The sequence below is a fragment of the Panthera onca genome, chromosome A1, assembly GCF_046562875.1.
Source record: "Panthera onca isolate mPanOnc1 chromosome A1, mPanOnc1 haplotype 2, whole genome shotgun sequence".
NCBI classification, from domain to species: domain Eukaryota; kingdom Metazoa; phylum Chordata; class Mammalia; order Carnivora; family Felidae; genus Panthera; species Panthera onca.
Genome location: NC_138339.1, coordinates 95,306,638 through 95,450,816, shown reverse-complemented (window position 1 = coordinate 95,450,816; position 144,179 = coordinate 95,306,638). Strand labels below are relative to the sequence as shown.

Genomic DNA, 144,179 nt, shown 5'->3' with positions numbered 1-144,179 from the left:
CAAGCAGAAAATCAATAAGGAAATTTTTTTTTCTCCCTCCCTCCCTTGGAAATGTTTTTGAATGATACATTAGACCAGATGGATTTAAGAGATATATACAGAACATTCCATCTAAAAACAACAGAATACACAGGGTTTTGTTGTTGTTGTTGTTGTTGTTTTTCAAGTGCACATGGAACAGTCCCTAAGATGGATCACATATTAGGCCCCAAAACAATCTCAACAAATTTAAGAAGGAAATCACATCAAACATCTTTTCCGACCACAACAGTATTAAGGTAGAAATCAATTACAAGAAAAAAAAAACTGGGAAAAAAAATGAACACATAAAGACTAAACACCATGCTACTAAACAACAAATGGGTCAATGAGGAAATCAAAAAGGAAATTAAAAAATACATGGAAACAAGTGAAAATAACAGACAACAATTCAAAAATTTTGGGTCTCAGCAGAAGCAGTTCTAAGAGGGAGATTTATAGTGATACAAACCTACCTCAACAAACAAGGAAAATCTCAATCTAACTTTATACCTAAAGATACTAGAAAAAGAAGAACAAAGCCCAAAATTAGTAGAATGAAGGAAATAATAAAGATCAGAACAGAAACAAATAAAATAGAGACAAAAAAAAAAAAAGAGAGAGAGAGAGAAAAGATTAATGAAATCAAGAGTTGGTTCTTTGAAAAGATAAATAAAATTAATATCCTTTAGCCAGGCGCATTAAGAAAAAAAGAGAAAGGACCCAATAAACGAAATCAGAAATTCAAGAGGAGGGGTGCCTAGCTGGCTCAGTCAGAAGAGCATGTGACTCTTGATCATGGGGTTGTAAGTTAGAGCCCCATGTTGGGTGTAGAAATTACTTAAAAATAAAACCTTAAAAAAAGAAAAGAAATGAAAGAGAAGTAACAAATGACACCACAAAAATACAAAGGATTAGGGGCACATGGGTGGATCAGTCAGTTAAGCATCCATCTTTGGCTCAGGTCATAATCTCACAGCTAGTGGGTTAGAGTCCCATGTTGGGTTCTGTGCTGACAGCTCAGAGCCTGGAGTCTGCTTCAGGTTCTTGTCTCTCTCTCTCTGCCTCTCCCCAACTCACACTCTGTCTCTCTCAAAAATAAATATTTTTTTAAAAGTACAAAGGATTATAAGAGACTACTATCAAAAATGATAACCAAAAATTGGACAACCTAGAAAAAATGGATAAATTCCTAGAAACATATAATCTGCCAAAACTGAATCAGGAAAAAATAAAAAAATAAAAAAAATCTGAATAGAATGAATACTAGTAATAAAACTGAATCAGTTATCAAAAAACTCCTGGTCCAGGACCAGAGGGATTGACTGGTGAATTCTACCAAACATTTAAAGAAGAGTTAATACCTATTCTCCTCAAATTATTCCAAAAAATAGGATAAGAAAGCTTCCAAATACATTCTATGAGGCCAGCATTGCCCTGATGCCAAAACTAGACAAAGACACTACAGAAAAAGAAAACCACAGGCCAATATTCCTGATGAACATGGATGCAAAAATCCTCAGCAAAGTGTTAACAAACCACATTCAATAACACATTAAAAGGATCATTCACCATACTCAAAGGGGATTTATTCCAGAGATGCAAGAATGGTTCACTACCTGCAAATCAATTAACATGATACCCAACATTAACAAAATTAAGGATAAAGAACATACATTCATCTCCATAGATGCAGAAAAAGCATTTGAGGAAATTTAATATCCATTCGTGATAAAAACTGGTAACAAAGTGGCTTTAGAGGAAACATACCCATCACTTCTCAGCCTTACAGTTAAGATCAAGTGTAGAGGAAACATACCTTAACATAACAAAGGCCCTATATGACAAACCCACAGCTAACATCATTTCAATGGTAAAAAATTGAGACTTTTTCATCTAAGATCAGGAACAAGATAAGGATTTCCAATTTTATTCAACATAGTACTAGAAGTCCTAGCCGCAGCAATCAGACAAGGGAAAAAAAGGACATCCATATTAGTAAGAAAGAAATAAAACTGTCACTAATTGCAGATGATATGATACTATACATAGAAAACCCTTAGGATTTTGCAAAAAAAAAAAAACCTATCAGAAGTAATAATTCAGTAAAGATACAGGATACAAAATTGATATACAGAAATCTGTTGTGTTTCTCTACACTAATAACAAAGCAGCAGAAAGAGAAATTAAGAAAATTCCATTTACAACTGCACCAAAAAGAATAAAATACCTAGGAATAAACTGAACGAAGGAATTAAAATACATAGTCTGAAGACTATACAATGTTGATGAAAAGAATTAAAGATGACACAAATGAAAAAATATTCCACACTCATGGATTAGAAGAATTAATATTATTAAAATATTCATACTATCCAAGGCAATCTACAGATTCAGTGCAATTCTTATTAAAATATGAATAGCATGTGTCACAGAACTAGAGAAAATAATACTAAAATTGGTATGGAACCACAAAAGACCCCAAATAGCCAAAGTAATCTTGAGAAAGAAGAACAAAACTGGATGTATCACCATCCAGATTTCAAGATATACTAAAATGCTGTAGTAATCAAAACAGTATTGTACTGGCACAAAAAGAGACACATAGATCAATAGAATAGAGAGCCCAGAAATATACCTACACTTCTGTGGCCAATTAGTCTATGACAAAGGAGACAACAATATACAATGGGGAAAAGACAGTCTCTTCAATAAATGGTGCTGGGAAAACTGGACAGCTACATGCAAAAGAATGAAACTGGACCACTGTCTTACACCATACACAAAAAGAAACTCAGAATGGATTAAGGACCTAAATATGAGACCTGAAACCATAAAACTCCTATAAGAAAACATAGGCAGTAACTTCTTAGACATCAGTCTTAGCGATATTTTTCTAGATATGTCTCCCTCTGGCAAGGGAAACAAAAAGCAAAATTAAACTGTTGAGTCTACACCAAAATAAAAAGCTTTGAACAGCAAAGGAAACCATCAACAAAACAAGAAGGGAACCTACTAAATGGGGGGAAATATTTTCAAATCTATCCAATAAGCAGTTAATATCCAAAATCTATAAATTATTACAACACTAAAAAAATTCCAATTAAAAAGTGGACAGAGAAACTGAATGGACACCTTTCCAAAAAAGACATTCAGATGGCCAACAGATACATGAAAAGATGTTCAACATCACTAATCATCAGGGAAATGCAAATCAAAACCACCATGAGATATCACCTTATACCTGTCAGGTATTAAAAAGGCAAGAAATGGGGCACCTGGGTGCCTCAGTCAGTTGAGCGTCCAACTTCTGTTCAAGTCATGATTTCGCTGCTCATGGGTTCAAGCCCCGCATCAGGCTCTGTGCTGACAGCCCGGAGCCTGGAGACAGCTTCGGATTCTGTATCTGTCTTCCTCTCTCTCTGCGCCACCCCCCCCCCCCACACACACACACTCTGTTTCTCTCTCTCTCAAAAATAAATAAACATTAAAAAAATTTGGCAGGGGTGGGGGGACACCTGGGTGGCTCAGTTGGTTAATCGTCTGACTTCAGCTCAGGTCATGATCTCACAGTCCCTGAGTTCGAGCCCCACATCAGGCTCTGTGCTGACAGCTCGGAGCCTGGAGCCTGCTTCAGATTCTGTGTCTCCCTCTCTCTCTGTCCCCTTCCGGGCTCATGCTCTGTCTCTCTCTGTCTCAAAAATAAATAAAAACATTAAAAAAAATTTTTTTAAATAAGAAATTTTTTTTAAACAAAAAAATTTTTTTTTACAATACAAGAAATAACAAGTATTGGCAAGGATATGGAGAAAAACAAATGCTCCTTAAGTGTTGGTGACAATGTCAATTGGTATAGCCACTGTGGAAAACAGTACGGCGGTGTCTCAAAAATTAGAAATATGGGGCACCTGGTTGGCTCTGTCAATGGAATGTGACACTCGATCTCAAGGGTGGTAAGTTCAGGCCCTAGATTGGGTGTAGAGATTACTTAAAAACAAAACAAAAAATGTTTAAAAAATTAGAAATATCATACAATTCAGTAATCCCACTACTGTGTATTTACCCAATAGGAAAAAAACCCACTAATTTGAAAAGATATATGCACCCCTATGTTTACTGTAGCATTATTTACAATAGCCAAGGTATGAAAGCAACCCAAGTGTCCAGTGATAGGTGAATGGATGAAGAAGAGTGGCGCACACACACACACACACACACACACACACACACACTGGAATATTATTAAGCCATAAAAAAAAAAAGAGGGGCATCTGGGTGGCTCAGTCAGTTAAGCATCTGACTCTTGATCTTGGCTCAGATCATGATCTCGAAGTTCAAGGGTTCAAGCCACGCATTGGGCTCTGTGTTGATAGTAAAGAGCCTGCTTGGGATTCTCTCTCTCTCTCTCTCTGCCCTTCCCCTGCTTGTACTCTCTCTCAAAATGAACAAAAATTTTTTAAGTTCAAAATAAAGAAGCAAAAAAATTATAAGAACTCACATTAAAATCTGGATGTTCAGCTTCTCTTAAGAAATCAAAAGTTCTGACTGCTGTCCATAGTGTAGTGGTTATCACATTCACCTCACAAGTGTAAAGGTCCCCAGTTCAATCCTGGGCAGAAACACACTTGTGTTTGCCCTTACTGTAGAATTTTAAAATGTATTGCAGAGTAACAGTAATAAAAATGAAAAGCTCTGGCCACACTATCTGCATTCCTGCACAAGAATCTTAGAGAGAGCTGCGTTCTCCACATTCCCTCTTCATTCAACCCTCTTCACTCATGGAGCTCTTGTCTAGCCCCTAGAAGTGACAGTCTGAAACCCTCAACTTGTGATGTTGAAGGCACAGACAGAGGAGGGTTAGACTCCACCCCTCTGGTCGACACCTGTTAGGTGACCTGTTCCTACTTCCACAGCTACCGAATGGCAAGGCCTGGGCTCCAAGCCAGGAGTCCTAACTCCTCCTACCAGCAGGGCTCTACTAGAAACAGATGGCACACTCAATTAGGTAATTTGGATTTTTAATAAAAGGGCCATTTATGAGGTTGGGGCAGGTTTCAGGAAACCAAAGTGGAGAGTACAGTATCCCTCCCCACGTTCCCCTCCACTGGCCAAACAAGAGGGGGGAGCTGCTCCCACCCCTTCCCACCAGCCTTGACAGAGCAAGTGGAAAGAATAATCATCATTCCTGGAGAGGACAGGAGTGCAGTGAGTGTCGGTGGACAACAGCTGTGGCCTTGGATAGATGGGCACAGCAATCCCGCAAAACCGTAGGGAGAAGGAACCAAGGAAATAAGTAGCCCAACCCCATGTCCTCCCCCCTCTCCAGTTATTCAAACTCAGCACTCAGGTGTACAAGGGGGTCCATTAATGCGAAATGTTCATCCAGCCCCGTGAGATGGAAAGCAGGGTGGAAGCAGGCAGGAAGTGGGCCTCACTTTTGCCCCAGACAGAGAAGACCTCAACAAACTCCTCCTCCACCTGAATTGATCTCGAAGTTCTGTGAAGTTCCACCACACTGCCCTGTGCCCCAGGCATCGGACCAAAACATCATACTGCCAACAGACAGGGAGGAGAAAAGATGGACACCAACAGGAATAGCTCAGCTTACCTTCCAAACACTTTGCACACATTCCCTCTAATCTTGCAGGGGAAGGAATTTCTTTCTGTAGGTGAAGAAATTGAAGCACAGGATGGTAAAGACTTGGCAAAGGACACCTACTTTATAAATGTTGGAGGCAAGGTTCAAACTCAGTGTCACTAGCTCCAAACCTGAAGTTATTATATAGTTACAGAAAATATTCATCAGTTTGTGCCAGAAACAGGTAACATAGCAGGCCTGAGATTGTTATCCTTTTAAAAGCCTGTTTGCAAAGTTGGCCCTCGACTGGCGTCTGAGAACTTGAACTTTGGTCATGTCTGGTTTGCCAAAGTCACATGGCTGTTAGCAACAGGGCAGGGACTAGATCCCAGGTTTGGGGACTTGTAGGCTCATGCTCCTCCACTAACTATGAAAGGCTTCAGGGTACTCAAACAGAAAGTATTGACAGAGCATATGTGACAAAGTTCCAGGGATCTCGTGGGAGGCCATCCCCACTGCTGGTCTTGGTGAAGACCTAGCAGAAGGTAGGCACATCCTGGGACTTCCGAAGCCCCCACTTTCCTTCTCTACACCTTCCTCTCACCCTTCTGAGACTTCATGCTTTCATCTTCCCTCAGAGTTCAAACCTGGGTTTACTGGTAGTATCTCTTACTCAGGTGCCATATACTGAGCAGAAGCTGGCTCTCTCAGCCCCACCTGTGCCTCCATGGCCAGCTGCCTTTATGAAGAACAAAGACCCAACAACTTTATACAGGGCCCCTGGTCAACCTCAGGCTTGAGAAGGAACTCACTGGGACTTGCTTCTCAATGCACACTGGGCCTTGCTTACATCAGTGTTGTACTCAAAAACACTGTAACAGATGCTTTTGGTGGCCTGTCCATCTCTCTTACCACTTGTCACCCACTGATGTCCAACTGCCAATACCTGCAGTTCTTTATTTCAGAGCATTCTCTGGCACTCAGGCCTTCTCCGCACCCCCCCCTCCCTTGGCAGGCTACAAGTGCAGGGGAATTAAGTGATACTCACCTCCCCATCCCTGCCTTATTCTCTCCTCCCCTTCCTAGGGTTCCTTCACCTCCCAAATAAACAGGGTGTACTGCAATCCTTCTCTCAGAGTCTGTTTCTGGATAAACCAACCAGAAGAAAATTTCGCTCAGCACAAGCCCACTCAAATTTTACTTAATCCAGAGTCCGGGAATCTGAGATTTGCATGGATACTCTATGCTCATGAGCAAAAATACATCCACACAGAGAACTTCTCTCTGAACCAACCATTCCAAAGACATCCATATTACTCAGTCACTTGGCTGGACTTTATTAACCCTCCATGAATAGCCCATAAGTCCAATAAGTGGAATGAAAACTAGCACAGTGAAGGAACAGTGGTATTGGATTTCATTCATCTTTTAACCCCACCCACCACCCACCATGACACCCAGCCCTCAGGCCTGGTAAGTCCTCATTAAATATGTTAATCAGAGGAGCAGTTGGAGCAGGCAGCCTCTGCTCCACAAGGCTCCACTCCTAATCCCCTACTATGTGATCTCCCAGGGCACCCAGGACGATTCCCCCACTCGTACTCTCTCTGCTCATAATGGTGCAGAATCTCACTTGGTCTTGAAGAGTGTGCCAAAAATATGCTCTTGAAACAGCCTGCTTGTTCACAAATACATTTCCATTTTAGCAAGAGCAGCTGTCACTCCTGCTGGAGGCCTGCTGGTCTCACCCTTGCCACCTGCCCGAAAGGAAAATTTAATTCATAGAAACTTAAGAGGGCCTAATTCAACCCCTCTTCTAATTCAGAGATCCTCTCAAAAGCCTCCCTGATGTTTGTCATCTATTTCATGAACACTTCAAACAACAGGGAACTCATTGCTACATGCCATAGCCAATCCTATGGTTAGAAGTTTCTAATTATTAAGTTTTTAGACAAATTCTATTTTCAAAAATTTTTTAATATTTATTTTATTTTTGAGAGATTGAGAGAGAGAGAGAGAGAGAGAGAGAGAGCATGAGCAGGGGAGGGGCAGAGAGAGTGAGAAAGACACAGAATCTGAGCTGTCAGCACAGAGCCTGACACGGGGCTTGAACCCACAGACCATGAGATCATGACCTGAGCCGAAGTCGGATGCTTAATTGACTGATTCACCCAGGTGCCCCTAAATATTTATTATTTTTTAATTTATAATACATATTATATATGTATTATATGTATTACATATATTATGTATTATAATATATATGTATTATATATTAAACATTTACTATGTGCCAGGTACTATTTTTTTAAAGTTTACTTACTTATTTCAAGACAGAGAGAGAGAGAAAGCAGAGGAGGGGCAGAGAGAGAAGAAGGAAAGGATCCCAAGCAGGTTCCAGGCTGTCAGTGCAGAGACCAACGTGGGCTTGAACCCACGAACGGTGAGATCATGACCTGAGACAAAACCAAGAATCAGACACTTAATGGACTGAGCCACCTAGGAGCCCCTTTCTTTTTCTTTTTTTCTTTTTTCTGTGCCTGGTACTATTAAAAGTACTTTATGTGCAAATTCTTTATCACCATCATCCCATCTCACAGCACAGAGACAGTAGTAGCTTTCCCAAGATTGTAGAGCTGACAAGTGGCAGAATGAGATTCCAAACCAAGGAAGTCTCACTCCAGAGTCTTCCTGTATTACCTTTTTGTTACTTGGGGCAGAAACATTTCATCATATAACTTAGCCTTTTAGGTCCAGATCCCTGTGAGGTTGTGATGAAAGTCAAGGACCCTCCCCTCTTGCTAATGTGCATATATACACAAAATTTTGCATATCATTTCAGGAAGTCAACCCACTGCAGCCCATGACACCCAGGTTAAAAACTTCTGCAAAATCCCTATCAAAATTCCAATGACACTTTTTACATAAATAAAAAAAGAAAAAAAAAACCACTCCTAAAATTAATGTAACACCACTAAAGACCCCGAATGGCCAAAGAAATCCTGAAAAAGAACAATATAGGAGGCATCACATTTCCTAATTTCAAGCTATAGTCATCAAAAGTGTGGTATTGGCAATAATGATAGAAAAATAGACCAATGGAACAAAACCTAGAGCTGAAAAATAAACCCAAGTATATACAGTCAACTAATATTTGACAAGGGAGCCAAGAATACTCAGTGGAGTAAAGGTGGTCTCTACAATGAATGGTGCCGGGATAATTGGATAGTCACATGTAAGAGAACGAAACTGGATCCATACCTTAACATCATTCACAAAAATTAACTCAAAATGGGTTAAAGCCTTGGGGCACCTGGGTGGCTCAGTCTGTTAAGCAACCAACTCTTGATTTTGGTTCAGGTCATGATCTCACAGTGGGATCAAGCCCAGAGCCTGGTTCTAACCCTGACAGCATGGAGCCCGTTTGGGATATTCTCTCTCCTCTCTCTCTGCCCCTCCCCTGTTCTCTCTCTCTCTCTCTCAAAATAAATACATAGACATAAAAAGCCTTAAATGTAAGACCTGTAGCCATGAAACTCCTAGAATAAAATATAGCAATAAATGTCTTTGACATGGGTCTTCATAATGATTTTTCGGATGGGACGACTAAAACACAAACAACAAAATAAAAAATAAAGAAGTGGGAATAGGGGCGCCTGGGTGGCGCAGTCGGTTAAGCGTCCGACTTCAGCCAGGTCACGATCTCGCGGTCCGTGAGTTCGAGCCCCGCGTCAGGCTCTGGGCTGATGGCTCGGAGCCTGGAGCCTGTTTCCGATTCTGTGTCTCCCTCTCTCTCTGCCCCTCCCCCGTTCATGCTCTGTCTCTCTCTGTCCCAAAAATAAATAAAAAAGGTTGAAAAAAAAAAAAAAAAAAAAAAGAAGTGGGAATAGATTAAACTAGAACTCCTGCAGAGCAAAAGAAACCATCAACCAAGTGAAAAGAACACCTTACAGGATGGTACAAAACACTTGCAAATAATAAAACTGATAAGGGGAAAATATTTTTAAAAAATATAAAGAACCCATACAATGCAACAGCAAAAGAAAAAAAAATTACAAATGGGCAGAGCACCTGAATAGCTATTTCTCCAATGAAATGTCCAGATATGAAAGGACAACACGTACATGAAAAGATGCTTTTAGCATCATTAGTCATGAAAGAAATGCAAATTAAAAACAGTAAGATCTTGCCTGATGCCTCTTATAATGGCCATCACCAAAAAAGACAAGAGATAACAAGGGTTGGTGTGGAAGTGGAGAAAAAGGAACCTTTATGGGATTGTCAGTTGCTACAGCCACTGTGGAAAACAATATGGAAGCTCCTCAAAAATTATATTATTATATCCAGCAATTCCACTTCTAGGAATATATCCAAAAGAAATGAAAACACTAATTCAGAAAGCTGCACCCCCAAATTCATTGCAGCATTATTTACAATAGCCAAGACATGGAACCTAGTGTCCATCAGTGGATAAATGGATAAAGCAGTTGTGGGGGCATCTGGGTGGCTTCTCTGGTTAAACATCCAACTCTTGATTTCAGCTCAGGTTGTGATCTCATGGTTCTGAGATCATGTTCCATGTCGGGCTTTGTGGTGATATTGCAGAGCCTGCTTAAGATTTTCTCTCTCCTTCTGTCTCTGTCCCTCCCCCACTTGCACACTCGCTCTCTCTCTCTCTCTCTCTCTCTCAAAGTAAATATTAAAACAGAACAAGTTGTGGTATATGTGTGTGGTATACACACACACACACGCACACACATACACAGAATATTATTCAGCATTAAAAAAAAATAAGGAAATCCTAATATTTGCAACATGGATAGACCTTGAAAGCATTATGCAGAGTGAAATAAGTCAGAGAAAGACAATACTCTATGATTTCATTAACACGTGAAATCTAAAAAAAAAAATCAAACTTATAGGAAAATCAAGCTCAGACTTGTGGTTACAAGAGGCAAAGGGTCAGAGGAAGGGGGATTAGAGAAAGGTGGACAAAAAGTACACAATTCTGGGGCACCTGGCTGGCTCAGTCAGTGGAGCGTGTACCTCTTGGTCTCAGGATTATGAGTTCAAGCCCCACATTGCGTGTAGACATAACTTAAAAATAGAATCTTAAACAAAAAGGTACAAACTTCCAGTTAAAAGACAAATAAGATAACTAAGATAATAAGTACTAGGGATATAACATAAACATGATGACTATAGCTAACAGCGGTGTATGAAATGTAGGAAAGTTGTTAACAGAGCAAATCCCAAGCATTCTCATCACAAAAAGAAAATTTTCTTTTTATTGTATCTATATGAGATGATGGATGTGAGCTAAACCAACTGTGTAATCATTTCACAATACATATGAAACGTGCTATACTGCTTAAATGTATATGGTGATGTATGTCAATTACACACACACACACACACACACACACACACACACACTGCCAACACACCAACACAAAATATTTTGCTTTCGCAACTGTTTGAAAGTTCTTTGAGGAGCTTTTCTATGTCCAGTGGGGTTCCTTGTGTTTTTCCAGGCTGTTTTTGCAGATCCATGTGAAAGACTATTCAACCTCATTAGTAACCAAAGAAAAGAGAAATCTAAATAATGAGATTTAAACAGTGCTAATTTGTACTTTTGAAATTAACAAGAAAGACTCAGAAATCATATGCTTGAAAGGTTGTACTCATTTGTTGCTGTTGACATTGGACCTGTATCTACTACCTTTAGGAAGAAATTTGGCAACACACAGGAAAAAGTAATGGAAATGCCCACAAGATTCTGACCTGGTAACCCCACTCCCAGAATTTATTCCAAGACAGTGATTTAGATGAAAAAAAAAAAAAAAAAAGCCATATGTGGAAAACTATGTCTGGCAAGGTACCTGTAAAAGGAAAAAAAAAAAAACAAAAACCTTAATACCCTACAAAACAATTGGGAATTATAGTATATAAAGTCATTAATGTAGTGCAATACATCAAACAACGGAAAGTGTTAACATTCAGAGAAAAGAAGTGGAACAGAGAAGCAATATCATGACTGCTGTTAATTATGGGGAGATAGGGTGGGAATGCCCAGAGAACTTTTGATTTGCTTTTTAGTGTCTTCCTCTAAAAGGCAAGACACCAAGCAATCAGAATAAAAGCAGCTCAGGGGCACCTGGGTGGTTCAGTCCTCAGTCAGGTAAGTGTCTGACTCTTGTTTTCAGCTCAGGTCATGATCTTGCCATTTCTTGGGTTCAAGCCCCATGTTGGGCTCTGCACTGACAGTGCGGAGCCTCTTGGGATTCTTTCTCCCTCTCCTTGTCTCTACCCCTCCCCTACTCACATAGTCTCTGTGTCTCTCAAACATAAATAAATAAAACTTTTTAAAAAATTATATATATATATATATATATATATAGAGAGAGAGAGAGAGAGAGAGAGAGAGAGAGAATAAAAGCAACTCAGAGGGGAGAGAAAAGGACCATAAAAAGAGGAAAACTTAAAAGAAAAAATACTATAGGGGTTCCTGGGTGGCTCAGTCTGTTAAGCTTCCGACTCTTGGTTTCAGCTCAGGTCACAATCTCACAGTTTGTGAGTTCAAGCCCCCCAGTGGGCTCTAAGCTGACAGTGCAGAGCCTGCTTGGGATTTTCTCTCTGTTGCTCTCTCTGCCCCTCCCCACTCATTTTCTCTCTCTCAAAAAATAAATAAACTTAAAAAAAAAGAAAAAAACCTAAATAATACTCTCCATGAACTGAATGTTTGTGTCTCCCCCAAATTTACAAATGTTAAAATCTTTATCTCCAAAGGTGATGGTATCATGTGGTATGCCTTTGGAAGGTGTTTAGGTCAAGAGAGTAGAGCCCTCATGAATGTGATTAGTGCCTTATTAAAAAAAAAAAAAAAGGCTCTAGAGAGAGCCCACCCTCTTGCACTGAACCGATAGAGGACACAGTGACAAGGTGCTGGCTATGAATCAGGAAGGAGGCCTCACCTGAAGGCAACCATGCCAATCTATTTCTGTTCTTTATAAGTTTCCCAGTCAGTGGTATTTTGCTAGAACAGCCTGAAAGAACTAAGGCAATATGCATCCATGAAACAAGAACAGAATACTATATGTAGGAAAGAAAAGGAATAATCACGAAACAGAAAAGAGCTCTTGTGAGTTATAATTATGATAGCTAAGATAGTAAATTCAACAGAAACTCTGAAAGATAAAAGGAGGGGACTATCCAGTCAAGAGAACAAAGTAAATAGGTAGAAACTGAAAGAGAAAAGATGACCAACGGAGAAGGTTCAGTATCTACATAATAGAGTCCAGAAAAAAAAATCAGAGACAATTTCCAGGAAATTTTAAAAGTTTAATTTTAAAAGTTTAATTGGCTAAGCCAAAGACATTTGCACAACCCACAGCTAGGGGGGGGGGGGCGGGGAGGATCTGGCCCCATTGAATTCTACAAGACAAGGCATTTTCTCAAAGTTGACCACAAACAAGAACACGGTCCGCAAACGTAAAGTAATAGGTGCTGTTGGCAAGAGAGGGTGAGCTGCTGGATGATGTGGGAAACAAAGGCAGAAGGAAATGGCAGATAAAATAAAATTTCCTTACAACCTGCAGCCCAGTGAGGGTGGTTTCTCCAGAAACTCCCTACTGCCTTAATGCTGATGTTTTGCTAGAGGGAAAAACAACTTTAGCTTGACAATAGCTGGGCTCCCAGTATCCTGTGAGTCTTCTTTAGCACATGAAAATCTCATTGGAAACTTCCCCTGGACTTTGCCTCCCCCAGCTCCATAGTATATCACTTGTGTCTCTTCATGGTCCCGGGGCAGCTCTTCCTGCCCACGGGTCCCATCCCTGTGCTTTAATAAAATCACCTTCTTGCACCAAAGATGTCTTCAAGAATTATTTCTGGGCTGTTGGCTCTGGACCCCGCAAACCCCACTCTCCCCCAAAAAAACCTCATCAATGGACACCCAGAAACTACAAATGCCACTAATCAGGAATGCATGCTGCCTCCTAGTAGGCAAACATTCTTCTCTAACTTCTGATGGAATACCTTTAATAGAATCTGAGAATCCTATCAAATGTGTAATCTCCCCCTCCAGACGTTTTGTGCATCATCACAGATAGGTAAGGTCGCTCCTCCATGTCCTACGTGCCAGTTGCTTCACATGGGTTCTCTCGAGAAAGCCTTAAAACAGAGCAACAGACGCATTTTGCAAATGAGGGAACTACTGCCCAGAAAGGTCAAGAAGCAAGCTCACCCTTGGGGCGTAGGACTGGCTCAGTCGGTGGAACATGCAACTCTTGATCTCAGGGTCCTGGCCCCACATCTGGCAAGCAGCCTACTTTAAAAAAAAAAAAAAAATTAATTAAAAAGGAAAAAAAAGAGAAGCAAGTTCACCAGCTAATGATGAAAGCCAGGATTTGGACCAAGTTCATCTGACCATGAAGCTTGCCCTCTTATCCATCCCCAAGACTTTATATTCCTCTTACCAGTGCTCTCTCTCCGAGACCCAGTTGTCCCATTGCCCTTAAGATCCCCAAAGAGGATGGCAGGTGGGTCATTAAACGGTTATGATAACCTGAGCAGAGCAATGCACCAGGAGCATGGAGCTCAACACCTCAGCTTAGGGAGCCTCTGGCACCCAGGCCACCCAGAGGCGGTCCAACAGACTTCACCTTTCAGTTTTTTTTAAAGTGACATGTAACATTAATTTCAGGTGTACAACACAATGATTTGATTTTTGTGTATGTTGCAAAATGATCACCATAGTAACTCTAGTTACCATCTGTCACCAATTACAAATTTTTTCTTATGATGAAAATTTTTAACACTCTCTTAGTAACTTTGAAATAAACAATACAGTATTGTTAATTACAGTCACCATGTTGTACATTATGTCCCCCCCCCCCCCCCAGGACTTACTTTATAACTGGAAGCGTGTACCTTTAGACCCTCTTACACATTTTGTCTGCCTTCCCACACCCAGGAACCACCAGCCTCACCTCTCCTCCCTCATCTCACTCAGGGGCTGCCAAAGCAGAAGCTCGGGTGGTTTTGAGACCGCCCCACACAGGTGACACCTTCTCCCAGGCAACAACAGACAAGGCCTCCAGTCCTTCACCAGCACAAGAGCAACTATGCCAAGAGCATCTGGCACTGGAAGGTTCAGTGGGCACAGGCTATGGCTTCGGTGGAGACGCACCTTGGAGCCCCTACCTCTATCTTTTTCTGCCTCTCTCTCCCTTGCTCGTTTCTTTAAAAAATGCTGACCTGGACAGAGAAGCTCTCAGCCTTTAGGAAACATTAATTCTTTTTTCTTATTCTATTTTTTATTTTTTTTTTACTTCAGGAATACAACTTAGTGATTCATCACTGACATATAACACCCAGTGCTCATCCCAACAAGTGTCCTCCTTAATGCCCATCACCCATTTAGCCCATCCCCCACCCAACACCCCTCCAGCAACCCTCAGTTTGTTCTCTGTATTTAAGAGTCTCTTAAGGTTTGTCTCCTTCTCTGTTTTTTATCTTATTTTTCCTTCCCTTCCTCTGTGTTAATCTGTTGTGTTTCTTAAATGCCACATTTGAGTGAAATCATAGGGCATTTGTCTTTCTCTGACAATTTCACTTAGCATAATACACTCTAGTTCCATAGGAAACATTCCAAGTCCATCGAATGTGAGATCTCTAAAAACTTCTTGAAGGGGGTCCCAATCTCAGGCCACAAATTCAGGTGTGTGAAAAACAAACTTTTCCTATCCTTCAGTTTGTTTTGATCCCTGTCTCACCGACATGGCAGGGATGTAATCTCAAATTGGAATTTACCCCCTGAACCCCAGATCTTGTCACAGTTCTGGGGTTTGAGGGATGGGGTCTTCGGTGTCTGGAGGGTGTCACATACGGTCACTTACCTTGTGCCCTGCCAACTGCAGACGCACCATCCAAAACTCTTCTATTGCTGCTGTAACAAATCACCACAAATGTAGCAGCTTAAAACGACATAAATATATGATCTTAAGGCTTCCGTAGGTCCGAAGTCCAACACAGGTTTTACTCAGGTGTTGGCTGAGCAGGGCTTCTATTGGAGGCCATAGGGAAAAGTCATCTTCCAAGCCTGTTCAGGTTTTTGGCCCACTTCAGTTCTGTGATGTTTGTTTGTTTGTTTTTAAGTGTGTTTGCTTAAGTAAGTAATCTCTAGGCCCGATGTGGGGCTTGAACACATGACCCCGAGATCAAGAGTCACATGCTCTTCTGGGTGAGCCAGCCAAGCACCCCACAATTCAGTTCTTTGTATTTGAGGGACTGAAGTCTTCATTTTCCAGCTGGCTGTAGGCCAGGGTCACCCCCAGCTCCTAGAGGTCTTCTCCCTGGCCTTACTCATGGGTAGCTCATGGTACTCGTGGGCACCAACAAAGAAGAAGCAAATCCCTCTCATGCTTAAGCCTCTGACTTAGACTCCTGCTGCAGCTCTCTGAGGGATTCTTCCACTTTCCTCCTCTGCTTGATTCCATCAGGCCCACCTGGTTAATCCCTAGCATCCCTATTGTAGGTCAGCTGATTAGTAACCTTAATTCCACCTGTAAAGTCCCTTCCCAGCTGTACTAAATTGGTGTTTGATCTGAATAACAAGGGTGGGAGAACGGTTCAGGGATCAGGGAGGGATCTCTGAAATTCCAACTACCATGGAGACCCCTGTGTGAAGGCTTTCCAGAGGTGTGCCTGCAGCTGCCATGGGAGCTGCTGAGACATCGCTTGCTGCTTCAGCCCACGGTCACTGGAACATGAGCCAATCTTTCAAGGTCATGGTCCTTTTTTTAATGTTTTTATTTATTTTTGAGAGAGAGAGAGAGAATGCAAGCAGGGGAGGGGCAGAGAGAGAGAGAGACACAGAATCAGAAGTGGGCTTCAGGCCCTGAGCTGTCACACAAAGCCCAACATGGGGTTCTGTGCTTGTGAATTGCAAGATCATGATCAGAGCCCAAGTCAGACACTTAACTGACTGAGCCACCCAGGTGCCCCAAGGTCATGGTCCTCTTAATGCTGAAGCCTCACTGTTATTACTCTGGCTGTCATGGGAAGGCACTTGCTCTGCTCTGAACCACACCAGGATGGGACCTCTAGAGGCCAAGGTATCACCTCTGCCTGAACACACCACATAAGCTATTTCCTATCTGGGATCTCCCAAGGTTCTTTCTAGTTTGCAGGGTGGAGGACACCCCCTATTCTCCATCTAGGAACCACCATTTCTGTCCTGTCATTGTTTTATCCTCCCTCCCTTCCACCACCCCAGAGGGATCTTTTGTCATATACAGAGGAAATCACCCTCTCTTCAAATACAACAAATACTACATCCCAAATACTTTGCTTAGATCCAGAGTCCTTTCTGTCCTGGAGTGGCTTTAGGCTTTCAGAATCTGAGGCCTGGTCCTGTTCTCCTCTCTGGCACATTCCTTACCTGAAGCAAAGGGCCTGGAAAATCAGCGGCTTTCAGGTCCAAGTTTGTGTGTGTTGGGGTGGGGGTTGGGAGAAGCAAAGCAAAGCAAACATGTTTTCCTGCCACTCTCCTGATGTGGTCTCTTCTTTAAAATGCCCTTGGCACTTGGTGCCTCCCAGGCTCCCGTCCTTGGTTACTAAGTTGGAGCCGACATCTCCCTCTTTAAGCACTGGGCAAGGAGGGGCTGTGTGCAGCTTTGAGGCCTGCACCCTACTTGTGAGTCTATTTTGTTCCCTTTACAGGACCCACTTCGGAGCTCCCCTCTCTATGTGGCCTCTCCTTCCCTTCTTGGGGATTCTCACGCTTGCTCTCCAATGTCCTTGCAAGGAGATAATGACACTCTCCACTACTAAGAGGGCTTGTTCTCAGGATCAAACTGAAAGGTCAAAGTGAGAGCAAGTCACAAGAACCTGTCCCATGGATGAATTTACTCTTGTGCCCCGGGCCCACCTGGAAGGATCACATTACGCTCAGCCCCCCACCCTAACCATGCAAGCAGGTCTAAGAGCATAAGAGGAACAGAGCCAGGGAGGAAAATTCTTCAGATCAACATAGTTTCACTGATCTTCTAGCCAGTACTGGGCAAAGGGCCAGCGGAACTTCTAAAAGGAACATAGCCTTGATCCTTGTCCTCAGGCAGCTTATTATGATCATTGAAGAGAACCAAGATTCTCACATAAGTGAATGAGACCAGACACCATCGGGAAGGAGCAAGTTCTCTCCAAGACAAGTCTGTGTAATGAAGAGTGAGCTATGCAAACTGTAAAGGAGTGGGGGGGCGGGGAGGCGGGGAGGCAGAAGTTACCACAGGCATTCTGTTAATTTGCTGGGGCTGCTGTAAAAAAGTTGTGTAAACTGAGTGGCTTAAACCACAGATATTTATTATCTCACGGTTCCAGAGATTCGTCTTGGAAATCAAAGTTTGTTCTGAGGGCCCAGAGGGAAGGATCTGTCCAGGCCTCTCTCCTCAACTTCTTGATGGCCATCTTCTCCCTGTTTCTCTTCACATCGCTGTCCCTCTCTGCATATCTGTTTCCAAATGTCCTATTTTTACCAGGACACCAGTTATATTGGATCAGAGCCCAGTCTCATGACCTTGTTTTAACTTGATGACCTCTGTAAAAACCCTTTTTTCCAATAGGGTCACATTCTGATGTACTGGGGGTTAGGACTCCAATATATCTTTTCTAGGGGACACAATTTTTTTTTTTTTTTAATATATGAAATTTACTGTCAAATTGGTTTCCATACAACACCCAGTGCTCATCCCAAAAGGTGCCCTCCTCAATACCCATCACCCACCCTGCCCTCCCTCCCACCCCCCATCAACCCTCAGTTTGTTCTCAGTTTTTAACAGTCTCTAATGCTTTGGCTCTCTCCCACTCTAACCTCTTTTTTTTTTTTTTTTTTTTCCTTCCCCTCCCCCATGGGTTTCTGTTATGTTTCTCAGGATCCACATAAGAGTGAAACCATATGGTATCTGTCTTTCTCTGTATGGCTTATTTCACTTAGCATCACACTCTCCAGTTCCATCCATGTTGCTACAAAAGGCCATATTTCATTTTTTCTCATTGCCACGTAGTATTCCATTGTGTATATAAACCACAATTTCTTTATCCATTCATCAGTTGATGGACATTTAGGCTCTTTCCATAATTTGGCTATTGTTGAGAGTGCCGCTATAAACATTGGGGTACAGGTGCCCCTATGCATCAGTACTCCTGTATCCCTTGGATAAATTCCTAGCAGTGCTATTGCTGGGTCATAGGGTAGGTCTATTTTTAATTTTCTGAGGAACCTCCACACTGCTTTCCAGAGCGGCTGCACCAATTTGCATTCCCACCAACAGTGCAAGAGGGTTCCTGTTTCTCCACATCCTCTCCAGCATCTATAGTCTCCTGATTTCTTCATTTTGGCCACTCTGACTGGCGTGAGGTGGTATCTGAGTGTGGTTTTGATTTGTATTTCCCTGATAAGGAGCGACGTTGAACATCTTTTCATGTGCCTGTTGGCCATCCGGATGTCTTCTTTAGAGAAGTGTCTATTCATGTTTTCTGCCCATTTCTTCACTGGGTTATTTGTTTTTCGGGTGTGGAGTTTGGTGAGCTCTTTATAGATTTTGGATACTAGCCCTTTGTCCGATGTGTCATTTGCAAATATCTTTTCCCATTCCGTTGGTTGCCTTTTAGTTTTGTTGGTTGTTTCCTTTGCTGTGCAGAAGCTTTTTATCTTCATAAGGTCCCAGTAATTCACTTTTGCTTTTAATTCCCTTGCCTTTGGGGATGTGCCGAGTAAGAGATTGCTACGGCTGAGGTCAGAGAGGTCTTTTCCTGCTTTCTCCTCTAAGGTTTTGATGGTTTCCTGTCTCACATTCAGGTTCTAGGGGACACAATTTAACTCGTAATGGGTGGCTTCCGGGAGGGGGACTTGAAAGACTTGAAATTTGGCCATTTGAAGGGGGAGGTCCCCAAGCACAGATAGGTATTGGGTAGTCTTGCACTTTGTGATTACTGAATTAATTGTAGGATTTGGAACTGTAGGAACATCTTCAAGGCCAAAAGATACCATGTTGCAGAGGCCTTCGTTATGCCTGTGCATATGCCCCACATATGGGTAAAACAGAATCCTGGCCTCTGAGGAGACTGTGCCCAGCCATAGGCATTGGCTAAAACCAAGTCCCCCAGTTTTTCCACCAAAGGGAAATCTGCTGGGATCCCCATGAGGACCATCGTGGAGACTGATTCAGAGGACAGCAAGCAGCCAGAGTTGCCTAAGGGGGAGGGAGGACCACCACCACACACACAAAAACCGGAAAAATCAAGCCCCTCCCCCTGCCCTCTTGAATGGCTTATGGGTCCAGGACCGGACAGGGTAGAGGAAGGAGAGCCACGGGGCCTCTGCCTTACATTTGTGATCTACATTTTACTTCTGATGTTATTTCCAAATGTGTTTGTTATGAGCTGAGTTGTGTGCTCCAGAAAGGGCGGGCCTACGCCGGCCAACTCCATCTTGTTCTGTGTCCTCCACCTTGAGTGAAACCTCAGACCAGGCCTCCACCCCTTGAGTAACCTCCCGCTCACTCATTCAAACTTCCCGATCAAAACACGCCCGGCGACCTGCTTAACAGGACTCCGACCCTTCCCCAGCCAATCGGCCGAGGCCATGACCCTTCCCCAGCCAATCGGCTGAGGCCACAGCCATTACCTCACCAACTGCCCCTAGACCCCAATAAAACCTTTGTGCTTTTGAAACTCGCTCTCTCTCCCCAGCATCTCACTGCTGCGTGGGTGCAGGTAGGGGATTGAGCTCGAGCTACCTCAAATAAAGGCTCTTTGCTTTTGCATCGGACTCAGCTCCCTGGTGGTCTTTGGGGATCACAAATTCTGGGCATAACACTCCCAAAATTCTAATGTTGAAGTTCCTAACCCGCATGACTTCAGAATGTAACTTGATTTAGAGATAGGGTTTATAAAGAAGTAATTAAGTTAAAGTGAGGTCATTAGCGTGAGCCCTGATCAACATGACTGGTGTCCTTATAAGAAGACAACTGGACACAGAACACAGAAAAAAACATGGGAACAGATGGAAATCTACAAGCCAAGACGAGAGACCTCATAAGAAGCCAACCCTGCAGACAGCTTGATTATAGACTTCCAGCTTCCAGAACTGTGAGACAATTTCTGCTGTTGAAGCCACCAAATCTGTGGTACTTACAGTCCTAGCAAATCAATATTCCTATCAATATTCCTATCGTGTGTGTTATTACACATTTTTTTAAGTGTATTTATGTACTTTGAGAGAGATAGAGACAGCACAAGCAGGGGATGGGCAGAGAGAAAGGGAGAGAGAGAATCCCAAACAGGCTCCGTGCTGCCAACCACGGAGCCCAACATAGGGCTCGAACTCACAAACCCATGAGATCACGGCCCGAGCCAAAACCAAGAGTCAGTTGTTCAACCAACTGAGCCATCCAGGTGCCCCTTTCCACATTAATTTTTAAATGAAAATATTAAAAGACTATAACATTTTAATCTGGGCATTTCTGCCTTTTCAATATATTGGAAACCACTACCACCCCTCAAAAATGAAAGCGGCTCGGGTCTCTCTGTACCTCTGAGCAGCCCGGATGCCGTGTCTCTGCTGTGAGAAGAGAATCCAGCAGCCTGCTGTCAACTCTCTGGAGATCCGAAATGATAGTGTGCCTAAACGCAGCCTTCATATCTGGCCCGACAGCCAGCTGGCACCCTTGAACTGAAGAGAGGGCTCTGAGCTTTCTCAGCAGGCTGGCAACATCCCAGCCCCCCTCCTCCCAACCCCCACACAACCATCTGGAAAATGAAAATAATACCTTCTGCTTCCTACCAAGCCCCAAGGACCCTGTGAGGGACAGGGAAAGATTATCCACTAAGCCCCCACATTCCTAGAGAAGGTTGCCCTGGAATAGGCTATTGTCCAGCCTCCTTTACCCTAAATAGCAGAAGATGTGCATCATTGCTCTCTCCAGCTGCCCTGGCCTCAGGAGCCCCTGCTGCCTCTAGCCCACAGGATTGAAGGCGAGGCTTCCCAGAGGCTCCAGCTCCTCAGCCAGCCCCTCTCCTCCTGCTCCCTGCAGTGTTATGCAAACTTAGTGCACCTGGGGATTTGTTAGCCTGCAGACTCTAGCTTCTGCATTTCCCCCTGGTGATACAGATGTTACTGGTCAGGGTGGGAAAGTGCTAGACAATGCAGCAGGAGGGAATTGGAGTCTCACACGCACTGTGGCAGAAACCTGGACTCTCAGTCAAGCGGCTTGATGGTTGTTTGGAGGAAAGTGTGCCGCTCTCCCCGGTGGCTCAGAGGGGGATGCAGATCCGCCTGAGCTTTTGCCCAGACACATTTGCACACACTTCAAGGTGGGCACACGGCCCCAGAGTTAGGGCGGCGTTTAGCTGGCTTTCGGTCCGGTGCCAGCAATTAATCTGTAAATTAGGGCCCTGGAATCCATAGGTGGGCACAGTTCAGTTTTGAACTGTTTCTCAGGGACAACGCAGCCCCTCTCCAGATGGACTTCTCTGCACCTTCCCTCCTTCCAGTGAGGGCTGGCCCAGGCCCCAGGGAGGATTCGTTCTGGTTAATTGCACTTTTCCTGGCAGGGTTTCCAGGCTTATGAATTTTGTCTCTTGCCAAAGGCAGAGTATCAGCTGGCAACCGAGAGGGCGGACTGCAGCTAATCAGGTGCAATCCTTTTTTAATGGCATCTTTCTTCCCCCTGATTATCAAAATCATGCAACTCACTTTAGCAAATTTAGAAGACATTGAAAAGTATAAAGAAGGAAATAATCCTGCAATTCTAGAAGTCAAAAAATAATCCATTTTAACATTTTGAAAAATGTCCTTCCCATCTTGTATGTACTTAAGTGCCATCAGTATACAGTTCCACACTGGGCTCCCCAGATTCCCTGAAAGCATGATTTTCAATAGCTACATAATACTTTCCCCAAATGAACTCTGAGCAACTTGAGGGCAGGACTTGTTCCCTTTAATATTCCTAGAATTTGACAAATAATAGGTATTCACCAAACTTCTGTTGAATAAATGAAAATTTCCTGACTGTATTGCTTACTGCATGAAAGATTATGCGGTTTTGCTCATTTCGATACCAGGTGAATCTCGGAAGGCTAGGTAAGAGTATTACAAAAAATACAAATAGAGGTCAAGTGCAGTTACCCTCTGCAAGCAAAGCCATCTAGAACTCTCCTATGGATCTATGATAAATGTTCAGTGGGGATTCCCACCTCTGCTAACAAATGGAGAAAATTGTAGAAAGGAAGGATATCCTTGATTGGGGTGCTTAATAGATTGGTCACAAAGTCAATTCAACATTGAAATGGATAGAAGACATCAATTCCAACAAATGTGAAAGAAATCAACAATCTGGCCTCATCTGGGAAAGCCATGCTGAGGAAGGCTGGGGGTGGTAGATGAGTATGGGGCAGGGCTGAAAGCCTCGTCTTGGCTGCTGCAATGCAAAATCAGGCCCCTTACCTCTGGCGCGGCTGACATTCTGTCTTGTCTTTCCTCTCCTTGGAGAGGCAGGCTATATTCAATCTCCTTTACAAACTCTAAAACCAGGCTTTCCTGTCAAGAGTCAGGGCCAGACACTTTCCATTGCCTCTTGAACTGAGGATATTTTACCTGGGCCTCAAGTTCTGTAACATCGATAGTTTCTGGGAAAAAAACAGAAATGAAAATCCAGCCTTGCTCTGCCTCCTCTAACTGAAAAAAGGGTGGGACAGGCCGAATCGGTCCAGGTCACCACGAACCTTATAGGAAACTTCAGTCCATAGTCCCCATTTCCTTCTATGGGACTTGCGTGCTCTCTCTCCATGCCCTGTGGCTGAGGTGAGGAGTGACAGGGAGCGCTCACAGACCCTCTCCCCCACTGTGGGCAGAAGCTCAGTGGCAGAACTCAGAAACTGGTGGCTTACCTCCAAGAGGATGTCATACACCCCTCCAGTGGCCCGGAAGCAGCCAGAGCTCAGCTGGCATCTAGCCCCATGCATCTGACTCATTAGCACACCTCTGCGGAGCCAGACCTGCCTGGAGGGCTCAGCCTCTTGGAGACCATTGTTCATTCCACATCCCTGCTCTGGCCATCTAAAGTTGTGGAGCCCTGAACTGCAATGACTAACCTAAGCACGCGCTAGAGAAATAACTCAGAAGGAAAGTGGTGCAGGGAATGGCTTAATCCAACACTTGGAGGTAAGACAGACCTGAGTTCCATTTCTCGCTCTGCCACTTAACGCCATCCAACCACAGAGGGAATATGACCTCTCTGAGCCTCCTTTTCCTCATTTGTAAAACAGCCTAATACCGGTACCTACCTGGGAACTGGTGGGAGGTTTAACTGAGGTGTGCTGGTCTGCACTGTGCCTGGTGCCTAGCACGCATTAGGTGCTCAGTATTAGAAATGACAAAGGTGATGTTGATGATGACGTTAGTTTGCCACAACCAAGAGGAAGGCGGCAGATGCTGACCGATAATTACATGGGTACACTGACTCCCCAGTTCCAGCAATCTCTTTCTCTGATTTTTTTTTTTCCAATCTGTCAGCACATGCCATTCCATCAGCCCTGAATGCTCCCTGATGTTTTTGCTTAAAATAAATGGTTAGGGACACCTGGGTGGCTCAGTGGTTGAGCGTCTAACTTCTGCTCTGGTCATGACTTCATGGTCTGTGAGTTCGAGCACTGCATTGGGCTCTGTGCTGACAGCTCAGAGTCTAGAGCCTGATTCGTATTCTGTGCCTCCCTCTCTCTGCCCCTCGTCCACTCACACTTTCTCTCTCCGTCTCTCAAAAATAAATTACCCCCTCCCCCCCCCAAAAAAAACCCCAAACAAACAGATTGTATTAGTTTCCTGTGGTTGCTGGAAAAAATTACCACAAATTGGTGTCTTAAAACACAGAAATTATTCTCTAACAGTTCTGGAAACCAGAAGTCTGAAATCAAGATGTCGCACTCCCTCTGTGTCCCTCTGTGTCCATCCATTGCCTCTGCTAGCTTCTGATGACTATTGGCATTCCTTGGCTTGTAGCTGCTTCACTCCAATCTCTGCCTAGTGGGCACAACACCTTCTTTTCTGTGTCTGTTTTCTGCTACGGTGTCTCCTATAAAGAAACTTGTCACCCACCTTATTAATCCAGGATGCTCTTATCTCCAGTTCCCTAACTTCATCACATCTGCAAAGGTGACACTCATGGGTTCTGGGGATTAGGATGTGGACACATCTGAGGGAAGCCACCTTTTAATCCACCACTCAGGGTAACTAAGAACACAGACTCTAGAATCATATTGACCTGGACTCCTACCAATTCCACCACCACTAACTAGTTACGTCACTTTGATTAAATTACTTCACATCTTTGAGCCTCCATTTTTGGGAAAGGGCCAACAATGCCAATTCTTCAGGATTGTTTGTGAGAATTCAAGAAGCCAACAGGTAAAAAAGTCCTGAGCAAACGCTAGCTCACGTTAATGGTAGGTTTACCCTACTAGGCTGCCAGCCCTCTGCTTCCTTCACGGGTCTGCACAGTGCATGTGGCCCACGCTCAGCGAAGATGGGCGGAAAACTTGCCTTAACAGTGACCTAGACACCAAGCATCACTAAGTTCATGAGATCCCACAGGTGAACAGCAAACTTGGGTTCAAGTTCTCCAGAGATCTGAAAGAGGCTGCTAGAGGGCCCAGCTGCACGGGCTGTGAGCAGAGAATAGGGCAACCAGGGCAGGCACAGAACTGTGTTCATTTGGCCCCATTGTTACCATTCTCTGGACTCCCTTCCAGGTGACCTCATTCCTTGGAGTGGGGCAGGGGAAGCTACTCTGGAGAAGCCCCAGAATTTCATGAACCCCAATTCCCAGAGTGGGGCACTTTTCCAGACCTCCACTGGGAATTCACCTAATCATTTCTCCTATTCTGAAAGAGCCAGCTGCACTGGCATTTTACAAACATTACAACATATCTGAATAACCCAGGGAGCTTGCTGATGCATATTCCTGCCCACGCCCCCCAGACTGGCAGAATGAAGCTTTAGTGAAGTGGGGCTAGGAACTGACCATTTTATTATTTTTTTTTAATGTTTATTTATTTGTTTTGAGGGAGAGATAGAGCACCCAGGTGAGAGAGGGAGGGAGGGACAAAGAGAAAGAATCCCAAGCAGGCTCTGTGCTCACAGAGCCTGACATGGGGCTTGAACTAAAAAACCCTGAGATGATGACCTGAGTAGAAACCAAGAGTCAGATGATTAATCAACGGAGCCACCCAAGTGCCCCAGGAACTAACCGTTTTAAACAAGTGCCCTGGGTAATTCTGATTCACTTGGAGAAAACCAGCCATGATAAGGAAATTATAACCCAACCAACCCATCCAGAGCCATGGGTTCAGTCTCCAAACCCTCTACCTGAGAGCCAATATGTCAAACTGGAAAGAGTAAGAATTTGGGAGTCAAACAGGATTGAGATCCAAACTGAGGTCTTCAGGGCACCTGGGTGGCTCAGTCGGGTAAGCATCCGACTTCAGCTCAGGTCATGATCTTATGGTTTGTGAGTTCAAGCCCCATGTCAGGCTCTGTGCTGACAGCTCAGAGCCTGGAGCCTACCTCAGACTCTATCTCCCTCTCTCTCTGCCCCTCCCCTGCTCATGCTCTGTCTCTGTCTCGCTCTCTCTCTCAAAAATAAATAAAGATTACAAACTGAGGTCCTCCACATGAAAGTTGTGGGACCCTGGGCAAATTACTTGACTTCTCTGGATCTCAGCTTCCAGTTCTGTAAAGTGGGAGTAATATATCACTCAGGGTTGCAGGGATGATTTAATGACAATTATGTAGAATGCCAGCAGTAGGTTGAAGCAGAGACTGCCACCGTTCACCAATTCATTTCCTCCTCTTCACTGCTACACACCTGGGCGATATTTCCAAACTCCTGATGGTTAGGTATGACTCTGTGACTAGTGCTCACCAAGGAAATGAGTGTAAAGTGTTGTGTGCTTGTGCTAGACCAAGGTTTCAGGAACAGATGTGCCTCCTCCATGTTCTCTTCCATTTTGAACCAGTTGGATATAGGTGATTAGTCCTAGTGAAAAGGCAAGCTACAATTATGAAAGAATGAAAGAACCCTGGGTCTCTGAATCACTCGATAGAGGAGAGCCACCACCACCAAGAATACTTGCCTTGGAATTTTTTTTTGCAAATGAGAACTAAGCCTGTATATTTTTGGAATCTATTTTTTCCCACTAATATATAAGTGGTCAGGAAATGTTTATCTTCTTTCTGCACCTCCAAATAATCATTACACATTACCCAGAACTGGTGCAAATTTTATTCTACTCAAAATGTCTTTTTCTTTTAGATATTTAATTATTTATTTTGAGAGAGAGAGAGAGACAGAGACAGAGAGAATCCTAAACAGGTTCCAGACAGCAAAGAGCCCAACACAGGCCTCGATCTCATGAACCATGAGATCATGACCTGAGCTGAAATCAAGAGTCGGATGCTTAAACAACTGAGCCACTGAGGCACCCCTCTACTCAAAATATCTTTATAGGATAAAACATGATCCCTCTGTGATAGACCGAACTCTAAAAACGGCCTCTCTGAGATTCCTGTCCACTGGTTATTCAATCAACTGAACACAAATCTAGGTACTTTTGTAAAAGAATTCTTCACATGTAATTAAAGGTCCAAGACAACTGACCTCAAAGTAAGGAGATTATCCCAATGGGACTGATTCAATCACATAAGCCCTTTAATTTTTTTTAATGGCTATTATTTGAGAAAGAGATGGAGAGCAAGCAGGGGAGGAGCAGAGAGAGAGGGAGACACAGAATCGGAAGCAAGCTCCAGGCTCTGAGGTGCCAGCACAGAGCCTGACGTGGGGATCGAACCCACAGACCGTGAGGTCATGACGTGAACTGAAGTCGGCCACCTAGCCGGCTGAGCCACCCAGGCACCCCTGAACCCTTTAAAAGACAGAAGGGGAAGTCAGAGATATTCAAGTGTGCTAAGAATCCACATGTCCTTGGTGCTTTGAAGATGGAGGGCTTTGTGAGAAGGAATGGGGGGTCGGCCCCTGGCTAGCAGCCAGCAAGGAAACAAGGACCTCAGACATACAGCCACAAGTAATTGGATTCTGCCAATAATTTGAAAGAAGATTCTTCCTAGAGCCTGCAGATAAGAGCTCTGTCTAGCCAACATCCTAATTTACAGCTTTGTGATACCCTGAGCATAGAACTTAGCCAAGCCCACCCAGACTTCTGACCTTCAGAACTGTGAACTAATTAATTTGTGTTTTAACCCACCAAGTTTGTGGTAATTTGTTATAACAACAATAGAAGAGTAATACGTTCCCTAAACCTTTTTTTCACTTATTTTGTAAAAAATATGGTGTGGGATGGGTGCCTGGGTGGCTCAGTCAGTTAAGCCTCCGACTTTGGCTCAGGTCATGATCTTGCAGTTAGTAGACACCCATGTTGGGTTTCCACTGTCAGTGCAAAGCCTGCTTTGGATCCCCTGTCTCCCTCTCTGCCCCTTCCCCATTCATGTGGCTCTCACTCTCTCTCTCTCAAAAATAAACATTTAAAAAAAACTTAAAAAAAAAAATATTGGTATGGGAGTGCCTGGGTGGCTCAGTCAGTTCAGTGTCTGACTCTTGGTTTCGGCTCAGGTCACAAGCTCATGGTGCATGAGTTTGAGCCCCGTGTCAGGCTCTGTGCTAACAGTGTAGAGCCTGCTTGGGATTCTCTCTCTCTCTCTCTCTCTCTCTCTCTCTCTCTCTCTCTCTCTCCCTCTCTCCCTCTCTCTCTGCCATTCTCTCTTCTCACTCACTCTCTCTCAAGATCGCCAGGGTTGATTCGGCTGATCTGGCTGGCTAGGTGGGCGTCCCCTTCTTCCCTCACCTCTCCATGTGTGTCCCTCCAGAAGCTGTGTGCTTGGTCAAAGAGGATGACTTTCCCAGATAGAGGAGGACCGCTCTTCAGTCAAGGGTATATGAGTAGCTGCACTCCCCTGCTAGAACCTCCAAACAAGCTCTCAAAATAAATAAATAAACTTAAATAATTTTTTTTAATAAATAAATAAATGTGTGGAGAATACCATTTGCTCAGTTCCTAGTGCCCAGTTGTATATTCAGGAGCTCCTTGCTCCTTGCGGTGGGAGCACAGCAGGGGCTGGATGTTAGCTTCAGCTTTATAGCAGTGACAATCTACCCCCCACTTCACCAGCCCCCACATCCAAAACTTAGAAGTGGCACTGCTGTCAAGAAAAAATGTTGAGCAAAGTGATTTCAAAGGCCAATGTACTTCCCTTCAAGTAATGGGGCTGAGTCTCCTGCTCTGTAGCAAGCTCTGGATAGGCGTTGCTTGTTCCCACGTAGGAGGTCTTTATCTATTTACACCAGACTTCTTTTTCAAGTAGGTTGAGGGCTCTGAGATAAAGTAACATATTAGTTGTTTTTAGTAATGTGAATTATTCACACTAATGCCAATAATAAAAAGGGAATTTTTATATAAGGAGGCTACAAGAGTGTTTTGTGGAACCTCAAGGTCAGGAAAGCATCTGAGCCACAGGAAGACACTAGAACCAGAGTCTGGAAAATCCACCACAGATCTCTCACTGTCTTGCATCTTCTCTTAAAAATCTTTCTTTTCCTTGTCTAATTGAAAACAGGCTTCATTCTCTGTACTCTGGTCCACATGACAAAAAATGTGACTATGGGAATGTCCTGTGTTTAATGGAGATTGGCCACCTGTAGAGAGACGACTCTCCCTCCCCACTCCACACCCCATCTTGATTACAAATTCTAGGGGAAGGGACACAAACCAGACCACCTTGGGTCAAGAACCATTCTAGAATAATTCACTAACTAAGTCCCCAACCCCCTAACGCAGGCGGTGAGTGGCTGTGGGCAGTCTTGTTTATGAATGTGGCAATCATCCCACCCCTATAACGTTTCGGAGGAAAGGCTGGGGCGAGGACAGTTCCCAGAGAAAATGTAGAGGAGCAGACAAGCCAAAGGGGTTTACCCCATTCCTGATAGCACAGTGAGATAGTATTTATGTGGTGCTAGACTCTGTGCTTCCCAGTATCTCAGTATCACTAACCAACGTGGTATAGTCAGATTTCCTTATGCAGCCAATCACCCATTCATTCATTTAACAAATAGAAATTGCAAACCCAACATTACGCTAGGTACTTGGTAACACTACAATCTATGCCCTCTTGGAGAGGGCCATACCACCACATAAGTGGAAAATCACAATACTGTACAAAATATTATAGTCTAAAACCCAAGTCAGATCAGGGGTGGGGCTGAGAAGGCTGTCAAGAAATGCTTCCTAAAGAACAGGATACCTTAAGGGAATCTTGAAAATTAGCATGGTTGTTAGAAATAGGGGAAGGAAAAGTGTACCAGGCAGCAATAAGGTTCATTGCCAAGGAAGAGCATTTGGGGAAACCAAAAGTAGTACAGAAAGGTTGACATGAGGTATGTCGGGGTGAGAGTACTGGGAGGTAGACTAGAAAAGGGGACAGAGACTAGATCTGAAGGGACATGAAAAACATAAGCATATGATGAAGGCAATGGGCTTCCTATATAGGCATGATGTAGGTAACTTGAGTTACCTTCTTGAAAGGTCAGCGTGGCTTGTAATGGATTGGGAGTACCCGAAGATGGAAACATGCAGGTGGGCAGTTGTTGCAGTGACCTTGGGATGACCAAGGCGAACTAAGATAGTCGCTTTGAAGATGGAGAAGAGCAAAGTGATTCAAGAGATGTCATTACATGGGGCAAGAAAAGGCCATGCAGTGGGTGGGGTGGTGAGAGAAAGATACATAAATAAAGTTATTACTTGAAATAGTGGAAAAAAAGATTAAGAGATGGATTCTATCAGCATTTATTGAGCAGACACACAAGGCTGAATCATGAATCTTCTGTAAATTTAGTCTAAAATTTGTGCAGTTCAGAGACTATCTGAGTGAGGAGTTTAAGGGTCATCTATCAATGTGGTCTCGGTTCTGTCTCCTTGGGACAAAGAGGAAGAGAACACTTCAGCGTCATTGTTATGAAAATTCAGTTAAATACAATGCAAAGTCAAAATAGTGGGGGTGGGAGGAGAACTGAAAATTTGATTGAGTCTCAATCAAGTAGAACTGGGACAAAAATGACCAACTAAGCAGAGATCCAATTTGGATTATAAAAAGCTAGTTCATCAGTAAGATCAGTACTGACTATAAAATCAGAAGCAAATGAAGAGTCAATTAAGCACAAAAGTTTTGCTGTGATGTTATGCAGTAAGATCCAAACTGTACTAAATATGAAACTTCCTGCCAAGGAGAAATATAATCTTCCCTGGTGGCAAAAGTCAGAATTTCATAACATTAGCCAGATAACCACAAAAGAATGTATCTTGTAATACAAGATGTCCGTAAGCCATCATGAGACTATGCTCTCCCCACTAATTAACTAACATTCATCATTTACTGACTGATATATTTAAAAAACACATTCCATTTCGTAGCCATGTTCTTATTATGCTGACAGGTTGAATAGAGATATACCTAAAATGTAAGCTTGCCAACAATCATTTTTCTTTCAATGTTGTGACATTTATCTTTTTAGAAGTTGCACACATACCACCTGCTGTTATTAGAAACAATGTTATCCACTGCCTTTTTGCCCAAATAAAATTTATAAATTTTAATCTGGCTACCAAATAAATTTTTAATTAAAAACTTTAATTTAAGGGGCACCTGGGTGGCTCAGTTGGTTAAGTGTCCGACTTCAGCTCAAGTCATGATCTTGCAGTTCATGAGTTTGAGCCCCACGTCAGGCTCTGTGCTGACAGCTCAGAGTCTGGAGCCTGCTTCGGATTCTGTGTCTCCCTCTCTGTCTGCTACTCCCCTGTTCATTCTCTCTCTCTCTCTCTCAAAAATAACAAATAAACGTTAAGAATTTTTTAAAAAAACTTTAAAGTGTTTAATCTGGCCACAGTATCTGGCCATATTCATTGTAGAAATTCCAAATAAGAAAATTAAAATCATATAATTCTAACAGTTGGCAGCAATCAATTCTGTAAATTAGGACATATTGAACCATGTGTGACAGAAAAACAGGAAAATGTAAGAAATTTTTTGAAATTTCCTGATTCTTGGGGCACCTGGGTGGCTCAGTTGGTTGAGCATCCAACTCTTGATTTTGGCTCAGGTCATGGTCTCATGGTCATGGAATCAAGCTCTCCATTGGGCTCTGTGCTGAGTGTGGAGCCTGCTTGGGATTCTCTGTCTCTGTCTCTGTCTCTCTCCCCTTCCTCCCCACCCCAAACTCCCCATGCTCTCTTTCTCTCTCTCTCAAAATAAATATTAAAAATTTTTTTTTTCAACGTTTTTTATTTATTTTTGGGACAGAGAGAGACAGAGCATGAACGGGGGAGGGGCAGAGAGAGAGGGAGACACAGAATTGGAAACAGGCTCCAGGCTCCAAGCCATCAGTCCAGAGCCTGACGCGGGGCTCGAACTCACGGACCGCGAGATCGTGACCTGGCTGAAGTCGGACGCTCAACCGACTGCGCCACCCAGGCGCCCCTTTTTTTTTAAATTTTTTTTCAACGTTTTTTATTTTCAAAATAAATATTTAAAGAAATGTAAAATCTCCTTATTCCCCTATTAGAGATTATATGATTATTCTAAATATTTGCTCCCCCACCCTTGGGGGGATATACTACTTCCCTGTCTCATTACATCAGCCCTGGGTATGTGACTTCTGTGGCCCTCCACGTGGGAGGATTATATATCCCCTCCCTGCTGACCTCAAGAGTGGCCATAGTACTTGTTTTGAGCAATGTAATGGTAACAGAAAATGTGTACCACCTCTGAACAGAAGATTTAGGAATCACCATGTGTTTCTGCCATCTTCTCTCTTTCTTCCAAAAGACCAGTGTAGGGGCAAAAAAATAATTTCCCTCTACCCTTCTAACTTCTAGACTGGGGACCCTATAACAAGAGTTTAAAAACAGAACAAACAGAAGTTTATTGACATCTCATAGGAAAGAGAAAATAATTTTCACTTTACCCTTGAGTTCTTGGCTGAGATTCTTATATTAATGCTAGATTAGCAAGACAAAAACAAACATAAGTTTATTAATGTGTATATTTCATGTACACATGGGAGATATCCAGGAGAAAATGAGTAACTCCCTGACATGGCTTAGAATTCAGGCTTAACTACAATCTCAATAGGAAAAGGGATGAGGCAGTGAGATGGGATGTAGGCCTCATAGGGAGAGTAAAGGATTTTTAGGAAAGATGAATGGGCCCTTAGGAGAATGGATGGGAGGTATGACAGTTTGGGATGGTTCATCTGGGTGTGGTGTCAACTTCTAGTCTCTCCTGTGATGAAAGTCAATCTTCCCTGGTTGATGAAAATCCCAGGGAGGGATTTATAATAACTGAGTTCCTTTTGGAGGATCTATCTTTACACAGACAGGGAGATTTGAGAAAAAATTTCTCCCTTCATTTGCTGTTTTTAAAGTTCATACAGCTCAAAATAATCAATATGCCCAAGTGGCATGTTTGCTACCCATCATTCTATACCCCATGTAAACATGAGAGATACCCAGGATAAAATAAGTAACTCTCAGAAATGGCTTACAACTCAGGCTTAAATAACATCTTCAGCTAAGACAAAAGAGAGAAAAGTGGAGGGGAGGTCATTTACGGACAGGTAACCAGAAAGAGCACGGCAAACCAGAGTAAGGTTTAAAATTTAAGTCAGTGTCTCCTCCATTGTTGACTTCTGGGATTAACATTTCTCCTTCCTGGTACAGAGAGGTTGGGCGATAACTTTGTATTTTATGCCCTGCTTTTAGGTAAATAGGGAGAGAGCAGAGCTTTTCTTCTGTTTCTTCTCGCTTACCTTCAGCTCGCAATAATCCTTATGCCAAAGTGGCCTACTTTGGTGTGACACATTCTGTCACCCTTCATTAGAGAATGAAGCTATTCCCAAATAGAAGCTGTTATATCAACCTGGCTCCCAGAGTGAAGAGAACTAAGCAGATGGCCCGCAGTTGACAAGAAACATGAGTAAGAACAGAATTTTGGTCACTGTGAATCACTGAGACTTCTGGAGTTGCTCCTTACCACAGCATAACTAAGCCTATGCTGACTGATACACCCACTGTCAACAGGAGTTTTTATGTCTGAAGAGAGCTTTCATGCACTGCAATAAATAAGTTGAGTTTCAACTTACATTTTATATATTTAAGTAATGTATTTTAAAACTTAATTTCTAAGCCTTTAAACTCAGGTAATTTTATTTTCAAATTGATGAATTTTGTGTTAATACTTAATTGTCCAATTTCATTTGTTTTTGACTAATAAATTTATAAGCCTAATTAGATAATTAGGCTTATAAATTTGATAAAGTACACCCCAATATTTATCAGCTTTTTAAAATTTTTACAAAGTTCAAATTACAATCTAATAAATTTGATCTTGTCAAATTTCTTCAAATTAAAAAAAAAAGTAGATTCACATTCCTATAGACTAAATCTTTCTAAATATTTAAAACACACTAAATTGGGGCACCTGGGAGGCTCAGTTAGTTAAGCACTCAACTTCGGCTCCGGTCATGATCTTGCAGTTTGTGAGTTCGAGCCCCTCATTGGGATTTCTGCTGTCAGCACAGAGCCTGTTTCGAATACTCTGTCCACCCCACCCCCCGCCCCCACCCCCCGCCTGCCTCTCCCCTGCTTGTTCTCCCTCTCTCTTTCAAAAATAAATAACCCTAAAAAACACACACACTAAATGTAAAAAGTTTAACCATATAAATTTAATACATTAAAACTTAAACATTTAAACATTGACTTCAAACTTAATTACCTATATCTTCTTATGGATTATTGAAATAATTCTAAAATCAGTCTCTTTACTCACCTTCTCACCCTAAAAAGCAGAAAAACACACTACATATTATAATGATTACAAAACTTATTTCTAGGTAAAATTCATAACTAGACATAACTTAGCTTGTCATCAGAGTCTTTGAAAGTATTCTTATTTACTGACAATAACGGAATATTCCAGACCCTTAGATTTCCTGCCCTCAAATGTGCAATGTTCTCCTCACCAGGGAGCCCTGAACCCTACCTTGGTCTTTTGCCTGGAATGTAGGGAAGATGGATTTGCAAAGTAGCCCCTGAGGGCCACAAAGGAAAAGTCAGAAATTCACAGTAACCTTTTGCCTGACATCCCTGAGATGCTAAACCAAAATCTCAGGTGTTTAAGACCCTGAGGTCCAGTAGGTCACACAAATGCAATTTCTCACCAATATAATTGTTATACAAATAGAGAAACCAAGAGAAAGCTATACACGTAAAATGGAAAAACTGATCTAAAGGGGTGATGGGGGTAGGAGGCATAGAGAGTAAAGAAGGGAAAAGGGGTGGGGAGAGGGGAGATTTGGCCACCTCTGTAAAAACAAATGCATTTTGTAAGAATCTTAAGAAAATTTGCCCTTTTTCCTCATGTGTAAAATGAGGGTTAGAACACTAAGGCCCATAGGATCTTTGTAAGAATTATGCCAGGCACAACATCAAGGACTCCATAAACCTGAATTTACCATTATGGTTTTAAAATGGAACTCCAGAGGAGCGCCTGGGTGGCTCAGTCGGTTGAGTGTCCGACTTCAGCTCAGGCCATGATCTCATGGTTCGTGAGTTCGACCACGTCAGGCTCTGTGCTGACAGCTCGGAGCCTGGAGCCTGCTTCAGATTCTGAGTCTACCTCTCTCTCTGCCCCTAACCCACTCACATCCTGTCTCTGTCTCTCTCAAAAATAAATAAACATTTTTAAAAAATGAAAAAAATAAATAAGATGGAATTCCAGAATGGATTAGAGCTGGGGGGACTGGATGCCATAGGACATGCAGAAGACCGTCCTCGCTCCCTCCGCCTCCCCTTTCTCTTTCACAACTATTTCTCTGCATGTCTGCTTCAATCCTGTAGCTTTCCTGTAATTTGGCTTCTTCCCTAAGTCACTAACAACATCGTTTAGTTTCCCACCTCTTTGGTTCAAGACAGCAGCCACTCTAAAGCTCTAATTTCAGTCCTAAGCCCAAATTTCCAGAGGGGTGCTGCCATGAAGACAAGAGATGAACATGTGGGTGCATTTTCTGGATGTGCATGCTTGTGCATGTGTTCTGATAAAGACCCTCTCTTCTCGACCAAACTGTAGTCAGGCTCCTCTGGGCCCTCTTCTTTTTTTTTTTTTTTTTTTTTTTTTTTTTTAACACTTTTTATTTTATTTTTGGGACAGAGAGAGACAGAGCATGAACGGGGGAGGGGCAGAGAGAGAGGGAGACACAGAATCGGAAACAGGCTCCAGGCTCCGAGCCATCAGCCCAGAGCCTGACGCGGGGCTCGAACTCACGGACCGCGAGATCGTGACCTGGCTGAAGTCGGACGCTTAACCGACTGCGCCACCCAGGCGCCCCATCTCTGGGCCCTCTTCTTGACTAGGTCTGGGCCTTCTGTGTCCATCCTCTCGTTGCTGGGCCTGCACAGCCCCATCTTAGCAAGAATCCCCCACCCTTGATATCCGCTCATGTTCTTCATTCCTCACCTTCAATGTATAAATCCTTGGCCTGGCTTTAGTAAGAGTCTTGGTTTTGTCAGTTGAACAAGAATCCCCCTACACTTGATGTCTCCTCTCATAATCTCCATCCACTTATCCTCTCCCTCTGCTCTTGGCTACACATCCCCACTGATCCTTGTTGCGTTCAGAGTTGAGCATATTAAAAGGTAAACTGAGACATATTTAAAAATTTAAGAGTTTGAGTAAAATTGGATTAAAATTGGGCAGCATTCAATCTAGCAGATAGAAAGGAGCTCTATGAGCAGCACGAAATGGAAGACAAAGACAGAAGGGAGTAGGAATGAGGTTATACCAGCAAAAAAATGGACTGGTTATTACAACCAGCAAACACAAACCAGTATTTGTGTTGTCAGCACAAAGCTGGATGTGGGGCTTGAACCCACAACTGTCAGATCATGACCAGTGCCAAAGTCTAATGCTCAACCTCGACCAACTGAACTACCCAGGTGTCCCTGCCGTCTTGTTTTTAACTGCCTGATCTCCGCCCTATTGCAAAACTCCAACAGCAATAGTCCCAAATAAAATCTTCCTTACAGTTGTAACAAGCATCAGAGTATCTTTAACAGTTCACACACACACACACACACACACACACACACACGATGTGGATTGCCCTGCAATACAGTTTCCTAAATTATTTTTCATTTACTAACACACCCGAACACATTCAATGAAATACTTTCTTTTTTTTTTTTTTTTAATTTTTTTAACGTTTTATTTATTTTTGAGACAGGGAGAGACAGAGCATGAACAGGGGAGGGTCAGAAAGAGGGAGACACAGAATCTGAAACAGGCTCCAGGCTCTGAGCTGTCAGCACAGAGCCCAACGCGGGGCTTGAACTCACGGACCGCGAGATCGTGACCTGAGTCTAAGTCGGCCGCTTAACCGACTGAGCCACCCGGGCGCCCCTCAATGAAATACTTTCAACATCATTGATTTATTAGTTACTTATCATTTCTAAGATGCCACAAGCAAAATGTGGCCTCAGGGTCAAGACAAAAGCCCTCTCTGCTAAGACCTCAGGAAGACTTAAGGGAGTGATTTCCAGATCCTCAAGGCTAGACAAAAGGGCGCCTGCAAGATTAAGGGTATTGTCACACAGCACTGTGACCTGCAGTCCGAAGTAGAGGACGTGTATCTGGAAAAGATTGGCAGAGATGGTTTCTATCTGACCTAGTGAATCCCATTAAGATTCACAGAGAACACAATGTTTTTAAGAGAACTGAACAAAAGCACCACCAGCTTAAGCTACAAGACAAGAACCATTCAACCTGAAGCCACCGACTCCCAAATCATTATGGGCAGGACTCAGGATGAGCAAACTAGTTGGCTAGAAATCAGGCCTTATGGAAAAGAGAGGATGATCCAGAAGGTGGTTCCTTGGCTGTGATTCTGTGAGTTGGAGACTGGGAGCTAAGAAAAGTTATCTGTCTCTTCTGATCTTAAGTACGATGTCAACAGGAACAAGATAACTATAATAGACAATCCCTTTCAAACCATGGAGATGAGAATCTCAATAAGGTAATTTAGTTAATACCGTCAAGTGCATCTGATAGGCCACGTAAGATAAGGACATTGGAGTCAGCCACACAGAGGTTACCAATGACCCGAAAAAGCAGTTTCAGGGAAAAGGTGTGTGTAAAGCCTTGTTGCAAAGGGTTCAATTCGAGTGAAAGGAAGAAGCAGAGATTTTGGGTATTCCTGAATTCCCACATAAAAAGAGGAATTAGCGCAACCAAAAACACACGGCCAACATTTGCAACACGAAGTAGTGAACTCCGAAGTGCAAATGGGCCAGAAGACCTGAACAGTATCCGCTTCTATGTGGGAAGAAGCAGATGTGGGGAGGAAATGAAGCAAATGACAAAGTCACAGAGACAGTAGAATAGTGCTGTCCAGTGGCTGGTGGGAAATTGCTGTTTCATGGGTGTAGAGCTTCACTTTGCAGGATGAGAAGAGTTCTGGAGATTTGCTGCACAACAGTATAGATGTCCTCAACACTACTGACTGTACACTTTGGAATGGTTAAGATGGTCAATTTTATATTATGTGATATGCACAATTTAAAAACTCAGGAAACTAACCTCACATTTAAAAAAGGACTAGAGAGGCGTCTGGGTGGCTCAGTCGGTTGAGAGTCCGACTTTGGCTCAGGTCATGATCTCAAGGTTCATGAGTTTGAGCCCCGTGTCAGGCTCTGTACTGACAGCTCAGGGCCTGGAGCCTGCTTTGGATTCTGTGTCTCCTTCTCTCTCCACTCCTCCCCTGCTCACACTCTGTCTCTCAAAAATAAATAAAGATTAAAAAAAAAAATTTAAAAAAAAGACTAGAAGAACCAACTTCGGCTCAGGTCACGATCCCACACTTGGTGGGTTCAAGCCCCACATTGGGCTCTCTGCTGTCAGCGCAGAGCCTGCTTCAGATCCTCTGTCTCTTTCTCTCTCTGCCCCTCCCCCCACCCATACTCTCTCTCAAAAATAAACACTTAAAAAAAAAAGGAAAAAATTTAAAAACTTACATAAGTGAAACACTATCCTAGATCAGAAGACTTACTCTAATTCTCATATTTAAGGAAGTATAGCACCAGCCCAAGAATGGGAAAAAGAAAGCAAGACCACAGAAGTTTTCAGGGGTGAAGGAAACAAAAAACTTGGGTTTTTGTGTTTATTTTCGTTCTCAAGAATTGGAACAGACTCTACGAAGCTTGAGAGAAAGCTGATTAACACTTCAACACTTTGGAAAACACCACCTAGAAGACTTCAGTTACAAACACACACACACACACACACACATACAAAACAACAACATAGTTCTCCATTTTAAATTTTATTAAAGTACAGAGTTAACAAGTTTTGAGTTTTCTACCTAGGAAAAGACTGGTCAACTTCAGATGCTTCATAGAAAAATTAGCATTCAAAAAACAAATACAAACCCACAGTTGCCTTTGTGTCTAGAGGGTAGAAAATAACTTCTTAAAAAGTTACCAAAACTATAACCATATCCAAGACTATTATAAATTTCAAACAGTAAATTTACCACACATTATACATTTCAAATTCTAATATAGCAAAACATAACCAATAATTTGGCTACAGCTAATTATTTCACAAAAGTTTAAAAAATGAACAAAGTTATGATTATAAAACTTTCGTAGAATTTTTTTTGCAAAGTAAAAAAAGAACTTAAATCTTTAATATAGGAAAGCAAAATAATCCTCTTAAATTTCTCATAAATAACTCTCAAGACATATATTACACATCTGTTGCAAGCTTTCTTTACCTGAGAGAACTTCCCAGGATCCTTCACCCAGAGGATTACCTTAAAGAATGCTTCATCATTTTACTCACATAAATATGATCAAACCCCTACAGAAGTAGATTTGGACATAGGCATTTTTAATGTATCCTTACCCAATTAATTTTTTCTGAAGGAATTTTGCCTAAAAACAAACAAAAACAAAAAACCCTCTTTGGTAAAAGCCAAATATTTCTTCCTTTCAAAACGAACGCCTCTGCAAATGATCTATTGGTGAAGAAAATTTTAAAAAGAGAAAGATCTTTAGAATGACCAGCATTAGTCTGAAAGATCTGTGTGAACAGCTCTCTAGTCCTGTAAGGTAGGTCCAACAGGTCCAACATACCTCTGCCTGAAATGCAACACTAGATTAAAGTGTCTGAGGCTTTACAAGCATCTTAAAGATGGTGGGACACATGGTGGCCGCCTTAAGAACAAAGCAGAGGGAGCTCGTTCTAACAGAATATCCTGATAGAACTGGATATGAGCAGAATTCTATGAGCAGACTGGCTACTGCACTGTCCTTAAGGAGGACCCAGCGTTCTCTCTGAACATGTAGGGCCTTAGCCCAAATCACTTTCACTTCCAAGAGGAGTAGAATACAAATGTATGCCAAAACGAAATGCTATTTAGAAAGGCAGTCAGAGGAGGAAAAAGCCAAGGCAGCTTAAACACAGGCTCTCGAATTCCCTTTGCAGGGTAACTTGAAGCACCAGCACCAATGGTGGTAAACTTCTGGCTAAAATTAAATAAGTACATAATCTTAAATAGACAGAGGGGGACAATATGGGGGTGGAAGTGGGATTAGCACTGCATGAAGGTCATCCAGAACAAAGGATCCTCTGAGGAACTGGAAATAAACAATGAGGTGTGGGGGTGCAATAGGAGGCGGTTCCCCAAATCTCCAGTAACCCCACCCTCCAACAGCTCACATGCACACAGTCCATCTATTCACAAAAGAGCCCCAAGTATCTCTGATGAACAATTCTTTCAAGCCATTTCCAAGAAACCAAGAGGACAAAAGCAAAACCAACTAACCAGTATTAAAAAACTCAACCCAGTCTGGATGAAGTCGGGTTGCCAAAAGCCTTGGATAGAAACATCTCTGGCCTTCAGTGAGGTGACACATCTAGGTACACAGCAACATTCCCAGAAGAATCCCTTCCCCCATTTAGTGTTTTTACTCATGAAAACGAGAAGGGAAAAAGTCTCCACATCAAAGGAATAGCACAGGGGAATCATACACATAGTTTTTTAAAAAAACTTCTTCCACTTTTATCACTAAAGGAGTCTGACCAGCAGCTACAGGGAATGTACTTTTTTAAATCACATACAAAAAGTTGTAGGAAGCAAAATTATATTCATAAAAGATCAGCGAATTTCTCAAATGAACACCATGACAGCAACTCAAAGCAATTGGCACAATTTTTCCAGTTTCTTAAATCACGGTAGCATAAAAATGTAGGTTCTTTAAACCCACAAACGTTGATTCATCACCTGAGTATTGTTTATTACAATTAATAATCATTAAAGTCAACTTATTTGTATGCCCTCAATCCTTAGAGTATATCCACATCGCGTGCACCATTCAGATAAACTTGCTTAAATACCCAGCTGAGCATAAATATCAGTGGCTGCAACCGTTCCTCTCGCGTCAGACTAAACTTCAAGAACTTTGGGCCACAAACCAAGTTTTTAGGCAGCTGGCAACCATGGGATTGGCTGGGCCAGCTAAAGAAGGAAGCTCTGAGGGCTCGGCCACTGGCAGTGGATGTCCTTTTCCTTTGTGTTTCCCTGAGCTTCCTTCTGTAGGGGAAGTCGGCCAACGAAGGACAGCCAAGTAACAGCAGCCTTGTCAGAGGGACTGTGAGCTGCCAAGGACCAGTTCTAAAGTCACACAGCTGGCTGCTCAAGCCAGCTAGACCCTACCAGGAAGAAACCCACATTGAAACTGGCATCCCAGCTCTTAAGTTCCCAAAGCCAACCTCAGCTTACCCAGAGCCCCGTGGCACTACCGCACTGTGGCGGCTTCTCCCGGGGGGCTGTCACACATACCCACAGCCCGCTCCCTCAATCTGTCCCCGACCCACAGAGCTCCCAGTCCCATCAGCTTAATAGGGGCTGCACACAGCGGCTATCCATTTTGTGACTCCAGAGGACCTGTCAACTGCCAAGCTCCAAGAAGACTCTGGCCTAAAAAAATCAAATGGATAAAGTTTACAAAACAAGGCCCTCACACACACACGAGTGCCTTTATAAATGGAACCTTAAACATTATAAACAAGGCAAGAGTCTACAGGAATTCATCCACTGAATTTGTTTCCCCTCTGATTTTCCTGGGAGGAGGGCAAAGGAGTAGAAATGAAGAATTTGACTAATTCCCCACACCAGCACTTTGGCACACTGGGACCCAATTCTGCCCAACTCGTACAGTAGGGCACACAAAATACAGGCCGAGTCTCTCCATTTTCAGACCCTCTATGGCCAGGGAGCTCGAGAGGACTCTTTCCACCCTGTGTGAGACACTAACAGAAGCACCCCCACCATGTCTCCACTGGGGTCTCTAACGGCCTTTCCACTGAGAAAACTCTTCCGTGACTGAGGAGAGCAACACTGAACATGGAAATCTTCTTGGGCAGCTGCGTAAAGTCACATCTCCTAGGAGTGTTCCAAGTATGTATTTTTGGAACTCGCCACGGACGCTGTTTATGGCTTAATTAAATACCCCTCCCCACCGCCCACCCCTCACCATTTCTTCTAGGTATATTTGGCCATTTCTACAACTTGTATAATAGGCTTTTATCTGGTCAGCCCAGTTTGAGGGGCTGCCTGGGATCCTTACCTCAGCAAATCTACTCTAAAAAACCACAGTGGATATTAATGCCATGGTCACATCACAGATCCTGGAAACAAAAGCCCTTTTGCTGTTAGAATTTCAAAGGCCTCAAGGTGGAAGAGAAACTGGTTGACTTTCATAAATGAAAGAGGGGTGCAGCAGGCTTCAGTCAAGAAGCAACTTTTCAGGTAAGGTCCTAGAATATTATTACTATTAATAAGTACAAACATGTGAGAACTATAAGAACTATAGCCCTCCATTGTTCAAGCGAAGAAAACAACCCGAATACTGTTCTATAATCATGTGAAAAACACCACAAATGGGAGTCATAATTATTGCAGTAACTCAGATCAGGTAGTAAGAATACAGTGGGGACCACACGGTAGTGATGGCAAAATTGTGCTTTTTCACATTATTAAGCAAAGATACTCAGCCCAGAAAGAAGAGGGGACCTCTGGGAAGGGCAAGGGTACAGAGTGAAGCTGTGATTCCCAGCATCACAGTTTCAAAGGGAAACGCTGGGGGGCCAGGAGGAAACAGCACAAGGGTGGAGTTGCAAGCAGGTGCTTCCTCTTGGACCCTATAAATACCAAGTAGCTGTGAGCAAGGGGCCTGCAGGCTGAGTTCTGTCTGCAGAGCCCGCTGGGGATGAGACTCCGAGCTGAGGTGTGTGAGAGGGGTCTGCATTCTATCAGGGGCTGAGGGCTCAAGATTTTGGCATGTTTTTCTATTCCAAGGATAAGAATGACAGGCCACACAAAGGAAGCTGTATCCCTGTGATAAGATGTCGTGCCCCAAACCCTATTTTGGTAAAAACATACAGAAGCAAAATACTAGCCTATTCCAGTTTTTAGGGTTATGACACACACAAAATACATGATCACTCGGGATCAGCCTGGCTGAAAATTTCAGTTCTTTTGGGATAAACTGGTAATTTCTTTTTGATTTTCAGAATTAAAAAGCTAATCAGGTGATTTTTTTTTTTCTCAAGGCCTTTTCAGACCCACTTCAACCAGCCTGAAGATGTTAGCTTTTCACAAAGCACCAGTCACTACTCAGACCCTTGTTCAAAGGATGTCACTTCCAGCCTGCGGGCCTGGTCAGATGCCCCTCACACGGAGAACTGCCGAGAGGGGCAACAGAGGGGAGCAACCAGGGTCCCCAGGTATAACAGGACACACATCCAGCAGGAGGCCATCTTGACCCAGAAGATGGACCAGCTTCCGCTGAAGAAGGTTTCGATGTTGGCACTTTCATAGCTGTGGAAACAAGAGACCCAGCTGTGGTCAGAGCAGGAACAGAACGAGGTGGGGGGGGGGGGGGGGGGGGGGAGGGGAGGTATCTTCCAGCAGGTGTCTCCCCGATGCCATCCCCTCCAGCCTTTCTGTTTTTTTGTTTTGTTTTCCTAACAGCTCAATTCAGATACAACTTACACCATTTTTCCACCTACTTTCTATCTCTATGTATCTGCCTACTCGGGACATTTCACAGAGATGGAATCATGTGGCCTCTTGGTTTTCACCAAGCACACTGTTTTTCAAGGTTTAACCATGTATTCCTTTTTATGGCTGAGTAACATTCCATTGCACGCATATGGCACATTTTGTTCATCCATTCATCGGCCAATAGGCATTTGGGTGGTTTCTCCTTTTCCCTATTATAAATGAGGCTGCTATAAACATGTATGTCAAAGTTTTTGTGTGGACGTACTTTTTTTTTCCCTATTGGGTAGATACTTAGGATTAGAACTGCCAGATTGTGTCATAACTCTATGTTTAACATCTCAAAGAACTGCCAAACTGTTTTCCAACGTGGCAGCACCATTTTACAATCCTACCAGGAGTGTAAGAGCTTCCAATTTTTCCCACATTCTCAACATCTGTTCCTTTCTGCCTTATTGATTAAAGCTCCCTCCTTTAAGCTTTCCACACCAAAACTTTCTAGGGATTATCAAAGCATTAGAAGCATTAGGGACATATTAGAAGCTCCCTCCTCTCATCTCCCTCAAGATGTTCTGGAAAAATCTCCCCAGTGAAGCATTTTGCTATCTCCACCATCCCCAAACTTCACCTGTTACTCCTCATTTCTCTTCCTCAGTTTTCTCCCTAATAGTTATTAGCACTACCTGGCACACTGTGTTTGATTTGGATCATGGTCTGTGTCCTCCATTCAATTATAAGCCCTGCCATTTGTAACAGCATGGCACATGGGAGCCACTCACACAGTTGCTGAAAGAATAGATAAAAGAAAGCACAATGAGCCTAAATGTCTATCCCATGTTTATTCTGAGTTATAACAAATTATTATCCAACAAAAACTTTGGATCAGTGAGAAGTGATTAAAAAAGAATTAAAAAGAACTTCCATGTAGTGATAGGGAAAGTCAGACCCATCACGTACTGTTAGCTTTAAAAACAAAATGAAACAAAAAAATCTCAAGGGGAAACGTGTATAATCATACTTATATTTAAAAAAATGACACAGGCTTGAGGCACCTGGGTGGCTCAGCCAGTTAAGCATTTGACTCTTGATCTTGGCTTAGGTCATGATGTCACATTTATGAGATCGAGCCCCACGTCGGGCTCTGCATGGACAGTGTGGAGCCTGCTGGAGATTCTCTCTTTCCCTCTCTCTCTGCCCCTTCCCCAGCTCGTGGGCTCTCTCCCTCTCAACACTTAAAAATTTTCAAACATTTAAAGACATAAATAAATAAATAAATAAATAAATAAATAAATAAAAATTTCAAGATGACACAGGCTTGTAAATGCATGGAAAAGGAGTGAAAGAGTATGCACCACGTTAGCAGTAGTCGTGGGGCATGGCGGGGGGTCAGGGAGAGGACACTGTCACTTCCCATGCTTCTATGTCAGTCTTTTTAAAAAAGATGTTTAAAACTTTCATAATAAAAGTGTAAAATTTAAAAACACAAAATACAAAGTAGAAAAAACAGGTATTTTCTCTTCCTTAAAAGCAGATGACTGAGGCACCTGGGTGGCTCAATTGGTTAGGCGGCCGACTTTGGTTCAGGTCATGATCTCATGGTTCATGACTTCGAGCCCCGCATTGGGTTCTGTGCTGACAGCTTGGAGCACGGAACCTGCTTCGGACTCCCCCTGTGACTCCCCCTCTCTCTCTGTCCCTTCCCCAACTCATGTTCTGTCTCTGTCTCTCAAAAAATAAATAAATGTTTAAAAAAAAAAAAAAAAAAAAAAAAAAAAGCAGATGACTTCTGAGGTGCCTGTGTGGCTCAGTCAGAAGAGCCGCGACTCTTGATCTTCGGGTCTTAAGTGCAAGCCTAACGTTGGGCATAGAGATGACTTAAATAAATTAAAACTTAAAAAAAAAAAAAAAAAAAAAAGCAGATGACTGCTTAAGAATTCCAAGTTCTGGGGCACCTAGGTGGCTCAGTCAGTTAAGCATCGACTTCGGCTCAGGTCATGATCCCATGGCTCATGGGTTCAAGCCCTGCATCAGGCTCTGTGCTGATAGCTCAGAGCCTGGAGCCTGCTTCAGATTCTGTGTCTCCCTCTCCCTCTGCCCTTCCCCTGCTCATGCTCTGTCTCTCTCTTTCTCTCAAAAATAAATAAACACTTAAAATTTTTTAAAAACACAAGAAATAGAATTCCAAGTTCTTCCTCCATTACTATTACTGTGTTCCTCAAGACCGCCCATATGCGGTTAACATTTCCTTCTCTTTCTTTTTTTTTTAAGGTTTTATTTTTAAGTAATCCCCATACCCAACATGGGGCTTGCATTTACAACCCTGACATCAAGAGTTACATGCTCCACTGACTGAGCCAGCCAGGCGCCCCAACCTTTCATTTTCTTAAAGCTGCAGGGAGCATCGTCAATTCCAAGGGTTAATTAAGAGCATAACCACAGACTGTTGAGACCCCAGCAGTGTTTCTGTGTAGGTGAGCACAGCAGGACTTGGAGAAGAGTTAAGCCAACTGTAGGAGATCAGGTCTGTGACTCAGTGGGCCTCAGCACTTAAAGAATAAGACTTCACTTGGTTTTCTAAAGATCATCCCTTCTAAACAGTCTAAGACAAGGGGTCACACTCACTTGAACCAGCTGGTGACCGTCATCATCACATAGAGGGAAGCCAAAAAGAACACGAAGTGGAAATAGGAATAGCTATAGACGGTGCCTCTCTTCTCATCATAAATGACCCGTGGTCCCTCCTTCACGTTCTGCTGCTCTTCAGTGTCTGTGAACAACAGAGCGAGTGCAAGCTCATAGAGTGAACACATGCACGCCTGCCACTTCAGCAAAGCCACACTCACTAACTTCAATCCCAGGGGCTGTTGAGTAGGGAAGATGTCGAAAGCCACCTTTACCCACATCCACACCCTAAACACAATCCCCGCCCCAACTCTAGAACTGTCCTCCACAGGCTGAGTTATCTAACATCACATTCACTTGAACAGAGCAGAAGAGAGCCCTTCCAAACGTGAATTTATGATAAGCTCAGATGACAGTGAGGGAGCACACCAGGGGTTCTCAAGCCCCTGGGATGCTCCGATCCAAATGTTCATTCCTTTGAAAAATGTACTTCCTCCTTCCCTAAGTCTCTCTGTATAATTTAACTTACATGTGAACCAAAACATAAACTGATTCCTGCCTGCTAGAATATGAACACAAATAAAACCCAGTAACCATTCAGAAAGAATATGGAAAGTATATCAACAGTAAACCAGCTTTGGAGTAAGAATCTCCTCTTACCATTCAAGTAATTTTGCTTGAATCCCAAATACCTACACCTACAGCCTAGTGCCACAGGTCCGCAGCACCACAAGGCTGAAAGGAAGGGGAAGTTCTCTACTTACCCTCTCCATCGGGGCCGAAGCAAAAACAACAGCGTGCCACCTGGAAGAACAAACCCAACAGAGTCAGGTGGCTTGCATCCCACTTTTCTACCTCCGCATCAGTAAAGTACTAATGGCCATCTGTGTGATGTGCCAAGCCTTCCCGTGGGAACTGTATCCCAGGCTCTGAACTGCGCACATTCTTTCCCTTCCAAAGGATTTGATTAAGCATCTGTTCTTCCCAAGTGCTCTTGTGCTGGTGATAGGAAACACAACACACATGGGTTGAGCCACGCACACCCCCTCAAAGGTGTTCACTTAGTGATTGCTCAGCTACTTAGAATGCTGTGAGCATCCTCTGGATGGCAGCTCCCAGGCTTTGGCTCAGCCACAGAGCATTACTCTGCCCTACATCAAGCTTTTTTGCTACATTAAATGACTGCACATGGCAGGGGTGTAAAGGCACAGCCATTGACCCTTGGGTACAGCTCTGATGGCTCTGGAGCACCAAAACAGTCAACAGTGGCTTTGTCCGGCCTCCAGTGCCCTTTGACTTCACACTCTGCCCAATTCTGCCTCCTTCCTCTTCCTTCCTTCCACATGTGTTGATCACTAACAGACACACTGCACATCAACTCTGCCTTGGCAGCTGCTTCTGGAAAACTCAACCTGAATCACAAGGTGAATGAGACAGATTCTCACTCTCATGGAGCTCACTCCTGGTGATGATTTGCTCTCCTTGCTAGGATTATTATCCCGTTTGCAGGTAAGGAAACTGAGGTCAGGCAGGGTGAGTAACTGGCCTGAAGTTACAAAACTAGTTTAGTCACAGAGCTGGGATATAAATGCAGGATGGGAAATCCAAGGCCCGCAATTCACAAAACGCAACAGGTAGCATGTGAAATGTAGGAGACGGTGGAGCTGGCAGAATCAGAAATGGTTAAGGCTATGAGGTCTGGAAGCAGGAGGCCCACCTCCATTTCCTATGAAATCAGGCCGCTCAACTGTCTGCCTCTATGGAGGCAGGGGAGCCGGGGACCGGGATGGATGGGATGCTTTCCTTTGAAGACTCTTTGGCACCTTTTAAACGTGGTACCATGTTCATGACCTACTCAAAACAAGAAACTAGTAAAAAAAAATTGGATTGTGAAAAATTACTACACGATTGCAGAAGGATTCTGGTAAACGGGGTAAAAAACATTACATGTACCAAGACAAGGTGGGAAATGCTGGGTCCTTGGCACTTCCTGGCTGACCATGTTTTTACTAGAAAGAACAGAGAGCCAGGGATAAGGACATAGGTGCTTGAGCCTTTGTCTCTTTTATATACTTCAAGGCCAAGCCCCTGTTTCCCTACTACATCAGGGAAACTTCTAATAAAGGGATTGGCCTTGACAGAATCTTGGATCAAGTTACACAGTCTAATCATTCAGTGGGCTCAAGACATGGTGCCCTGGGGTCCTAGTTCTTCTGAAGCTTCATTTAGCATAAGAAACTACCAACTCTCGGGGCGCCTGGGTGGCGCAGTCGGTTAAGCGTCCGACTTCAGCCAGGTCACGATCTCGCGGTCCGTGAGTTCGAGCCCCGCGTCAGGCTCTGGGCTGATGGCTCGGAGCCTGGAGCCTGTTTCCGATTCTGTGTCTCCCTCTCTCTCTGCCCCTCCCCCGTTCATGCTCTGTCTCTCTCTGTCCCAAAAATAAATTTAAAAAAAAAAAAAAAAAAAAAAAAAGAAACTACCAACTCTCTCTTTTAAAGGTGTATCCTGTGAAACGGGATAGAAGGAGAGCAAACCAACTTCTGTTTTGCACGTTCTTCGGTTCAGAAGGAAACACTGGGACACTTTCCTTAGAATGAGAAGGAAAACATCCTCTTAAATCTAACTTAGAGACTTGCTGTTCTTTGAGCTTATGCTCTACACAATCGGGACATTGAAGCCACAGTGGCACAACCGCAGCAGGTGGTCACCCAGCCAGTGGTGAGAACAAATGCCTGCCTTCTAGAGACCATTCTTTTCTGTGTAATAAGCAGTAACCTATTCAGACTCAGCACAGATTTCTCCTTTTTCAAGTGACAGAGAGAGCTGCTGAATGCTGCTGGCAGACTGACAACCCTTCATAATGTTCACTATCTCCAGGTCAGGTGCAGGAAAGACCCTCCCCAGAGACCCAGCTGCAGAGAAGAGTGCCCGTATCTGGAGAGACACCAGGGCTCTTCCATCCGGGGAAAGCTATCAGGATACTGTCTGGGGCCCGTGTCAGGCAGGGCTGGCAGCAGGGCCAGGAGCCAGGAGCCAAGCTCTCGGGCAGCGGCATTCAGGAACACAGACTCTGGAGCCAGAGCGCACGGTTTACATGCCAGCCAATCAAAAGTTTAAATAACTTCTGCTTTTTCTCCTCTGTAAAACAGAGATCAAACCCTTACTGGGTTTTTATGAGGATTAAATGAAATCACAAATGTAGTGCTTAGAATAGTGCCTGGCATATAGCAAGTGCTGTAAGTCTCAGCCATCATTGGAACCTCCTGTTCCATTCCTGGGCTCAGGGTTGAGTCTTTTCCTGGCTGCCTCCATGCGATTAGAACTTTCCTGACCTTAGTGGATGTTCCAGAGGGCCCCAGCAAAAGACTTTTGCACAAATAAGGAAATAACAGGCATTCTGCTGACTGATAGGCATCTGTTCACCACCCTGATTCTCTAGACACCTACTGTTCACAATTCTTTACGCAGTGAAGGAACGGACACAGTTAAATAAGCTCATGCACCGACACTGCTCAGCAGTATGGCATGGAGCAGATGCTGGTTCCTTCCCTTCTCCGTCTTTTTCTCCTTCTTCAAACAGCTATTACATATAACCTCATGGTCATGCTATATACGGAGGACAAAGACAGGTATGTAACAGAGGAATGCACTAGAAGTTAAAACAGAACAAAACAAAACTCACACACATTCCATTATGACAGAGGAAAAGAGCAGAGAGCAGACGGACCAAGCTACCCAGGCCTCTGGTGGAGATGGGCAGCAAGGGCCAGCAGAGGCTAATTTCATTGGAGGAAAATCAAAGGTGCATTTGAATCCCCATAGTATCTACAAGGCATTGTTTGTTCTATACAAAAATATGGTATTCTTCTTCGAGGAGAAAAATGGGATCGTGGAATGCCAATCAATAAAGATGCAAAAACACGTAAAGAGCCTTCCTGGAAAATAGGTCTTCTGAGATGAAGCAGAACAAGGGGAGGAAATGAACTTACTTCCAGTTCAGGGGCTGCATATCGGCCTTGAAGAGCATCAGAACTTGACCTTGTCGTGGACGTCAAGCTAAGAAACAAACACATGTTATATCACATCAAAGGAAGGGCAGAGCCGCCTCCCTGCACCCTCTTGTTGGGGCTGCTTAAGTCTATTTCATCTTTCAGTACCCCACTTTATTCCAAAATAGATGCACCATTTTTATAGTTCATGTCTTTTTACACGGATTGCATTAGATCATTTTAAGCAAAGAGAGGTCTGCAGATGAAGAAATAAATCTTTTGGTCCTATTATCTTGGTTTTCACTTCTCTCTCTCAAGCTGCCCAAAATAATTTTCTGATTTCCCTTTTATCTTTCCCCTCTCTTTGACTACTCTCACTTAGAAGGGATCGAAATCAACAAAAGAACCCAGATACAGCAGTAAAAAAAGCAAGGGCGTGAAAAGCAAAGGTCACAGTTACTTACTGTGATAATCAACCTTTGGCAGAACAAGGTTTTCTGTTTGCAAATCCAATAGAGTAGCTGTGAGTGTGATTTAAAAAAAAAAAAAAAAATTCTTCCTACCACTCTCCCTACACCCAGATAGGTAAAATGTTATAAAATCTGGCTTACAAGGGTAATAAAGGTATATTTTCTGGGGCGAAGAAAAGGAAATACTTTAAGCAAACAGAAATGTATAAATACTTAAGTTTCCAGCTAACTCTATAAATTCCTTTAGCAAATATCTACTGAAGGCCTGCCATGTGTCAGGTCCTGTTCTAAGCCCCGGGGAATTTAGTGAAAAAGACAACAATCCCTAGCCCCTTGCACGAAACCACGCACGCACGGACATATCCTATGTGCCAGCCTGGAGGCGGGTAGGGAGTGTGGCCACTGGAGAAGCAGGAATTAGCAGGTTCATTTCAACCAAATAAACCCCAAGAGGCAACACTGCTTTCTCTGTTCATTCTCATCCTGTTTCTCAAGGAGAGAAGAGATCAATGAGATGCAAATAAACAATAAAAAGACTTCCTCATAAAAAAGTCTTCTGGGATCCAAGCGCACTCCTTTTGTGAGCCACTCAAGCCCAATAGCGTCACTTTGGTTTCTGCTCTGAACAGATGGATGCTAATGGAGGCCCACTCCATTCCCACTTCCTAACCTCGAGCCTAATCAGAGGAATTGTAGAGATACTTCCTGATGGTTGTGCACCCAAGAAACACACACACCTTGCTCCTGCATGTAAGAGCATGCTGTATTTTCTGCATGTAAATTATGATTTAATATATCATTTCTGTGAAGGAAAAGTTAGGTTTTGATTCTGGCACCTCTGTTACTTTACTTCCATTGTCAGAGAGCAATAAACTAAGCTTTTGTTCTTCTAAAAATACCTGCATTCAGTTCATCATTAATGACACAGAACTTCTGTAAATAGATGCTACTATAAAATATTATTATAATTCAGTCATGGCCTTTACCCACAAAATACTCTTCTTGGAATTACCTTAGAAACGTTGTTTTACAAACTCCTTAAAAGCCTAGGAAATTCTTATTGTCTGCATTCTATTACTCAGAGCCATCTGTTTGGTGAGCACAAGACGAGTTGCTAAACAGCAACTCCTGGATTATGCATAACCTCCTCCTTTCCAGGGCTAAGGTACGAGCAACTTTCACCCAGTGCTTCCTGTCGGGGGGTGGAAGGAGACTGACAACATTTGGTTGGGACAATGTATCACCATACAGATAAGTCATAGCCTATTCACTGTCTCTAGTCTTCACTCACAAAAAGCCAGCACTGTCTTGCAGTTATTGTGACAACCAAAAAAAAACACCTCCCCTCCAGCCACCCACCCCCTCCCACCGCCATGCCCAGGGCCTCTTCCATATCGGCAGAATGATTCAAAATGCAGGTGGCCCTCCGCACCTGCTTCAGCTGCTTTTGGAACTGGCCAAACTCCCCCAGATCAAAGAAAATCTCTACAGAACATGTCCAGACTTTCCTGTTGGAGACCATAGATTCTGCTCCCTGACAAACTTACAGGGCCCTTGAGGGATCCCATGACTATTCCCACCCTTAAAGGGAGGAAGTTCAATTATGTTCCTGGTACACAGTATAAGTGGTGATTCACAGCTCCCAAAGGAGACCACCATCCCATGTGAACTGGGCGGGGGGGGGTGGGGATGCCTTAACATGCCCCTGATGCAGAACCAGGAAAAAATTTTTTTAAGTTTCTTTATTTTTTACTAATCTCTACACCCAACCTTGGGCTGGAACTCTTAACCCTTAGATCAAGAGTCGCATACTCTTCTGACTGAGCCAGCCAGGTGCCCTGAGCCAGGAAGATTTCTGATAGGTGAGGAAGTGGCAGGATTCCTAAAATAAAGGCTGTACACCGCTCCTCCTTTTTTTTTTTTTTAATAGATCCGCCTTTCTTAAATAAAAGTGGCAGACACAAAACACACCAAAAGAATAGACACCTTGATTTGCCAATTCTCAGTTTAAGCCAATCTTCTCTCCAATTCTCTTACCAACCTTATTCTTACTTCTACATAGTCTACTCCATTGCCACAAAAGTTTCATTTTGACCTAGCAAGTTGTTTGACATTTAATAAAGATCCGTAGTTTTTCTAATTTTCTATTCAAATTTCTTAACATTTAAATAATAATTTTTTCTCATATGCATAGTTAACACTGAAATGGCCAGGACCATTTTACAGCACAAATACCTCCCCCGATAACAAAATGAGACAAATCATACAGCTTATCCTTGTACCTCAGAGAAGCACCTGACTCCAAGCAATTCCAGGGGCAAAAGTGATTATGAACATGCCTCTCCCAGTACTCTAGCAAAGGAGACTCAAGGAGAAGTTTCCTGAGATCGGGGGTAGAAAATCACAGAAATAGGCTCTATGCCCCTCAGTTTCCTTTTTATGTACAAGGGAATTGACGCTTATTGCCCCCAGGATCCTGCCAGACTGCACAGTCTCAACTTGAAGCCAACAAAATAGTAATTTCAATCACCTAGCGATGCCTAGGTGGCTCAGCTGGTTAAGTGTCCAACTCTTGATTGCTGCTCAGGTCATGATCTCACAGTTTGTGAGTTTAAGCCCCACATCGGGCTCTGTGCCGACAGTGTGGAACCTGTTTGGGACTCTCTGTTTGCCTTCCTCTCTCTGCCCCTCCCCTGCTCACACTCTTTCTCTCTCCGAAATAAATAAATAAAACATTTTTTAAAAATCTAGAGACCAAGAAGGGGATTAAGGAATAGTTAGTGGAGGGTGGGGCCCATTACAGCAAAGATCCAGGCCTAAGGGGGGGTAGGAGGGTGGATCTATAGAAAGAGCCATTGGGGAAACTCCTACATGGGGTCCAAGCTGTGACACTTCTTCACAGCAATGATGCCTGGGTACAGTAGAAGGGGCATCTGGAGGAAAATTGACTTCAGTTGGAAAGCTAGGGAGTAGGTTTAGGTTGAGCCCTCTTTCAAGCTAAGACAGCAAAGATAAAACATACTCATAGTGAGTCATGAGAGCTCCCTAAAGAAGCATGTATGTCTGTGCATTGACGGAGGGACAGTGGAGCTGGCTGGCTCCAGATAGGGAAAGACACAGTGCAGTGAGCCTTCCAGGACCTTACAAAAAAGTTAACCCCAATCCCAAGCAATCATGTGACTTTCAGTGAAAATGTGTGATTTCTTCTTGCCATTTGCAACTACATAGATGAAACTAGAGGGTATTATGCTAAGCAAAATTAGTCAGCCAGAGAAAGACAAATATCATGTAACTTCACTGATATGAGGACTTTAAGAGACAAAACAGATGAACACAAGGGAAGAAAAGCAAAAATATTATAAAAACAGGGAGGGGGACAAAACATAAGAGACTCTTAAATATGGAGAACAAACAGAGGGTTACTGGAGGGGTTGTGGGAGAGGGGATGGGCTAAATGGGTAAGGGGCATCAAGGAATCTACTCCTGAAATCATTGTTGCACTATATGCTAACTAACTTGGATATAATTTTTTTTTTTTATTTTTATTTATTTTTGGGACAGAGAGAGACAGAGCATGAACGGGGGAGGGGCAGAGAGAGAGGGAGACACAGAATCGGAAACAGGCTTCAGGCTCCGAGCCATCAGCCCAGAGCCTGACGCGGGGCTCGAACTCACGGACCGCGAGATCGTGACCTGGCTGAAGTCGGACGCTTAACCGACTGCGCCACCCAGGCGCCCCTGGATATAAGTTTTTAAACAAATTAAATAAAAGAAAAAACACTTATCACGATGAGCAGTGAGTATAGAATTGTTCAACCACTCTATTGTACACCTGAAACTAATATAACATTGTATGTTAACTATACTGGAATTAAAATTTAAAAAGACATTTCAAAGCATAATAAAAAAAAGAAAAGAAAATGTGTGACTTCTTCTCCTTGTAACATTCAAACTACACAGTCTTCAGTTTTCCTACAATGTCTATCAAGAATTCTAAATATTCCTTAAAAGGGGGGGGGGGGAATTCTAGATATTCCTGCAATCATCTTTTTTCTTTTTTCTTTTTTTTTTTTTTTTTGAGAGAGAGAGCACACGCGCAGCAAGAGACAAGAGAGAGGAAGAGAGAATCTACACCTTCAGCACAGAGCCCGTTGTGGGGCTCAATCCCATGAACCGTGAGATCATGACCTGAGCTGAAATCAAGAGTTGTATGCTTAATGGACTGAGCCACCCAGGCGCCCTTTCTGCAATCATGTTTAAATGACAGTTTCCACGCAAGCAATGGAGCCTCATTTTGTAACATTTTCCAATCTCTCATTCCTCTGAGTCTGGGAAGAGACATAATCTCTAGAAAGTCAAGATCCGAAAACGTAAACTGGGCTGCCTCCCCTTCCCAGCAGCATTCCCTGACTTGAGGCTCTACTGGGCCTGATCTCACTTCCCTGGGAGCCCAAGACACTTGACTAGAGAGTTCTCAAAGCTGACTCCTCCTGGAGCTGCACAGATCCTCGCAGCGAACACTAATCACCAGCCTCCGGAGGGGCGCTTCACTGAGTCCTGGGAGAAGTAGCTGCCCATCACAGGGAGTGTGTTCGTGCCCTGCATCCCACAAACACTCCTGGTCACTCTGCACCCCGCTCATGGAGATGCTGTTAACGCCCCCCACCCCCACCCCAAATCAGGTCTCATTACTAGCATTCAGAGTATTTGTTACCGGCATTCAGACAGATTTTAAGTAGCAGTGGTCAGCTTTGAAAATTGTTATCTTTTGGGAATATCAACCAAAAGGGGTGAGGTTTTATTTATCACCTCTCACGCAAGGGTGGCAGTGAAAATCTGACACGGTGAAAAGTCCATGCTGCAAAACAACACCATGTGGCAGTTCTATCAGCACACTAAGTAGAATTGTTGCCATCTTTCCACTGACAGATTTATAGCAAATCTAGGCCCTGTTTCATCTAAGCAGCAGACACCTTTTTTCATGTGTGATGAGGCATTCAGCAACCCACACAAACATAGAGTTTTATTCTGTCAAATATCTTTCTAGGTTTTTTAAAATAATACAAAAACAAAAGAAATGCTACCTCCCTATAAAACAAAACCAACAACAAAAATAAGTTATCTCTAATACCACCGCTATTATAGGTTTGGTGATTTTTTTCTATATAAGTAAACATAACCATATTTCATTTGTATTCAAAAAAAATTTTTAATGTTTATTTATTTTTGAAAGAGAGAAAGAGAGACAGACTGCGGGGGGGGGGGGGGGCAAGGCAGGGGGCAGGCTGGGGTGGGAGAGGGAAACACAGAATCCGAAGCAAGCTCCAGGCTCCGAACTATTAGCACAGAGCCCAACATGGGGCTCAAACCCGTGGACCGCGAGATCAGTACTTGAGCCTAAGTCAGACGCTTAACCTACTGAGCCACCCAGACACCCCACCTATATTTTATTTTTAAAATGGAACCATCTGTCATTACATTTTAGTAATCTACTTCCTCCCACATAATTTGCCAATATTTTTTTACATACTAATACCGAAAAAACTGAGTGATAAATGATGAAATTAGTCACGCTACTGCTATTTCCCCCAAAGCTCAATAATGACAGACTCAGGAAGGAAAAGCTTACTCAGAAAAAGGAGAGCTGAGAATTGGCAGTCAGCATTTGGCTGGCTTTATGGTTTTCCTGAAAACATTCACGAACTTGAGCCTGAATCCCATCCACTACTTTGGACGTAGTAGGTACTCAGTGAACAACTATGGAATTAATAAGAATGAAAGGTCGAAATGGTGACCGTGGTCCTTTCTGCTGCAAGAAGGAGAATCTGTCACTATGTCAGGGGCAGGATAAGAACCAGTATCACACAACTGTCCCTGGAACAACCACCTGCAACACAAGCAAGCATTTCATGGCTTGATGCGTGACTGAACAAGTACTCAAGACCCAGTTCCCCCATCTTCAAAACGTCTGTCAGTCCCTTTCTAAAAGTAGGGAGTGTTAGAAGCTGTAAGAGAACGTGCCAACGTTCTCAGAAAGACATTTTATTTCTATTAGCCAAGGGATGATCATAATGTACCTATGCCAAGTTGAAATTTTTATACACTGAAACGTAATAAACAAAGCGGAAAACCTAAACATGAAAAAGTCACTGTCAAAAGGAAGCTTAGTGATCAGCGAAATACATACCAGAATCAGTAACTAAGCATTTCTACCTGTTACTTTTCTCCCTTGGGCAAACTCTTAAACATTCTAAATAAAGGTGGAACACACCCCACGACTAGCATGTGAACTACAGTCTGCTTTAACAGCACTGTGGGTTTTAGCATAAAAGAAAAGGGACGTTTCCTGTCTTTCTCGGGCCAAACACAAAATGACTGTGTAAGTACTGCTCTGTATTCTTTCCATCAGCAGCAGAACAAACGATACTTCCCTTGGATTAGAAAGCTGCCAAAACATTCTGGCACATACTATCTCTTCCCTGCTTTGTATTCCCTTGCCCTCCAATAATGCTTTAGCAACTAATATCCAACCGTCTCCTGAATGGCTACAATGCACTATGTATCTAATTTATTTATGCATATAAATGCAAGTAAGGAAAGTGAAGTCCAAACACTGTGCTTCCATGCTGTAATACAAACTTTTAACTTCAAGCTATTTTTTCCTCTTCCTCAGATGGGATTTGTTTTGCTATCTCATAGTTGCTACAACTTACTTAAATTTTTCTCTGCACTTTTAAGTCTGCAAGGATGGTCTCAAGTTATCTCCTAAGACTTACCATGAATATAAGATGCACACGAACAAGAGAGTGGTACCTAGTCCAGTAACCAAGTTTTCGTCTCTGTACAGGTCTTGGCCGAACTCTGGCACACAGATCGTAACGTTCTTCCCATGCTCATCTAGAACTTACGAGGAAAAGACAAAATAATCACAGTTAATCAGAAAAGCTTTTTGTAACTCACAGACGCATTCATTTTGGGAAAATCTGCGCATCTTTAGAAGAGTGAAGACTTATCATTGGAAACTTCTAGTCCACAGCCCAACTTGACTCAGACTAGACTAGATTGTTGCTATGTCAAAGCACTCCCTCCCACCTAAGCACCCTCTTAGCACAAGACCCTCAGATTCCAGCTCCAGCACCAAAGGGTTCTTCTGTTCCATGATGTAGTAAGAGTCTTGCTCTTCTCAGTACTATTCAAACAGTAGCAAAAAGTAACATTAGATCCATTTATCAGCTGACTCAGCAGGCTCTGAACAGAGGTAGGATGCAGACATTAGCAAGTTTCCACTGTTGTCTATCCTCTGTGGAAGAGTGGTGAGGCTACTCAACAACCAGACATGACTAGCTGGTCAACAGCCACCTGACCAACAGCCTCTACCCAGATGTGAAGTCCCTTAATTGCCAGTAACAGGATGGTCATGACTCTAGTATCCTTTGCTTGCTTGTTACCCACTTTCCCAGGAAAGTTCTCCCATAGCGGTTCATTTCTTTAAATTCTTTACACTTTTGTTAAAAAAATTTATATATATGTCGTGTTTCTTTTTAGTGATCAGATATCTAAATTTATGGTGCTAAAAAAATCAGTTTATTTATAAACAGAATAGCTTATTTAAAGAAAAGGTCTTTCCTCAACAATACTGCGGTGTGCATTAATTCCATTTGTTACTATTATGTACAAAAACCTTGCTTACAAGGGGATGGTATAAACATCATTTTGTTCACTGTATTTAATAGGCATAACTGGCTAATAGTTACTAAATCATAATGTAAAGAAATGTGAGAGGTGCCTGGGTGGCTCAGTCGATTAAGCAGCTGACTTCTGCTTAGGTCACCATCTCGCAGTTCATGAGTTCGAGCCCCACGTCAGGCTCTGTGCTGACAGCTCAGAGCCTGGAGCCTGCTTCAGATTCTGTGTCTCCCTCTCTCTCTCTCTCTCTCTCCCCTCCCCCATTCGTGTTCATTCTCTCTCTCTCTCTCTCTCTCAAAAGTAAATAAAAACATTAAAAAAAAAGAAATGTGACAATATTCAGGTACATGCTTTCTGAATGTTTCAAATTACAATCTATGAGTGCTGCCGATACCCACGGGAGAGAATAAAATTACCTGTGCAAAGATGGAGGAAAAAATATTGTCTAATCTGGGAATATTATGAGATTTTCAGGATTTCTTAAAAATTTTGAAAGCCTACATCATAATAAAGATTTCTATCATATTACCATCAGTGGTACTTTTTACTTAACACAGAATCTCCTATCTATCTATCTATCTATCTATCTATCTATCTTTAAGTAAATTCTACGCTCAACATGGGACTTGAACTGATGGCCCTGAGATAGAGAATTGCAGGCTCTACTGACTGAGCCAGCCAGGCACCCCCAGAACTTCAATTTTAAATATCCAAGTTAGATCTGATTGCCAATAAGAAACATAAACATAAATTAACAGTCTAAAAATCATCTTACACACATGTACATTCTAAGTATTTGAAGTCAGACCAGAATTATTACCGGTACCCACATTTGAAACAGTAAAAATAACTGTGTATGCTGTGGTTTAAGGAATCTTTATTCTTAGGCCAACAAAAAATAAATTTCCCAGGCACCCCAATAAAATGTTTTTAATTGACCAAAATACTAACTTTTCTATTTAACTAGTACCACCTGAAATTAAAAATAAGTTTTTTTTCTGTTTTTAAGTGATACTTGCCATTTAGAAGAAAAATTCTGTAACCAAAAACCTCATTAAATTAAAACCAAAAACTAATAGTCATGAAAGAAAGTGTTGGGGCACCTGGGTGGCTCAGTTGACTGAGCATCCAATTCTTGATTTCGGCTCAGGTCACGATCTCACAGTTCCTGGGAAAAGCCCCCTGGGCTTTGCACTGAAAGCACTAAACCAGCTTGGGATTCTCTCTCTCCCTCTCTCTCTGCCCCTCCCCTGCTGAAGTGTAATACACACATACATATATAAGAAAGTCTTAAAGAAACTAGACTTAGGGGTGCCTGGGTGGCTCAGTCAGTTGGGAGGCCGACTTCAGCCCAGTTCATGATCTCAGGGTTCATGGATTCGAGCCCTGTGTCTGTGCTGACAGCTCAGAGCCTGGAGCCTCCTTTGGATTCTGCGTCTCCTTCTTTCTCTACCCCTCCCCTCTCTCTCAAAAATAAATAAACATTAAAAAAAATTTTTTTAAGTAGAGTCAAGATAGAGCTATTAAAAAAACTGAACCCAGGATAGACTATAATTAATATAAGACCTACGACTGTATCGTTTTGCACCAAAAGTAGCCATAAAGACAAGACTCACACAGTATGTGTATATAAAACTTTCAAAATTATCTTTGCATTTTTTTCTACATTTAAAAAAGGAAAACAACTTCAATTTCCTAAAGACAGTATATTTATGTAACCTTATTTATACAAGACAAAATGTACCCCCACACACATTTATATATAATTATGTGTATATATGTGTGTATACATTTATATCCACATTTATATACCACAAAAGTGAAACAGATGATGAAATAAAATGAGCTTAGAAATCAAAAGATGGAATGGTCTTTTGGTCTTTTACTGGCAAGTTTCAGGTGCTCATTATTATAACAATTTATAATATAATAGGGCTCTTATAGTTCTTCAGTAATCATTTCAACTACTCTGTAATAACAGCTAACCCTTACGGAGCACCTATTACATGCCAGGAACACACACACACACACACACACACACACACACACACACACTCACTCTCTCTCTCTCCCTCTCTCTCTCTCTCTCTCTCTCTCTCTTTGAATTCTTTAAAAACAATCCTATGAAATAAGAATCTTATTTAATTACCTTGTTAAAATAATAATTAAAATCCTTATTTTAAAGACAAGGTATCTAGGCAGAGAGAGGTAAATAACTTTCTACAAGTTACTGAAGGGGCAGAACCAGGCTATAAAGCCAGACGCTCCGCCTCCAAAGTTCACACATGTTTTGTTGTCTCTAAAAATAAACATTATTTAAGATGAGTGATTCGAAGTCACACAGCCAGCATATGATAGAGGCAAGTCAAATCCTGTCTCCTGCTTCCCATTCCCATGTTCTTCCCAGTCTCTCTGACAGAGAGATGACCACCACTTGAAGAAAATTAATTAATAATCAATTAAAAAAAAAAATAAGAAAAACACGAAAGTTCTTCGAAAACACAGATTAGGCCCAAAAGCAAACTCAACAGCCCATCTTTGTTTCCGTCTTTCCTACACAGCAGGAAGACTCAGAAGAAGGAATTTTCATTTTCACATCCCACATTAAGGACTTTATTTAGAGAAAAATCTAGATCTCTCTATTTCGATTTATTGCATCTTTGACATTCTAAACAACAGCTCAGTAGACATATTCCTTCCTCCGCAATGAAAATATTAATACCACAAACACCTGCTCCCTAAGAGGCCAGCTGGCTTACCTACTTCTACAGGTTTGCTGGAGAGAGCTGAGAAAGTGAGATAGGTCACATAGCAGCTTATGAGCCCCGACTGCAGTAGCCCGGAATGTGGCTGTCCTAGAAAGTGAAAGTGATAGATTTCAACACAGCATTTTACATTTCAACAATAAATAAGCCAAAAAAAAAAAGCTCCCCACCCCTAAATGATATTCTTCAAACTGAGACCCCCATCTTTAAAGGAAAGAAGAGGTATAACATGTTTTCCAAATAACATTAAAAAGGTTGATTAGGCCAAACCTAACTCCAAAGTTCTGCCGAGTTCTCTACCTACCATCACGTTATTTTAATAATAACTACAACTGTACTTAAACGCTCTGCCTAGTCTTCCTGAGGTTCATTAACACTAGCTCTTAAATCTTAAGATCTCAGAAGAAAATTCACCATCATTATTTGTGAGACCACATAGCTTAGTGAGGTAAATGATAGAGATATCATAGCAGAAAAAAGCTCAATCTGTTAACAGACAAAAAAAACTTGTGGGAATAGCAGTTCAGGTCAGAGAGGAAGGCACTGGGGCTCGGCATTCACTGAGGAAGGGCTTTAATATGTTATAATATTTAAACTAAACTAAGTGTTTTTATCATTCAGAATAACCAAGATATGATAAAAGGAATTTATCAAATTTTGGTGAAATTTTCTACCACCTGTCTACATGAAAAAATTTATTTCATCCAGTCTTCCCTCTGATTAAATGTGTTTTGAGTTGTAGTTATTAAGAGTTATAGACTCTTTTATAATGTTGCTCTTTGGCACGAGAGTAAGACTCACCTTAGCAACTAATGACATTAAACCAAATATTTCAAAATATTACAACTATTTTAAAAGGTAGGATTTAACCCAAACAGTATTTTAATCTGAACACTAATATGTTTTAGGGAATTCTTAACTGATCAGTTAAAGGGACTGGGAGATTAGTACTCTCAATTTCAATAATGTACTTGAAATTTTCACTGCCAGAAAACCTTTAAATTATCCAATGCTAGTTCATTTTTTTTTCCTTAAAGTTTATTTATTTAAGTTATCTCTATACCCAATGTGGGATTTGAACTCACGACCTGGAGATCATTCTTCCAGAAGGGACTAAACCATCCAGGTACACCAATACTAGTTAACTTATTAAATCACCATTTTAGAAATGACTTGAAGAGCTATAAATTATTGGCCACATTGCCCTTTTCCTATCTAGAAACCTGAATGTCATTTGGTTTTCTACAAGGAAATTAGGCCATGGACACTTCTTTCTATAACCAAAGATGGCAGTCTGGCTTAAGACATCAGAAGTTGTTTATAAAAGACAACTCGAGTCTGTACTTTCTAAAGCACTTCCAAAATCCCATTATTTCTTCCCTTTGCCTTTGTGGATTGTTTGTTTGTTCGTTTTTAAGTAAGCTCTATGCTCAACATGGGGCTTGAACTCATCAACAGGAGATTAAGAGTTACATGCTCAACTGACTGACCCAGCCAGGCACCCCTCTTCCATTTGCCTTTGAAACAACCTTAGGTCATGTCAGGTTTACAGATTTCTGTTGGCTTTACTGAGAAAGGACTTGGATCTGAGGAAGGTTAGCTTGTGGGCCAGCTGCTGGCTCAGCCAGATCAAATTTCCTGCTTCTTGACTCCTAGACCACATGGTCCCTGATTTTTGGTCCACAGGCCTTGAGTGAAAGATGAGCCCAGAAAGCACTCCTTCCTCAGCCTTCTCATTCAAGTTTTACACAGAGATTATAGGGAAGAACTTAATACACAATCAGGGCATCTTCCATTTAAACACTCCTTGTGGTACATTCATTAATAATGGTTAATAGCTGGGGCGCCTGTGTGGCTCAGTTGGTTGGGCATCTCACTTCAACTCAGGTCATGATCTCACGGTTTGTGGGTTCAAGCCCCACATCGGGCTCTATGCTGACAGCTCAGAGCCTGGAGCCTGCTTCGGATCCTGTGCCTCCCTCTCTCTCTGCCCCTCCCCTGCTCACGCTCTGTCTCTGTCTCTCTCAAAAATAAATAAACATTAAAAAAATAATAATGGTAATAGCTATCTTATTTATTGCCTTTACTACATTGAGATCTTTCTTGATAAGAAGCATGCCAACTATCCCATTCAGCCCAAGTGAAGACTTCAATCCCACCCTTCCTACTGCTGACCCATCCATGATAAATTATGGAGTGGCCAGAATTTAAAAACAAAACAAAACAAAACAAAACAAAACAAAACAAAACAAACAAAAACACCGGGTTTGGTCAAAGACACACAAAAAATATATAAATCAGGAGGGATGGAAAAAACTTGTGCTTACGATTTTGGACACAAGGCGAGATGGCTACCACTGAAATAAGTAGACACAGGCCTCCGTTCAGCCCCAGGAGAATTTTGTTTTCCAGGCAGCCGTCCTTCTGGGTATAAAACACTGCCATCAAAATCAAGCCTCCGGTGGCGATGGAGTACATGATGAGTGTCACCAGGGCCAGAGCGGCATACCACAGCTTGTTGGTAGCTGTGCCGGCAGTCCTGTTTCTCCAGAAATGGTAAGAGGGAGAGGAGAGAAGACAAGGTGATGAGGCCCCTGTTCTCTGACCGTCTCTCAGGCGGTAACTAATGCTATCAGCCCCCAGGCTGCTATCACCCCAGTTGTCCGGAAGACTATCATTTTATCAACAGTTAGGCTCAATCAAAGCTAGAAGGTACAGGTAAACATCTCAAAACAATTTTGGTTCAGGCTTAGAATTTTTCCTAAACACTACAACATTCCGTTTTTAAATATGTATTCATCAACTAAAATGTACTTGCACAGATTTGACTCTAACCTCCCCATTCTTTTTTTTTTTTTTTTAATTTACTGTGAGAGAGAGAGAGGAGGGAGAGAGTGCACACACACACATACACATGGGTGCAAGCGGGGAAGGGGCTGAGAGAGGGAGAGAATTCCAAGTGTGGAGCCTAATGCAGGGCTTAAACACACAAACCATGAGATCACAGCCTGAGCTGAAGTTGGAAACTTAACCAACTGAGCCACCCAGGCGCTCCGTAACCTCCCCATTCTGAAAAGGAATCGCCCTGGGATAGGTTTCGGCAGTATTAAAAAGTAGCTCTTGGGGCGCCTGGGTGGCTCGGTCGGTTGAGCATCCGACTTCAGCTCAGGTCATAAACTCACGGTCTGTGAGTTCCAGCCCCGTGCCGGGCTTCGTGCTGATGGCTCAGAGCCTGGAGCCTGTTTCAGATTCTGTGTCTCCCTCTCTCTCTGACCCTCCCCCGTTCATGCTCTGTCTCTCTCTGTCTCAAAAATAAATAAACGTTAAAAAAAAAATTTTTTTTAATAAAAAAAAAAAGTAGCTCTTAGTTAAGTTCTCTTTGTGATTTCCCTCTCAACACAGAGCCTGGAGGGGCTGTTGTAGCAGCTTCTGCTAATGTCCATTTTCTCTTTAGGGAGAGACAAACTTCACTCAAAGACTGGATGACCTCGGCCCTTTCATCCCTCTGCTGCAAAGGGTCTGTAGTGGTACTGCTTCTCCAAAGCGATGCCACATAGGATTAAAAGAGAGTTGTTTTTTTTTTTTTTTTTTTTTAAGTTTATTTATTTTGAGAGGGTGGTTTATTTATTTTGGGAGGGGCAGAGAGTGGGAGAGGGAGAATCCCAGGCAGGTTCTGCACTGTCAGCATAGAGCCTGACGAGGGGCTCATATTCATGAGATCATGAGAGCATGACCTGAGCTGAAGTCGGACGCTCAACTGACTGAGCCACCCAGATGCTCCAAGGGAGAGTCTGAAAAGAATAAAATCAGCTAGGAAAGGAGTAAAAAACTGTAATGGGATTTACAATAAAAACCCTTAAAGAAGAGATTAATTTTCTCTCTAGTTTATGTAAATATTAATAAAGGGATAAGAGAATTAAGCGGTGGTTTAACAATCTATAGAAATCATTGAGGACAATAACAAAACAAGAGTTCAAAACCGCTCAATCAAGACGGTAGAACCATAGGGAGCACGGGTGAATCACTGTCATCTGCCTTATGATTAAACTGCCGCACTGTAACCACGTTCTCACAAACCTTCACAGAGAAAGCAACTTGCTTAATGTTTTCACAGAACTGGAAAGTATTCAGGCAACTCAGCTAAAATGTTTTAATGATGAAAAAGTTACTGCAGCCAGAGACAAATAGGGAGGGAAGACCAAAATCATAATGACCATCATATTCCTGAAACCACGCCAGTGACCACAGAATTAGTCTAACATAAAAGGCACACGAAGGAAATAATAGAGTAAGACTTGAGAAGGGGTGGGGGGGAGTGGATCTAGAAGCCAAATGGTAATCGATGACAGGAACAGAATGCAATGTATAGAGAAAGGCAAACACTGCTGACCAGTGTGTGGGTGGGGTGCAACTGTTCCTTTACTGGTCTTTTGGGCTGTTGCTAGCATATGAAGACTTTCTTATAGTCAATATAGGTCTACATTCCCAAAGTTTAATTCCCAACCCTAACCTCTCCCTTCAACTTTAGACTCATATTATCCAACTGTTCAGCGCAGGGGGTGGGGGAAGGGGGCTGGTCCAAACCAACTTCCCAAATGCACATCTCTACCCCCTAATCCTGCTTTTCTTCATCTTCCCAAACTCAGAAGATGGCAGTTCCATTCCTTCCTTTTGGGAAGGGAAACTTTTTTTAAAAAAGAAAAGAACTCGTGACTACAGTCTTTTTTCCCTCCCCCCACCCAACCCCACCTCCTCATCACCATCAGCAAAGTCCATGAGTTCCAATTTTGGAATAGACTAGAATCTGACTGCTGCTACCATCGTCTGAGCTACAGCCATCTCTCACCTGGATTATCTTCCACGGGCCTCCTTACTTGCACCTCTGACACCCCCTAACCTTTCCTGGAATTAAAATAGACTTTGAATCACATTCCTCTGGTTTCAAACCCCACTAATGCCCTTCCTACCTCACACAAATGCCCCAGAAGCCCGACAGCATCTGGCCAAATGGCATCTCCTACCTCACCTCTGGTGCCCATCCCTTACCACAGGGGTGCAGCACAGTGGACCCCCATTTGCCCCCAAACAAGCCGGGCATGGGCCCAGCACAGTCCCGCCTCAGCCTCCACACTTCCTTCTGTTTGCAGTGGTCTCCCTCACACCTGATCATGAAGCCTTTCCCTGCCCTGCTCTCCTCAACCCCCACACCCCGCTTTCTTTTTCTCCGGTCTTTTCCCATTGAACCTGTTACTTATTTACTTGATCATAAATTGGCTGTCCATGCCTCCTGCCCTCCCCAACAGGAGAAGGTAAGCTTCATAGAGCAGGACATCACTGTGTTCACTGCTCTTCTCCTGCTATCGAGTGCCTGGCAAACAGGTGCCTACTGAATATTAGTGTAAGAAATGTCAACTGTTAAAAAATAACTTTGTGGGGGTGCCTGGGTGGTTCAGTTGGTTGAGCGTCCAACTTCAGCTCAGGTCATGATCTCAAGGTTTGTGAGTTCGAGCCCTGTGTCTGACTCTGTGCTGACAGCTCAGAGCCTGGAGCCTGCTTCATATTCTGTGTCTCCCTCCCTCTCTGCCCCCCACCCCCGACTTGTACTCTGTCTCTTTCTCTGTCTCTCTCTTAGGAATAACAAGCATTAAAAAAGTAATAACTTTGTGCAGCAGTGTTTTAGGAGAATGGCTGCTATTCCTGCTGCTCCAGATTCATGACATCCTCCTTGATGACCTTTTGTTTTGCAGATAACCCAAGTGCCATGACTTACTTATCTTTATACTCTCGGTGCCTACCACATTGTCTGGGACACAGTTAATACTCCCCAAAACTGTGAATAAATGCTAAATGAGAAGAAGTGCTTCAAAGGAGATTAGAAAAGGACCAGACAACGGTGCAGAGTGCACCAACCCAGCAGTACGCTGGCACCAGGCTGGGCTCGGGTTCTGGAGTAAATAACACCTAACCACAACAGAAATGACAAATCTAGCACATTTAGAAAATGGGTCTTTGTTAGAAACACCTAAATGTACCTTCTACTTTTTGCTATTTCAATTTTGATATAGAAGTGTCACTTCAAATCACAATATCTGAGGTCGAAAGGAAAAAGAAAATTAAACATCTAACGTGACCATATTATTTTACAGGTGTGAAAACAGTGGTCAGAGAGGCCAAGTAATATGCCCAAAGGGAAACAGCGATCTGGAGGAGCAGAGGGACAGACACCTGCAGTCTCCTGGTTTCCGGACCCATGGCCTCCATCCTACTGCCTTTGGGATCTTCTTCTCAAGATATTTCTTGAAAAGAGGAAACAGGGGCACTTGGGTGGTTCAGTCGGTTAAGCGGCCAACTCTCAATTTCAGCTCAGGTCATGATCTCCTAGTTTGTGAGATCAAGCCCCACATGGGGCTCTGTACTGACAGTCGGGAGGGAGCCTACTTGGGACTGTCTCTCTCCTCTCACTCTCCCTCTCTCTCTCTAACATAAATAAGTAAACTTAAAAAAAAGAGAAGAGAGAGAGAGAAAACAGAGAGGAAAAGGGAAGAAAAATCAGTTTGGTTGTTCCATGAAAAGTGATGTATTATATTTTCTAGACTATCCTTGTAAGCAATAGTCTCTGTTAAAAAACAAACCTAGTAAATTAGATTAATTTATCTGAAACTACATTATTAGTGAGCTGCCTAGCTTAATCCTAATTTTAGGCAGACAAATCAACTATGAATATGCTGACATTAAGGGATTTTGTTGGGATACTGGCCTCAATGTGTAGACAACAGCAACATCATCGGTTGCAAAGCGCTTAAGTTGTTCTTACTGAGTGGTTTCGGGAAGGTTTTTACAGCAGCCAAACTCTTCCAAATGCCTGTTAAAACTTAGCATGAATAATTAGTCCCAGAAAATGGCTTCAGAACTGAGCAAAACATTCAAGTCAGAGTAAAGAAGCTCAAATATTGTCAAGGGAACATACTGCTTACTGCGTAAATCAGGCACCCAGTATCAAAAACGGTATTATTCCACCATGAAGTTCCCTATTTTGACCTATATGGGTAAGAATTTTAGGAAACATTTAGAATGATTTTATATTAGACAAAATAAATTTCTGTAGTATCACTTATGTGACTCCTCTATGTGCTGTAAATATTTTAGAAACTATTAAGTATTTGGGTATTTAGTATTCACTAAATTATAAAATGATAACACTAGCCTTTCACTCAGGCATCTCTTGATTTGATCTCTAAAGAAACAAAACCAAACCCAATGAAACACTAACTACCACCAAGCTGAGGAATATAATCAGAGTGAAAAGTTATTTTGAGGGAATCTGGACCGTGTATTTTGTTTTGTCCAAGAGAAAAAATAAATTTCATGTTCATACATTATTTACTGATTTCTTTTTTCCAAAACAGTTTAAAATAACATGATACGAATAAAAATGACAAAACAACAAGAAGTCTTCCTAGGCACAACAGATAGTTATTCTCATTTGTTATTTTATAAGGAAGCTAAGCAAACAAGAGCAGCCAAGTGCCCTGCCTGGGGGCACAAAGGGAGTCAGCCTGGCCTTTAGCACTCAAGGGGCTGACACTTACCTAGTTGCCATTTCCTGAATTGTGTGGCTCAGTGAGAAATAAAACTAGCTATTAATAATTCGGCATTTCCTACTTATCCTAGGATGTGAATTCCATGCTCAAAGCACTTAGAAAGAATCTACATTTTTAAAGTCAGGATGGCTTTCTAAGGTAGCACAACAGATCTTCCTAATGAAGGGTCTTTATAATCTTAGGCAGATTGAGAAAGAACCAAAAAAAATTTTTTTTAAGTGTATTTATTTACTTTGAGAGAGACAGAGACAGCACGAGTGGGGGAGAGGGAGGGAAAGAGGGAGACAATCCCAAGCAGGCTCCGCACTGTTGGTGCAGAGCCTGATGGGGCTCAAACTCATGAAAGATCATGACCTGAGCTGAAACCAAGAGTCAGACTGACTGACCCATCCAGGTGCCCCCAAAGCACTTTTTTCCAAATCTCCTGAGGATGGAGGCATAAGATAAAACCTGCCCAAGTTTTCAGGCACCTAGCGTCACAACCGGGGAGCCAGGGCCAAGAGGTGCCAGCAATGGATGTTGAGTGTGGCTAAGTCACAACAGCAGCTGACTCAGAGCCCAAATGAGAGAACACAGGGAAAAGCCAAAAAGTGAAAAAGAAATAACATGGAAGAAGGAAAGGAAGAAAGGAGAGGAAGACCGGTAGAGGAGAGGAATGAAGGGAAAGTGCGCCAACCTGTTTCTGGCACGAGCAGGCTGCCCACCCCTGCCAACACAGCTCGGGGTAGACCCTCTATCAACACCGTACTGCAGGCAGTTTCCCCGAGGAACGACTGAGTTCACTTGGAAACCTTCCCAAATTGCACATACCAGTTCTTGTTCCATTTATGTGCAAACTCCACGAGCAGGATGAGCTGGATGCCTATAAAGATGAAGCCCCCGACGGCTCCCACATAGCGCCAGGCTGCAAAAGAAGACCATCCAAAAGGAGATGAGGTGATCACTCCAAGTGCTGAGCTTAAAGGAGAATAATGACACAGTTTATCTTTACTATATTCTTACTGTACCTGCAACACATTTAATTTCCACGCACCCGTATAAGATGGGTGCTATTGTTACACGCACTTTACAGATGAGAAAAATTGAGAGTCTATGCAAATCGACAAAGTCCCACAACCACGGGGCTCAGTCAGTTAAGTGTCCGACTTCGGCTCAGGTCATGATCTCACAGTTTGTGGGTTTGAGCCCCGCATGGGGCTCTGTGCTGACAGCTCAGAGCGTGGAGGCTGCTTCGGATTCTGTGTCTCCCTCTCTCTCTCTGCCCCTCCCTAGCTTATACTCTGTCTCTTTCTGTCTCTCAAAAGAGAAATAAAACGTTAAAAAAAAAAAAAATGTTCCATGGCCAGTAAAGGACATAGCTGGGATGTGAACACAAAGCAGTGTGTGTGGCTCTTGAGCATCTAAGCTGAACCTACACACTGTAACTGACAGCTACCCTAAAAGACGCAGCTATTCACAAAATCAACAACGACCCACGATTTGTAAGTAAAAACATATCTTAAGAAGAAAAAAGGCAGTGAGCCACCAGAAATTAGTAGGGAAATGAGGGTCAGACTGGGGGCCACGGACTCAGATCCACTCCTCGCTCTGCTACAAGGATGCTCTAACCTTCCGTGTCTCTAGGTTACAGGTTGTCTATGAAAATGGCTGAACTGCAGTTGGCTATAAAAAGAACTGTTAGCCCCGTCCCATTCTAAATCTATCTTTCTAACACATAAAAGTACATCTGTGGGGAACAGAAAACTAGTTAACAGCATTTTAGGAAAAAATAAGACTCGGAGAGGACCTCCTTCAGGAGTGCATGCAGCTAGTTATGCCCCTAAAAACTAGCCAGACCCTAGTGACCATTTGAGGGGCCGTAGTCTTTTCCTTAGGGACTGACATAGTGCAAATGTTTTTACTACCTTAATTAGGAAAATGAATTCGTTTGGGTTAAACAATGTTTTGAAACTCCCTAGTTTTCATGTAGAAGGACCCCTGTTTCACCTATGATTAACGGTTCCAAATTAAATTAAGTTCGGGAAATTCTAGGAATAAGAAATGTAATCCAATATTATATACAGTTTCACCTAGGTAAGTTTAGAAATAAGGCTGGATGATGCCTTTCTTATCTCATTATAGCTGCAGCTCATTTAAAACTCAGTAGCCTCGTGTTCCGCGTAGGCGGATTTCCGGGCAGTGCTCAGAAAGAACAAGGCGTCCCAGAACGCCTTCAGTGATGGTTTCATACTAACATGCTAAACTGTTTTTCAGAGAGACTTGCAGGGCCCCATTTTCCCTTCAGGCCAATCACCTTAAAATTAGCAACTGAATTCTCCAGGCTGTAGAGCAATACCTGGCCAGAAAGGGAGGGAACAGGGGAAAGATCTAGATGGAGAAAGAGGAGTGAACAGGAAGGGATAGGGAGTGGGGAAGGTGGATACAGTGTGGGCAGGTAAGGCAGGAATTTTTTTTTTATTAAACCACAAGAAAATCACTAATTCGAAATATCAAAGGCACCCTGGACTACACTTTTGAACAATTTTACAAAATGGGTAAGAACAAAATAAATAGGTACCCCAAATACCCCATTTGTACCATTCAGAAAGGTCTCCTGATCTGGAATGAAGAAAGCTCCTGAGCACATGGCCCCCAACAGCAGAAGTTTAAAGAACCAAAAGCTGGAAAGAAAAAAAAAGAAAAAAAGAGGAAATGTATTTAAATGATATTCATGGAAGCACAAAAGACCTTTTATAAGGTAAGCATGTCAGGGGCGCCTGGGTGGGTCAGTCGATTAGGCGTCCGACTTCGGCTCAGGTCATGATCTCACGGTTCATGGGTTCGAGCCCCGCATCGGGCTCTGTGCTGACAGCTCAGGCCTGGAGCCTGCTTTGGATTCTGTGTCCCTCGCTCTCTGCCCCTCCCCCAGTCATGCTCTGTCTCTCTCAAAAAAGAGAGAGAGAGAGAGAGAGAGAGAGAAGGTAAGCATGTCAGTCCATGTTTCTACCATTGGTACTGTTCCTTCCAAATCGAGAGGAAGTAATTAAATGACTGGAGACTGCCTTGTCCCATAATTAAGACCAATTCAGCATGGTCGCTGATTGTGCAAAACACCACTTTGTTGCAGGGGGCTGGAAATGACCTAGGGGTAGGTCTTAGTACTAGAAATAAAAACGCCTACCTCTGCTGCATTTCTCACTGTGGTACTGGCGTGACCAATAGGATTCTAATTCTTGGGCCACTGAGGGGTGACAAATCCCCCCTTCCCGAAAATGAGTGTCAACAATTTCAACTACAGGAAGAGCAGTCAGATGGTCGGATTAGAAGAGGTCAAGGAACACTATTCTGAATATCAGGAAAGGGGAAACTAGGGGCGCCTGGGTGGCTCGGTCAGTTAAGCGTCTGATTCTTCATTTTGGCTCAGGTCGCGATCGGATTGATGCTTTGTGAGTTCGAGCCCCGCACACTGACAGTGCCAAGCCTGCTTGGGATTTACTCCTTCTCTCTCTACCCCTCCCCTGCTCACACTCCCTCTCTCTCAAAATAAATTACTATTCAAAATAAAAAGAGAGAAACCAACCCCCAAGACTGAAGACTCACCCGTTGTGAATATGCGCTCTACAACCTTTGCTGCTGTTGATTTTCAAGGTCAGAAGGCAGAAGATGAAGAAGAAACAGGCCATTCCAAAACAGACTCTATACACGGCAGAATACCCTACTAGTTTCTCACAGGTGTCACCAGCTTTAATGCCTTTACAAATATCTTCGTAAAAAGGAATCTGAGGAAAAAACAGAAAAAAGTCATCTGTTAAAACTGGGTAAAGAGAAGGGTGCCTGGCTGGCTCAGGCGGAAGAGATTTGACTCTTGATTTTGGGACTATGGGTTTGAGCCCCATGTTGAATGCAGAGATTACTTTATAAACAAACTTCTAAAAAATAATAATAATAAAGTTGGGTAAAGAGGGGCTGTCATGAAGTGTTCCCTGAGCCTGCAAATCAAAGTCCAATGTGGAAATGTACTTTGGGCATAGAGAAACAAACAATTTTCTCTGAATCATTTTTTTTTAATTTTTTAATGTTTTTACTTATTTTTGAGACAGAGACAGCATGGGCAGGGCAGGGGCAGACAGAGAGGGAGACACAGAATCCGAAGCAGGCTCCAGGCTCTGAGCTGTCAGAACAGAGCCCAACTCAGGGCTCGAACCCACGGACTGTGAGATCATGGCCTGAGCTGAAGTTGGATGCTGAACCGACTGAGCCACCCAGGCGCCCCTCTCTGAATCATTTTTAAAGACACAGTGCTCATAGCATACCACTTCACCTTTACTTATCCTAATGAATTTTGAAATCTAGCATGGGAATTTTTAAAAATTATACTTGTCATTTTTCTTGAAAAGCATAAACATACAGAATAAAAGTGAGAAACTTCCTTCACTCCTGACCCAAAATGTCACTCCTCTCCTCAAGAGAGTTAACAATTTGGTGGGTATTTTTATTAGTTCAGGTGTGTGTGTCCTCATCCCCATACTTGGTCACAATACACACACACACACACACACACGTGTGGTACCATGTATATAGTATATACAAAAAACAGCTTTATTAAATAAAAGATTATACGTATTGTTCTGTGATATGTTTCTTTCCAACTAACAGTAAGCCGTGGAGATCTTTCCCTATTAATTATACATAAAATCCCAACCCACTTCTTAACCACTATTTAATATTTTATAGTAAGAATTCTAGATCAAAATTGGTAAGCTTCACACACTGAACTTGTTAGAGACAATTTTTTGTTTCCTGTTATATGTTTTCTTGCTATTACAAATGCTGACTCAATAAACATTGCTATGCCTCCTCATTGCATACATGCCATTATTTATACAGGAAAGACTCCTGACCTAGAAATGGAATCAAGTTTTAGTTTCAAGAGTTAGAGTCAAACCACACTTCAAAGACTGTAGCAATTCATGTCTCATCAGTAATATCTGAGACTGCTCACATTTCCAACCTGAACCTGCAATTTAAAGATAAAGTAAAGGTTCATAACAAATGGCCCCAAGATATGCCACTTTGGTGCAAGAACTACATTGATCTGAAAACAATCAAGTTCCAGAAGACTTAAAAAACTTTGGCCTTCCTTGCTAATTGCCTAAAAAAAAATTAGATGGGGGCAGGGGAGAATTTAATAGAGGACTTGTTCCAGGAAGGGAGCTACCACCATAGACCAGTACAGCATAGTGCACCTGGGTGGCTGTCAGTTAAGCATCTGACTTCAGGTCATGATCTCACCCGCCATTCGTTGAGTTTGAGCCCTGCTTCAGGTGCGCCCTGCTTCTCTCTTGGAAAGGAAAGGAGAGGAGAGGAGAGGAGAGGGGAGGGGAGGGGAGGGGAGGGGAGGGGAGGGGAGGGGAGGAGAGGAGAGGAGAGGAGAGGAGAGGAGAGGAGAGGAGAGGAGAGGAGAGGAGAGGAGAGGAGAGGAGAGGAGAGGAGAGGAGGGGAAGGACGGCAGGCAAGCGAACAAACTACAGCATACTATGAACTAGGTAGTAGACAAGGAGGAATTCAGCAAGGTCTGTTTATGAAAATTCCTCTGTCCCTTGCTTCCATATGGCCCACCAAATTTGTTTACCAAACATTTACCCTTTATCTTCCAGTAAATTGTCTTCCTTCCCATCGGAGTCTCGAAGTCTCAAGCCCCTTCCCCCTTCTCCTTAGTTCAGGATGACATATATACCTCATTTTGTCTATCTTTGGAATCTCATGTTTATGAGATTATGTGGATTCTGTGAAAGTATGAAATTAAGTTTGATTTCCCCTATTAATCTGTCTTGTATCAATTTAATTTTTAGACCAGCCAGGAAATTCTTGAAGGGTGAGGAAAAATTTTCCTCCCCCAAAATAAAAAACACTATCTTGTTTCAATGTCCTCATTATGAGTAGTATTCATATCTTTTGTTAAATTTATGGCTATCTGCATTTTTCTCTGTGAATTGGCTATTAATTGAGCTTTTTTTCTTCTTGATCTGTTGACACTGTTATTTGAGTCTTAATCTTCTGATAAATGTTGGCAATGGTTTCTTCTAGTCCAACTATAAGGTTTCAATGTAAAACCTATATGCATTACCAGAATGATTAAAATCTTCCATAATAGGGGTGGGCGCCTGCCTGGGTGGCTCAGTTGGTTGAGCGTCCAACTTCAGCTCAGGTCATGATCTCATGATTTGTGAGTTTGAGCCCCACATCAGGCTCTGTGCTGACAGCTCAGAGCCTAGAGCCTGCTTCGGATTCTATCTCCTTCTCTCTCTGCCCCTCCCCACTTGTGCTCTGTCTCTCTGTCTCTCAAAAATAAATAAAATAAAATAAAAATTTTTTTAATTTTCCATAATAAAAACAAGCAGTATATTTCTAACTAATGTTGGAAAATAAAGATTTAGTCAATGGTTATTAAAAAAAAGAAGAAAAGAAACCTTGCTTCTTATTAACATCAAAGTGGAACATTCTTCAGAACAAAACAATAAGCTGAAAATCACATTGTAACTGTTATTCACAAGACAAAAAAATATCGCAGAGGGGAAAAAAATGACACAAAGCTGGAAGTAAAATTGAAGCATGACAAGTTAGTTTTTTCTTCAGAAAAGATTTTTTTAAGCTTATTTATTTTGAGAGAGAGAGAGAGAGAGAGAGAGAAGTAGCAAAGCGAGAGAGAGCAAGAATTCCAAACGCGGGGCTTGAACTCACAAACTGCAAGATCATGACCTGAGCCGAAACCAAGAGCTGGACGCTCAACCAACTGAGCCACCCAGATGCCCCTCTCCAGAAATTATCTTAAAGGCTACTCAGATTTCCATCAGCAAAAGGAAAACTAAATTTAATTGGAGTTCATTTTCCTGAACGAAGATTCCCTCCACTCAGAAAATGTCTGCAGTGGGGCGCCTGGGTGGCTCAGTCGGTTGAGCGTCCGACTTCAGCTCAGGTCACAATCTCGCGGTCCTTGAGTTCAAGCCCCGCGTCGGGCTCTGGGCTGATGGCTCGGAGCCTGGAGCCTGTTTCAGATTCTGTGTCTCCCTCTCTCTGACCCTCTCCTGTTCATGCTCTGTCTCTCTCTGTCTCAAAAATAAATAAACGTTAAAAAAAAATTTTTTTTAAAAGAAAATGTCTGCAGTCATTATAATACCTGAATCTGAAACATGTTTCTCCAAACAGCATGTTTTTTCAAGTAAATGCCTCAGGCAAAAATGCATTGTTACTGAGAACCAATTAGTATAGGTCCTTGTCTCTGAACAGATAGATACACAAGATTTCATAAAGAAATGTCAAATATTTTGTAGTCAGAAAGTTTCTACAACCGCAATTTTCTTTTTTTTAGATCAGTTCAAGATGTAAAAGAATAGAGACACTACTATATTTTTTAACAGGCTATAAAACAAAGTAGCATGTGTAGGATTACCAGATAAAATACAAAATGTATAGTTAAATTTTGCACAAACAATGACAGATTTTTTAGTGTAAGTACATCTGCAGGAGTGCTGACAGTATGGACTCCATCTTTGGCCCTGCTGCTAGTTTGTGTTCACTTGATGACCTCTCTTGGGGCTGGGTGTTCAGGGCGCCCTGGAGATTAATATACTTAGAAATGCCTGCCAAGCCCAGATGGAGGCTGGGGGAGGCTTGTTTGGGCCCTGTGAATCAGTTAGATAGAACATGGTCTTCCCTCTTCCTGAGGCACAGGTGGTGCCAAAAGATCTAATTAAAGGTTAGCTGTCAATTAGGTACATGTGAACCCTCTGACCTCATTACAGTGCTCTCACGCATGTCCCCTCCCTCTGTAAAATCCAAACTAAGGTCCAGAATTTGCAGAGAATAACTGCACTTGCTGCCGATCCTTCTCTGCCAGATCCACCCCCCACAACCCCTCACCCCCACACTCAGTAAGTTACCCTAAATAAAACTCTGTATAAATTGTATCGAGTTGCCTGCTTCGTTTTCCAGTCTCAAAGTTGCCTTCTCAGTTTGGGAGAAATAATTTACTCTTCCTCTTCTACCTTCTAACAATGCTCCATACAATATTTGGGACATACTTATGCTAAAAAAAAAAAAAAAAAAAAAAGCATTCCTTGTCATAAAATAAAGCTCAAAAGAAGTCAGGCTCTCTCTGGAAGGGGCCAGGTATACTCCATGCTAGAAAGATGAAAAGATGACTGGTTTCAGTAGGTGGGTAAGGTGGAAGGCCCTGGTTCAAAAGTCCAGGTAACAGATGAAGAAGGTAAGCCACTGGTAGGGAGACTAGAAATTCTGTAGGTAAAAGTCCTAACTGGTAGGACTATATGAATGACAAGAATGCAGTGAAGGAGGGGGCGGTGGGTACTGTTTGGGGTGGTGGGGGAATGGGGTTGGCATAGGACAAACAGGGGAACTAGAACAGATCAGGCGTTTGTTTTAACATACAGGGTTGGAGGCACCCTGGGGCATCCCAGTGAAAATGTCTAGTCTGGAAATTGCTTTAGGACAGCGATTCGGACTAGGCCCAAGGACACAGGGAGCACTCCCATGCAGGTAATAAGAGAAGTCAGCAAGTGCTTTCCGAAGGAGTCTCAATTTTTAGCTTGTGTTTTACCATAAGTGAGCAAACTCACAGGGTTAAAAATCTTCAAATAGTCAACATCCAAAAACCAAATGATCCAATTAAAAAATGGTCAGAAGACATGAACAGACATTTGTCCAAAGTTGACATCCAGATGGCCAACAGACACAAAAAAAGATGCTCATCATGACTTACCATCAGGGAAATACAAATCAAAACTACAATAAGATATCACCTCACACCTGTCAGAATGGCTACAATCAACAACACAAGACACAAAAGGGGTTGGTGAGGATGTGGACAAAGGGGAACCTCACGCACTGTTGGTGGGAATGCAAACTGGTGCACCGCTTTGCAAAACAGTGCGGAGGTTCCTCAAAAAGTTAAAAATAAAACTACCCTATGGTCCAGCAAATGCACTACTGGGTATTTACCTAAAGAACAGAAGAACACCAATTCAAAGGGATACATGTACCCCTATGTTTATAGCAGCATTATTTACAACAGCCAAATTATGGAAGCAGCCCAAGTGTCCATCAAAAGATGAATGGAAAGGGGTGTCTGGGTGGCTCAGTCGTTTAAGCGGCCGACTTCGGCTCAGGTCATGATCTCACGGTCTGTGAGTTCGAGCCCCACGTCGGGCTCTGTGCTGACAGCTCAGAGCCTGGAGCCCGTTTCAGATTCTGTGTCTCCCTCTCTCTCTGACCCTCCCCTGCTCATGCTCTGTCTCTCTCTGTCTCAAAAATAAATAAACGTTAAAAAAAAAATTTTTTTTAAAAAAGAAAGATGAATGGAAAAAGAAGATGTGGTGTTCATACACACATACAGTAGAATATTATTCATCCGTTAAAAAGAATGAAATCCTGCTATTTGCAATGACATGGATAGAGCTATACAGTACAATGCTAAGCAAAATAAGTCAGAGAAAGACAAATACCATATCATTTTACTCCTATGTGGAATTTCAGAAACAAAACAATGAGCAAAGGGGGGAAAAGGAGAGAGACAAACCAAGAAACAGACTCTTAATTATAGGGAGCAAATTGATGGTTACCAGAGGGGAGAGGGGTGGGGGGAATAGGTGACAGGGATTAAGGAGTGCACTTGTCTTAAAATGAGCACCGGGTGATGTATGGAATTGATTCATTATATTATACACCTGAAACTAATATATTAACACTGCCCCTTAACTAACCGGAATTAAGATAAAAGCTTAATTTAAAGAATGTTTTTAATTTATTTATTTTGAGAGAGCGAGAGAGACTGAGCACGCACACAAGTGGGAAAGGGGCAGAGACAGAGACAGAGAATCCCAAGCAGGCTCTGCACTGTCAGCCCAGAGTCCAACGCAGTACTCGATCTCACAAACTGTGAGATCATGACCTGAGCTGAGAACAAGAGTCCAATGCTTAACCAACTGAGCCACCCAGACACCCCATTAGGCTGTTTTACTTATACAGAACTTATTGCTCTACAATACTCATCCACCTCTCCCTCCTTCCCTTCTCTCTTCCACTCAGTCAGCAAAACTAATTTCTGACATTCCCCCCTCAACTATGACACAAGCATGTCAGTACCCCTTTCATCTACACCAGCCCATCTTTTAACTTCAGGCGCTTCTCTGCCTAACTCCCCACAAATCCACTTCTCTCCTCTCCTCCCCAAACCCATTTCAAGGAGAACACTAATGTCAGGAGGCCTAAACTTCCACTCTAACCAACCCCCTCCCTTATTTACTCCCAGAGGCTCTCAAGCTCATCAAAAGGTGAGTATGTGTTTCATCCAAAATGAAAGTAGCCAAACTACCCACTGCTCCAAGTACTAAGACCTGCTTTATGCTCTGTGGGTGACTTAGTCAGTTAGTCCTCAGTAAGTGGTGAATATTTTTAGGCAAAGAACCTCTACGTTGAACAAGCTGGCAGGATTCACGAAGGGGGAATTTGCTCTGGTTCAATATTTGCTCTTCCAAGCTCCATCCCAGTTTTTAAAAAAGAAAACACACATCATACACAGGCTCCACACTGTGGGGTGAAGGCAATGGGCTGGCTCAGGGTGTTGCCTCCTTAAGTCGGGCCCTGGGCATCCAAGGACACTACATCTATGTTGGTTCTGTAGGGACCTGTGGGCAAAGGGTTTCCTTTCAACCCTCAAGGCAGCCAAACTCAAAGCCATAAAATTATCAGAAAAAATAAACAAGGACTCAGTGGACTTCCAACCCCAGCTCCCCTACTAACTTGAGCAAATTACACACCCTCTCTGAGCTTCAATTTCCGTATCTGTACAATGAAATAAAATTGCCATCTACCTTATGAAGTTGTCCTGAGAATTAAATCAGTCAGTCCTTGTAAAGTGATTGCCACAGTTCCTAATCCATAATAGCCATTAACTAAACTTCCTGGGGTGCCTGGCTGGCTCAGTCTCAGAGCATGAGCCTCTTAATCTCAGGGTCAAGAGTTCAAGCCCCACACTGGCCACGGAACCTACTTAAAAAATTAAATAAATAAACTGCCTTAAATTCTAAAGTACTATCTACTTTATAAAAAGAACTTTTGGAGGAGGGGTGCCTGGGTAGCTCAGTCAGTTGAGTGTCCAACTCTTGATTTTGACTCAGGTCATGATCTCACAGTTCCTGGGATCGAGCCCACGTCGGGCTCTGTGCTGACAGCTCGGAGCCTGACTGGGATTTTCTCTTTCTCTGCCCTTCCTCTGTTCACGCCCTTTCACACACACACAAAATAAATAAACATTAAAAAGGGGGAGGGTGCCTGCATGCCTCAGTCAGTTAAGCATCCAACTCTTGATTTCAGCTCAGGTCATGATCTCACAGTTCATGAGATAGAGTCCCACATTGGGCTCTGCACTTACAGTGTGGAGCCTGCTTGGGATTCTCCCTCCCTCTCTCTCTGCCCTTCCCCTTACCCCCCCCACCCCCCCCCACATGCTTTCTTGATCTTTCTCCCAAAATAATTAAATTAACATTTTAAAGAGAAAGAAAGAAAGAAAGAAAGAAAGAAAGAAAGAAAGAGAGGAGGGAGGAGGGAGGAGGGAAGAGGGAAGAGGGAGGAGGGAGGAGGGAGGGAGGGAGGGAGAAAGATCTTTCCAGGGAGGGAATCAGCACATTACATGAACAACTGACGGGTTGCTGCATTCTGACTTAAACACAGTGGGGAATAAGCATCTTAGAAATCAGGAGATGCTCTGCTCACTTTACCAAAGGATTGGTGTTGCAAGATACAGGCTAACTTCCAATAAGATGACTCCTGCCCTGGTATATTTATATAAGAACTGAGTTCCAAAAAACAACATTCATTTATCTGTTTTTCAGAGACCTAGCCACTGGTCAAAGAAAATATATCTGAACTCCCAAATCAGGGAAGATATTTTCAAAACATCAACACAAGTATGAAGCTCAAAGACATGGAAGCTGGAAGGAAATCCACACAATTTTTCCTACACAGGAGAGATGCCAGCTACGCCCCCCAAACAACTTCAGGCTCAGAGGAGTAAGTATCAAGAACCCACAGAAGAGCTATGGAAAGGCCTACACACAGGTCTGGTTGGCCCAAGGCCCAGATGCTACAAACTTAGAAAAAAAGTATGGACTTTGGGAGGGTTCTTACAGAAGCAGAGAGGAGGAAGATGAGAGGTGTGTCCTCCTAATATGAAAGTGTTATTTGGGAGAGATGAGAAAATGGCATATTAGTAAAGCTAAAGATTCTTACATTATATAAAATTTCCAGGGCATTTCCATTTAAAATTTCCATACACAAGCTGCAAGGAAAGCTTTGGGCAGGTTGGCATGAGTAATAGCATGAAAACCAGAAGAACTAGCTCTGCAAGTTCTGTTTAATATCTCTTGACAATGAATTTCATAACCAGAGCCTCTTTCTGTCCGCCTCTCCTCTTTCTGGTATTCCACTTATCTTCAAACTTTCTAAGGCAATTTGTTTTTCTCTGTGGAATAATGTCAGGTCCGTATCAGTGATGTCTATCTGTCACCCGCCAACAGACAGGAGCTGTGAAATGGGGAACACCGAAGTCAGCTTCCATCCTCCTATGTAGACCACCTCTGGGCTCATTCCTTGATAAGTGATTATCTCTGAGGCCATTTTTGTGATGGGGTACAGGTTTTTATTTTCATTTTTTTATTTTAGAAAGAGCGCACACGCATGAGAAGGGGAGAATGGCAGAGTGAGGGAGAGAAAGAATCCCAAGCAGGCTCCACAATCAGCGCAGAGCCCAATGCAGGGCTCAATCCCACGAACGGAACCGTGAGACCATGACCTAAGTAAGCCCAAATCAAGAGTCAGGTGCTCAATGGACTGAGCCACCCAAGCGCCCCCTGGGGGTAGGGGCGGGACTATTTAAAATCAGTACCAACAACCAACACTCACTTCTCTTTGAGTGAGTGTTCTCTTAAAAATATTTTTAAGGTGCAAGTCTCCATTTGTCATTGTTAAAAACCACAGGAGAAACGAAATTCCACAGTCTAGTTTTATCTGGCCCTGCCACCTCTGAAATCAGGAACTCAATGCCTCCAACAGTAACTCTGCAGAATCACAGAGGCATGATACAGAGCTGGCATTAGCACTCACAGCTCCTCTACCTCAAGCATTTCATCAGGATCGGCACAGCCCCAAATATGATTAGACAGAAAACAACTCTGTTCAAACTGTCAACAAAAAGCTTTCAACAGAAACAAAACAACTCCCCGAGGACTGACTAATTATGATGGAATGAAAGGATCTTCCACGGGAGAACAGGGATTAACTAATGCCAGTCTCTAGAAGAGAATTAGGTAAGATCGAAGGTAGAATGTACAAACTACACCACACCAGTAACAGAAGTAAGAGTTAATCCCAGGGAAAGCTTTTATAGCTCTGAATTCAGAAGGCAACAGCATCAGGGAATGGGGGCCATGGAATGGATAGGTCCCATTTGCTGATTTGATGTGAGCCTACAAATTAAGGCAGAGGAACTCAGGTACAGGAATCCTGGTTTCTAGCTTGAGAGCTGATCTGATGGCAGACCAGTGGTGGGGCAATAATTCACTTAAAAAACAGATTGCATTGGAGGTGTCTGTATCAATGGGAAGCATGAGCCGGTGACTAAGCAAGGTGCAGTGCTCCAGGAAGATAGCTGGACTAGAGATAAAGATTTGGTAGACCAGCAGAAGTGGTAAAAGAGGCAATCATAGGTAAACTCACAGGGAGAGGAATGTGGTGAAGGAGGGGAGGGGGGACAGGGGTGGACACAGCCCCAAATGCTGGGGAATGCAAATATTCAGGGGCTGGGAAGAAGGAAAAAACTCAAGAAAGAAAGTGAAAAACTACAAACTGAAGAAGAGAAGTGGAAGGAGAGGCATTCAAGAAGCAGAACGTGGACCGTCTGGGTGGCTCAGTCTCTTTGGCATCTGACTTCAGCTCAGGTCATGGTCTCACGGCTTGTGAGGTCATGAGTTTGAGCCCTGAGTCAGACTGCCTGCTGTCAGCACAGAGTCCATTCAGATCCCTCTGTCCCCCCTCTCCCTCTGTCCCTCCCCAACTCACTCTCTCAAAAATGAAAACAAACATTTAAAAAAAAAAAAAAAAGGAAGCAGAGTGTGGTCAGCAGTGTCAAATAATGCCAATGTGAGGGGACTGAGAAGTAACATTGGGTCTGGCAAAGAAGAGTCATTTGGGACATTGAATCAAAATATTCTCTAGAGCCAGTGGGAGCAGAAGCCGAACTACAGATGGTTGAGGAGATAGCCCAGGTCTGGGTATGGGTCAGGAAGCGAACCCAGCAGGTCTTTTGCCCATACTTCCAAGAAATCAAGCGGCAAAGGCCAAGGATCATTCCTAAATTTTATTGATTTGTGATTATTCACGCAATACTTAATAATTACATTCTTGTTGCCAAGGAAAATGTAAATTACAATAAAGGTAGAGAAAATACAACCCTCTTGACCATTATCACCCCACCTCCAACTTGATTGCTCCCCAGAGGTAAGCACTGTTGCAGCTGCGTGCATACCCTTATGGACACTTTGCTGTGTTATTCTACACTCACTATGTCTTGGGGATGGTTGCATGTCTGTACCAACCCTAATTTAGTTTCTGTTACCCAACTGCCAGACATTTAGGTTGTTTCTGATTTTTCACTCTTATAAAAATAATGCATGGGAATGCAAGATGGTGCAGCCACTCTGGAAAACAGTATGGACGTTCCTCAAAAAACTAAAACTAGAGGTTCCTCAAAAAACTAAAAACTAAAAATAGAGCTCCCCTACAACCCAGCAATTGCACTACTAGGCATTTATCCACAGGATACAGGTGTGCTCTTTCAAAGGGGCACAGGCACCCCCATGTTTATAATAGCACTATCAACTATAGCCAAAGTATGGAAAGAGCCCAAATGCCCATCGATGGATGAATGGATAAAGAAGATGTGGTATATCTATACAATGGAGTATTACTCAGTCATCAAAAAGAATGAAATCTTGCCATTCGCAACTACACAGATGGAACTGAAGGATATTGTGCTAAGTGAAATTAGTCAGTCTGTTGCATACACACGATTCCTGAAACAGAATGCTATGGGCACCAGTGACAGTCACAACAAAGTTTATTACAATGAGAGGCAAGGCCGACCAATCGGGACCAACACTCTTGATAAGAGAGCGCCCTGAACAGCCGGGGTACAGAGTTTTTATAGCAGATCACATCGTTCTATCATCACCTGGGAACAGAACAAAGAAACAGCTTCCAGATGAGTTAGAAACAATTGCCAGATGAGTTAAAAACAGTTGCCTAATGAGGTGTTTATTTTAGACTTTCTGCCTCTAAGTTGCAACCAGTGGATCTCCTTGACCCTGCCTCTGATGCTCTTTTCTTTGAACTTTTGTTTCCTTAATTGGTGAAGCCTAATTTACAAGAGGATGAGGCTTAGTTTACAAGAGTAAAGCAAGGCTGTTATCTCTTAACCTTCAGTGTCAACAAAAAGCTGTTATTTTTCAAGCTAAGCATTAGCCCTACACTACAATTTAACCCTTACAAGTCAGAGAAAGACAAATATCATATGACTTCACACATATGAGGACTTTAAGATAAGGGAAGGGAAACAAAAATAATATAAAAACAGGGAGGGGGACAAAACAGAAGAGACTCTTAAATATGGAGAACAGAGTGTTACTGGAGGGGTTGTGGGAGGGGGGATGGGCTAAATGGGTAAGGGGCACTAAGGAATCTACTCCTGAAATCATTGTTGCACTATATGCTAATTTGGATGTAAACTTAAAAAAAAACAAAAAATCAAATTTTAAAAAAACTTGAAAAAAAATGCATGATGGATATTTTCCCCACTGTACATATCTTTCTACACACGTGTAAAACATTAAGGAGGGCAGACACCAAGAAGGTAACTTTGGGTCATAAATTTAGTATGTTTTAAATTTTAACAGATATTGCCAAACTCTCCCCAGGGAGGGTTTTTGTGAACTCTAGGCTTAGAGTAAGAGGGTGAGTAGAAGAAAGGAAAGAAAATGTCAGGAGAGCCACATATATACTCCTGGGAGCCAGGAAATCCTCCACTGGCCCCCTGGGGGTCAGCATCTCAATCCTCTTTCCTGAGTGCCTTCACCCATTACACACTGCCCCAATAATCAAGGCAAGTGGGGTGGGAATGGGACCCTCTGAGATCAAGGAAAAAATCTACACTTCACCCCAGAGACAACTTAAAACTCACTACAGAGGTTTGCACTTTGTTTTAGTGGTTACTGCCCCCCTACTCCTCCCACAGAACACAGGGTCTGGATGCAGGACTTTCTGCTGTCCTGGGAGGAAAAAGGTCAATAAAGAATCACTCGTGAGCACAGAGATGCTGGGGGTTCTATAACAAGAAGACTAAACATCTCAACAGGAAAACTTTTCTATTCGGATAACTTATCAGACAAAAGACATGCTTATAGCCTAAGTGAGCCCCAAACAGGCTTTCTTTGTGAATATGTGGACTTGCAATACAGCGATGACATGTTATACACAAATTCAACTGTGTGTGACCGTCTTCTATAACCAAGTTCTTTAAACCAGCGAAACTAGAGCTTGCATGTGAAATCTTTCTTCCATACTACACATTACATTGTACAATTCAATATACAATATAGCACAGAGATCATCGTTCACTCACTCATTCACATCTATGTGCAGGTATTGTGCTAGGTTATAGGGATACAAGCAGTGAATAAAATGGGTTTAAAAAATCCATGCTGGGGTGCCTGGGCAGCTCGGTGAGTTAAGCATCCAACTCTTGGTTTCGGCTCAGGTCATGATCTCGCAGCTTCATGGGCTCAAGCCTGGCATTGGGCTCTGCAATAACAGTGCAGAGCACACTTGGGATTCTCTCTCTGTTCCTCTCACACTTGTGCTGTCTCTGTCCTCTCAAAATAAATAAACAACAACAACAATAATAATAATAAAATCCATGCTGACAAGAAGCTAACTTTCTAGTGAAATGCTGTACACACAGAACCACGTGTGCTCTCCTTTATGGGTATTTCAAGCATTTTCATGGTTAATTTTCACTGCTCATGCATGATTTTTGCCTTAAGTGGGACATGAGAATCTTAAATCCCCAAAAGATCAGACTCTACCATACACAGAACCTCAAGTTTCTGAGAGATCCTAGTCCCCAGTCCTCGTACTGAGGACCAGGACATAGCAGACACTCAGGTTTCTGACCCAGCATCTTTCCCATTTTGCCATTTATTGGACCTGGAATGGGGTGTCCCCAGCAACAGGGGACCCACAATCTCATTTTCTCCATCCCCACTTCCTGCTGACCACCAAAATGCTTGGTTTGGCTATATAAAAAAAAAATGTAAGTTTTCTTTTCTTTTTAATCATTTACCATTTATTTCAAAAGGCCACATAGAATAAGACAGACTGTTAAACGTGTCACACTAAATTTATTGGCACATTATTCTTGTCTCGTTGACACAACATGTGGTTGACCCATCCCAGTTATCTGCAACTTCAGGACTCTGGTGTCTTCAACACAAAGTTTAAGCCACTGAAGTTCTCCCCCCAGAGAGGAGAGAATTAACTGCCTATGACAAGCATAGAGCCACAAACACAAGAATCAAACACTCACAGCCTATGGGTCAAATTCAGCTAGCTTCTGTTTGTGCAAATAAAGTTTTATTGGAACACAGCCATGCTCCTTTGTTGGTACATTGTTTGGGTGCTTTTGCCCTACAATGGCAGGGTTTGAGTAGTTGCTACAGGCCAAAAAGCCGTCAGAGCAAAGAATGTTTTCTAGCTGACTCTCCACAGGAAAAGTTAACAGCCTAGACTACGAGAAATAACAGCTGAGGAGTTAGCAAGGGTGAATAAAATTAACATCTCAAAGGCAAATGACAAGTGGTGATGACTTACTCTACAGATCAAAAGCCAAAGGACCAGCAGAGAACAGAGAGGTCCATTTGGAGGATTTTCTGAGTGTCCAGGACTCCGCCCTGCCTTCTCACCTCCACTGAGATTCTTTCCCTCCTCTAGAGCACTGCTGTCCCAAAATGGAACTTGTGCTTTAAATGAATTCAACTGTACATCTCCTATATGCCATTTTTAGAGCAGTACATTAAGTGTTTTAATTTATCTGCCGGGTGGTGGAGGAGATGGGGGGAGGACATGCCTGGGAGTTCCAATGCTCCTCTCTGCAGGCCAGAAGCCCTCAACAGCTCTAACAGAAAAAAGTCCTCACATCTGTTATGCAAACACGCCATGTGCAACCAAAAATAAAACCCACACTGATGAAAGCCAATTTCGGAAGATAATTTTAGACTTATTTTAAAACTGTAGAAACAGTCTCACTGAAATGTAAAAACCACAGCCCCAAAATGCCTGACCCCCTAGTGATTAAGCTCAAGGCTGCTTTAGAGGTCAACACGCTCCATTCCATTACAAACCTCCCACCTCACCTTAGCTTCGCTGTGTCCAAAGACGCAGAGAAAACATTCCTGAGTGCTAATGTAACCCCAAAGGTCAATAGAAATGATGGCTAAGCTGACAGCAAGGTCTCCAAGTCGCTAATGGAGTTCTCGTACTTGGAGCTTTCAAACACACCCACGTGCATACGGCCTCTCTCACATCAAGGGGTTCCTTCTGCATACACTCACCAAACTGGTCTCTTTCTCCCCGACCTGAGGTCTGGTTCTCTAAGGACAACAACCCTATTACTCATACTTACATCTCCTGCACTTTGCACAGTGCTTGGCATCTACATAGTAAAGAAGGAAAGACAGGAGGAAAGAAGGAATTATAGGACTTAAAAGACTTTTTCAAGCACGAACTCAGATTACAGTGTAACCAAGTAACATGATCACCCAGTTAAATTCTGAAGAGCATCAAGACTCAACTATTCACAATATTTATGTAGTATTTTGAGGCTACCCACTCCTAGTTCCCTCTGTGTTGTGCCATTTGTCTGCTCCCTCGGGCCCATTTTTATAATGACAGAACTGTTCATTTCCAACTGTAAGCTCTTGTCTGCCCTATTTATCTGTGGAGCGCTCCAAGGTCCCGTTGGCAGACAGCTGCTGAAGAGATGCTTTTGAGGATGACAGAGAAAGGGGGCAGGAAAACTTGAGTTCTCACATCCTATCATTCTTCACTTCCCATAGCCAGATCCACCCTGAAACAGAGATCCTCTTAACACCTGATGCCCCTCCCCCAAAGTTTCTAGGTAACAGACCCGCAGGTCTAAGGACAATAACTATTGTTTCTTTTTCTCTGGCTCCGGGCAAGCTCATTATTACTGGACAAGGATCAAACCTCTCTGCCCTTGGTTCAGACTGGAAAAAAAAAAAAAGACTCTCAGCAGGGTATCCATTAGTTCAAATGACTGCTTGTAGTACAGAACTATTTCCCACCATCATTTTCCCCCTGGAATTTGGAATTCACTTGCGTGCAGAAGGGTGAGGCCTGAGGGAGGGGAGGGGTGAGGGATGGGAGGGTTGCAGGGACTCTGTTTTCTCCCACATGTTGTTAGGTCTGGATGGGATAAAACTGTTTGGAAACATGTGTCCCCAAAGTCCCTCCCCCTTGGAAGGGAAGGGACCCAGAGCATTTAAGAGGTGGAACCTCACTACCAGCTCCCCACAGGAAAATTTTCATTAGGGCACAGTGAGAATTTTCCCATGGTGTCCTCACAAAGGACTTGGGGTTTGATGACCCAAATCCACCTTTAAGCTGAGAAACATACTCATTCATAAACTTGGTATATGCAAGGCACAACAGTACCATGAACTCAGCTGCTGTTCAGAAAGACAACTTCTGAGAAGCAGTCTATCCCAGCTGAATTTAAAAACAAAAACAAAAACAAAACAAAAAGAACAAACTCCAGAATCAAAGAACTGGGTCAGGTCAGCAATTACTATTATTTTTCTGCTAATGTGACTCTTGTTCTAACACAAAAACATAAAGTGCCAGCTAAGAATGGGGAGTTCTACTCTACAGAGCTCTAACGCTCCATAATAACACCTGCCAGGTCTCAGGTACACAGTTTTCTTAACATTCAGCTGGTAAACATCAAAATCAAAATAAGAGCCAGATTTTCCAGCTTCGGTGTGAATCCCTGCCATTCTATGCTGGGACAAACCACTCAATGTTTTGGATCAAACTGGAATATTTTTCATTGCTGTTTGCTTACTTCTAAAATATAATTACAGCACACACAACTTGAAGGCAGTTTCTATTTTCCATGCAAAGCCACTGGATAAATAAATACTAGATTTGTGACTGCTCCTATTTTCTACTTCAGACCAACAAGTCGTCTCTTGAGCCCAGCTTTTGGCCCTCACAACAGGAAGGAAGCAGGTGGGGGAGATAAGCTAAGAAAGCTGCTAAAGATGGTAGTTTCCAGAAGGAATCCTCCTCCTCCACTGGCTACAGAAAAAAGATTAGCAGTCAGGAGGAAGAAGTTTGCGAAGGCCTTCCCTGTTATACTTCCGTCACCATCTAAGTGACAACCAGACCCAGAGGTGCAGAAAAAGGCACTGGCCAGGCAGGCAGGAGACCAGCACTCCTGGGTTCTAGTCTCAGCTCCACCTGGGGTCACAGCTTTGGACAAGCCACTTCCCGGGGCCCCACCCATTCACCTGGCAAAAGAGGGGTCTGGTTAGGATTAAGATGTAAGATTCTCCCATTTTAAAACTTCTAACCTTTGGGGCACCTCGCTGGCTTTGTTGGTGGAGCATGTGACTCTGGATCTTGGGTTTGGGGGGTTGGAGCTTCACACTGGGTGTAGAGAGAGATTACTCAAAAATAAAAACCTTTAAAAGCAACAACAACAACAACAAAAACTCCAAAACACCTTCTAACTTATCATTTAAATCATATTCTAAAAGAGATAATAATTTTCCCTGCATAACCCTTATCATATCATAACCATAGGATACTTGCTGTCTCTTCACAAAGTAGAACACATCATAAATGTAAGCTGGATCTTTTTTCCATTTATCTGTTTAACTAGATCCTTTGCCTAGAAACTGTGTTTCAGTGTTTCTTTTTTTTTTTCTTTCTTTCTTTCTTTTTAAATCTCCTGTGACTACCACAGGGAGGGCTTTCCCACCAACAATACCAACTCTAATGCCTTCACATTCCTCTTCATACTACAGGTTAAAAATAAAAGTAAAGTGCTCATCTACCAAATTTCAGAGCCTCAAACATATTGCATCAGAACTCTGTCAACACTAGGAACTACCGAAGTATTGTTAAATGTCAATGGACTAAAGCATGTACTTGTAAAAAGCCTTCTGAATTCAAAGTTGTTACTAAGGAAAGTAGTTTTCCTTAGAAAGCTCATCTGTACACTGTGGTGAGAACAGAATTTGGAAATGGGGTGTCATCTGGGAGAAATACAAATGGCAAGCAGTCATTCATGGGATTTAGCCACCTGGAGAAAGATGTCAAAAGGAAGTGAACGTGTGAAGCTGGGGACATTCAGGAACAATCCAAATCCAAATAACACAACTGGAATGTGACATCAAGGAGCATGGTAGAGGTGAATCAGAACTGACTGGAATGCACAGTGGAAACCCAATACTTTTATGACCTGTCTGTGGTTAAGTACGTGGTCAGCACTAGATCTGGAAAAAAGAAGGGGAAGGCAACTCCCAGGGTCCCCAGCACAGCCCTGAGAAGAGCATGCCCTAACTAGCAGATAATCCATACAGGTACAACCAAAGCTAGAAATGAATGAGCTGCCCCAGGGAAAGGGGAAAGGCAGCAGATGAGAAGGGCAGAGGACCGTGTCTCAGGCTTAGGCAAGGAGGAGTTGACCGCTTTGTTCTGGATGATGGATACTACAAGATTTGGATGTGGCCTTGGCACTAAACTGGCTACAAATAATCGTTTCTTTTTTTTAAGTTCATTTATTTTGAGAGAAAAACAGCACACATGTATGTTGTGCACCTGAGCGGGGGCAGGGCAGACAAAGAGGGAGAGAGAGAGAATCCCAAGCAGGCTCCATGCTGTCAGCCCAGAGCCCAATGCAAGGCTCACACTTATGAACCCTAAGATCATGACCTGAGCCAAGATCAAGAGTCAGACGCTTAATCGACTGAGTCACCCAGGCGCCCCTGGCTTAAAATAATTCTTTAACTATTTTGCTTTCATCTACTTCCACATAATTTTATATTAATGCTGGTAATATACATGAATTTCCTGCTACCACATCTCCTTCTCCTTCCTCCTTCTAAGATAATAAGAACAGTGAAAAGTACTGAAAAATACAGATCAAAAAAAATTATATAGCATACACTAGGGAATGTGTCGTGAGACAGAATTTTCTGAATAGAGAAAAATTCTTTAAGCCTATCTTGTTACCTTTGTTCAAAGAGCCTAAATCCACAGTTAGCAGCCTTAACATCCACCTCCTTTCCTGTTACCTGGTGCATTTTGGACTTCACAATAAATGTAGAAATTGTAATTACAGTATGTAGTTAAGATCTTAAAAGTGGTGGTGGGGTGCGGGGGGGGGGGGGCGGGTAGTGATGATTATTAGTTGGGAAAGAAAGGGCCTGGTTTAGATCCAACTCAGTGTCCCACCTCCACCACACATTAGTCCAGAAATGGAGTGGTCCATTGAGCCCAGTGGACCAAAGGGATCAAGAAAAATTCTAAATAGTTACTTGGATAAAAATGCCTGATTGCAGTAAGCAAGGGGTAGACTAGTTCCGGTGGAGAAGGGTTCCTTGGATCTCAGCCTGGGGCTACGGGTGTAGACGTGCACAGACCGCTCTAGCACACTCCACTCAGCAACTTCCCTATTGCTCACCGTAACAGAGGTGGGTGAAGAGAAGCCTGGTGTCCACTCTCATACTTACAGCTTTTTCTCAAGAGTTTAAGCTGTTTCAGGAGTGGCAAATCCAAATGCCTTTCTTCGGGGCAAGGGGTAAAGGTAAATGTGTGAGACACTGTAAGCAAACAACCTGTGTTGGGACCTACGATGAGCTACGGCATGCTCGCCCTCTCTGAAGGAGCCAAATATAAATTTTAAAATAACAACACCAACAACGATAATAACCACTGGCCAGACTCACTTGCAGTCTCTGGGAGTGGCACTGGCTGATGGCGAGGGCAGGGTTCTAACGTCAGACTGGCTAACTTTCACCAAGTTCAGGGAGAGAATGGAGTTTAGGAATTGCTTTTAAGACACTGAGGAAACTGCAGCCAAGAGTCCTGCTCACGATCCTATTAGACCTGGTCCACAGTTCTTTTAAAGCCCACTCTACCCTGTAGCATTATTACCCTGTGTTGAATAGACAAAAAGCTCTTTTCATCCAGGGCAAGAATAACCAATGACAGGAGGACTGCAGTTTTCTGCATTATTACTCCCTTAAAGGAAAATGGACCTAAACCCATGAGGAGAAAATACCGCAAAAAGTAAAACATGTTTCCAAAAGTAAGATTACAAACAAAGCAGAATGTCTTGGAAAACAAATGAAGGGGGGCACCTGGCTGTCTCGGTTGGAAGAGGACACGATTCTTGAACTTGGGGTCATGAATTTGAGCCCCATGTTAAACATGGAGTTTACTTTAATTAATTATTTAATTAACAAATAAAAAAACAAATGAAGGAACAAAAAAAAGGCTGCTATCAAAAACAAAAGATCTTAGTAGCCTTTCCTCTCGATACACAAACTAATTCTTCAAAATTTAAATTTAAAACAAACATACAGCACAAAAACCAGTCTTCCACAATGTGGAAGATGTGTTTTGGTTGTGAAGAAAAAAAAATGCAAAGGTCCAGCCATCTCAGGTACTGACCTACCACCCATCTCAAGGATTAGAGCAGTGTGGTGATAACATAAGATGGGAGTGAAGGAAAGGACCTAAGAAGTTTCTGGTCAGGTGCATTTAGGGCTCTTCCTACTTGGCCTGGCTCACTGAGCTCAGAGGGAAGAAGGCCTGAGGGCCATATCAATCACCTGTCCTTCCTTCTCCAATGTTTCAGAGGCCCCTCCTCCACAGGAAACAAGAACCTCTCTTTCTTGTCCCTCTCAAAATGCCAGTGCAGAGGCGCCTGGGTGGCTTAGCAGACTGAGCATCTCTTGATTTCAGCTCATGTCATGATCCCAGGGTCATGGGATCTAGCCCCACATTGGTCCCCATACTGAATGTAGAGCCTGCTTGAGATTCTCTCTCTCCCTCTGCCTCTGCCCCATCCCCTGCTTGCATGCGCTCTCTCTCTTTCTCTCTTTCAAATTAAGGGAAAAAAAAGAACTTTTAAAAATTAAAAAAAAAAAAAAAAGAAAGAAAGAAAGAAAGAAAAAAAACAGCAGAGGCACCTAGGCACCTGGGAGGCTGGCTCAGTTAGTTAAGCGTACAACTTCGGCTCAGGTGATGATCACAGAGCCTGCTTCAGATCCTCTGTCCCCCATTCACTGCCCCTCCTCTGCTCACACTTTCTCAAAAGTGAATAAACATTTATTGAAGGTGGGGGGAGGGGCACCTGGGTGGCTTAGTCGGTTAAGCGTCCGACTTCGGCTCAGGTCATGATCTCATGGTTCATGGGTTTGAGCCCCACATCAGGCTCTATGCTGACAGCTCAGAGCCTTGAGCCTGCTTTGGATTCTGTGTCTCCCTCTCTCTCTGCCCCTCCCCTGCTTGTGCTCTCTGTCTCTCAAAAATAAATAAATGTAAAAAAAAAAAAAAAAAAATTGGGGGGGGGGGGGGAGCCAGTGCAGATTACAGGGGGGTCAAAACCTCAAAGTGTCATTATTTGCTTCCAGAGAAGTTCCATCTTGATTTAGTGGTGCAGGTCGGCAGACTTAAATCTCTCTCAAAATAGCTACCCTCCCCATTTGGGAGTTGTTGTTTTGTGGGGGTTTTTTTGGTCATCCTACATTCTGAAATGGATTTTTAATCCCCTAGGCATCAAGTATCTCAAGACCATACCTGCTTGAATTACATGCCTAATGACATGAATGTCCTGCAGTAAAATGGCTCCTCCATTTAAGATGGGAACCATGCTCCAGGAGAAGACAGAAGTCACGCCCCACTCCACCAGCACAGCAGTTTCCTCTGAGCCCAAGTTCTCACGGGAAAGAGGAGTTTGCCTAGTGACACAAGGCAGCATAAGTGCGGCCCCGCGGCTCCCTGCAGTTCCCTCTTGCTCAATTTTAAACACAGGCCACCTTTTGAAACCAAGGCAAACACTGAAAACAACTGAATAGGAAGGCTGCCCTCGTGTTCTTAACCCCAGCAGCCCCCGTCCCCTGCAAATAAAGGTGAGAATACCGGGTGGGAGGCAATTATACACTCCCATCTGGGCAGTTACAAGCACACATGCTTTCTCCTCTTCCAGTCACATCCTCAAACGTTACCACAGTCCAACAAAAGCGGGGGAAGGACTGCAGCAGAAGCCCAGTGTGTGTCCCCACAAGGGGACCTTTCAACGCCCGCCCTCAAGCATCGCCTGAGGATGAGGTCAGCCTCTACTCTATAGGCTGCAAACAAGCTGACTTTGTGACCAGCTGGCCTGCCCACTATGAAGCCCTAAAGATGGAAAAGGATTGGTTTCGCCCACAGGGACCTCATTCCTTATGCAGAAAGCCCAGCCAAACCATTTTTAAAGAAGTACATTCAGGAGACAGGCATAGAAACATTTACAAGAGCCAGTGTGAGGTGTCCGGGCGGCCCCTTCTCCCTCTCGCTCTCTCCCTTCCTCCGTCCCTCCCTCTGCAATGACCCCAAATCACACTGTACATACAAAGAACTGCTGGGCTCACCTCCCTAAATATCCATCTGTTTTAACAAGGACATACTCTTACTCAAGAATTGATAATAGCTTCCAACTGGCCATCAGACCACGGTCAAATGCCTAACTTTGGCAATAAAATTCCCGCAAGGTCATTTTACCTCCCCATGTCTCATCTCTGTCCTTCTACACGTGCCTCGTCCTTGTTCTCTTCCCTCCTGTCAACCTACACAGCCAATCACTAAGAACGCATTCAGCCTGGGTTCAAATCCCAACTGTACCCCTTAGAGCTGGAGACCTCGGATAAGGTACTTAAAGGATGCAATGCCTCAGTTTCCTCATATGTAAGGCAGGAATAATGCTTAGCTGAGTGCAGCAGTGATGAACCGAGATAATTCAGGTAAAATGCTCAGAATAAAACCTGATGCGTGGTATTACCCAATAAATATTAGCAATTAAAGTACTCATTATTCTCACACAAGTCACTTCCATGAAGCCTCCCTTAGTGATACCACTCCCTTAGTGAAATGCTTTCTGTTTCTTAAATGTTCTACCAACACTTAGAAACCATACATGCTAGCTGGAGTTGTCAGGGACTATTTCATGGGGCAGTTAGTTGGATGGCAATCAAATATTAAAATTAGTATTATGAAAGTTATATCCTAGGGGGGGCCTCAGTGACTCACTTGGTGGAGCATCTGACTCTGGATTTCAGCTGAGGTCATGATCTCATGAGCATGGAGCTGCTTAAGATTCTCTCTCTCTCTCTCTCTCTCTCTCTCTGCCCCTCTCACCCACTTGTACCCTCTCTCTCTAAAATAAAATTAAATTTAAAAAAAGAAAGTCATGTCCTAAAATGTATACCGGTGGCTCCCAAATGAACCCTACCTCCAGTAATGCTGCTCATGGGTTCACCACTACACATTTGTATACTTTCAGGTTTTGTTTCTTGGATCCAAAGCTAAATTCTACCAAGACTGAAAACTTCTTAAGGGCTGGAAATGCACCACAGACAACCGACGCACGCTGAGAATTCCTATCACAACCACAATGGATCCTCAAACCGATGCTTGCTGAATTTACAAAGAGAATATGAAGTTACCTGAAAAACAAAGGTAATAAAAGGGAGATGAAATGCCCTTTCAGTTTTCCTCCTCTCAAACGTCCTGCCACAAACATACAAGAGCAAACCATGGTATGCGGAAGACAATTGGTGGTTAACTACCACTAAGGTGCAGTACAGCCTAATGTAGCCTAACGAGGCAGTCTTAGCTCTGGGTCTCCCCACCTCCAAATTTCCAAAGTGCTTCATGCATCCTCTCATATGGCACTGACTAATTTCCCCCTTGTTCTATGCCTCAGATGACTGATGGATGATAAGCTCCATTTCTCACAAGTTTGAATGTTCCAGAGTTCCCACTGCAGTGCCTTACTGAGGAGACATCCAATGTTTAAAGCACGGAGCAGCTGGGTGGCTCAGGGGTTAAGCATCTGACTTTGGCTCAGGTCATGATCTCATGGTTCATGAGTTCGAGCCCCGCATCAGGCTCTGTGCTGACATCTCGAGCCTGGAACCTGCTATGGATTCTGTGTTTCCCTCTCTCCTGACCCTCCCTTGCTCTCTCTCTCTCTCTCTCTCTCAAAAATAAACATTAAAAAAAAAATTAAAGTAATCAGGGGAGAAGTGCAGTGTCACAGGTTTTGACAGTAGTTTCCCCAAATTCCAGACCATACATTCGCAATTATAAAAGCAATGCCCAATGGGAATGCAAGCTGGTGCAGCCACTCTGGAACACAGTATGGAGGTTCCTCAAAAAACTAAAAATAGAACGACCCTATGACCCAGCAATTGCACTACTAGGCATTTATCCAAGGGATACAGGTGTGCTGTTTCGAAGGGACACATGCACCCCCATGTTTATAGCAGCACTATCAGCAATAGCCAAAGTATGGAAAGAGCCCAAATGTCCATCGATGGATGAATGGATAAAGAAGACGTGGTGTGTGTGTGTATATATATATGTATATGTATATATATATGTGTGTGTGTGTGTGTGTGTGTGTATATATATATATATAATGGAGTATTACTTGACAATCAAAAAGAATGAAATCTTGCCATTTACAACTAATGGAATTAGAGGGTATTATGCTAAATGAAATTAGTCAGAGAAAGACAAAAATCATATGATTTCACTCATATGAGGACTTTAAGAGACAAAACAGATGAACATAAGGGAAGGGAAACAAAAATAATATAAAAACAGGGAGGGGGACAAAACAGAAGAGACTCATAAATATGGAGAACAAACAGAGGGTTACTGGAGGGGTTGTGGGAGGAGGGATGGGCTAAATGGCCAAGGGGCATTAAGGAATCTACTCCTGAAATCATTGTTGCACTATATGCTAACTAATTTGGATGTAAATTTTAAAAAATAAAAAATTAAAATTAAAAAAAAAAAGTAATGCACAACAGAAAACTTCAGAGAGCCTAATGGATAAGAATATGTCGAGTGTTTCTAAGGAAATGGTTGTTCTGAATCTCCTGATGTGGGACCCAAGGAATTTAACAAAAATCCCCTACCCCTGGACAAGCAGAGCAAGACTAACTCCATTTTGTGCTACACCCACCATCTCATGTATAACCCCCACATGACCTACTTATTGCTTAAGACACTCCCCCACCCTAGTCAAGCCGCTGAGCACACCCTTACTGGAAACCGGCTCATATAGGAATGCGGAACCCCTAACCGCCAAAGAATGTAAACCCCACCTTTTGCCCGCAAAACTTGCACACCAATTCTTAAACCCCACCTTTTGCCCGCCAAACTTGCGTGCCAATTCCGACCAGAGTGATAGGCTAGTTCAAACTATAGGGTAAATTGTAATTCAATTGGCCACCTGCGTGTGGACCGACATGACTATGCAACTTTCTGTGTGTGTTACAATCTCATTGGCCACTGGCCCCTATAAAACTGCTACACCTCTTAACCTAGGGGTCCAAGTCCCTGCTCCGCTGTGTCGGGTATACTTGGGCACAAGCTGAGCTTGCAAATAAACCCTCGTGCGTTTCCATCGGTATCGGCTCCTTGGTGGTCTCTCGGATTCGAAATCGGGGGCATTACACTGAGAGTATAGTTAAGATAGCCTGTAGCTTCAGCATGAGGTTGGGGAAAAGAGACACTTGCTCGGGAGTTGTTCCTGGTGATGGCGTCTCCACGGTGGTGGGGTTCCAACAGAGTGCTGGCCCTAGCCTTCTCCCCCTCCTCATTCTGCTGGGCCCCAGGAAAATTGGGTTTGGATAGCTAGCCTTTGCTCTCCCCCTTTCCCTTAGACAAGAGCTGCCCCTGGCAAAGAGTGCCCCTGCCACTCTTCTCGGGAAATTGTATCTCTGCAGGGGAAGTATGGCCCAGCCTAGGGGGACTGGCGCCTGGGTAGGCTCCCTCAGTGGAAAAGTCTAACTTGTTTTAGGGTTCAGTACTAAGAGGCCCACTTCTCTGCAGATTCAAGCCATACTCTCTCATATGAGCTTTATGAGGGACAGAGGGTGATGTCTGGCATCTATCTACTGACACTTCGGTCTTTTTTGCCTATTTGTTTAGAGACTAAGAGGGGAAATGTTATTTACTGGGCTCCCTCAAAAACCCCAACACGTGCCCCTGTCATCTGGCTGATTAAAATGCCTTCTATGGGGAAAGTCCAGGAAAACGCCCTGCTTCATCAGCATCACAAACCAGGCCTACTTCTGCATACATTGCCCAAGAAATGTCTAAAAATCCACTCCTCACCCTTGGAGACACCCGAACCACAAATGACATGTCAGCAAAGTAAAAATCGCCCTACTGCCCACTCCTCATCATCTGTGGAATTTTCTAAGCTTTATCAGGCTTCCCAAGTAGGCCAAATAGAGTTTATTATAACAGCTGCTACTTGAGACACTGGAAGCCATCCTTACAACAAGGGAAAAGTACCAAGTCTACAAGAAAAGACTGTACATCTAGGAGGAACAGTTATAAACAAGGCATAGACCGAACACACAATACACCAAAGAACAGACTGTATCTGTTCTACTGCTAAAGTTCAAGACTTTGAATGGTTCCCTTGCTTGGCAGGAAAGCACTGAAGAGGCTTCAGGAAGGTCTGGAGATAATGAGTATACCTCTACCCACACCAGCATGGCTGGGCCCCCATCCTTTACAGGGAAAGTTTTCCCACACACCCTCACCAATCATCATCAAATGAGAAGAGTTCAAAAGAGGCCACGGCGCCTGAGTGGCTCAGTCGGTTAGGCGTCCGACTCTTGATTTCGGTTCAGGTCATGATCTCACAGCTTGTGGGTTTGAGCCTGGCATCGGGCTCTGTGCTGACAGCATGGAGCCTGCTTGGGATTCTCTCTCTCTCCCTCTCTCTCTGCCCCCCCTCCCCCGCTTATGCTCTAAATCTCTCTGTCAAAATAAATAAATCCAAAGCATTAAAGAAAGAAAAGAAAAAGAAAAAGAAAAAGAAAAAGAAAAGGAAAGAAAAGAAAAGAAAAGAAAAGAAAAGAAAAGAAAAGAAAAGAAAAGAAGGGAGGGAGGATGAGGCAGACTTACATGCTCCTTCATTTCATTAGCTACAGTTTTTGACATCATGATGCAGCAGAGAAGGACGACCAGAATGAAGTACAACGCATACATGAAGCGGGTGCTCCGGGACTGTCGGATCTTGGGGCAGCAGTCACAGCAGAGGGAGCAGCCAGCGGACCCACAGCAGCAGGCCAACTAGGAAAGGAACACAAAACATCCTCTTAGAGCCATTCATTTACGGACCCATTAACCCCAGACCGCTGCAGGTCAACCTCCCAGGCTATCAGTCTTCTGAGCCATCTTGCCTACAGAACGTGCAGTAACAGTTTAGTGTGCAAATGAAGCTTTCACCAGAATTGGTCTGATATTGTCTTTAATAAAAAGAAGGGACTGTGGCGTGGGAGATGCCCAATCATTAAAAAAGAAAAGTCACAGTTCACCTGAAGCACTATAATCATTCTCTGAGGGGAAACAAAGATTTCAGGGATCAGCTAAGGAATAAGAGAAGAAGTCTAAAACCTAAAAATTCTATCTCTTGGTGATGATTTGGAAGGCACTTCAGGACCCTGCAATGGTTTGAAAACAAGCATCACACTGTAAACATCTCATCTGCCAATGAGAAGAGATCATAGGCATCAGACAAGAGGCTATAATCACATCTTACTTCATTTACTGCAGGAAACTGCCTTTGTAACACCACTCCAATAGGTCTTAGGGCTTAACCAGCATTAAGCTTATGCACTCCCTTGGTCTGAGTGAACCAAACTCACTTACTTTCCTTGAGATCTGCAGACCACTGGCCTTGAGGAGAGAAGGACCAGTCTTGCCCAGAAGAGAAGTCCTGATGACTGAAAATAGCTGCTGCTGGTGCCCGCAAGCCTGATGAGGGTCATGTCGGCATATGCAGACTAAATGCCTGGGCACCACCTTCTCCTCCAGGTAGCCCACCCCCAACCCCAGTGTCTCACACTTTCCTCTTTAAAACCCTCCGGCTTCGCCTGGACGAGAAGATGATCTTTGGGACCTTAGTCCACCATCTTCCGAGGCTGCTGGCTTCCTCAGTAATGCCAACCTCTCCTTTCCCACCATCACCTGTCTCTCAAGTATTGATTTTTGAGAGGCGAGCAGCCAAACCAGAGTTCAGAACGGGTTCTCTGTCCAGTAACACCACTGTTTGAGCACTTTGTGTAGTATTTCATCATTTCACACGCTTATAATGGGCTCTCTCCATCTTACATTGCTTTCCAAACCATCTTCCTCGCAAGACTCTTCTGGCATCCTAAGACTAGGCTGCTTTGTAAGATAAGCTACTCTACTCAGGCGGCGCTAACAGATCACACGGGTGAAATCTAACACTACTGCTTGTATGGGGTCCTCCCACTGGCAGGGCTGCCTTTTCTCTGGGCCTTGCCTTCCTCCTCCTTGCCTCCCAAATTCTTTCCCAATTGTCTCCTTCGTTGCCTGCTAACTTTTTTTAGTTCTATGGTCTTAAATAACCAGTCTTACTGACTGCATTTCAAATTCAAATGCAGTAGGATATTTATTCTATTTGGGAAAGGAAATACTTTTATTTTCTTTTAATTTTTTAATGTTTGTTTCATTTTTGAGAGAGAGACAGAGCACGAGTAGGGGAGGAGCAGAAAGAGGGAGACACAGAATCCAAAGCAGGCTCCAGGCTCTGAGCTGTAGCACAGAACCCGACACGAGGCTCGAACCCACAGATCGCAAGATCATGACCTGAGCTAAAGTCAGACGCTTAACCAACTGAGCCACCCAGGTGCCCCAAAAGAAATATTTTTATTTTTTAACGTTTATTTATTTTTGAGACAGAGAGAGACAGAGCATGAGCAGGGGAGGGTCAGAGAGAGAGGGAGACACAGAATCTGAAACGGGCTCCAGGCTCTGAGCTGTCAGCACAGAGCCCGACGCGGGGCTTGAACTCATGGACCGTGAGATCATGACCTGAGCCGAAGTCGGCCACTTAACCGACTGAGCCACCCAGGTGCCCCAAAAGAAATATTTTTAAAGCAGTTAATCCTTCCCATGATAGAACATTCCCATAGTACAATCAACATTTAAACCATCTCCACAGAAGGGGGAAAATAAATGGATTTGATGTGTATATATAAATATATATACATATATATTCTATTTACATCATATTTATTATATATATTTATATAAATTATTTTATATATTATTTGTTATTATTCAAAGGCAAATAGTAACAAAAGAAATGTGATCATGCAAAGTGTGAAATGAAAATCATACTGCTTACTTAGAATACTCCTATCCTATCATTAAAGTCATGTATCATTGTATGGATTTGACTTTTCAAACTTTTCTCATTTCACTTTCACTCTATATAGTGCTATGATGTTTTTTAAAACATACATATACATGTGTGAGTGTATCTGTGTGTATATATACACACACCTAACATTTCAACTGGAGCCCTCCCACTAGAGCAAGTGAGCAGCACTTGCTTGGGGCCTGTGCATTCAGGGGATAGCTCACAGGGCACTGTGAGAACTCATTCACCACGTCCCCTTCATTCCTCTTGGGAAGGCAAAGAAGGATACTTCTGCCACAAGAACCATTCCAAAGAGGGTCACATGTTTTACTTCCACTGCTTTAGTTTAGGAGCATGTAAATCCCTAAGCAATGTGGAAAACCTTCATTCAAAAGGACTTACTCCTTGAGAGTTCTGAATAGCCAAGTTGGCTTTGGTTTGTCTAAACTAAGTCCCAACTGCAAAAAGAAAGAAATCTTGACCTGACACCAACTGTCATTCAGTTGGTTTTCCCAACTCGGAAATATGGGAGCCCTAGCAGAATGCAGGAAAGACATCAGAGACTTCTGTTAACTACAATAATTCTAATACTGTCCCTTAATAAACGGTGGAGAGAGAGGGGGCAGCAGTAGGGAAGTTCCCCAAATACTGAAGCTGTTGAAGCTGTGAAAAGCAGAACCCAGGTGTTCCTAAGCATGCTGCAGGGCTTATAACATCAAAGAAATAGAAGAAAAACATTAAAGGATAAAACTGGGTTTTATTATGTTTATTTATTTTTGAGAGAGAGACAGAATGTGAGCAGGGAAGGGGCAGAGAGAGAGGGAGACACAGAATCTGAAGCAGGCTCCAGGCTCTGAGTTGTCAGCGCAGAGCCTGACACCGGGCTCAAACTCACAACTGGTGAGATCGTGACCTAAGCCGAAGTTGGAGGACTGAGCTTCCCAGGCGCTCCAGGTTCATTTTTTTTTTTAATTTTTTTTAATGTTTATTTATTTTTGAGACAGAGAGAGACACAGCACGAGCAGGGAAGGGGCAGAGAGAGAGGGAGACACAGAATGTGAAGCAGGCTCCAGGCTCTGAGCGGTCAGCACAGAGCCCGATGCGGGGCTCGAACTCACGAACTGTGAGATCATGACCTGAGCCGAAGTCGGACGCTTAACCGACTGAGCCACCCAGGTGCCCCCTTTTTTTTTTAATTCAGGTAAAAAGCGTTCTCTATCCTTTAACTAAATTTGGATTTCCACATCTTTTGGTAATATACAATACTTCACATACAATGTCACAGCCTGCTTTCCTTCCTTCTCTTTGGAGGTTTTAGGCTTTAGGTTTAACCCCCTATGAATCACCGGGGGTTAGCAGAGAGATAATCAACTGATTCCACTTTGACAAGCAATATTTATTTAAGTTTTAGAGCCCCCAACCAACATTTTGCCGCTCATTCTCCAGGCTCCAAGTGCAAAAACAGCTTCCCACCAAACTTGTACACATCTCTCACTACTACTAGAAGGCAGAGGTAGTGGTAAATTTCAATTCCTGCCAGCATGGGGCCACGTGCTGTCCTTTAGTGGTAGCTGTGCAAGGGAATGGTAAAACTTGAAAACTAGGAGGTCAAGAACACGCAGCTCCCTCTGCTCAATAAAGGAGGAGCTCCCCAAAGAACAAATACACTTGGCAGGTAGTCCCTAACACACAAAATGATCCTGCTGTCGGAAACTCAACCATGCTACAATTGCATTAGTAAATTGGGTTGGGGCTTACAGTGGATTTCTCCCATACAAAAGAACATAGGGCAATTTACTAAAGCTTATTTAATTTATCATATTAGCTAACAATAGCTAACACTTATTGATCTCTTACTTGCTGCAAGGCACAAATAGTATTATTAGCTGTTTTGTCACCCCAAAGTTACAGAGCCGAGACAGGGGCTCAGAGGGGTTAGGCAACCTAAGGTCAGAAGGCTGATGAGTGGGGGAGCCTGAATTTGAATCTGGTTGTCTCTCCTTGCTGCTGGCAAGCGAGGGTGAGCAGGACAGACAACGCTGGCCTGAAACTTTGGATCCCTACAAAAGGGAAGCTGGCTGCGTGGGAAGGAGGCAGCAAGACAGGAAGCGCTTTTTCTTGCCTGCCCTTGGGTGTACAGTAAGCATTCAACAAATATCTGAAGAAGGCATCTCCTTCTCTGTGCCCCTTTCGCTCTCGCAGGCAATCTCTGGCCTCAGTGGACCTGAATGATCCCGCTTAAATACAGCCCTGTCCCAAGCAGCTCAACACCCCCAATCACCAAGCTCCCTGAACCACCGCGTCCTACCCCACGTTAAAAGCCCTATTCCCAATCCTATGGAAATAACTAAGCCATTCATTCACTCAACTAATATTTATTATACTACAAACCTACTATGCACAGCATTAGTTCCTGGGAATGAAGCAATTAAAACAAGAGACCTTTTTCTTCCCTCGCTAAGCAAGAATACAAAGATATGTGTTAAGAACAACCGTCTACGTGCCATTTTGGAGAGATAAAGGAAACCTGGATGTTCAATGAAAGAGTACTAGCCACTGAAATTATGGTACATTCACATCACTGAATTCAATGAACCCACCACAATGATTATATAGTAGATACAGAAAAATTTATTGCCATGGAAAGATATACACAATGTATTAACTGAAAATAAATAACACACAACAATATAGAGTATGATAGCATTTGAGGTAACAACATACCCAGACCTAGGGCAGTAACAATAGCAAAAAAAAAAAATCTGAAAGGATATACCAATATGGCAACAGTCATTAATAGACCTGTAGGATTAGGAGTTATCTATGTTTTTCTGTATTTTCTAAGCTCTTTGCAACAAGCACATAGCTTCTAATTAGAAAAACATGACAACACGTTTCTATTTTGGAAGAAAACAAAACAAAGTTTCTGTTCTCACAGGTGGTAAACATTCAAATACTTATTAATTTAATCAGCCAATAAGTAAAAGAAAACTACTAATTTAGCTATATGAGAGAGAAAAGCCAGAGTGAACCATCTCTGTAACTGGGGGGATAAAACCAGAAAATTCCTACTGTACTGTATCTTTAAAATTGGTTAAGATGGTAAATTTTCTATTTTTTACCACAATAGAAAAGTGATAATTCCTTAACCCTTGTAATATTTGTTAGTATTTAATACATATAAGGAAACCTCTACTTGGTGGAATTTGAAGCAAATAAAAATGAAACGACAAAAATTAAACAACTACCTAAAAGTTCAAGGAGTTGAACAAGAAGCTATACATTTGCCTAACCCAAAAATCTGCTCTTATATTTCCTTCATCTAAAATTCTTAAGTTCTTCGGGGTGCCTGGGTGGTTTGGTTGGTTGGGCATAGGACTTCAGCTAAGACCATGATCTCACAGTTCGTGAGTTCGGGCCCCATGTCGGGCTCTGTGCTAACAGCTCAGAGCCTGAAGCTTGCTTTGAGTTCTGTGTCTCCCTCTCTCTCTGGCCCTCCCCTGCTCACTCGCTCTCTCTCTCTCTCTCTCTCAAAAATAAATAAACATTAAAAAATTAATAACAATAATCAAAAATAAATAAAATTGTTAAGTTTTTCTCTTTTGAGTTCAAGAATCCCTTAAAACTCCGAGTTTTTTACAATCCTGGCCATGACCGTGGGAACCAGATTCTGGGGGTTTGCCAGAAAGGAGTTTCTGACAGGTAGTTTCTCACGCAGGTTTCGACATACCAGAATATACTGGTTTCTACCCTTAACATCATTTCAGTGAAAAGCACTGTCAAGGGTCAGTGTTCTTCCTTAAATGGCACTGGGTACCCAGGGACTGAGTCTGAAACAGGCACGCTATGAACACACACGATGCCAGCGCTGGCTTCTGGGGATCAGTGGTACCTGGACAAAAATGTTCTCCCTGAGAGTCTCTTTTCTCACAAGGTTAGGGTTACGTTCAGCACCCAAAAAACACAGTGGGAGGGGCCTGGTGGCTCAGTCGGTTGAGCTCCAACTTTGGCTCAGGTCATAATCTCGTGATCCGTGGGTTCGAACCCCACATCGGGCTCTATGCTGACCACTTAGAGCCTGGAGCCTGCTTCAGATTCTGTATGTCTCTCTCTCCACCCCTCCCCCACTCACGCTCTGTCTCTCTCACTCTCTCAAAAATAAACAAACATTAAAAAAAATTAAAAAAAAAAAGTTGATCAAGTTCTCGGTCCTCAGATAGCAGCTGGATTCTTTGACTCATTCCATCACGCCACCCTCCACTTATATCTCTTCTAAAAAACACCACATTTGATATAGTTCTGTAGGTCAGAGGACAGAATCTATTATGTTTAAGGTTAAAAGGTTAACTAACTCCACTTCCTGGCAGTTCAACAGAAAACAAACATTCCCAGGAGGCAGGTCAAACTCAGCACTAGGGCATTTTGGGGCCCTGTAAGTCTTTGTTGGGGTGCTGTCCTGTGCACGGTAGGATGTTAAGCAGCCTCCTGGGCCTCTACCCACTAGATGCCAGGAGCACTCTCCCTGTCTCCTTCACAAGTGGTGACAATCAGAAATGTCTCGAACAATTGCCTCCCCCCTTCTGCTGCAAACCACAGCTTTCAGGGTTAAAATCAAGAGCTATGAGGTCAGGCCATCTGGGTTCACACCCAAGCTTGAATACTGCCTGCTTATGTGGCCGTGCACCAATTCTTTACCACCCCCTAAGTATTAATGACCTCATTTGTAAAATGGGAATAAAAACATCTACTTCAAAGGACCGTTAGTAAGATTAAATGAGACAATTCAGATAAAGTTAACACAGAGCCTGGCACAAGGTGATAGGAAAAAAAAAAAAAAAAAGAGCCAGGTGTACACATCATCAGTCCATCTGTCATGTCCCTCCTCCCTAGATCCCCATTCTCCTTGGTCCTTGAGGTTCTAAAGAAAGAGGTAAGGATGAGAGGGGGGTGGAACCAAATGATTAATACCTCTTTTATAGCAATGTTTTCATTTCCTGCTCTAACATGGCTGATAAATCCATCTGTTGGAAGGAAACTACTTTTGGGAATAAAGCTCCTGAGATCCAAACCCAGGAGAGCATCCTAGCAACCTGGGAAAAAGCTGGACCACTTACATAGAAGCACTTCCCACCCACCAAAAGCTACAGCCATCTTTGTACTTTGCTTCCAGTAAGGAACAAACAAGGCAGGCAGAACATTCATTTGCACCCACTGAAGCCACAAATACCGGCAGCAGAACAGACCTAAGAAGGAGGAGTTAAGCAAGTTCTGGAGGGAGAAGAAAAAAAAAGTGTAAGAAAATGAAACCTTGAAATTCAAAATGGTAAGTGTAGGATGGGAAGAGAGGTGTTCATTTTTTAAAACTTTTAAAATCTTCTCATCAAAATAAGAGAGGAAAAATCCTGCTTGTTCTACTTATCAACAAGCAATTAATGAAACACAAACCCCAAAATTCGCCTAATTCTGTCATGGGGGTTATGTTGCAAGGGGAAAAATCTGCCAAACCCCTTCCAAGAGGTGCCTCCTGCCAGCCTGATCCCCAAACTCCACCGAGTCACGGAGCACTTCCCAGGCTGGGGATGGAGGCCACAGAGCCAACCTGATGCAAGGATGTTCTGGGATGGAGAACAGAAACAGGCCTGTCTCAGCGGATCAGACAGTTGGGGCGGGGGTGACCTCAGAGCTCAGGTGGGTTGGCAGGGCACTCCTCTCCCCAACAAATGGAAGCCTTTGTGCAACTCCAATGTATAAAAGGTACGGATGCACTATAATACTACAAATGTGCTTACGTGTTCATACACCAAATTTACCTAATGCTTACTGGCGACCAGGCACTACCAGGGGCGGGTGGTACAGTTCCTCATGAAGCTTGCATTCTAGTCGATTTAGGTCAAATTCAGCATTCCCCAGATTCTACCCAGCACTTAGGGTGAAAGCCTCTGGTCCAGTCCAGTCCTCTCATGTTGCTGATGTGAAATCTGAGGCCCAGAAATGTTAGGTGATTTGGCTCAAGGACAAATTCAGTGATGAGCATCAGTGGACCAGGAAACACACGCCACTTGAGACAACTGAGTACATCTGGAGGAGGGACAAGCCTTTGGATCCCACACTTCTGTATCTATAGTGCCAAAGACTAACGGATATTCAAAACAACTAAATGAAGTCTCCATAAATTGGTTTTAAAAAAATTTTTTTTAATGTTTTTATTTATTTTTGAGACAGAGAGAGACAGAGTATGAGCAGGGGAGGGACAGAGAGAGAGGGAGACACAGAATCTGAAGCAGTCTCCAGGCTCTGAGCTGTCAGCACAGAGCCCGACGCAGGGCTCAAACTCACAGACTGTGAGATCATGACCTGAGCTGTAGTCAGATGCTCGCTCAACCGACTGAGCCACCCAGGTGCCCCTCCACAAATTGGTTTAAATGACACTGTTGACCACAGTAAGAAGGCAGTAAGGGTCTAAGTGTCTAGTACAGTTTGAAAAGTTTCCATCACAAAACAGTTAAAATGAAAGGCTGGCACACGATGAGTTAACCCTGGGGTGGCCACAAAACTGAATGCTGTTGAACAGCCATAGGCTGTGGCTGGTAAGTGCCTGGTCCCCTGTTGTACCTCCCTTCCTCTCCCCTCCCCCCATTCTGAGAAGACAGAGAGCAGGAAGTCCCTCCCCCACCCCCAATCTCACACACAACCTAAGTGCAGGGTCTAGTGCTGGCCAGTCCTCTTCCAGGCCATAGAAAGAAGCCACTACTCAAGAGACACCTCTGACCCTCCGCGCGCTGGCAAGACGCCTCTCTGTGAAGGTTAGTCTAGCTCCAGTGGCTCTGTGCAAGGAAAAACCTGTATGCGCCATCTACGTCGGGTTTTCCAGCAGTCAGGATTTCATTCGATCCTACTTTTTAAGATTCACAAAAGAGCCCAATAGAAGGTGACATCTAGAACCTCTTTGCACGTAAATGAATACATAAATTGGAAACAAAAATGTCAGGTGTGGGACCTCTGGTTTGGAAAACCCGTGGGCGGACCCAGAAGGCTCCAGCACTTGGGGGCAGGAGCGAGGAGGGGGACAGAGGAAAGGCCCACACTGGCCTGGACTCCTCATTTCTCATGGGTAAATTCACGTCCCTCCCACTGGCCGCCCTCCACCCTCTAACTGCCTCTATCTTTCAGGATGAAAGCCTCCTGGTTTAACAGTTTTTTTCTTGGAGCTGAAGTAACAGCTGTACTGCTTTCCTACAGCTGAGAAAAAACTTTCTCGCCATTAATTCCACCCTTCCTCAGTCCTTCAAAACTTCAGGAAGCCTTATCAACTCTGCTCTCCTTTCATCTTCAAAATCTATCTCTGTCTCCCACTTCTAGCATAAAGAGGAACGAATGAATGGGTGTATGCCTTTCCCCCACAAGCAAATATCTGCAGTTAATTGCCTTTTTCATTTGAAGTGCTGTGCAGATGCCCAGCGAATTTCATCACTACCCCCTCTTGTCAGCCTGGTCCTCACGACAAAGCCAGCTGGCACAAAGTCCGAGGCAGCATTTATGATGATGCTTTTCTTCAAGTATAGCTGCCTCGATGGTACCAACCAGCAGAGAAGTGTCATACACGTGCAACTCCTCCCCTGCAACCAACCCCCAATTTGAGACGCGTCCTGTTGCTGTTCCTAAAATTTGCAGAAGGAACCAGGGCCAAATGAAGGAACCTATGAGTCACATTTTTTCTATCAAAATACCAACAGAAGTGTAAATATTCTCATAGAGGGGACCCCTACCCCAGCTTTTGCCTTCTTATTTTCTACTCATCGGAGCACTGGTTATGTGACCAAGTGCAAGGTGGAGCAGAGGAGCCTAAGAGAGAGGATTCCCCTGGGGCATTCTTTTTAATGCAGGAAGTTACTTACTCATATTGGGAGTGGTGTTCCCTCTGCTTTTAAAACTATAAAGACAGAGCTCTTCCATCAGCTCTAGACTGAAGTTACCCAGCATCAAATGGAACACAATAGCCGACAAGGCTAGGCTGACATACACACCAAACGAATGGTTATCCGGCTACAAGGTAAACAGGCCCCAGGGGTGGGCAGTTCAGAAAATGGACCTTAATTACTGTTATTTGTTCAATCAAACCTAGCATTTCTCATCTAGGCAGAGTGGGTGATGGACCAAATAGAGGGCTCTTTTGAAGATTCTAGATCTGTCTCGCCCCTCCTTCCTTCACCAGAGAAATCCAAGGTCTTGTTGTTCAGGGAGCCCCAGGGGGTGGGACAGGTTGGGGCGGGGCTGCCAGTGAAGTGGGTACCCCCACCCTCCATGGAGACCAAGGAATCAGCACTGTGCCTGAGTTCCCAGGTGGGAAGCTGAGGGGTGAGGGAGGATGGCAATAAAGTAGGAAATAACTGAGAAACCTTTCTGGACCCAGACTTGCTGGTGATGGTGGGAGTGTAAGGGTTAAATTGTAGTGTAGGGCTAACCTGTAGCCTTGAAAAATAACAGCTTTGGTTGACACTGTAGGCTAAGAGATAACAGCCTTGTTTTAAAAGGGGCGCCAGAGGCAGGGTCAAGGAGGTCAACTGGTTGTGGCTTAAGGGCAGAACTGTTTCCACCCCCATCTGGGAACTATTTCTTTTTTCTGTTCCCAGGTGATGATAAGACGATGTGGTCGACTATAAAAACTGTACCCCAGCTGTTCGAGGCTGCACTCTGATCAAGATCGAGAGTGTCAGTCCTGATCCGTCGGCCTTGCCTCTCGTTGCAATAAACTTTGCTGTGACAGTCACTGGTGCCCGTAGCATTCTGTTTCAGGAGTCCTGTGGATGCAACAGGAGGAGGCCTGGGGAAACTTCACCTACTCTCAATTAATTAGGTATACAGGCAGAGGGCAAGCAGAAAGAACACATCACAACCATTCATGGAATGGAATACCAGGAATCAGAAGGTGATATTTAGCTTGCTTTTTCATGAACAAACATGTTGGGATTTTATAGGCCATATATAATAATCATGTTCTGCTGTAAAAACTTATCTAGTTTTTCAGAATACTCCATAAGGGACACCAGACTTTACAGAGGATCCCCACTCCGAGAACAAGTCTGAGAGTCAATGCTCTGATCAAATTAAAACTCATTTTGCAGACTAAATTCCAGGTTACCCTTAGGCATCCAGGAGACCTTGAAATGAAGCAATCCAAAGCAGGAAAAACAAAACAAAACAAAAAGTAGTTGTCAGACATACGTGGAGAAACCCGGAAGATTTAAACCTTTGATGATACAACTGCCCATTCAACAACTAGAAAGGAAGAAGGCGTGATGCAGAAATTCTAGCCAATGTCCAGTCTTCCCAAAGAAGGCAAGGAAGAAACTGGGGAAATACTGAGAAAACTTAGGACAAAATGGGTAACAGAAACAATGCTAACATAAGCAACTGACAAGTTTGTTACGAACACAATTTAGTGAGTACCTATTCTGTGCATCATATACTTTACTCAACTCTTTACATATGTTATAGAATTTAATGTTCACCATAACCCTATGGTGTTATCCAGCTCTATTATGCATGAGAAAGTTGATCAAATAACCAAGACACACCCAGTAAATGAAAGAACTGGGGTTTCTGCTTCAGTTCGGTGCCTTCTAAGTCAATTTTTTCCCACTGCTTTATAATGTTTAATTATCAGTGTAATACCTTTGCGGGGGGCTGGGAGGGTGGGAAAAGATGGGGGGGCTCGGTTAACAGGAACTGCCCCTTGGTATTCTACATGATGCATTTCTGGAAATTAGAAAAAGGCACAGCATGAGCAAGCCAGCAGGCATAGCATCTCAGCTCCCACCTTCCCTCTCAGCTGGTTACCTTTGCGTAGTACTACGCAACCTTATATGGCAGCCCTAGGGCTAATGCTTCCCCAAGCTGCTGCCTGACCTGCTTAATCCTACTGGCTGGATTAAGTTCCTTTTATAAACTGTCTTAACTTCATAAAACTAATCACACTGGAATTAGGTCTCTTGGGAATGATTTAGTTAAAATCTGCCTCCCTCACTAGACTCTATATTTCATCAAAGCAAAGACTGTCCATCTCATTCTAGGCAATGTCTGCAGTGCCTCGCCTGAGGCCTGCAACAAAGCAGGTGCTCTGTAAATATCTGTTGAATATTTCAGAAGCTCATTGTCTACCAGGAGAGACAGAACTCTTATTGAAGTAACTGGTATGAGATGGACCGGCAGAGAGCTAAATGAATGGTGCAGCCCCCCAAGAGGGAGATGCTACTTCGAACTGAGGTCATCAAGGATGCTTGCGAGACAGGTCGTGTTTTATTTTGCCTGCTTATTTGTTTTTTTATTAGCGCCAAATGTCTGGCATAGACCAAAGACAAATATAAAAATATTTCTACCACCTAAGAGAAGGCATTTGCCTCTTTTTTTTTTTGTTTGTTTCATTTCATTTTTTTTTTTTCAAGTAAGCTCTATGCCCAACATGGTCGACTTGAACTCATGGCCCCAAGATCAAGAGTCACAAGCTCTACCTACCGAGCCAGGCAGGTGCTCCTCTCTTTTCATTTTAAAGATTATAACAGCAGGTAGGCCTATTATGGAATCAGAACTGTGTGAATTCTATGTTCCAGGGGGCTGTACCCTGACTTCATTCACTTGCAAGGGCTGAACTCTTTGCTGAGGCCTGTACTTACTTCCCGCATGAGGCTAAACACTCCATTCTTACACTCCCATCAAAGGGTTACACTTGGGGATGTCTGGGTGACTCAGTTGGTTGAGCATCCCGACTCTTGGTTTTGGCTCAGGTCATGATCTCACCATTCATGAGTTCAAGCCCTGTGTTGGGCTCTGAGCTGACAGTGCAAGCCTGCTTGGGATATTCTCTCTCTCTCTCTCTCTCTCTCTCTCTCTCTGCCTTCTCCCTCCCTCTGGCTCAAAAAGAAACATTTAAATATATACATATGTATGTATACATATAAATTTTTTTTCAAGGGTAACACTTGGATCATGCCTTCACAAACTTCCTCTTGTTCTATCCTGTTAACCACCCTACATGATGGGCAGGCAGAGTAGCATTATTCCCATTATAGACTTGAATGTAAAGCCTAGGTAAGTTACATCCCTTTCGGAATTCATTCTTATTCTAACATAGCACAGTGCAAGGATAAGGGTAATGAGCAGCAAAACCTAGATGGCACCAAGGAGAGAGTGGAGATCGCTAACACTAGAAAAGGCAGTTGAAATAACTTCAATACTGCCTTGAGAGCATAGGGTTATTTCCTGTGCAGGTATAATATGCAGTTGCATATGTAAGCATGTTTGTGCACGGAGCACATGAATTCAAGAAGGGCAAACAAACTTTGCAGCAAGTTCCACAATTTAAGCAGAGAATTCCATAACTTAAGGCAGAGAATTATATGCTGCGCTGCTATTAAACACTGATAATTAAAGATGAGACTGTCTCAGGCAACCGGATCCTTCTACCCTATACTCATTATAAATAATACTTACCCACCATTTCTTAAACACTTCCTCTGTATCAAGGCACTGCAGTAAGGTGCTTCCGTGACATTCCTCCATTTAATCTTCAAAAGAGCCCTATGTTGTAAGTGTCACAATCCTCATCTTACACATGAGGAAACCTGACTTTCTGATTTCAACGACCAGGAGGATTCCAAAAACAGTTCTGCTACATCATCACATCTCCAGGAGACGTGGAGTGCAGGGTTTTGAAGCCTCCTTCTCCTGACCCCACAGAGGTACATAAAATCAAGAGACGGTAAAGCAGATGGATACATGCACGTAAGGCCTGAGGCAGAGCCCGCTGGACCCACATCTTCCTGATCTGCCCCCACCGCTCCAATGGTGTAAGAACACAGACACAGCCTCTGGCATCCCCGTGTTTCTGAAAGGCATTCTTCACTCTTCTTATAAATTCTGGCAGTGGTAGTAATACTAATACTTTAAATAATAAAAAACTGTGTTATGTATTTTCCAGGTGCCAGGCAGGGTCCTAAGTTCTTGGCATAGATTCATATTTTTTTTTCCTAAAGATGTTTTTATTTTTAAGTGATCTCTACACCCAATGTGGGGCTCGAACTTACAACCCTGAGACCCAGAATCATATGCTCCACCAACTGAGCCAGCCAGGCGCCCCAGCATAGACTCAATTCATCCTCACAACCTCACAAGATAGATACTCATTTAACCATTTTTTCATTGGCATTTTTGCCATTTTTCACAAATGAGAAAGTATTACTTAATTTTTTGGCATGAAAACTTATATAAGCTATAGGGACTCTAAAAAGGTATTGGAAAGACAAAATAGTAAAGTAGCCATGTGGTAAAAATAAAACCACAGGCCCAAAATGGTGTCACTTAGATTAAGACCCCAGGCCAGTAAACCAAGACTTAATACCTAACCCAACTGCAGTGTTAACTCCCCGGAAATGTAACCTTTAACCAATCAACATAGAATTTCCTGACCAGCACCAGGAAATTTACTGACAGATCCCTTCCACTCCCCTTAGGAAGGGGACTTTGCCTAAATAAATGTATTCTCTGCTAGTAATTTCCTTTTTTCCACTCCTTGTCTACTTTTAAAAACCTTTCCTTTTCTCTAGCCATTTGAGCTCCCCTCTATTTGCTTGATCAGATGTCGCCCTTCATGAATGGATGAATAAAGCCAAATCTTTAAAATTGACTTGGTTGAATTTCTGTTATTTAACAAAAGACACAGAAAAAGAAGGTAGATTCCATTTTGTCACACATGAGAAAGCTGAGGCAGATAGAAGTGAAGGAAATTTCCTATGGTCCTGAGATATGAACTCAGTCAGCAAGGCCCTAAAACTTACCCAGACTTCTCCGGTGCCATCTCTAAAATGGAGCAGCCATCAAGATCTGCAGACCTACATGCTCGTGATAAAATTATGTTCTACAGAGAGAGGTGATGTTCAAAAGTTTCTAGGGGCGCCTGGGTGGCTCAGTCGGTTGAGTGCCCGACTTTGGCTCAGGTCATGATCTCACCACAGTTCGTGAGTTCGAGCCCCACGTCGGGCTCTGTGCTGACAGCTCAGAGCCTGGAGCCTGCTTCGGATTCTGCGTCTACCTCTCTCTCTGCCCCTTCCCCACTCATGCTCTGTCTCTCTCTGTCTCTCAAAAATGAATAAACATTTAAAAAAAAAAAAAAAAAGAAAAGAAAAGAAAAGAAAAAAAGTTTCTAGCAATTATTTGGGGCCCCAGTTAAAAATGCCGACACTGGGGCACCTGGAGTGATTCAGATCGGTAAGTGTCTGACCCTTGACTTTGTGATCTCACGGTTCTTGAGTTTGAGCCCAGCATCAGCCTCTGGGCAGTCAGCACAGAGCCCACTTTGGATTCTCTGTCCCCCTCTCTCTACCCCTCTTCTGCTCCCGCACTCTCTCTCTCAAAAATAAACATTTAAAAAAAAAAAAACAACTTTTTTTTAATGCAGACACTAAGCATAAAACAGAGTGAAACCAAGCTTGGCACTTGTAGGGAGTCTAGAATCCAACCCATAATCCAAGTTTCCTGTACCATTAGCTGCCTTCTTTCAACTAGTAAGTACAGAATTTTACAGGTGCTTCCATTTTCATTCATTATGATTCTGTACAAAACGTCCATTTCTAAAATGTCCCATGATTCACTTTTCCCATTGCTAATACTAGAATACCTTCCACTCCTTCTAAGATACATAGGAAATTAACTATTACAACTTGATTCAAAAGCAAAAGACAGAAAACAAAAATTATACGTAGGCTTAAAGCAAATTTAGTGATAAGTTCAGAAAATTCCCTTTCCCTCAAAATACCACCTTCCAAGATCATGGATCGTATAAAAATTACCATACATATATATATATTTTTATTTACACATATCACCTGAAGATTTTACATACATATAAACAAATTTTTGCTAATTTAACATCTTGGGATCATCTCTTTTCAGAATGCATGAAATAAAATAGTTTTGCGACCAATCTTGAAGTTAGCAAATAACTGAAAAATGATCAATAGGGGCGCCTGGGTGGCTCAGTCAGCTAAGCATCCAACTTTGGCTCAGGTTATGATCTCATGGTTCATGGGACTGAGCCCCATGTCCAGCTCTGTGCTGACCGCTCAGAGCCTGGAGCCTGCTTTGGATTCTGTGTCTCCCTCTTCTCTCTGCCCTTCCCCAGTTCACACCCCGTCTCTGTCTCTCTCTGTCTCTCAAAAATAAAGTTAAAAAAAAAAGACTGAAAAATGATCAATAGAAACAAATAAGAATTTGAACTCCCCTGCATTAAACATTTGTAGTTTAAGTCAACACTATAAAAGAGTAAAAGTGAACAACAGAAACTTGCTCCCTAACGTAAGGCAGAATCTCTTAGCCAGCGAGGCAATACGAAACACAGTTCCCCCATGATCAAAGTTATGGTGATGAACATCTGTAAGGATTACAGGAGATCAGCCCTCTAAAGTGCTTATTTATCAGCCCATGTGCCTGGCACATAAATCAGTGTTCTACAGCAGCTTATATTAAATGCTCGTTCCAGGGGTGCCTGGGTGGTTCAATCGGTTAAGCGACTGACTCTTGATTTTGGATCAGGTCATGAGTTCATGGTTTGTGGGTTCAAGCCCCGAGCTGGGCTCCACACTAACAGTGCAGATTCTCTCTCTCCCTCTCTCTCTGCCCCTCTCCCGCTTGCAAGGTCACACACACTCTCTCTCAAAATAAATAAACTTAAAAAAATAAATAAACGCTCATTCCATTCACTATAAGGTTATTTAACTACTCTGCGCCTTGGTTGCCTCATGTACAAAATAGAAATAATAGTATTTCCCACATCATGGGATTATTGGGATAGAAAAGGTATTCAAAGCACTTACAACAATGTTAGTGACCGATATTATTCTTAGTGTTCTTAAAAAGGAAGAAGCTTGGAGATTTACAGGACTAGGATGTGAACCTAGCTACTCCAAAGCATCTATCATCTCATTTCCTCGCACTCAACATAAAGCTGACGCTTAGGAAGACTTCCCTGGTTGCCAGCTTGCTTCCCAACGCTCAAGGAAACTCCCAGCGGTTCCCTTCCTCCCAGCAGCTCAACCTGCTCCAGGAACATGCAGCTCAAGCACTCTTAGCCCCATCACCCAAACGTCACATCTGACCAAAAATCGAATCCCCTCAGTGTTCCTGTTTGTCGACGTTTTCCAGAGAGGGCTTGGGGGATGGTGGGAGCACAGGGAGCAGTAGGTTAGAACTATCTAAAAAATTACAACAAAGGCAACTGCACCCATTTGTGCAGCACTCAGTTCCAAGTGCTCTGATGGCTCTGTTATATGTGGACAATCTCTCCCAACTCAGGAGGCAGTTACTTTTATTATTATCTCCACTGTAGTAATGACCTACTTGGGCTTGAGAAAATAAGTCACCCAAGGTCACAGCTCATTAGGGGTGAGAACAAGGGCCAGACCCAGACGTGACTTCAAAGCCAGCCCTTTTCAACTAAAAAAGAAAGTCAGCATTCTTAACCACCTAACCAGGTGAATATAGAAAATATAAAAGGGGGGGCACCTGGCTGGCGCAGTCAGTAGAGCATGCAACTCTTGATCTGAGTCGTGAGCCTGAAACCCATGTCTGGGGGTTGAGATTACTTAAAAAAAAAAAAAAAAAAAAAGCTAAAAAGGAGAAAGGTAATAGCGCTTTAAAAAATTATTATTTTGGAAAACTGAATGAAAATTCATTTTCCAATTAACTTATTTTTTTAATGTTTTGTTTGTTTCAGAGAGACAGACAGAGCACGAGCGGAGGAGGGGCAGAGAGAGAGGGAGACACCGAGTCCGAAGCAGGCTCCAGGCTCTGAGCTATCAGCACAGAGCCCGACTCGGGGCTCAAACTCAGGAACGGTGAGATCAGGACCTGAGCCGAAGTTGGACACTCAACCGACTGAGCCACCCAGGCACCCCAACTTATTTTTTGATAAGTGAAAATATCAAATAAAGAAACAGCTACTGCTCCATATGGCAAGGAAGTGCACTTTAATCCTGACAACTCCATTACCCAGGAGCAGTTTAACTGTGATATATGAATGGCTCCAGTTTCTACTGCTGCAGTATTTATATTCTGTGATTTGCACAAAGAAAATCATTTCTCACGCCTCTAACAACAGCCTTTTGTTACTTATAATTAAACCACAGTAATATTTAATCTCATGATCACACAGAGATGAGTCAACCATCTAAGAGTGACTAGTCACCAGTCACCAAACTGCAATTTCCAGCCCACTGATTGACAGTCCCACTGTGTCTAAATCCCAGATGAATAATTCCTCCAATGTATAGTCAATTTTTAGAAATTAATTGAATTGAGAGGCCAGAAATAAATCCTAACATTTATGGTCCAATGAATTTTTGACAAGTGGGTCAAGATAATTCAATGGAGAAAAAAAGAGTATTTTCAAAAAATGATGTTGGAACTGGGCATGCAAATGCAAAAGAATGAAGTTGGACCCCTTTCTTATGCCATATGCTAAAATTAACTCAAAATGTACCCAAGGCCTAAACGTATTAGTGAAAACTATGAACCTGTTAGAACAAAACACAGCACTAAATCTTCATGACCTTGAGTTAGGTAAAAATTTCTTAGGTACAAAACCAAAAGCACAAGCAATGAGAGAAAAAATAGATAAACTGAACTACATTGATTAAAATATTTTATACTACAAATGATATCATCAAGAAAGTGAAAAGAAACTCCCAGAGTAACAGAAAATATCTGAAATTACCTACCTTATAAGGAGTTGGTATCTAGAATATATGAAGAACTTATAAAATTCAGTAATAAAATGGGCACCTGGGTGGCTCAGTCGGTTAAGCGTCTGACTTTGGCTCAGGTATTGTGGGTTTAAGCCCTATGTTGGGCTTTGTGCTGACAACTCAGAACCTAAAGCCTGCTTTGGATTCTGTGTTTGTCTCTCCTCTATCTACCCTCCCCTGCACTCTGTCTCTTTCTCAAAAAGAAATGAACACTTAAAAAAAAATTTTTTTTAATTCAGTAATTTAAAAAAAAAGCCCAGTTTAGAAATGGGCAAAGGATCTGAACAGACATTTCTCCCAAGATATACAAATGGTTAGTAAGCACCTGAAAAGATGTTCTACATCATCGCTCATCAGGAAAATGCAAATCAAAATCAAAATGAGATGCTACTTCATACCCACTAGGGTGACTCTAGTTTAAAAAAACTTTTTTTAGGGGCGCCTGGGTGGCTCAGTTGGTTAAGCGTCCGACTTTGGTTCAGGTCATGATCTCACGGTCCGTGAGTTCAAGCCCCGCGTCGGGCTCTGTGCTGACAGCTCAGAGCCTGGAGCCTGCTTCAGATTCTGTGTCTCCCTCTCTCTCTGACCCTCTCCCATTCATGCTTTGTCTCTCTCTGTCTCAAAAATAAATAAACATTTAAAAAAATTTTTTTTTAACTTTTTTTAATTTAAAAAAAAAAAAAGGACAATAATGACAGTTGGTGAGAACGTGAGGGGACATACAGGGACACCTGGGTGGCTTAGTCAGTTGAGCATCTGACTTTTGATTTTGGCTCAGGTCATGATCCCAGGGTGGTGTGATCAAGCTCAGTACAAAGCCTGTTTAAGATTCTCTCTCTCTCCCTCTCCCTCTGCACCTCTCCCCAACTCACACACATGCTCTTTCTCTCTCTCTCTCAAAATTAATAAACATTATGGGGTGCGTGGGTGGTTCAGTCAGTTAAGTGTCTGACTCTGACTCTTGATTTCCACTCAGGTCATGATCTCAGAGTTCATGGGTTCAAGTCCCGCATCGGGCTCTGAGTGTTCTCTCTCTCTCTCTTTCTCTCTCTCTCTCTGCCGCTTCCCTGCTCTCTCTGTCTCAAAATAAATAAATAAACTTAAAAAATAAATAATAAATAAATGTTAAAAAAACAATTAAGTATTATTTTTAAAAAGAAACAGGGAAGTGGGGGGGGACAACCTCAAATCATGACTTTTTCAATTTTTTTTAATGTTTATTTTATTTTTGAGAGAGAGAGAGAAAGAGAGGCAACGTATGAGCAGGGGAGGGGCAGAGAGAGGAAGACACAGAATTTGAAGCAGGCTCAGGCTCTGAGCTGTCAGCACAGGGGCCAACGAGAGGCTTGAACTCACAGACCCCAAGATCATGACCCGGGCTGAAGTCAGATGCTTAACCGACTGAGCCACCCAGATAGTATCCCCATGATTTTTTTTAAAGTTGGATATTTCACAACAGAAAAGTAAAAGCTTAGGCATTTCTCCAACTCCACTTTAAGAATAAAAATGAAACTATGAGATTTTTTTTGAACACCTGTTAATTTAAACAGGAATATAGTGTCCCCAAGGACAAATTCCTAGCGCTTGGAAAAGCTGAAATTGTTTCATGTGCTTAACTTATTGGTCAGCTATAAAATGCTTTGTAAAGTTTACATAAAGTATTTCATGGACCTTTCAACATTTAGCTTTCTTAAGAGACTGTACAATGGCAATGGATGATATTGGAGCTCCCATTTCTCCAACAATTTTCTTGTCATATCAAGCAGCCCTCTCAATGCATCCTAATAATCCACAGCCAGCTGGAGACACTTACAAAAACTGATTTGACAGTTTAACTATAATCTTCTTTTTTTTCTAGCTCTATTCACTTTAGTATACTTTAGTTATGAAAAATCTATATTTACATATGCAACTTGTGGATAATGCAGATACACTACATATCTGTACCAACTGTGCAGCCAAATTAATCATCTCAGTTTCCTGTCTTAATGTAAAAATGAGTTAAATCTATTACGTCTAAACCCATTTCATATATATAACATATATACTACCACCACCATCTCCCTTGAGGGGCAGAGGTAGTATCAAGAATGAAAACAGTGCCAGAAAACGCAATTATACAACATGTTGAAATTCACACATTTGTTTCAGTTTGCTACAATCTAAGACTGAAAATTTTGAAAGTAACCAACACATGCTCACAATAAATTCAAACAGCACATCAAGATATCAAATGAAAAACAAATGCTCCCTACATTATCCCCTACCGCCCAACCTCCTGTTCTTACTCCAAAGCAATAACCACGGTTGACAGTTTCTATATGTATCTTGTATATATAACAGTATATAGTCCTCCATATGTAACAGTTTCTACACATGACAATAGGTCTTTAAAACGCTCAGAAATTTTTATGCATATACAAATGCTGACATACTTACATACATATGTGCCTATTCCTTTTGAACCCCTGTACATTGGGTTCATTATACACACACTTTTCTTTAATCCCTATTAAACACCACATCTTAGACATCTCTCCCTGTCTGCACACACAAATTTACCTCATTTTTTTAGTGGCGACCTAATATTCCATTGATGGAAGACTAATAAATTTTTTTAAATCAGTTTTCATGATTAATGATGAATTAAGATGTTCCACATTTACTTCCAATACAAAAAAACAGTAGAATTACTAGATCCACGAACACAGACCAATTTAATGATGATTCAAAATGATTATGCTAATTTAAATATTCCTTCAGAAATGAATGAGCCATGAACCCACAAAGGTTGGTTTCTTTTCACCTTGTCAACTCTGGGTATTATACTTCTTTTTTTTAATGTTTATTTATTTATTAGAGAGGGAGAATCCCAAGCAGGCTCTGCACTGTGCGGGGCTTAATCCCAGGAACAGTGAGATCATGACCTGAGCCAAAATCAAGAGTCGGATGCTTAACCAACTGGGCCACCCATGTACCCCAAGGGTATTATACTTTTTAACTACCAATCTGATTAGTGAAAAAATATCTCCATTTTTAATTGAATTTTTTAATTATGAGTAAGACTGTTGGGGCACCCGGGTGGCTCAGTCGGTTAAGCAACCAACTTCAATTCAGGTCATGATCTCACAGTTCATGTGTTCAAGCCCCGTGTCGGGCTCTGTGGTAACAGCTCAGAGCCTGGAGCCTGCTTCAAATTCTGTGTCTTCTTCTCTCTCTGCCCCTTTCCCGCTCATGCTCTGTCTCTCAAAAATAAATAAACATTAAAAAACTTTTTTCTTTTAGTTATGAGTAAGACTGAGCACCTTCTCACATATTTACCAGCTATTTCCATTTTTTTTTCCCCTAAGGTGTCTATCCCTACCCTTTGTCCATTTTTCCACTGTGTGTCTTTTCCACTGATTTATAAAAACTCTTTTGGCACACTAAGGAAAACAGACCTTTTTCCTATAAATCACTTTGTTCAACTTTATTTATCTTTTACTCAGGACAAGTTCCTAAACTTTTGTATAGTCAAATTCATCAATTTGTTTTATGTATCTTCCATCACAACTAGAAAAACCTTAGGCATTCCAAGATCATTATTTTAGAAGTTCACTAATCTTTTCTCTTAAGACTTTTTTGGATCCCTTTAACCTACTTTAATATGGTTAAATATTAGAGCTATACACTATCTATTCTGATGTAAAGGGCACGGATCAAACCTCAAAAGAGGCTTATTCACAACTTAGAATTTGCGTACTGTTATCCCAACAAAGTGTGCCAGCCCACCCCTAACAGGGAACATTTATGAACCCACATTCTGGGTCTGTTACTGTTCCAAGTGCAAAATCCTATGAAGATATCAGTGACTACATTTCACAGGTAGGTAAACTAAAGGACCAATGAAAGGCACACCAATGGTAAGGGGCAGAGACTACATCTAAACTCAAGCTGCCCATCACAGCTACTCAACTATACTGCCTCTGGACTATCAACAACAACAACAAAAAAAGCCTTTTTAAAATGCACACCAGAAAGGGGCACCTGGGTGGCCTCAGTCCATTGAGCTTCTGACTTTGGCACAGGTCATGATCTCACAGTCTGTGAGTTCGAGCCCCACATTGGGCTCTGTGCTGACATCCTGCTTCAGATTCTGTCTCCCACTCTCTCTGACCCTCCCCCATTCATGCTCTGTCTCTCTCTGTCTCAAAAATAAATAAACATTAAAAAAAATTTTTTTAATGCACACCAGAAATAGGTCTAAATGAATTCTCTCTCCCACGATAAAGCATGCTTTTTCCTTTTCCTATCAAACATAAGCTCATCTAACTGGCATATCTAAAGCACTAAATCTTAATATAATACTTCTGAGTAACATTTAAAGCAAACCACATCCGGATGCCTGGGTGGCTCAGTCGGTTAAGCGCCCTGCTCTTGATTGCAGCTCAAGTCATGATCTCACGGTTCATGGGTTCCAGCCTGCTTAGGATTCTCTCTCTCCGCCCCTCCCCCTCCCTCTGTCTCCCCTCCCCCCAAATAAATAAATAAACTTTATTTTTTTTTATGTTTATTTATTTTTGAGACAGAGAGAGACAGAGCATGAATGGGGGAGGGTCAGAGAGACAGGGAGACACAGAATCTGAAGCAGGCTCCAGGCTCTGAGCTGTCAGCACACAGCCCGATGCAGGGCTTGAACTCACGGACCATGAGATCATGACCTGAGCCGAAGTCGGACGCTTAACCGACTGAGCCACCCAGGCGCCCCATAAACTTTAAAAAATAAAACAATTAAGTAAACCACATCCAGGGGTGCCCGGCTGACTCAGTGGGTAGAACATGCGACTTGATCTCAGGGTCGTGAGTTCGAGCCCCACATTGGGTGTAGAGATTACTCAAAAATAAAATCTTTAACAAGTTTTTTTAAATAAAAAATAATAATAATCAAGTAAACCACATCCAAAGTACAACCTGCCATCATTGTGTCAAATTTTTACTGTATTTCCTTTATGTCAAGGTGGTGCTGTGGAAGAGAATAATCTACTTTGCTTGTGTCCTTTTTCATCTCTATAGCTGTACCACACTGGGGAGGATTCAGTCTGTTTTGCAAGAACTCTAACCTGTATGAAAAAAAAAAAAAAAAAAAATCAAGCCCAGAGCATTCAGTAGTTCTTATCTAGGCAGCACCAGGCCATCCTCCTGGGGCTTTGTGGGTCACAGGTCATAAAGGTGGGGACAGTGTTTTCACAAAGGCTGGTGAGTGCTACTGACATCTGAAGGTTATTAAGAATGTTATATGTCAGCTCTTCATAAGAGTCCCTCACAAGAAAGAACTGTCGTACCCAACATACCAATAGCACTGCCCTGGGACACACTAGCTCATATCCGTCCTTCCAAATGCTATAGCTCATTTAACCAGTCTACAGCTTTCTCTTTATTTCTTCTAATGACAGCCTTATAGAATAGATAATATGTGATCAGGAGCTCCAGACTTTATTAACAGTACTAATAGTTACTATTCTCAAAGTCTTACAAACATCAGGAAGAGGTAATGGATGGATAATGCTACTTGGAAGAGAGGAGGGGCATCTCCCAAGTAATCTGGGAATACCCTCAGACTCTCCATAATGAGAGGCAGGTGGAATGAGCATTAATTAGCCTTCTTCTCCAGCACTCCAAGCCCTGCTTGCTTTCTGCCACACCACAGCAGGTAAAAGAAGTCAGAGAATCGCTTCTTGGCCTTTTGGCTAAGATCAAGTGTAGAAGTCAGAGACTCAGCTCTGCTGGACCTCTTGCTCCTAAGAAAATGTAATCTCATGACAACCCTCATTGCTCTCTTCCCCCCATCATAAGGAAATAATTTACTACTTCATGCTTTTCAAAGCCTGCAACCAGAAGCTACTGCTGAGCATGATAATTTGCATAGAGTGGCTCATTGGTTAACCAGCTCTTTCTAAATGGCCTAATATCCCGTATTCAGCAACCTGCAACTTTCACAAACTACATCACTGGGTAAGAAAGCGCATTCTTAAAAACTGCTTTCTGTTAAATCCCATGACTCACAGACAGAGTAGAATTTTCTAGGGAAAAAAATTTTAAAAACATTTACTTATTTTCGAGAGAGAGAGCAAGCATGAGCAGGGGAGGGTCAGAGAGAGAGGGAGACATAATTCCAAGCAGGATCCAGGCTCTTAGCTGTCAGCACAGAGCCCGACATGGGACTCGAACCCACAAACCACAACGAGATCATGACCTGAGCCGAAGTTGGATGTCCAACCGAATGAGCCACCCAGGTGCCTCGCTGGGAAAAAAATTTAAACAATTACGTGGGAGTTTAAGAGAAGAGAGGGGATGGGACACCTGGGTGTTTTGTTTGTGAAAACAGTAACCCACGACCAGGAGTGACAGCTATTGCTCCCATCAGAAAGTCAGCAGTGAGACTTTAGGTGGCTTGCCACCAACCAAAGATTTCCCAAGATGGTTCTAATTTCAAACTGCCTGACCATTATCCTTAAAAACTATTTAAGTGTACTAAAAGTTCCAAATATTTTGGCTTCCAACTGAAATTTCTCCTACCCAGAGGCCCAATTCCCCTTTGTCAGCATGTCCCAATTTTCAGTATATGGTTTGGATGGACGCTGTGGATTCCCATAAGCAGCAGCATCAACACAACTGTGGTCCTCTTTTTTTTTTTTTTTTAATAAATTTTTTTAAAGTTTATTTATTATTGAGAGACAGAGAGACACAGAATGTGAGCAGGGAAGAGGACAGAGAGATGGGGAGACACAGAATCCAAAGCAGGCTCCAGGCTCTGAGCTGTCAGCACAGAGCCCGACGTGGGGCTCGAACTCACAAACTGTGAGATCATGACCCGAGCCGAAGTCAGTCGCCTAACCAACTGAGCCACCCAGGTGCCCCCAACTGTGGTCCTCTTACAGCCTGTGCCCACCTTCAACACTGCCTGCCTCTTCTTACTACTATGCAAAATGACTGCCTCCCCCTCCAAGATCCCAGCCACTGGGTCATTTCAGCCTTGGGAGGCCCACAGGAAGAATTAAACCAGAGCTCCCTAAAATGAAGGAGAGCTGCTTCCAAAGATAGGAAGTTCCGGTCTCTGGAGTTATTTGGTTATTATAGTACAAGAAATCTGAGCACAATTGGGGAGGAGGAGCAGAAGACCCTTCCAGCCACTTCCAGCACCAACTTTCTGGGAGTTAGTCCAAAGGGAGGCAGGGAGGCCAACTCCCTCATACGGCTAACAGGAGCACGAATTGGTTGCTCAGCCTTAGTGAGGAACGTCTCCAATGCCCGGGGCTTCTGAGCTATATTTGTTCCAAGAGGGTTGATTCTAAAGGACGTTAGAGCATGTCACCCCAAAATACAATACTTTGCTATATTGATTATTTTAAGTTAAAGGCACCCGAGAAACAGCAGGTACAAGAAGGGCACTCTGGCCTTCCTTTTTCTCCTTGAAAGCAGGGGATAAATTCCGGTAAGGTGTCCTCCCTTTACCAGGAAGAAGGAAGACATTCTTATGAAGGACCCATGAAGGACCAGAAGTTGAGATGGAGCAAATCCTAAACAAACATTCCTTGTGAAAATAATTCTTGCAGCACCTGGGTGGCTCAGTTGGTTAAGCATCCAGCTCTTGATTTCGGCTCAGGTCATGATCTCACAGTTTGTGGGTTCCGAGCCCCACTGCACCAGTGCAGGGCCTGCTTGGGATTCTCTCTCTTTCAAAATAAATATACAAACTTTAAAATAATTCTTTTCTTTCTAGATCTCCCCACACAGTTAAGTCACTTTTCCACACCTGCCTCTCTTTGTTCAACCTAATATAAAAGCAAGCAGGTTATGCCATTTTTTTAGGTCTTTATTTCATTCGGAGGGCTCCCAAATCACATAAAACTTATACTAAATAAACGTGTATGGCTTTCTCCTGTTAATCTGTCTGTGTCAGCCAGACATACTAGGAAAGTCAAAGAAAACTTCTTCCTCCCCTGCCATGTTAGAGAACAATTTGAACACAGCAGGATGTGTAATTATGTCTGTGGGAGACACTCACTGAAGGCAGAAAACTGCACTCAGCTGAATGGAGCTACACAGGAATACTTGAAATGCATGCCTCAGTTCAAACAGCACTTAGGAACTTCCAAAGCACATGTGGTGTTACACACATCCAATTTCAGATAACCCTCCTTCCACAACTTCACAGTAACTCATAAGCTACAACTCTTTCAACACCTACTTTCACAATCAAATTTCCATCTTTTTGAGATCAAGTACCAAACTTTTCATAGTATTTATGTATTTCTTCTTAACCACTTAACATTTGTAAAACCGTAATACCATTTTAAATAGTTTGCCTTTTGTTTTGTTTTGTTTTTAGAAAGAGTACAAGGTGGGGTGAGATGAGGATAGAGGGGAGAGAGAGAGTGGAAGAGAGAATCCCAAGCAGGCTCCACACTCAGTGCAGAGCTCCACAAAGGACTTGATCCCGTAACTCTGAAATCATGACCTGAGCCAAAATCAAGAGTCAAAGAGGGTCAACCGACTAAGCCACCCAGGCGTCCCCATTTTCCCTTAAGGCCTGTGGTTTTTTTTGCATAGTGTGACTTTTTAGGAATGCATGTTCACATTGTGTGACAACAGGAATGTTTCCAGAGCTCTAACCTAAAGAGGCAGGACATAGAGAAAGAGTACATAAGACTTATTTATAATAATTGTGTGTGTGTGTGTGTGTGTGTGTGTGTGTGTGGTGTTGTTTTTGTTTTTGTTTTTGTTTGTAAGAAATACAATAGGGGGTGCCTGGCAGGCTCAGTTGGTGGAACATGTGACTCTTGATCTCAGGTTGTAAGTTTATGCCCCATGTTGGGGGCAGAGATTACTTTTTAAGTCTTAAAAAATGAATAAACAAAACTAAAAATAAAAAGAAATACACTATCTAATAAAAGGAAAATATGAAATAAATGTTGATATGATAGATTAAATGCGATACACCAATTACAATGTTTACTTTTAAGAATTTTCAGTTAACTGTTGGTCTTCGGCTAAGGTCATGGTCTAGTGGTTTGTGGGGTCGAGCCCCACATCGGGCTCTCTGCTGTCAGTGCAGAGCTGGCTTGTGATCCTCTGTCTGTCTCTCTCTCTCTCTCTCTCTCAAATATATATGTAAACAGAAGTCTTATGTAAAAATGCTCACAATGTCATGTGATAACAAGTTAGGATATAAAATAGTACACATCATGGCACATGGGTGGCTCCATTGGTTGAGCATCTGACTCCTGATTTCAGCTCAGGTAGTGATCCCAGGGTCATGAGATCAAGCCCCACATCAAGCTCTGAGCTGGGCCTGGAGGCTGCTTGAGATTTTCTCTCTCTCCTTCCCTTTGCCCCCACTCCCCACTCATGCACAATACAGACATACATACATACATACATACATACATACATAAAGTGCATACAGTATGGTCTAATTTATTGCATTTTAAGTTTACTTATTTATTTATTTATTTAAAGAGAGAGCACATGCTGGGGAGGGGCAGAGAGAGAGAGGGAGAGAGAGAATCCCAAACAGACTCCACACTGTCAGCACGGAGCCTGACACAGCTCAATCTCATGAACTGTGAGTTCATGACCTGAGCCACGATCAAGAGTTGGACACTTAACTGACGGAGCCACCCAAGCACCCCTAATTTACTGTACTTCAATACTAGAATGAAATAAAACAAAATACTAACAGGGTTTGTTCTCTCTGGGATTACAAATGATATTTACTTTCTTCTTTATACTTTTCTGTTATTTCCCAGATTTCCTCTGATAACTATGTATTATTTTTTATAAGGCAGAAATACAGTTTTAAAATATCATGAATGTTAATTCATCATTTGCTATAAAGATTTGGTCAGTATCTAGTACTGACGCACCTATAATGGATTCCATTACTAATGGTGAATTTCTGACTTATATCCCTTCTTCAAGATGCTACAATACCATAATGCTTACAACATTTTAAGAAATAAAAAGGCAATAGAGGAGGACAGACTACTTAAAAACATTCAATGAATGCTCCCCTCCTCAAAAAAAAGATAAAAAATTAAGAACTGAAGGGAAAATGAAAATGGCCAATAATACATAGTCTCAGGTTCAAACATGAATAATTACATTAAATGTAAGTGATCTAAACATCCAGTTAAAAGGCAAAGATTGTCAGACTGGATCAAAAAGCAAGTCCTAACTACATGTTGCTTATAAGAGACACACTTTTGAATATAGTAAAACCTTGGATTGCGAGTAACTTGTTCTGCGAGTGTTCCGCAAGACTACCAAACATTTCTGATAAATTTTAACTTGAGAGACAAGCCATGTCTTGCAATACAATTAGTATGTGACGCCAAATATCACATGATCACAACTGAGCCAATGGTTCTTGAAATGAGCTTTGATATACAAGTGCTTTGGATTATAAGCATACTTCCAGAATGAATTATGCTCACAAACCAAGGTTTTACGGTATAAGACACAAATTGGTTGATGGGGCTCCTGGCTGGCTCGATCAGTAGAGCATGCAACTCTTGATCTCTGAGTTCAAGGGCTACATTGGGCATAGAGCTTACTTTTAAAAAAAAAGGCTAAAATAGGGTGAAAGTTAAACGGATGGCATAACCATCAGACAAACATTTGAAGACAAAGAATATTACCAGAGATAAAATGGATCATTTTATAAGAGGATCAATTCATTAAGGAAACAACAATCATAAATGTGTGTACACTTAATAGAATTTCAAAATACATTAAATAAAAGATGACAGAATGGGAGAGCCAAAAAACACAATCATGTTTGGAAAACACCCTTCTCCCAGTAACTGAGAGAATTAGATGATTTCCACCACCACCACCAAAAAATCAGTAATGGAGAAGATCTGAGCAATACCAGCAATCAACTTGAACCCTGTACCCAATAACTGTAGAATATATGTTCTTTTTAAGAGCACATGGAACATTCACATAAAACAATAGCTTTAAAAGGAATTAATATGTACAGAATATGTTCTTTGAGCATATTTTTTTTTTTTAAGAGCACATGGAAACATTCACATAAAACAATAGCTTTAAAAGGAATTAATATGTACAGAATATGTTCTTTGATTACCACAAAAGTAAATTAGAGGGGTGTCTGGGTGATTCAAGTCGGTTGAGCAACTGACTTCACCTCAATTCATGATCTCACAGTTCGTGAGATCAAGCCCTGCAGCGGGCTCTGCACTCACAACAGAGCCTGCTTGGGATTCTTTCTCTCCACACCTACCCCTCTTCTAAATAACTAAATAAACAAACTTTAAAAAGATAAAAAAATCTTTTAAAAATTAAAAAAATTAGAAGGGGCATTTTAAAAAGACATCTAGGGGGCGCCTGGGTGGCTCAGTCAGTTAAGCACCTGACTCTTAATTTTGGCTCAGGTCATGATCTCATGGTTTGTGAGTTTGGGCCCCACATTGGGCTCTGCACTGACAGTGTGGAGCATGCTTCGGATTCTGTTTCCCTCTCTCTCTAACCTCCCGTGACTTTCTCTCAACATCTCTCTCTCAATAAACTTAAAAAAATAAATAAATAAATAAAATAAAAAGACATCTAAGCTTCAGATGGGGAATTAAAAGGGATGCCTTTTAATGTCTTCCAAGGGAGACTGGGTAGTTCAGTTGAGCATCCAACTCTTGAGTTCAGCTCGGGGCATGATCTCAGTCTGTGGGTTTGAGCTCTGCGTTGGGCTCCACACTGAACAGGATTTTCCTAAGAATAAAATCCAAAAAGGGGCGCCTGGGTGGTTCAGTCGGTTGAGCAGCCGACTTTGGCTCAGGTCATGACCTCCTGGTTCATGGGTTCGAGCCCTGTGTCAGGTTCTGTGCCGACAGCTCGGAGCCTGGAGCCTGCTTTGGATTCTGTGTCTCCCTCTCTCTCTACCCCTCCCCTGCTTGTGCTCTGTCTCTAAGATAAATAAAGCATTAAAAAAAATTTTTTAAAGAATAAAATCCAAATGGATCAAAGAAATTTAAACAGAAAAATAAGGGGAAGGAAGTTAGAGGGGGAGAGAAAAATCGAGGGGATGGAGGCTACCTCCAGACTAAATTTTGACAGGTTACAGAACTTAAGAGTACATGAACTTCAGCATCCTGCAATCTGGAGACAGGAAGTATCCAAACCCCTTCACTACTCATACCAAGGGCCAGCCCCAACTCTACTCAGGTTGTAACCTGCTCCTCTTTCACAATGGCAATCTGTTCACATCCCTCTCTAAAATCAACCACAGGCCCATGACAGAGTCACTGACACCAAGGCAAGTAACCAAACTAGGGCTTAATACCTAACCTAATTGCAGTTTCAACCCCTCTGTAAAATGTAGTCTTCCCTCCCCCCCACCCCCCTCAAGAAATATAGTCTTAGCCAGTTAGTCAGGAATTTTGCAGTCAGCACCAATGAGGTCATCTGCTGCATGGCCCTCTCTATCCACCACCCAAAGGATATGAGGAAATCTACAAGTTAAGACCCCATGTTATTCCTCCTAAGGAAAGTGACAGTGCCTGAAACAATTCTTTCTTTTCTTTTGCTAGTAACTTCCTTGCTCCACTCTCCTTTCTATAAAAATCTTCCATTTTATAAAACTTGAAGTTCCTTTCTATTTGCTAGATGGGATGTTGCCTGATTCATGAATTGTTGGGGGTTTTTTTCAAATTATTTTATTTTTAAGTAATCTCTACGCCCAATGTGGGGCTCGAACCCACAACCCGGAGATCAAGCGTTACATGCTCCACTGACTGAGCCAGCCAGGCTTTCCCAATTCATGAAGTGTTTAGTAAGGCCAATTACATCTTCATATTTACTCAGGTGATACACGTTTTTTAACACCCCAAACCACATTGCACTGAAATGCCACATCCCCCACTAGTTACTCGTCTCCCCTCCATTGCCAAAGGTCTTAAAAGATCATAACCTCCCCTCCCTGGCTTCAATTCCTTAGTTCCCCAGTACTCTCCAACCCCCAGTGCCATAGCTTCTGCTCTCTGGAAACCAAAGATGCCAAAAACCCCAGGAATCCTGGTCTCCCCCTTACTAACTTCTAGAGTATAGGGTGCTGTCTGATAAAACCCAAGCTTCTCCCACCCCAAACCCCCAGATTCTTTCCTCTTCAAGCGGGTTGTAACCTCCATCACTTTATTTTCTTTCTATGTTTGCTACAGGAATGTCTGCCTTTTAAGTTTTGGGTTTCTTTTTTTTTTTTTTTTTAAGATTTTATTTTTTTTTAAGTAATCTCTACACCCAACATGGAGCTAGAACTCACACCCTGGAGATCAAGAGTCGCTTGATGCACTGACCGAGCCAGCCAGGTGCCTCAGAAAGCCTGCCTGCCTTTTATTTATTTTTTTTTTTTTAATTTTTTAACGTTTATTTATTTTTGAGACAGAGAGAGACAGAGCATGAATGGGGGACGGTCAGAGAGAGAGGGAGACACAGAATCTGAAACAGGCTCCAGGCTCTGAGCTGTCAGCACAGAGCCCGACGGGGGGCTCGAACCCACGGACTGCGAGATCGTGACCTGAGCAGAAGTCGGACGCTTAACTGACTGAGCCACCCAGGCGCCCCCTGCCTGCCTTTTAAATGGAGAGGTCTGGGGCGCCTGGGTGGCTCAGTCGGTTAAGCGTCCAACTTCAGCTCAGGTCACGATCTCGCGGTCTGTGGGTTCGAGCCCCGCATCAGGCTCTGGGCTGACGGCTCAGAGCCTGGAGCCTGCTTCCGATTCTGTGTCTCCCTCTCTCTCTGCCCCTCCCCCGTTCATTCTCTGTCTCTCTCTGTCTCAAAAATAAATAAACGTTAAAAAAAAAAAAAAAAAAAAAATTGTCCACATGTCCCCATGGGTTGGTTCATTTACTCCTAGGGAAGCGTCTCCCCCAGTGGACCCTTTCACAGGCAAAAAAGGTCCAAAACTGAGATACACAAACCTCAAATAAGTCTTTGAAGATGTTCTGCCCCAGGAGAGATCTTATACTAAGAAAAGCCAGCATCAATTCACTAGTTGTTCCCAAGCATGAAAGTAGGCTTAGTAGCCTTGGACGAATAGTATGCTAGGTACCCAATGAATATTTATCAACTGACATATTGCTTTAAGAGTTGTAAGTTTTTGGTTTTTTTTTTTAACAGTAAAAAAGTTGACAGTGTCCTTAGGAATGTTAAAAAGAAAACCACAGGCCCAAAATGGTGTCACTTAGGTTAACCTAAATGCAGTTTCAATCCTTGAAAATGTAACTGTTAACCAGTCAACATGGAATTTCCTGGTCAGCACTAGTAGTTTACTGATAGAACCCTCCCCCTTCTGCTCCCCTTAGGAAGGCAACCTTGCCTAAAACAATGGATTCTATACCAATAATTTCCTTTTTCCCTCTCCCTCCAACCTTTGAAAAAGGCTTCCTTTTCTGTAGACTTCTGGAGCTCCCCTCTACTTACTAGATGGAATGCTGCCCAATTTGTGAATTGATTAGTAAAGCCAATTAGGTCTTTAAAATTTAGTCGGTCGAATCTTTAGTTATTTAACGGGAATAATGCTACCAAAGCCGAAGAAAATTCGTGCTGATAAAGAATCCTATTACAGAGAACATTTTCATTACTATGGTTACAAAATACTGCCATTGTTTCTGAGAACACCACTGGAGGAGTTCAATGAGCGTGGAGTGAACCCCAAAAGACTGAATTCTTTCCTAGTTTTGGTGAACTACACACACCAAGGATCCCAGCGTTAGGAGACACAGTGAAATCACGGAGATACAAGGCAAGAACAAAAAACTGGAAAATAAATCCTTTGAAGACCTTGTGGGCTTTATTTCAAAGTGTAGCTGACCAGTTTATAAAAATGATAAACAAACCGAAGTCTGATTTTCCAGCTCTCCTAGTTATCTTTGCATAAATAAGATTTAAGGGGTTGTGTGTACGTGTTTTTCCCACTTTTGCTTCAACTGGACAGTGTTCATGAGGGGGAAAAAATGTTGTTTAATCACTGTCTACTGCAACCTTACTCCAAACCCGCAAGTGGTTTCAAAATCTATTCTGTGATAAAAACCTCCTCTAACTTTTTCCATAACAGCTGCTTTCCTTAAACAATCAGCTCAACTTTAATCTTACAAGGCAAACTACAGCAGAAAAGCCAAAGTAAAATCCTGTTTCCTTTAAAATTCAAACAGATGTTTTATGTAACCAAACCAATCCACTATTTGAATTTCCTTACACACACACTACACTGATTCCCACATTATGTTCTAAAATCTTGCAAAGGCTCACTTTAGACTACTTGGAAAACCTGATCATTTAAGACAATCACAGTGGTTTAGATTAGTAACTGGATTAATATTGCTCTGAAGATCCAATCTCAACCCAAATTCAACTGACAACCTCAACATGTAAGGAAATTTCACTAGACACACAGAACACAGGATCTTTAGAGTGTTAAAAAGAAAGACCCCCAAGTCAGTAAACCAAGACCTTGTATCTAATCTAAGTGCAGTTTCAACCCTCCAAATATGTAATCTTAACCACTTGGCATGAGAATTTCCTGGTCAGCACTAGGAAATTTACTGATACATCCATTCCCCTCCCCTTAAGAGGGCGACCTTGCCTAACACAATGGATTCTTTGCTAATAGTTTCCTTTTTTCCACCCCTCTCTTCTTTAAAAAAAACTTTCCTTTCTTGTATTTCTGTGATGCTCCCCTCTACTTGCTAGATGGGATAAGCTTGATTCATGAAACAATTAATAAAGCCAATTAGATCTTTAGAATTTACTCAACTGAATTTTTTAAATGATTTTTCTTATTTATTTTTTGAGAGAGGGAGGAGGGACAAGGGTGGAGGGGACAGAGGATCCAAATCAGGATCCACACTATCAGCACAGAGCCTGATGTGGGGGTCCAACCAACTCTCGAACCATTGAGATCATGACCCAAGCCTAAGTTGGACGCTTAACCAACTGAGCCGCCAAGATGCCCCAAAATTTTTTAATTTAACGATAGTTATAATTACAGGTACTGAAAACAACTCAAAAGATAAAATGTAATTGTATCCAATGGCTACCTCTGCAGACATCCCATCTTATATGAGGACTTCCTTTTTAATGTCAAATTATCTATCATGGATGAACTGGCCACAATGTACTCTGAATTGTAAGTAGACGATGCCATGCTTCTTGTTCTACCCTTGCAGTTCACATTAAAACACCCGGGACATGGAAAGGTAAGATTCCAAGGGTCATAGCTGACTCACTCCCAGATCTTGAATAGCTGTGGCAAATCTACAGGTGACATTTATACAGAAAACCAGGCAGAAGCAAACAATGGAGAAGAGATTATCTCATTACAGTCAGAGGCTGCCTTCCACTCCCTACAGGTCGGCCCTCTTCAGGCCTCCCAGCCAAGGCATCCCACTCAGACTCCCAGCCAAGCATCCCACACAGCCGAAAGCTATTTGTCAGCTTGCCCAGGTCAGCTATAAAGCAGCCCAAGAAAACAAATCTGAGTGATCCACCCCCAAGCTAACTCTCCAACCAACATGGCCACCTTCACTCTCTACTGCTTAAAGTAAGTGACAGACTGGTGTTCATAACAACCTGAACTTGGCTAACTACACATCTCTGAACGTTCTTTCTGTCTCAGCTCACCAGTGAGCTATATTAGTCAAGAGTTCAACATCAGCCAGTCCCCTTGTCCCACCCTTTGTCAGTGTGGGAGAGCAACTATGTGGGCACTTTATTGCATTCTGCCTGTGTTTTTCAAAAATGAACAGAAAAATAAAAGTGCTGATACTAGTGATATGACAAGACTCAAACTTAATGTAACTGAAACAGAGATGGGCACCTTCGTACAGCAGGAAAAAAATGACTCAAACACCATCTAGGTAGATAGTATCTATATAAATCTATACATATAAAGATCAAATTTAAAGAAATTGTTAAAAATGACTGAAATAAATCTTCAATGATGATACTGAAAGAGGGTAATTCAAATTTCCTTCATTGTTTTTGGTATTTTAGGAATAGAAAAACACACAAACCTATTAACACATATGCTTATGAATTAACTTCCACTCATCCAACTTTATTTAACACCTCTGGAGAATTCATCATGTTTGAAGACAAAAGACTACCTACACCTGACTGTTAGCCCAGAAAACATGGATGGCTGCAAAGCAGTACTCAGTGCCTGTTGAAAACTTCCCTGACCAGAGGGCATCTCGCTAGCTCAGTCTGCAGAGCATGCGGTTTTTGATATCAGGGTTTTGAGTTTGAGCCCCACGTTGGGAGTAGAGATTACTCTAAAAAAATAAACAAGGGATGCCTGGGTGGCTCAGTTGGGTAAGCATCTGACTTGATTTCAGCTCAGTTCATGATCTCACAGTTCATGAGCCCTGTGTAGGGCTCTGCACCAACAACAAGGAGCCTGCTTTGGGATTCTCTCTATCGGCCCCTTCCCAGCTCAGGCATGCTCTCTCTCAAAATAAATAAGTATTTTTCAAATATAAACAAATAAATAAACAAACAGAAACAAAACTTCCTCAATCACCCAATATTTCACAAAGAGTAGGACCAAATACAGCACAGCACCTACAGTATAACCTTAATTTTGCTAAGTAAAATCACATATACTAAATATGGGTGACTGGACTATAAAATATCAGAATATGGTTCTCTGGTTGGTAAGTGTGATGTTTTTCCCTTTGAGTCTCACAAATACCCCCAATTCATTCAAAAGCACGTCAGTCATGAACAGAATGTGTGCCTGGATGTCTTCCAAAGGGAGGAAGCATCATGTGATGTAATGAGGACCTAATATTTCCAATCACTATTAACAAAGAGCTATAGGGAGAGTTTTCCATCAAAAAGCACTCAACAGGGGGATCACCTAGTTCATGACAGGTACTCTGTCTAGAGGTAGAGAGGAAACTCATACATGCAGTAACCAGGAAACAAGTCCTGTGCATCAGATGACCAAGTACTAGGTGGTGTGGACAAATCTAAGTGCACATTCAGAGAGAACTCTCAAAGCTCAGGGAAGATCATTACTAAGGAAATGCTTCTTGAGCTTATTTATTTTTTGTGGAAGTCTTCATGGACTCTGTGTGTGTGTGTGTGTGCGTGTTTGTGTGTGTTTTCAGCTACAATCTGGAGGTGATCAGATGCCCTGATGAGGAAGACCCATTCCAGTTCACACTTCCTCAGAGGCCACAGTCTAAGAGTCTCCTGTGTGGGCTTTGGTTACCTCTAACTCTGAGGAACCCAGGTTTTGTTAACCACTGTTAATAGTGAGAAACGGTGGAAATTACAAGAAATCTCAACACAAAGCCACTCTTCACAAACCCTTGCATGAAGGAACTTGACCAAACTCTAACATGGCCTCTGGCAGCCTAAGGCTACATCCCTGGGATGACCCAGCTGTCTTTTGCCTTTCAGTTCCAGTCTGGAAAAGCTCTGAGCTGTAGGGAATACTTACACATCTCAAAGGGACAGGAAGAATGCACAACTGTAAGCCCTCTTTGGTAAATGCTCTAAAAAAAGGAGGTTGGGGCCTGTTTCAGGTGCTGGCTAGAACAGCAAAATCTGGTCTGGAAGAAGCTAGACCTTATCCACCCACGACTGGCAGCTAGCAATATCTATCAAAACAGCCCAATAGCTGTGTATTCAACTGCCTTTGGTCCTTTATAGGCAACCATAATAAGCAACAGTTACTCATTATTTATACAGAGCAAGAATAATGAGGAATGTCAGTCTTGCAGTTAAGAGCCCCAACTTGAGTCAGGTGGGCCAGTGTTCAAGGCCTGGCTCCACTACCAGGTAACATCAGTCAAGTTAATTATTTATTTCTCTGTATTTCAGCTCCCTCCCCTGCAAAAGAAGTCCAATTAGAACATTAATTGCCCCTGAAGGTTGCTGTGAAAAATATATGACATAATGTAGGTAAAAACAGGTAGCACATGGTAGACATGAAATTAAAACTTCAGCTATTGCTTTTACTATCATTAATGTTTATACTTGCCTGGCATAAACCCTGCCAAGCTTTATTCTCCAATTGCCTTGAAAGCATTGTCTGGACTTTTTTTTCTTTTTTTTAATTTTTTAAAAATTAAAAAAAATTTGTTAATGTTTTATTTTTATCTTTGAGAGCGTCGCGCGTGTGGGGGAAAGGGAGACATAGGATGTGAAGCAGGCTCTGCACTGACAGCAGAGAGCCCGATGTGGGGCTCAGACTCACGAACCGTGAGATCATGACCTGAGCCAAAGTCGGATGCTTAACTGAGGCATCCACACACCCCTGGATTTTTCACTTACACATCTCATTTCACCTGACGGTGTATAGTGTCATTTTCTGTAGCAAGTTTCCCCCACACCTCCACCCCTAACTAGCCCTTAAGTTCCAGGAGAGCAAGGAATTTCTTTGTTCATCATCCAGTCCTCAGGGACCTACCACGACAGTGCTGAGTGGCTGAAAGTGTTGAGTGACCACTCTCTCTTGTAATCTCTCCTTACATTAGCATCCATTAGCAACAGCATGAGCAAAATCTAACTGTATAGCAGAGTTAGGGCAAAAATAAGATGAACTAGAGGTGAGGTGCAGGTGGGTACGGGCCACTAACAAACTAAGAGTTTTGGGATTCCTTACTGTGTGCTAAATCATGTACTTTGAGACTTTATGTCTAGATCACATATAATCCTCATAACCCCAGGAAGTATTATTACACCCATTCTACAGCTGAGGAAAACTGAGGTTAATAGAGGGTAGGTAACACGTGCACATTCACACCGCCCTTGTTGTTCAGATTTCCCAATTCAAACCCAGACGTGAGTCCATAGCCCAGGCTCTTTTCTGAGTTACACATTGTTCCTGATGGTCCTCAGTTAAAGCCCACAAAATTTCTATCTCCAGCCTCACACTTCTCCCAACTTAAACATCCAACTGGTGACTTACCCTTTCCATTTAATTTATAATAATAGGCTTCTCAGGGCACCTGGGTGGCTCAGTCATATAAGTGTCCAACCTCGGCTGGCGTCATGATCTCATGGTTCACGAGATCGAGCCCCACATCAGGCTCTGTGCTGACAGTGCAAACACTGCTTCGGATTCTGTCTGTCTGTCTCTCTCTGCCCTTCCCCTGCACATGTGCACATGCTTGCCCTCTCTCTCTCTCTCAAAATAAATAAATAAATACATAAATAAATAAATAATAAATAAACAAACAAATATTTATAATAGGCATCTCAAATGTAACAAAGCCAAAAGACAACTATGGCTCTTCCTTCCCTAATGTCCTCCTCCTCCCTTTAAGCCTCCTATCTCACCTCATAAATGGCACCATCATCAATCCAGTTGCTGGAGCCAAATACAGAATCGTTCTTATTCCCACACCCTATTTCTAATCCACACAAAAGTGCAGCTCTACCTCTAAAATTTGCCCAGAAGCCAGCAACATCCCACTGTAAGCACAACAGCCTACATTAAGGTACCGCACTCTCTCCTCCTCGGGCTATAGCAACAGCAGATCACCAAGATTTAAGCTCCATCAGGAGGCATGTTTGTTCACTGCTGCAGCCTGCTTGCACACAGAACGGGCAGTTAAAAAATACTCACTGAAGGAACAGCTCTGACTGCTCTCCCTACCTCCACTCCAGTCCCTAATATGGCTGAGTCTTCACAGCTCCCGAAGTGATCAAAGTGTAAATCAAACCACAGTTCTCACTGAAACAAGAACAAAACCCAAACTCCAAAGGCAGCTGACAGTCCCTGGCAGCATCGGGACCTGCCTGCCTCTCTACCTCACCGGCCTCACTGATGATACTCCAGCCCCCCTGGACTCCCTTCGGTCCCACCCAAAGGCACTCTGCCACCAGGTCTTGTTCCAGCACTAGCACTTACTGTTTCATTGTTTACATGGTTTGCGGAATACCCCCACCCACAAATAAATGGACCCCTGAGGGCAGAGATGATTTTGTCTGGCTCACTGCCCTATCTCTAGCTCCTGGAACAAAACAGATGTTATGATATCGTGAGATAGCCAGAAATATGATTATTTCTTTCTCCCTGGTATGGGAGGCCAAGGAGACCTGTGACTGGCTTCTGAAATTCAGGGCTAGGGGCAGTCTTACCCAACTAAGCCCTTAACTTGTGGGACACTAAATCCAGGTGGTGTCATAATTGAATTGAATTGTTTTATGTCCAATTGGTGTCCAGGGAGTTGGGAAACCGGTTGGTATGAGGGGGGAAAAACCCCACACATTTGGTATCAGAAATGCTGTGAGTAAAAAGTTTGTAGGTGCTCAAATTAAACAAAAGCTTGGTAGAATAAAAGATAAACTAAATAACACAGTTAATTAATTTAAATAAATAGGTAGGTAGACTTAATTACAATATGCTGAGTCCTTTTAATGGACACCTAACAGCCTCATTCGTAGGAAATCATAGTGTCATCACCCCCTCACTGTGTTGAGACCCACCACAGTGTTGCCTCAAGCAGTCCAGAGAAAGCAGAAGTTAACTTTCCTGTGATGAATGGCCAGGATTTGGTTCTTTCCAAAGTCCTGAGAGGGGGATTTTAGAAACGAGTCCTTCAATCCTGCCAAAATATCAACCATACCAATAATTCTTTTACAAGACCCACTTCAGTACTGGTAATCATTTTCAAAGCCCTAAATTAGCTGTTTGGAGTCACAGAAGGCCTCAAGGGCCTTTCAAGGGAATAGGGGAGGACAGATGCTCCTAAATATCTATAATTACTAAATAATGGAAAGTGTGGCATCAAATTGGAAAGCAACTGGAAACAATGAAAGATGTGCAAAGTTTTGAGATTGTGAACATTCAGAAAATAGCTTTTCCAGTCCACATTGGTCTCAGAAGCCCTGGTAAGGGGGTAAGCATCCTCTCTCTCCTTGCCGGACTCAAGGCAAGGCATTACACCTCGAGTTAAAAATAGTTTCCTCATCTCCAGGAAGAACAACGCGAATGCATGTCAGGTACAGTATTAGACCTCTCAGCGTCACACGGCCACTCGAAAGAGGGCGTATTATCTGCCGGAATAATCGGCCAGTAACGAAAACTCACAGTTTAACCCCTGCATCACTTACCGGCAGGCTTTGACTGCCATGAGGTTGACTGGATTCGGAAGCAAGAATATCCCCGTACCTGAATGCCCCCGGAGTTACATTCATTTGAAAACAAACAAACAAAAACACCCCATTAAAATTATGTGCAGAAATGCTCTACAGAATAGGGAGGATAGGCAAGAGGGAGTTCGACATCCGGAAGGCTTTGCTTACTTCGTTTTTTCTTACTAGGCAGGAAGGCGTGAAATTAGCATTAAAGAGTTAAAACCTACTAATTCTGCCCAGATGCGCTACTAACCAGTAGGAGTCGCCTATCCAAAGTAGACAAATATATTTTAAGATATTATATGAGGGTAACTGGCAAGTTCAGTTGAAAGAAGGGACGGGAAGGCTCGAGCTCTGCCCAGGCAGCAGGTAGCGTGCAGCGAGGGTTGCGTCGGGAAACTCAGGAAGCAGGGCTGGGTTAGTCTTCCCTGCGCGCGGCCCTGAGAACCATACTTTGGAAACAAGGTTTCGAGACGTTCTGGAAGACACAGAGCCAATGCTCTAGGCTTGCAAGATGCCAAGGGCAAACTGCCTGCGCCATATGACCCGAGTTTTGTTCACCGCATGAGAAAGGAGACGTTGCCCAAACGTACGTATTTTTCTGGACTCATCAGGTAAGCAGAACCTGGTGGGCTACGGGGCTCAACCCCACACACCCTTGCCTTGAGGGGTCGGCGACACTCTCCAGGACCAGTCGGGATCCTTCACCCGAGCCCTGCCTGCCCCGCCCTAAGCGAAGTCCCTAAGACCGGACAGGAAGACCTCAGGGTCTCCTCTTGGGCTTCCCCGAGTGCCTTCCAGCTCGCGCGCGGCACAGGGCTTCCCCGACGGCTGAGCGCCGCGCTCGGGCCCGAGGCACTCACTCACTTAGACTGCGCAGTGTCAGTCCCGGGCGACCCACCACCCGCCTCACTTTCAGCCGAAGATGTGGATCTGGGACTTGCACCCAGGGAAGCCGTAGGTGCCTGGGCTCCCCACCCCGTAGCCCGATCCACCTCCCCCCACCCCCCACCCCGCCGCACGCTCCCCCAGCTCACCTGGCCCGCACAGCACTGCGCTGACATCCTGGCGGCTGACGACCACGGGCTTGCTCGCCCGCTCCCCGCGTCCCTCCGGCCCTCCTGGCTCCCTCCAGCCGCGATCACCCCTTTCTGGACCAGCTCACGCCTCCACGCCGATCTGCCCCAGCCAAGCGCCAGGCACAGCCGCCAGGGTGAAAACAACCGCCGCCAAACCCCGCCCCGCCGCTGCAGACCCCGCCCGCCCCCTCGAGCCACGACAGCCCTTGCTCCGCCCCGTGCCCGCCCCCTCCCAGGCGGTCCGCCGCGGAGCAGGCTCGCCCGGGGCTCGCACTTCCGCTGGCGTCAGGCGGCGGGGCGGCTGCCATCACTTCCCGGTGCAGTGAGAGCTCCGAAGTCCGCCCACCGTCGGGCGGGCCCGGCGCTCCCGTGCTCCCGCGCCGGCCTGACTGCGCTCGGTCCTGAGGAGAGCGCAGCGCCCCTTTGACCCCCAGCTCCAGTCAAGGAGCTGGTTGCTAGCTCCAGTAAAGCTTAAATCCTTAACTGAACGGTTGCTGAGTGACCTGCACCGAACCGAACCGAACCGAACCGACGCAGTAGGGACCACCGAGTGCGGGTTGACTGCCTCGCGCCAACGAAGACACCCCCTGGATTCCTGTTTCTGAAATCCCTTACCTCCCTCCTTTGTCAAGAAAACTGAACTACTTTAGGGAAAAGCCCCTCTGCCCAAGTTTCCTTGAATCTATGGGCACCTGGCTGTTCTGCCAGGCACTCTGGGGGCGATATAGTGAGAGCCCTTTCCTCCCTTCCCTGGATATTGATCTATTTTCCAGCCTCCATCCCCGCCCAGGGACTTGGTTTGCATCCCTGCCTCCTTTCACCCGACCTACTTTAAAAACGGGTCCCCAATAATCGCTTTTTACATGCAGAAGACAGAGCACTCCTAGTTTTTCTCCGTACCGAAATCTGCTCTCCTCGCAGCCACTTCAAGAAGAGGAGTTTGTTACTATGAACTTTGCCCCATGCCCTTTTACTTTAAAATAAACATTACTGTACCCATTTTACAAATGAGGCAACTAAAGCCCAGACACGTTAAACAACTTGCCCAAAGTTTCACAGCAAAGCTGAAGAAGCAAAATTGGGACTGGAATCCACTTGTCTGATCCCCTAGCACTTGATGCAAAGCCTGCCCTTAAATGGGCTCGCTTTCAAGACAGAGCCTTTGGCCAAGGAGTGAGTGTCTTCTCTCGAAGAATAGAAGCTGGAGAATACAAAGTCTAATGGGAACTGAGTTTTTAATGAGCTGCACAGGATCTCCTAGAATCTCAAATACCTGAGTTTAGAGGAAGAAAAATAATGGAGCAGGCCCTACTCAGAGCCATGGAAAGTAACAAGTGGCTCTAACTAAAATTTGGAAATAATAAAGCAGAAAAAAAAATTAAAACAGCATAAATAGAAGCAGACTAGTGCAGCAACCTGCTCCATGGTGGCCTGTAACTCATCCCAAACAGAGGTCACTTTGGCCCCATTTCTCACCTGGGGAGATTAGTTGGACATCTAGAGTTTTTGTCCATCTGGGAAGAGCCAAACAGCTTCTGGGAAAGGGGAGGTGTGACATCTATGTACGTTTGAGCTGTCTGGGATACAAGCCTCCTATCCAGTTAGGGTAGCTGAGGCTCAAGAAGGCAGAGGATCCTCACCAGGGACCGCTGGGATAGATAGAGGCGGAGCTGGTAGCAGGATGAGGCCTCCTGACCCTGAATCCTGTGCCCTTTCTGCCAAATCAATTCTAATGTGGGAGGGTTCTGTGACTGTTATCATTGCCAGCCTGCTGGGGAGTTAATGAAAGAATAACTCAGGGATTTGTCAATCCTGCCACAAGGTACAGAAAAGCATAGTGGAAGCCCAAGCTTCCAGAGTCAGGAAGTTGCAAATTTTAACTCTACCTAGAACTGGCTGGACCACCTGTGAGTCTCAGTTTTATCATCTTCAAAACAAGGCTAATAATGCCCCCTCCAAGGGGCGCCTGGGTTGCTCAATTTATTGAGTGTCTGTCTCTTGATTTTTGCTCAGGTATCCCAGGGTCATGGGATGGAGCCCTGAACCCCGTGGCAGGTTCTGAGTTGAGCATGGAGCCTGCTTAAGATTCTCTCTCTCCTCTCTCTCTGCCTTTCCCCAACTCACGCTCACCCTCGAGATCACTCTGCTCTCTCACTCTCTCTTGCTCTCATGAAGGAAGGGAGGGAGGGAAGAAGGAAGGGAGGGAGGGAGGGAGGAAGGAAGGAAGGAATGACATACACTCTCCAAGGATTAGATAAACTCACCCCTATAGACCATGCCAAACAGGGCCTGGCCTTCTTAAGCAGACTGAATAGCAGCCCTGACTGATATTAATAAAGAAGTTTAAAGGATATTGAGAACTAATCTGTGCAAGCTGATTCCCCCATCCCTGCTGGAAGATTTCAAAGGCATGTGGCCTTGTGTAGAGGTTTACCACCTTCCTTGCTCTGAGGGCTGTACTGTTACTATTTAAGGGCTGGTTGGTAGCATCCTTTGCATCTGTGGTTAGTTAACAAGAAGAGAAGTAATGTCA

At 43.0% G+C, this 144,179-nt stretch overlaps 1 protein-coding gene across 1 annotated transcript; it reads right to left on the bottom strand.

The window, feature by feature from the left end:
* Positions 1 to 39,071: 39,071 nt before the first annotated feature.
* Positions 39,072 to 142,052, bottom strand: SERINC5 (serine incorporator 5). The gene is made up of 12 exons (XM_078448520.2): positions 141,605 to 142,052; positions 99,360 to 99,527; positions 72,546 to 72,724; positions 71,544 to 71,626; positions 69,777 to 69,870; positions 63,693 to 63,904; positions 61,360 to 61,455; positions 57,691 to 57,817; positions 50,445 to 50,511; positions 47,220 to 47,259; positions 46,456 to 46,600; positions 39,072 to 43,650 (listed from the first exon to the last, which is right to left on the bottom strand). The coding sequence occupies exons 1-12, from the start codon at positions 141,629 to 141,631 to the stop codon at positions 43,503 to 43,505; spliced, it is 1,386 nt and encodes a 461-aa protein (XP_078304646.1). The 5' UTR covers positions 141,632 to 142,052; the 3' UTR covers positions 39,072 to 43,502.
* Between the last annotated feature and the right edge of the window lie 2,127 nt (positions 142,053 to 144,179).

Bases quoted from the DNA above. Each gene is read 5' to 3' on its own strand.
- SERINC5 (XM_078448520.2), bottom strand. From the start codon at position 141,631: ATGTCAGCGCAGTGCTGTGCGGGCCAG. The intron at 47,260-50,444 runs GTAAGTTCATTT...TTGTTCTTCCAG, and splicing joins ATGCAGCCCCTGAACTGGAA to GTGGCACGCTGTTGTTTTTG. The intron at 46,601-47,219 runs GTAAGTAGAGAA...TGTTGTTCACAG, and splicing joins CTTCGGCCCCGATGGAGAGG to ACACTGAAGAGCAGCAGAAC.